General features: G+C 53.0%; 12 protein-coding genes across 15 annotated transcripts; 6 read left to right on the plus strand and 6 right to left on the minus strand.

Annotated features, from left to right (window-relative positions):
- The first annotated feature begins 12,096 nt into the window (after nucleotides 1-12,096).
- PBX4 (PBX homeobox 4) lies at nucleotides 12,097-27,273 on the plus strand. Its single transcript, XM_084304001.1, has 9 exons — nucleotides 12,097-12,362; nucleotides 16,248-16,321; nucleotides 23,428-23,669; nucleotides 24,028-24,218; nucleotides 24,533-24,668; nucleotides 24,917-25,073; nucleotides 25,274-25,380; nucleotides 25,994-26,080; nucleotides 26,456-27,273. Exons 1-9 carry the CDS (start codon nucleotides 12,106-12,108, stop codon nucleotides 26,546-26,548), a joined length of 1,344 nt encoding a protein of 447 aa, XP_084160127.1. The 5' UTR covers nucleotides 12,097-12,105; the 3' UTR covers nucleotides 26,549-27,273.
- A 136-nt stretch (nucleotides 27,274-27,409) lies between these two features.
- DSN1 (DSN1 component of MIS12 kinetochore complex) lies at nucleotides 27,410-30,577 on the plus strand. Its single transcript, XM_084304090.1, has 12 exons — nucleotides 27,410-27,471; nucleotides 27,573-27,594; nucleotides 27,688-27,742; nucleotides 27,931-28,185; nucleotides 28,599-28,672; nucleotides 28,886-28,958; nucleotides 29,181-29,268; nucleotides 29,598-29,657; nucleotides 29,838-29,909; nucleotides 30,018-30,165; nucleotides 30,234-30,321; nucleotides 30,423-30,577. Exons 1-12 carry the CDS (start codon nucleotides 27,437-27,439, stop codon nucleotides 30,506-30,508), a joined length of 1,056 nt encoding a protein of 351 aa, XP_084160216.1. The 5' UTR covers nucleotides 27,410-27,436; the 3' UTR covers nucleotides 30,509-30,577.
- Nucleotides 30,578-30,704: 127 nt separating this feature from the next.
- MVB12A (multivesicular body subunit 12A) lies at nucleotides 30,705-33,189 on the plus strand. Its single transcript, XM_084304004.1, has 9 exons — nucleotides 30,705-30,822; nucleotides 30,903-30,995; nucleotides 31,527-31,623; nucleotides 31,700-31,826; nucleotides 31,920-32,057; nucleotides 32,213-32,310; nucleotides 32,661-32,725; nucleotides 32,813-32,863; nucleotides 32,947-33,189. Exons 1-9 carry the CDS (start codon nucleotides 30,736-30,738, stop codon nucleotides 33,007-33,009), a joined length of 819 nt encoding a protein of 272 aa, XP_084160130.1. The 5' UTR covers nucleotides 30,705-30,735; the 3' UTR covers nucleotides 33,010-33,189.
- Nucleotides 33,190-33,327: 138 nt separating this feature from the next.
- Nucleotides 33,328-48,155, minus strand: ATP13A1 (ATPase 13A1; the record flags this gene model as incomplete). The annotated part of the gene is made up of 26 exons (XM_084304087.1): nucleotides 33,328-33,852; nucleotides 34,201-34,344; nucleotides 34,566-34,677; nucleotides 35,256-35,398; nucleotides 35,833-36,029; nucleotides 36,321-36,435; nucleotides 36,756-36,937; nucleotides 37,319-37,415; nucleotides 37,780-37,979; nucleotides 38,567-38,675; nucleotides 39,006-39,131; nucleotides 39,657-39,767; nucleotides 40,058-40,233; nucleotides 41,000-41,157; nucleotides 41,795-41,915; nucleotides 42,406-42,543; nucleotides 42,816-42,942; nucleotides 43,577-43,632; nucleotides 43,897-44,026; nucleotides 44,648-44,754; nucleotides 45,379-45,448; nucleotides 45,851-46,006; nucleotides 46,304-46,376; nucleotides 46,728-46,918; nucleotides 47,225-47,314; nucleotides 47,838-48,155. 26 exons carry the CDS (start codon nucleotides 48,153-48,155, stop codon nucleotides 33,742-33,744), a joined length of 3,558 nt encoding a protein of 1,185 aa, XP_084160213.1. The 3' UTR covers nucleotides 33,328-33,741.
- A 178-nt stretch (nucleotides 48,156-48,333) lies between these two features.
- Nucleotides 48,334-50,435, plus strand: CHCHD5 (coiled-coil-helix-coiled-coil-helix domain containing 5). Its single transcript, XM_084304000.1, has 4 exons — nucleotides 48,334-48,378; nucleotides 48,450-48,590; nucleotides 48,694-48,845; nucleotides 49,642-50,435. Coding segments are annotated over exons 1-3 (294 nt in total). The 5' UTR covers nucleotides 48,334-48,376; the 3' UTR covers nucleotide 48,845; nucleotides 49,642-50,435.
- A 6,758-nt stretch (nucleotides 50,436-57,193) lies between these two features.
- On the minus strand, nucleotides 57,194-77,652 carry LOC311220477 (LIM homeobox transcription factor 1-alpha-like; the record flags this gene model as incomplete). The annotated part of the gene is made up of 8 exons (XM_084304022.1): nucleotides 57,194-57,348; nucleotides 57,704-57,862; nucleotides 58,245-58,377; nucleotides 59,037-59,114; nucleotides 59,208-59,365; nucleotides 59,870-60,102; nucleotides 74,319-74,505; nucleotides 77,595-77,652. 8 exons carry the CDS (start codon nucleotides 77,650-77,652, stop codon nucleotides 57,194-57,196), a joined length of 1,161 nt encoding a protein of 386 aa, XP_084160148.1.
- Nucleotides 77,653-79,448: 1,796 nt separating this feature from the next.
- On the minus strand, nucleotides 79,449-82,002 carry LOC311220467 (hepatic lectin-like; the record flags this gene model as incomplete). The annotated part of the gene is made up of 6 exons (XM_084304010.1): nucleotides 79,449-79,584; nucleotides 79,792-79,904; nucleotides 80,225-80,376; nucleotides 80,667-80,741; nucleotides 81,003-81,110; nucleotides 81,960-82,002. The coding sequence occupies 6 exons, from the start codon at nucleotides 82,000-82,002 to the stop codon at nucleotides 79,449-79,451; spliced, it is 627 nt and encodes a 208-aa protein (XP_084160136.1).
- A 2,017-nt stretch (nucleotides 82,003-84,019) lies between these two features.
- Nucleotides 84,020-86,210, minus strand: FBXL12 (F-box and leucine rich repeat protein 12). Its single transcript, XM_084304020.1, has 3 exons — nucleotides 86,109-86,210; nucleotides 85,833-85,905; nucleotides 84,020-85,565 (listed from the first exon to the last, which is right to left on the minus strand). Exons 1-3 carry the CDS (start codon nucleotides 86,198-86,200, stop codon nucleotides 84,792-84,794), a joined length of 939 nt encoding a protein of 312 aa, XP_084160146.1. The 5' UTR covers nucleotides 86,201-86,210; the 3' UTR covers nucleotides 84,020-84,791.
- A 47-nt stretch (nucleotides 86,211-86,257) lies between these two features.
- On the plus strand, nucleotides 86,258-88,293 carry UBL5 (ubiquitin like 5). Of its 3 annotated transcripts, none has more exons than XM_084303990.1 (5): nucleotides 86,258-86,327; nucleotides 86,700-86,760; nucleotides 87,191-87,274; nucleotides 87,384-87,421; nucleotides 88,063-88,293. In XM_084303990.1, the coding sequence occupies exons 2-5, from the start codon at nucleotides 86,705-86,707 to the stop codon at nucleotides 88,104-88,106; spliced, it is 222 nt and encodes a 73-aa protein (XP_084160116.1). In that variant the 5' UTR covers nucleotides 86,258-86,327; nucleotides 86,700-86,704; the 3' UTR covers nucleotides 88,107-88,293. The 3 variants fall into 3 exon arrangements, with proteins under 3 accessions (XP_084160116.1, XP_084160118.1, XP_084160117.1); XM_084303992.1 differs by lacking the exon at nucleotides 86,258-86,327 and adding an exon at nucleotides 86,359-86,437; XM_084303991.1 differs by lacking the exon at nucleotides 86,258-86,327 and adding an exon at nucleotides 86,476-86,500.
- A 311-nt stretch (nucleotides 88,294-88,604) lies between these two features.
- Nucleotides 88,605-115,802, plus strand: PIN1 (peptidylprolyl cis/trans isomerase, NIMA-interacting 1). Of its 2 annotated transcripts, none has more exons than XM_084304008.1 (4): nucleotides 88,605-88,670; nucleotides 90,013-90,213; nucleotides 96,061-96,171; nucleotides 115,675-115,802. In XM_084304008.1, exons 1-4 carry the CDS (start codon nucleotides 88,613-88,615, stop codon nucleotides 115,767-115,769), a joined length of 465 nt encoding a protein of 154 aa, XP_084160134.1. In that variant the 5' UTR covers nucleotides 88,605-88,612; the 3' UTR covers nucleotides 115,770-115,802. The 2 variants fall into 2 exon arrangements, with proteins under 2 accessions (XP_084160134.1, XP_084160133.1); XM_084304007.1 differs by lacking the exon at nucleotides 115,675-115,802 and adding an exon at nucleotides 99,319-100,605.
- LOC311220485 (microtubule-associated protein 1 light chain 3 gamma-like) lies at nucleotides 113,238-114,418 on the minus strand (the record flags this gene model as incomplete). Its single annotated transcript, XM_084304030.1, has 4 exons — nucleotides 113,238-113,457; nucleotides 113,870-113,976; nucleotides 114,223-114,278; nucleotides 114,367-114,418. 4 exons carry the CDS (start codon nucleotides 114,416-114,418, stop codon nucleotides 113,238-113,240), a joined length of 435 nt encoding a protein of 144 aa, XP_084160156.1.
- A 6,023-nt stretch (nucleotides 115,803-121,825) lies between the features above and the next one.
- Nucleotides 121,826-129,680, minus strand: OLFM2 (olfactomedin 2; the record flags this gene model as incomplete). The annotated part of the gene is made up of 6 exons (XM_084304012.1): nucleotides 121,826-122,503; nucleotides 123,306-123,412; nucleotides 123,704-123,923; nucleotides 125,081-125,236; nucleotides 126,024-126,173; nucleotides 129,543-129,680. 6 exons carry the CDS (start codon nucleotides 129,678-129,680, stop codon nucleotides 121,826-121,828), a joined length of 1,449 nt encoding a protein of 482 aa, XP_084160138.1.
- Between the last annotated feature and the right edge of the window lie 3,293 nt (nucleotides 129,681-132,973).

Genomic DNA, 132,973 nt, shown 5'->3' on the forward strand with positions numbered 1-132,973 from the left:
GTTGTGATGCTGGAAGGGACAAATACCAACCTTGATGCTTGCATGCACTGTAAGGTGCTGTGTGGGGGACTGCCCTGCCACTGCTCTGCCTTCTAGGTGGGCAGCAGGGCACTGCTTGAGTGTCTTGAGGCTTCATAGCCTCCAGAAGGTGTCTGGAGGGGTTATAGCCTCCAGAAAGAGACCAGGAAGAGAACTGGAGGAAGTAACTGTAGCCAGAGCAGAGGGTAAGACTACAGTCTTGGTCCTCTGTTTACAAATACCAGGCTTGTCTCGTTTTTAGAAAATGACTCACCATTAAAGTATACAAGGCACCAGGGCTAAGAGAATGGATAATGGTTTTTATTGCCAAATAATTCTAGCTTCCTTTTCCTTGGAAAAGATTGATTTGGGATATCAGGCTGTGTGTACGTGCTGCAGGTGGTCAATCTGCAGGAGCTGGAGGAAGACTAAATAGTGAAACACCTGGAAAGTTGTTACTGGGAGTGAAGCTGGGATGGAACAAACTTAGACGTTTTCTCTCTGTTTCTCTGAACATCCCCAAAGCAGGAAGTGCGTGAGTCCTACTTCATGCAAAGATAATTTTTCAAATAAATACATGTCGAGCTGCTGCTGCTCCTTAACAAAGGAAAGGGGGTGGGGAGGAGAATGACTGTATGTGGGGTTAGTACTAGTCTGAACTGTAAAATGGAATTGAATTTAGTTGTGAATGAAATCTTTGTAGTGGGTGAGATGACACTTGGCTCCCAAAAGCACTGCAATTGGCTTTTATGCCCAATTGGGCCTCTAATGGGCTGCACATGTTCTTCCCTGAGGGCTTTGCTAACTAGCCTTACCTCACCCTTCTGCTGGCTGGCTGCTGAGCTGTGTTCCAGCGACGTGATCCCACTCTGACAAGTGCTTTCATGCAGGTACCCTCAACACAGGCAGACGTGATTGCTGATGACTGACTCCTGATGCCTTACGATCACCATATAGAGGGGATCATATTTTTTTCCCCCAATATTTTAAATGGCTTATTTGAATTTAGCCTGATGGCCCTACTGGTGTAAGTACTAAACTCTATGCAAAGCTGGAAAGCGTATCAAGGATTTGACCAGGTTGTACCAAGCAGAACCCAGGCAAGGTCAATGCTTTTTGTATAAAAATAGTCTGATTAATAATGAAAACTGAATGTATCAGTGCAGCTTGTGCTCTAGCAGTCTTCAAAATGCATGTTTTCAGAAAGGTGAATAGAAACTCGTGAGTGTAAGGAAGAAAAAAGTCCCAAACTTTTATTGGAGCTTGCTCCTGAGTGATGGCTGCTGTGCATCAGGAATGGAGATGAAATTCTTGGAGATTGCTCTTCCTGGGTGACTTGGGACCCTTTGATTTCCAGTTGTTTCCAGCTGGCTGCAATAGACAAGAGAACAGGGAATCAGGAAGCATAGAAGCTAGCCTGGAGAATGCTGTTTTCAGTGCGATTTTGGAAAGAAATGGTGACTGCATGAAACAGAAATGATGGAAGGATTTTAACAGCCCTCCCAGCAATGAAGATGGGGGAGGCAAGAATGGGAGCTATGAATGGTGCATAAAGAACTTGCAGTGCAGAACAGGGAGGTTTAAGCTTTTCAGTGTTGTGACAACTTCTCATCCTAGTTTTGTTTTGAAACACACAGCCTGGCTTAACTGTATGGAGGCAGGAATCACGCTGCTGTGTTTCCTGCTCGCTGTTTTGTGTCCTAAACAAGAAGCTGCAGGAAAGGGTGTGGTGCTACTGATTACACGTTAATTTTCCAAACCTGCTTGGAAGACCTGAAGTATAACTCTGTCACTGAGTAAGGAAGGAGCTGGTTGCTGCCAGATTTATGGGGTAGCTCACTTGTAAAGGCATGATCCCCAGCCTTTGGTATATCTATCTTAAATGTGGTTATATCTACCTTAAATTAGCTATCTTAATACCTCTCGTGTTCAGGTAGAGAAGCTTCCGCCCCCTTTTCTTTTTAAATCACAGTATGAAACTGCCTTTTAAGGTTCATTGCTGGTTTCACCACTTTTTTTTAAAGAGGAAATCTCCCTGGAGGCTGAAATTAGCATTTTTATTTTATTTTTTTGTCAGGCATGTGATTGTTCTAGGCTTGCTTTGCATTGGGTGGGAGGAAGGAAGGGACACCTAGGAACTATTTGAAAGGGATCGAATGTGGGACAAGTGGGAACACACAACTTGATCAAAGATGGGCCGTACGGCTCCAGGAATGAGAGGTCATGCCTTGCTGACTGGTTGAAATTCCTGAAGCAAGCTGCTGCCAAAAGTAATACAGATTTTGGTGCGTGTTTTTGGGGAGGGTAACGCTGGGGACTAATACTGTAGGGACTGATAGACTTTGAAAAATTTTATTTATTTTTTTTGGGGGGTGGGAATGCCTCCAAGAAGGGGGAAGACAGAAAAAAAGAAGGAAAGTAAGATCAATAAGGGGAAGCTGGTGATGGTGTGTCTTTCTTTGCTTTTAAGGTTCAGTTCTTCCTGACCTACTGAGACATGGAAAATGGAAAATCAAACGTGCTGATGCACTTCTGCATTGGCCACGCTTACGGTTAAGCTTTCTGGAATCAGTTGGGCTCTTCTGGGTCTTGGACAATATTGGAATACCAGGGCTAAGGGGTTATTTTTAATGTGCAAGGATGGCTGGTGTAATACCTGTGGCCCCTGCTCTGCATGATCACGGTAGCTTTGGTTTGTGTTGTGCTCCCCAGGCTGAGGACAGCAAGCACCTGGAAGCTCACGGGGTGAATAATCCTTCCTGGCTTGGATGCACGATAATACAGGTGGGAAGTGAAGCCTGCTTCCTTTCTGCAGTGGAAAGCATGTGTAGCTGAGAAAATTTAGGAAAGAAAGGTCACAATGATGGTGTAATTCCTTCCCAGGGTATTTCTGTGAAAGCTTTTCTAGGAAAAGCATGGTGCTTTGCAGCAGTAGCTGGGTTTTGTGAATCCGCACTCCTGAACAATATGAGCAGAAAGTGAGAAGAGCCCACGTTTCACCTTGTCTGAAGGCTGTTACAGCTCAGTCCAGCTTCAAACTGAGCTTCTGGAGGATGATGCTACCTTTCTAACTGGTCTTTACCAAGTTTTGTCCTTAGGCTGTGGCTGTCGCAGAGAATATCAAGTACATCGTGACAGCGAGAGGTAAGTCTCCAAGTCATCACGCTTCAGTGCTAGCTTGAGATGTTCCCTAAATTTAGGGTAAGTAGTCCTGGGGATAGTCACCATGCTGCAGTTCCAGTCGTTGACCGGGCTTGATATTTTTGCATGCTCAGCAGCTCTGAAAATGAGGCTGCTTTTCAGAGTCCCTAGCTGTTCTGTGGTCATTAGAGTTGGTAATCTGATGTGAATGTCAACCTCGTATCCTTTAGCCAGTTATTTTCAGAGTTCTTGGCATGAGTGTATTTCCTTTGACTACTGGGATGTTCCAGGGAAATTCAGTGTTTCTAGCTGATGCTGTAAATATTCCTGCACAATGAGTACTTCTGGACCTGTTGCTGTTAGTGCAGGATTTTTTGGATATAATCCTCTCAAAGGTGAGCGCACCATTCAAGCTGAATGATCCCCAAATTGTGTTCTCTGTGCGTACTGCACCCAGCACTGCCTGCCCTTTCACCTGGCAGGACGATCAGAAAGTTTAGGGTGAACAGAGCAAGGTCACAGCAGGTCCCAGAAGGAAGAGGTAAGGAGGAGCTCTGATTCACATGTGTTCCCCAGCAGGGAAAATAAAGCTGTCCTTTAGTTGTTCACACCCACTGGCTGATAAATCTTGTGTCAGAGTCTCCTCTGCAATGGTGACAGAGCACTCAGCTGACTCCTGCTTGGCTTGCACCCAAAAAAGAGCATTTGGTTGTGTTGTGCTGCCCCTTCTCGTGCTAGAACCAGCCTTACCCCTCAAGCATTTATCTGCTCACTGAAATCAAGGAATACACAAATCACGCCTAGGGTTTCTCAGGAAGATCTGTCCTGCATTACACAAAAATGTGCCTGTAGATGTCTCTAATGCTCCAGTGTCCCTGTCACACCCTTGCTGGTCTGAGCACTCCATGGAAAAGTCCAAAGGCAGCAAGAGAATTTAGGTTTTATAACCATGAGGTCATCTAGATAAGTGCCATCAACCCGTAGGTAAGAGGAACTTTCACGCTGAATTTTGCCCTGCTGTTGTTCATCACAGCACAATTTTTGGTGCTACCCAGCTCTCTTTTTTAGCACTGATGCCAGGATAACTGTGGGTGGTAGAGCAAGGTGTAGCAGCAGGATCTGGGGCTGTCCAAAGCTGTCTGGCTGCTGTGCTGTTTGGGGACAGAGGAGCAGAACTGCTTTTTGGTTTTTACCTTTCTCCCTGCTGTCTGTGGCTTGGGGACCTTCGCTGAAGCAGTGTTTGCTGCTGGCTGTCAGGGAAATTGGAGTAATACCAGGAGGGTTCAGAGATGCATCCTTGTATCTTGGTGGTTTCTGCCGTGGTCTGTGGTGCGCACTGCAGCTCTCAATGCTTTACTTCACTATTTGCTTAGTCTAGCTCTAAGAAACCATTTAATGCAGAGCCCAGTCAGAGCAAAACCCATATCAGCACTCGGAAATACGTCAGCAATTTGAGGCTGAAGCCCCAGGACATGCGTGGACAACCACAGGAGCAGTGTGACAGCAGGATGCAGCTCTCCAGAGCCCATGGGGATCTTTACAGAGGGTGCTTGGAAATGGTGAGCGTAATATTCTCCTTGCAGTCACTCACCTTCCTGGTTGGAAAAGCAGCTGTGTGTGGTGTGCTGTAGCTTTCCTCCGCCGGGAGGCAATGTAGGGCAAGCTTTTCTTTCACCAAGCCTTTCTTTCACCAGGGATTATTTTCTGGTCTCTGCATGGTGCCCTTCTTCCCCGAGGAGGGGATGCGCAGCCTTGGGCAGCCAAAGGTTCCCAGAGGCTTGTACAGCCACAGCCTGCTGAGTTTGGCAGCTCTCGTCTCACCTGCACTGAGTGTTTTCCTGGAACTTTTCCCCACTTCTAGAAATGCTGGAGTAAATAGCCACTGGAGGGGGTTTGTCCACCGGGCTTGCTGAGAGCTGGATTTCATAACACGGGTGTGTAAAACTCATGGTGCTGCTGCTCCTTGCTGCGTTAAGGGGTGGGGGCAGGCTGCTGGAGCCCCGTCTCTGCAAGAAATTGGCTGTGCTCTGGCAAAACAGACCAGGAGAGGAACCTAATACTAAGGGTTTTAACTTAGTCATCTTTTATCACTTACCACCTAGCACATGGGGTCTTCACAAGGCCGTGTTTTTAGGGCCAGGAGGGCACTTGCTGTGCCCCGTGAGGCTCTGACACCACTCCGAGACCAACCAAATCCCTTTGGGTTCTCTCAGTTCTTTCATCTTGCTCCTGACAAGTGCTATGCTAACAGCCAACACGCAGACCAACCACGCCACAAAGTGTCTCACGATGGCTTCATCTGGAGCAAAACTATTAGTGAGTCATAATATCCGATACTTATTGCGATGCATCATCCACACAGGAAACTTCTGATGTAGTAAGAAAGCTTTTTTCGTTATTTTTCCTTTACATTAGATGTTCATAATGGAAATGCATCATCCCCTACCCCAGCACATGCTTCTGGCCCCAGATCTTCCCAACTTGGTACTGGTGTTCTTGTAAAACTTCCCAGTAGAAGCCCAAGAGCAGAGAGGCCAGAAGACTGAAGCTGATACTTTATGCTCTTGAAGTTGGTAGCTAGCTGGGGAATAACTCAGTGGTTTGTTGGCTCTTTTTAGTACTCTGATTACTCCCAGTGCTGCCCGAGGGGCTGTGCCACCCATGCTGTCGGTGGGATGTGAGTGTAGGGGCTGGACAGCTTGTTGAGGTGGTAAGCTTGGTTCCTACAGCTTCCCTGCTGGGCTCAGGGCTGATTGAAACCTCTGGCAGAAAAAATGTTATCAGTGGAACCCAGTCCATGTGCTGGTAGATGCTGATGTTTGTATGAATGAACAGCATACAGGGATGGAGTGCAGGTATTTCCTTGCCTGTGTACATATAACTTACCCATTTTATAGGCACTGCCCTTACAAGCAAGCCCATTCTTTGCCCAGGTGGACTCTGTAACACAGCCAGGGTCAAGTTTCCTTCCCAAACTGAGCTGCTTTTCTTTCTCCAGAGGGAGCTCATGGCTGCAAAAAGCAGCGATTGCTTGTCTAGCAGCTCATCTAATCCCATCACAACACAAACATTTGTTTGGGTTTCAGCTCTTGCTATGGAAATGCCGAGAGATAAGGCATGGATTACAGTGGGGGTGCATCTCCCTGTGAATTTTATGCTCTGTGGGTTTCAGGCTCAGTTTATAAATTGTCAGTTGACATGTGAAGTCCTGGCTTTAGTTTTAAAATGAACTCTTCCCCCACCCCCCTTTTTTTTTGTGCTGACAGGAGAGAATTCACTTGCTAATTATACCCCAGTCCATTTCCTATCGAAATGCACAGGGCGATTTATCAGGGAGCTGGAGACAGCTCTCCCTGTTCCCTTGGCTGCATCAGCAAGAACTTTTGTGAGACAATTTAATTTCTTGTCATCTTTTAATCCAGCTCCCTTTCCCCCTATAGTCAGCCTGTGAATGAGAAAAGATGGTTTATTAATCATTTTAGCAAAAGGCTGAGAAATACAGCATTTCTTCAGCAGTGCTTGCTCTATATCTCATCAGTCAGCATTCCCCAAGTACTCAGAGAGCCACAGGGTCATAAACATTCAACCCTGTGACATGGGAAAATTAGTTCTCTCCTTGTGAAAACCTGACAAGTGTGAATGCATGGAGCTGGGTTTTGCCTTCTCTGGGCTCTTAATGGGTGTTACTCAGACCTAGACTTGGCCCAAGTGTTTTATGAAAGATGCTGCTTGCAATAAAGCCTGAAAAAACATATGCACGTGCTCAGCATCACAAAGCAGGGGGTCACTGTCACACTGAGCTGGGCAGGTGCCTAAGATGAGCCCTAAATCTGTTATAACACTGGAACAGATGGAAGATCCCCAGATGCTGCAGAACTCCACCAAGAAGTTGTGCTGTGGGATGATCACTGATCATTTACACGCATCTTGGTGAGCAGGGCCAGCTTGCTGATCCCAGCTAGGGTAATGAAGGAAGGGGGGTTGACCTGAGCCAAGCCACAACCCAGGGACTTGCAGTGTTGTTTCCTCTCACTGTCATTTTTATCTCTGCTTTGCTCTTTCTCACCTGCTTTCATCCTCTTACTTCCACTGTGATGCCTTTCCAAGTATATTGTCCCTTGTTCATGATGTTCTCTGTATTATTCCACTGGAGTTTTAGCTAAAACTTCTGACCTGAAATAACAAAAGCAAAAAACATATTGTAAGGAAAAAAACAAAACAAAACAAAAAAAAAACACATAACATACCATTGCCATAATTAAGGCAAAAAGCCATACCATAACACTGTAAATGGGATACCACAACAATTATATATATATATACACACATGCACATATATAAATAAAACAGCAAGAAGCTGCTCTGTTTCTGGACATTAATGCTGATTATGGTCCAAACACCGCCCAATGATTTTTTTCAAGATAAATATACAAAGATCAGGTCGATTGAGAATCTTATGGGGGGTTATTGTTTTCCCTTCAGATCTAAAGCTTCAGTCAGTTCAATCAATAAATGCAGCGATACGAAGAGAAAGGTAAGGCTCTGCCTGGAAACAAGACTTCATGATCTGTACGGAGGCCAGCAGAGTTCTGGGAACTCAGTACTTACATGTTTGTGTTTGCTGATAGGGCAATTTCTTGGAAACTTTCTCAAGTGACATATTTTTTGCTTGTTTTTCTAGGTACAATAGTTGCCCCCTAACAGCAGTGGAATGCTAAAACTTTTGATTCTAGTTTTAGCAGTAGGTTTAAGTATATGGGGTTACAGGGGAGAGTCAGCTAAACTGAGAACGGGAGGAGGATGAGATTTCCCTCCTTTGTAATTCTGGAAGAATTTCTTCCTGCTCTCAGTTGTTTGCAGATCAGAAGAGTCACCTATGGTGTACTTCCCTCTGCCTGCCTCCAAAAGATATCAACAAAACACAGGTACTAACAAATACGTTAAATGCTTTCAGTCCCCTGATTCCTTTAAAATGTGTGTGTGAGTGTGTACAGTCTGCTGAGCTGTTAAACAGTGAAGTGCCAAACTTAACAGCATCAACAAGGTTTTAAAAATTTAGTAGAGAAACACCCTTTTCATGTCATCACCATTATATTTTATAGAAATGAAGTCTTTCGTTGCAGCACGGGGCTGAGCCAGCCACAAGTCATCCATCCTCCTTCCTCTAAATCAATTAGACCATTTCCCTGGGAGGGAGAGGAGCAAAGTTGCTATCAAACAGGATTAAGGCTGGATGTAAAATACTTGTCACAGTCATTGTATCTTTTCTGGAGTTATCTGGTGAAAGAGGATCATCATCTGTGGTCACTCATCAAACAGAGCAGTGAAGCAAGTGCTGCACAAGAGCTGCACTCGTTCTGCTTAACTCCAAGAATAAAAGGTCTCTAAGTAGGAGCCTGGCACAGAAATAAAACCGTGTCGCTGTTTTTGAAAGCTGAGGCAATCGAGGTGTGGTGAACTCAGGGCTTGCAGCAGGGTGATAAGAAGGACCCTGCGCGTTACCACAATTGCCGCTTTTAATAAACTTTTTGCTCAACAACTTCCATGTGCTTGCTTCGGAGAAATGGAAAAGGTGCTTTAATGTTGTCAGAGCTCAGCTACTTCAGCTGAACAATTGCCCATCCGCTGCACTTGCTCCGTGTGGAACATCCCCAGAGGGGAAGCTCCAGATCACTTTGCAGCACATTCATCATTCATCATCTTGTCTAGGAGGGAATGTTTTCTTTACCAAGGTTTTGCTGAGCAGTCGGGCAGGCTGGTGTTCCAGGCTGATGCAGAGACCTGGGCTCCAGGCATCTGACGGAGGGTTTGAATCTGAATTTTGTGTTCGGAAGCAGTAGAGGAATGTTGAGCGCCAGCTTGCAGTGTTTAGTATTTGCAGGATTGATATCATTGTTATTTTAAACAGCTCTAAAACTGCAACACTGAATGCTAAATTACCCTTGGCTATGAGGTGAAGATTCAAGCGTTGGATTGTTAGCAATCGGGAGCATGGAAGATGCTGCTACTTGAAGTGCAGCTGTAAAGGGACATAAATCCTGGAAGCACATTACACTACTGGGAGGGAAAACTTTGAAAAAGATGATAAACGACAACTGACAGTCAGAGAGCTCTGTGCTTGTGCACAAGCGTGGAAATACATAATCTAGATCTGCATTTTTTCCTCTTTTAAAATTATATTTTTACTCAACCCTAGGCCTAGGTATAATGCTATGACTTCAATGTAGCAGCTTAGGAAGGTGCCCAGGCTTCATACAGAACTGTCTGGGTGACCCTCTGCAAGAAGAAACTTTTCCCACCCTGCTTTGTGCCTACAAACCTTATTCAGCAGCAAAAATGTGAGATCTGCATCAGCTTTGGTGCCAAAACCTCTGCAAGTGTAGATCCGCGTGTGGTCACGTTAAAGCTCGTTTCCAAGGTCACAAAGCCGTGAGCGAGTACAACAAAATCCCAGCGGAGTCCAGGTTGCCCTCTGTGCTGCCTGCTGATGGAAGATGTCAATTCTGGTGCCGTTTGGTGCTTGTGGTGGTGGTGTTTCAGGTAGTTTAATGCCAGCTGGGTAGTTTAGTGCCAACTGAGCAGAATAAATTAGTTCAGTTTCCTCAGGTTGCCTAAAAGACTGAGTAGAAACAAAGAAGAAATATATAATCTAATTCTTCCCTCAGTTGTGATTCTTACTGATGGGACTCCATGAGCATTGATCAGAATCATTCTCATCTCTTTTGAGTGCAAAATGTGGAGAATTGGGATGAATTATTCTTTATTCAGTGCTTGGCTTGACGTCAGGTGTGTGTGAAAACCAAGGCGGCTTAGCAAAGGACAGGACAGGATAGGATGGGCTAGTTCGGATAGAAGGCATCTTCAAAGACCAAGTCCAACTGCCTGACCACTTCAGGGCTAACCAAAAGTTAAAGGAATTAGGACATTATCCAAATGCCTCTCAAACATTTCCAGAATCCTTGCCTCCCATTTGAATGTGGATTTGCATGTTTAGATTGCTTTCTGTGATTCCAGACAAATTAGGGGACATTTAGCTGGTGAATCCCACAGCTTATTTGAATATAGTTTTGTAAAATGGTCGATTGTCGCGCTGATACATGGCATGAATTTGATCCTGCCAGTTTCTGGGGAATCATAAAACCACAGAACGGTTTGGGTTGGAAGGGACCTTAAAGACTCGTTCCAAACCCTGCCATGGGCACAACCACTCAAAGCTCCATCCAGCTTGACCTTGGGCACTGCCAGGCATCTGCAGCTCCTCCAGGAGACTGGTTCCAGCTCCTCACTGCCCTCATGGTGAAGGATTTCTTCCTCGTGTCTGATCTACATCTTCCCTCTTTTAGTTTAAAGCCTAAGCCATCGCTACACCCCCTGACAAAGAATCCTAGAATCATAAGAGGTTGGAGAAGACCTCCAAGATCATCTGGTCCAACTGTCCCCCTACCACCAATGTCACCACTAAACCATGTCCCCAGGCACCACGTCCAACCTTTCCTTGAACACCCCCAGGGATGGTGACTCCACCACCTCCCTGGGCAACCCATCCCAATGCCTGACTGCTCTTTCTGAGAAGAAATTCCTCAAAATTTTCAACCTGAACTTCCCCTGGCGCAACTTGGGACCATTCCCTCTGGTCCTGTCACCAGTTAACCTGTGAGAAGAGGCCAACCCCAGCTCCCCACACCTCCCTCTTGTGTCCCTGGCCCCTCACCAGCCTCATAGCCCTTCTCTAGACATGCTCCAGGGCCTCGGTGTCCTTCTGGCAGTGAGGAGCCCGAAAAACTGAACCCAGCACTCGAGATGCGGCCTCACCAGAGCTGAGTACAGGGGGACGATCACCCCCCTGCTCCTGGTGGCCACACTATTCCTGACACAAGCCAGGATGCTGTTGGCCTTCTGGGCCACCTGGGCACACTGCTGGCTCGTGTTCAGGCGAGCATCAACCAGCACCTCCAGAGCCTTTTGTGCTCTGGGGGGGAAGCCAAACCAGGGCTGGGGACACTGGGGTTGGGGACACCAGAGCTGGGGACAGTGGGGCTGGGGTCACTGGGGAGGAGGACACTGGGACTGGATTCACCGGGGTTGAAGACACTGGGGCTGGGGATACTGGGGCTGGATTCACCGGGGCTGGGGATACCGGGGCTGGGGTCACTGGGGAGGGGGACACTGGGGCTGGGGACACCAGGGTTGGGGACAGTGGGGCTGGCGATACTGGGGAGGGGAACACCGGGGCTGGGGATACTGGAGACATCGGGGAGGTGGACAACGGGGCTGGGGACACCAGGGTTGGGGTCATCAGAGTTGGGGACACCAGTGCTGGGGTCACTGGAGAGGGGGACACTGGGGCTGGGGACACTGGGGCTGGATTCACCGGGGCTGAGGACGCTGGGGCTGGGGATACTGGGGAGGGGGACACCGGGGCTGGGGACACCGGGTTTGGGGACACTGGTGCTGGGGTCACTGGGGTTGAAGACACTGGGGCTGGGGACACTGGGGCTGGATTCACCGGGGCTGAGGACGCTGGGGCTGGGGATACTGGGGAGGGGGACACCGGGGTTGGGGACACTGGGGCTGGGGACAAGGGGCCTCGCGGGGTGCCGTTGCCGTTCTCCAGCCGCGGGGAGCAGCCCTGTGGGGTGCGGAAGCCCTCAGGGGCCAGCCCCGTGATGGCGCCTGAGGCGGGAGGGGGGGGGGGGGGGGGGGTGGTCGCGCAGGACGAGGCCGACCGGGAGGCGGCGGAGGGCCCGGGGCGGAGCTCGGCGGCGACCGGGGAGGGGTCGGCGGCCACCGGGGCTTGGAGGGGCGGCGGTGGGGGCGGGCCACGTCGCGGCGGGCGGAGCGGCCCCGGCGGGGAGCGTGAAGGGGGTGGGTGGGGGGGGACCGGGTGGGCTCGCGGCCGCCGCGGCCCTGTTGTGTGGCAGCCGTTGGGGCCCCGGCCCCGCCGCCATGGAGGACCCGGCGCGGCTGCTGGTGGCGGCGGCCGCTCACGGAACCGGGGTGGCTCTGCCCGGGGGCATCCCCCCAACCGGAGGAGCCGCCGCCGCTGCCGGGGCTGCCGCCGCCGCCGCCGCCGCTGGGGATCCGGCCGCCGCTCCGCCACCGGGGCCGCCGCCGCCGCCGCCTCCCGCTCCTCACGATACGGGCGATGTCCTGCAGCAGATCATGGCCATCACCGACCAGAGCCTGGACGAGGCCCAGGCCAGGTAGCGCGGGCCTGCGGTGGGCCCGTGGAAGGCGGCGGTGGGGAGGGAGCGGCCCCCGGGGGGGGTGGGGAGGGGGCTTCGGGGTTCCCCCAGCACCCGACACCCACGGTACGGAGGTGGGTGGTGGGTGATGGGTGAGGGGGGGGCTCGGGTGGGTGCCGGTCCTTTTCCCTCGCAGCCCGGTGCCGTGACTCAGCTGGGTGTCGGGGATGTCGCGATGGGAGTCGTGGGGGGGGGTTTGGGTCCGAGAGCTTGGGGGGCACGGCCGCTGAACGCCGCCTGGAAACGCTGCTGGGGTTTGGGGTCTGGGCCTCCGGGGTCCAGTCCGGCTCGGGATGTGTCCTGCTTCTGTACTGGGCTCATCGGTGTTAAAGGGTCTGTGGTGGGGAGCTGGGGTCTGGGGGCACAAAGTTCCCGGTGTGTTCCCGCATCCTCGCTTCTCCTCCGCTGGGATGTGCTTGAATAGTTGGATGGAGCCTGGAGGAGACGCGGGTTCTTCACGTCTACTTCTCAGCCCCCTCCTTCCTTTTCGTTAAAGCCCGCTGACAAATTCAGGTTTGGGCTTCGGACTCGGACCGCAGCCACCATCCCCGGTAAAATTGGGGTTGTTCTGCATGGTGGGACCTCAACGTGGAGCGGTGAAGCGGTGGCCGCCGTTGAGCGTCGAGGCGCTTGGATCACGGTTTGCTTGGCAGGGAAAGACAGAGCCTGGCCCGGTGCAGGTGCACCCAAAGATCTGTCACCACCCCCTTGCTGCTCTGAGTTTTGCTAGAATCACATTAAAAGGGAAAAGAATCGCGTTTGTTCTTTTCCTGGGCACGCTGTAGTGCCTTGTTGACCTCCTTGGGATGTAAATAATTGCAGAGAATAACATAACGTGCTGCAAAGAAATCACCATAATTCAGCATCTTCTCGTGTATTCTCTTTGCCCTAGAGGTACGTCTGGCCCTGATTGGCGCTGTGTAATTACATGCTTTGCTTACTTGGCGTGTGCTGGTTACGAGAGGTGGGCAGCCCCGATGATGAGGCAGTTTGGAAGAAGGTGGAGACTGTAACAGAGCGGGCTTATGAAATCGGCGACATGGTTTTCTGGCCTCCTCTTCCAGTCAGTCGCGTGCTGCTCCGACTTCCCGCTGCGAAGCTCGGAGATTCTGCGCCCGTTGACCCTCCCTGCCTGCCCCCAGTTTTCCCCCCATCGGATCCGGTTGTAATGGTGCCAAGCTAGCGGCTTGTTTTTTTTATTTCTGCCTGAAGTTTAGCCCTATTCAGGTACACCTGTTGCTGTCGGATGCTGTCAGTGACTGATGCAGCCCAGGCAGACGCTAGGCTCCTGGCGGCTTGAGTGGGTTGTCTGAATATAAGCAAAAATGGTCCTTTCAACAAAAGTCATCATTTGTTCTTAAAGAAAATGCTTCCAGGTAGCTTTCAACTGCAGGGTGTAGGGAAATAACCCCTGTAAGTGGTGCTTGCTCTGGGTCAAGCGTATGGCCACTGGTAATGCAGGAGTCATCCCAACGCTCAAGTATGATTTTCTTTTCTACCTGGCACCACATCTCAGAAATACCTGTGTGCAGCTCCCATCAAGTTTCTATAGGAATAGAACGGCCTATAGGTAGCAGAAAAGAAAATTGCAGCTCTTACAGCCTCATATTTAAGGTAACTGAGAGCAAAAGAAATTTGTCAGGAACTTCAGATCCAAATAACAAGTGAAGAATGGGTTTGGAAAGATGACTTGAACTTTGTTTAAATGATGTTATTTTATCTGCACTCATTGTCTTAGAAATGCTGTCAAAATATACTTGAAGCACGGCAGACCTGAAGGCCCCGAAATTTTACAGTGCCTTTACCATATTTTCATGTCTATGTGCATAACAGAGGCTTTTGTGTTCTGGGCAAGAAGTTTGTTTGGTTTACTCAGAAAACCTTAAGAGGACTTAATGCTGAGAAAGTAAAACTGGGGCCTGGTTTTAAACCCGTAGCTCCAGGGACACAAATGGGGATTTGGGACTTCTCATACCTCAGTGGAGCAGCATTGCTATGATTAACGGCTTTATTTGTTGGGAATTACTTTTATTCTTTTGCATTAAAAATGCATGTTGCTGTACTTTGAATGTATTATTTATATGTAGGTTTGAGTGTCCGAGGGTTCTCCTGAGTTCCAAGGTTCTTTCAGTGCAGATAACTCGGATTTTTAAACCGTAAGGTGAAAGCTTGGGTCAAAGTTTGATTTAGAGAAAATTAATGTAGCAAGGATAAGTTTAACACTGCTATTAAACGTGTTACCTTATCAACTTACAGCTCTTGACAAGAGTTAGAGGCGTTATTAATTATGCAGTTATTCCTGGGAAGCGTCTTGGCTCTAGTATCTCTGCCCTCCTGCCTTGGACGTAAAGCACCACTTTTTAAACCCGGGTGGAGAGTACAGTCTTGAGGCTTGGTGTTCATTTTCCCTCTCTCTCCCTTTCCCTTCCCCCCTTAACCCCCCCCTTTTTTTTTTCCCTCATCAGGCAAGGACAATAGACTCCACTAGGCTGTCTTCTCAGCTGCCTTTGTTCTCAGGCTGTTTGTCTTTGGGTTGATATTATCAAACATCTATATAGATGAACTGGGTTTATGCTTCTTTTGGCCGTGTAACGAAGGAAACTGGCCAATTGACTTCAGCTTCTGCTATTTTTGTTAAAAGCCTGTGTTCTGACGTTCACTGGTGGTTCAGTTGCTGTGAATGTTATTGGTGCAAGCTTGTAAGGAAGCTGAAGCTGAGCACCTGTGTTTGTGCTTTTTCCAATAGCCTGAGAACTGGCTGATGTGCAAGTCCGAAGGCTAATTTGTTTACATAAAAACCATCAAAAGCATTGAAAACTTGGCGTGAGGGTGATTTAAATATTATTTCTGAACTACAAAAGAGGTCGCGAGAAGCAAAAGAGACTCTTTGAGGCGTACGTTGCAGCTAGGCACTTCTTTCCACTGCCAGTCAGCGGAAGCGAGGCGCTAACCAAGCGAGGCACCTACCTGCTGGCTGCTTTTTAAAATTGGTAACAGCCTGTATCTCTGGAAAATGCTGCTCACCCTTTGTGAGCAACTTCAGCTTCCTGTCTTACATGCTGCTCTCCACACTTCATGTTTGTTTTCAACAAAGCAAGAGATAAAATTCTCAAAGCATGTCTCTATCCTCAGCTTCAGCGAGGTAGTATTAGCACGTCTTGTAAAACTTGTACTAAAATGCTGTTAAATGCAATCTGTGCGATTATATGCAAGAGATTCTGGCCTTATATTCATCTCCTTACAATATGGTCAAGTCTGATTTCAGCAGCCCTCCCTCCCTCCCCAAGGTTCCCCTCTGAAAACGCCTTGTTGTTCTTCATCTTGTAGGAGGTGTCTGGGTACCTGTCTGCCCTTAATCACTAGGAGTTCCTGAGTTCCCTCTCAGAGGAGGCATGTTTTTAAACAGCTGCTAGCTGTTTAAATTGAGCAAACCCGTGAATGGTAGTGGTGTTCTCTGTTGCTCTATATGCTATAAAAACCCCGGGTGTGTTTCTCCTTTTTCTCTGGATTCCATTATTGGATTATAGAGAAGTTTACTAACTGAAGACTGCACTTCTTGCCCCCACATAAAATACTCTTTTGGTAGAACTGAAGTTGCTTATGGTTCATATAAGCTACGCAAAATTCTGAATTTAAAGGCCTGTGTGTTTCTATGACAGCTTGCTCCCAGTGATGAATGAGTATAGCACTTAAATGAAATATATCACCAGAACTTGCAAATGTACTTCTTAATCTTATATGCTAACCTGCTATTACTGAAGCACGATCCAGTTCTCTGCAAGCCTTGGCATCTTCGCTGTGTTTCCTGTTGGCATTCACTCACTCTTTCTTCTTTCATTTCAGAAAACATGCCTTGAACTGCCACAGAATGAAGCCTGCTCTTTTCAGCGTGCTGTGTGAGATCAAGGAAAAAACAGGTGCGTTGGTGTCTCTTCTGGTTTCAACTTGCAAAAAAGAAAACCAACCCCACCAACAGTCGGTGATTAGCTTTGCTCTTGTTTGATGTGGCCCACATTTTCCCTTATTGCTTGTACTACTTACGGCTATTTTGGGGGATTAATAATGTTCTGTAAGCTGGGAATTGTTTTGATTTGTTTTTCATAATGCTTTTAGTGTTTTCATTTGGAGAAAACAATGCTTGTTTGTTTGTTTGCACAAGTGTTTTGCTTGTGCTGAGGGAGGAAATCTATAGCTTTTTTTTTTTTTCTTTTTTGATATCTGGCATAATACCTAGACTGTCCTGAATAATGTGTCTGTGCTGTTGTGCTTTTTTTTTTTTCCCTTTCCTTTAAGGAATTGGTACCAAAACTGTGGTGGTAGTAAGAGTTCTAAGCTGACAAATAATTGTATTATGGAGGAAAAGAGACAGTAAGAGAGAAAGCTTTGGGATACTGGAAAACAGAAGTGGCAGGGAGTGGAATTGGTGGGTATATCGTGCAACTGTCTTTTTGAAGAACAGAAGCATCAGGAGCAAACAAATTTCAATTTTGGATCACTTAATGTGTACTCATACATAAACTCTTAAACAATGTTGCTTGAATATCTAATTTCTATAAGCTGTCGTGAACTTGGACTTTTTAAAACAAAATATCTATTTCCATTATCTGCAACTAAATCGGTGCTTTTTCAGCTTCTAGCTGTATGAATGCTTGACAACCTAAAGCTGTGTTTGCATTATTTCTTCTAAAAGTGTGTTGCACCTCGCAGTACATTTCATAACATCACCAAATAAAGACCATACGGTTACGTCCCCTGTGCTGCCCTTGTCATCCCAGGTAGCTTTAAGGGAGACGTTGATGTTCCCTTTTTAGGGTTTGTTTGCATATATCCCATTCTCACGGTAGCAGTTTCATAAGAAAAACGTAGAATAAGTGTGAGTGTGCTGTCTGGATCTGCTTTTCCTTCTGTCTGTACTTTGAGTGTCGATATCCTTAAAAGAGGGTCTTTCATCTGATTTTCCTTTCTACGTTGAAAGCTGCCTTCTGTGCTTTATTGATTGAAGCTGTGACTTCTCCGAGCTAAATGCACTTGCAGGAACAGGCTCTGGTATCTCGGTTATGCTGGATTTGTTTTGGTCTCATAGGTTTTTGAATGTCTGATGGTCTGTCTATTCCTTATTTAAATTATGGGGAGCAGATGTTACGGCTTCAAGCAAACAAAAGCCTGGACATACTGTAGCACAAGGTTTTGGGCTTTCTTTGTGACCCAGGCACACAAGCTCCTTTTCTAGCTCTGAAATCAGTTTAAAACATGTTCCTCCCCCCCCATCTTTCTTTCGTCCTTTGTTGGAGTGCTAGTATCATTCACAATAGCTCAGGATAAGCCGTATGCCTTTGCAAGGGGCAGCCAGCTGAAAGGTGCTGAAAAATTCTGCCCAATAGCAGTATATTAATTAAAAAAATACAAATGACTCCGATTTGGCCACGTTTAATAATTGTTCAAGCCCTAATTTTTCCTCTAAAAATATATAATTATATATATATTTTATTTTAAACTATTCAGTTATGGGGAAAATGGGTATTTTGTTTTCAGGTAGGTCTTAAATATGTATGCCTGGAGCATATGTAGCTGTTTGAAGAGGCATCTAATCCAATAAATCCTTCTTAGTTTTTTTGGGGGAACTCACAGAAGCAGGAGCATTTTTAATCTATGCAGCAAATAGGGTTTTGGTGTGCTGCTGATTGGGTTACGCTTCAGATATAAGATTCAAGCTATATGAATTCAAGCATGGCCTAATTCTATAATAAAAATCAGAATTAAATGTCTGTAGTGTGGAAGATGCGTGCTTTTGGTGCTGAATATGCCATTTTGGAGGTCTTGGCTGTACTGTGCTAAGGGAATGCTGGGCTGTGATGGGGCTTGCTGCCCTTTGGCACAGGGAGAGTGTGTTTCTGCACACTTTTGTGGAGCATGCTGCACAGTGGGACCCAGATTCTGTCTTTCTGACCTGTGGTACTCCACAAACACATTCCGTGCCTCCCCTTGCCTTTTCTTTCTCTTTTTTTTGTTGCCGTTGCTAGCTGCAATCTGCTGGCCTTCCTTTTAATGTGCTGGCACTCAGCTCGGTCCGTTCAATGGGTACCTTTTGATTCGGTCATAAAACTTGGCAAACGGTGTGGCCAAAGAACACGCTTTCTCTTTGTTGCTGGGTTTGTTGACATTCTTACGTAGCTGTGCCTTGTTCCTCAGCACTCGGAGCCCTGCTGGCTTTTGTCTTCTGTTTCAATTCGCTTTCCTCTCTCTCTCTCCCCCTCTGTCTCTCTGAGTGAGCAAGACTGCCTTGAATTTTGAGAAAGTGCTCTCCTGTTACAATGCTTTGAGACCAGCTGAACCAACAGCGCTGTCATTCTCTGTGCTGGCATTCTTGGGAAGCTGGTATCCTAACTAACTGAAAAATGCAGTGTTTTGTATGCCTGAAGATTGTTCTTGTGGCTGCTGGATGAAAAATCTGTTTGGTAATGTGTGAGCGGGGTTATGTTAGCACTGAGAGGTGGTTTGGAAGGGGTTTGTGATGGTTTTGAGCCAGTTTTAAGGTGACCTGCTCCTAAAAAAAAATGCTGCTTTCTCACCTAACAGCTTGATTTGCTACATGGAATGCCAAATGGAGGAAACCCTTCTGCTTGAATAAAACATCACAAGTCAGTATTTAGCAGTATTTATAGGATAAATGTTTGCAGGTGTAACATAGGTGACAGGATCATTTGGGGGGAAGACTAAGCCATTGAGGAGGAGGGATGCAGGTTTGTGGAACTGGACATGCACAGCATTAGTGCAAATTACTGTCTGCTTGCACTGCTGGTGCTGTGCTGGTGAGGCATGTTCTTGTGTTTTCACTGAAAAAAGAAACAAAAAGCAAAAGCAAACTAATGGTGGCCAACATGGGACCCAACTGCCTACTTCTTGGCACTCTGCATAGGTATTTCCTGCTAAATACAGTATGGGCTGTTCATTTCTGGCCCTAAGATGACAATTTTTGGTTTTAACTTAGTATATTCTATACCCACTAGATGCGTTTATCTTGCTCTTCTGCATTATTTGCTCTTTGAAAGAAAATCTGGAAAGGAAAGCAAGTCTAAGCAAAGTGTGCATCACTTATTTTGGTACCACTGATCTTGTACAGTTCATTACAGAACTGCAAATCTTTAATTAATGATATGTAAATATATTGTAATGATTGCATTTGCATACTGAGTGAGGCTTCAGCACCTTAGGTTGTGATGTGTTTTAATTAAAGATTAATTAGAAATGATGGGAATTTCATTTTGCTTAGTATAATTATTTTACATATTTGATGAATATCTGGTAGGTGATGTGCAAGAGAATGCACAATATTATATTAGTGCTTGTGACTCTTCAGGCGTTTTAATCCAGTCTAGGGTTTTCTTAAGCGTTCATAAAAGTGAAATACTGTGAAATTTATAAAGTCCTGATGTAACAGTACATTTAAATAACACTACCTGTGCAGTAACTGGTTTAGTGGAAGGGCAAACCCAGTGTTCAGCTGTCCTCTCAACAGGTAGGAAAGAAAATGGATAATTTGTATTTTCTCAAAGCTTGTATTTAAAGGCAGCCAAAGAATCACATAGTTACTGAGCTTCTTTGTGTCTTTGCCAGAACTGTTGGGAGCAGCTGTGTTTTTTCCTGGTGCTTTTGCTGTACCCATGCTCCAGTGTCTTCGCATCTTGACTCAAAGCTCCGAGTATTAATAAAGAGCTGTCATATGCTACGTTCTTAAAGTGTTGTGGGAACTTCAGAAATCTGATGGTCAGAAGGCTGCTGAGAGGGGGAAGCTTTCTTTCTGGCCTTATAAGCATTGTGAGTCAGTAGAAAATAATCAGTAGGTAAGGACAGGCGTATTTAACAAGTCTGTCGATTAGTATGCTTGGTTAAAAGTGGTAAGCTCTCTCCTTTTGGAATCCTTTTTGTTTAATCCAATCTAGTTTTTACAGAGGCCACAATGCCAGCAGGAGTTTGCCATCTATCAGGACTGTGTGCAGAAAGGGGGTGATGCCTGACCTGCAGAGCATGCCAAAAGCTCACAGGGCAGAGGAAGCTGCCTTGACAAACTGCTTGCTGGTACAGCACGTACTGCTGGAATTGTTCTTGCTAGACTGTCAAAAGAGACTTGCAGAAGCTGGTGTGAACACGGCACTCCTACAGTGGCAAGGGTTTTGCTCTCCCATTCTGTCACTTTGGTGAGATTATCAACTCTGGGAGGTTGGTAGACAAGTGACTGCAGCTCTTGTACTTGGAAATTAGAATCAGCTGCTGCACGCAGCAAACACGGTTATGAATTCACTGACTAGGTAGTTTTGGCTGAATCTCGTGTAAGTTATGATCTGTACAAATATTATCACCGGGTGAAGATGCTAGGGGTAAAGATAAAGTTCAAGCACAAGGTATCCATTCCAGGAGATGATGGCATCACTTTAAAAATAGTATCTGTGCTGATGATTTCTGTAGAACTTGCATTTTACCTGTCAGGCAAATTAAGATGCAGTTATGCCAAAAAAAAGTTTGAAATCAACCTGAGAGAGCGGGTTGGACTGACTGAGCTGCTTGCATTCATCCGTTCTTAGGTCTGTTCATCTGTGAAAGAGTTCATTCAATAAACCCTTGAACTACTAGGTTGGAAATGCAGTTTACAGCATGTTAGTGGTAGTTAACTCCTCTCTAGTTTCTTGCGACTTACCAGATTCTTCCAGCCAACCGAATTCTTCCCTTGAGATTGTGGAAGTGCTTTATACATGCTTTTCAGCAGTCAACTTGAGATGAGCTTATGTGTAATTGATGATAACTAATGTCTAATTACCATAATTAGACAAGTGACATAAAATTAAGCTGCAGCTGGGAGCTTGACTTCAACATGAGGTATGCTGATATGCATCATAATGTGCATCAAAAGGTGTTTGGCAGAAACGCATTCAAATAAGAACACGACACCAAAATACCTGTTCCTCCAAACTTACACTTGCCAGTCCAAACAGTTTAATGTGGGTTTTATCAAAAAAAAATAAAAACAAAAACCAACAAGGAGCATTCTCTGCTGTGCCAAGGCCTTCTGGAAAAAAAGAGCCCTTTTTGTGTTTTGTTTCTTGTTCATTCGGTACCATCAGGTTTATGCTGTAGATGGTCTGCTATTATTTTTAAGATATTCTCATTTTAATTACATAATGGTTAGAAAATCAACTAACATTTTACATATTTAACAGGCCCCTCCTGTTGTGGTTTAACCTGGCAGGCAGCTGAGTACCACACAGCCACTTGCTCAGTGCCCCCCCCACTGGGATGGAGGAGGGAGCTGAAACAGGGAAAAGTGGGAAAGCTCGTGGGTTGAGAGAAAGAATGGATAATAAGAAAGAAAAGGGGTGGGGGGAAGAAATGGGAAAAAACAAACAAACAAACAAACAAAAAAACACAAAACCAAACCAAGTGATGTAAAACACACCCAGCTGACTGATGCCCAGCCAGCCTACGAGCAACAGCAGCCCCCTTTTGGTCAGTTTGGGTCAACGGTACATAGGTGTGTTATCAATGCTATTTTCCTTCCAAGTCCAAAACACAGCACCGTGCCAGATACTGTGAGGAAAACTGACTCTATGCCAGCCAAAACCAGGACACCTCCCTTATCGTTGTATCTGGAGCTCAACAGTTATATTTAGTGGCCATACCATGTGCTGCATTTTAGCTGCAGTTGCTTTACCTTGTTCTGCTTGCAAAGAGCTCTGGGTTGTCCTGGAGAAGACCTTGATTGTTGTGACAGATCTGCAGCCACCCCAAATGCTCTCTTTTCTTCAGAACTGTGTAGTAATTTCTGTATGGCCTGCAAAATACTAAGTTCAGCTACATGATTGTAAGTTCAGACTGTGCATTCAAAGTTGTGCTCCTGGCACGTTGCTTTTTTAAAAAATATGCTAGTTTGCCTATAAAATGCTGAATATTACTATAAATTCATACATTAAATGTCTCTGTACATATACAGCGTTCTCGTGCCCTCATACTAGCATCTATTCATAACAAGAGATGTTCTGTGCTTAGCTTTGGTAGGGAATAAAATATTCCTGTTAACCTGCTGATTAAAATTAGGAAAAGGTCATTTGAGTTTTGTAGCTTCACAAGATTAAGACCAACTGTTCGTTAAACTAAAATTGCCTAGCAATTAAAATCCAATTAAAAGGCAAAGAGCTCTTGGCGTTTTTTGAATTGACTCAGTATCTCATGAGTTTTTTTTTTTTTTTTCGTTTTGTTTTTTAAGGGAGTTCATGATAAATTGTCAAAAACTGGGAAATTAAGTTTTCAAAACAAATTTACTCAGAATCAATCTTGAGTAATCTGAGCACAGAGTCCGGCTTTGTTGGTTATAAGCATAATGAAACTGGCTTCTCATCCATATTTTCTTTTTTTTTCAGATTTTAACAGGACAAAATGTAGTCTGTTGTTGTACACTATAATTGTGTCCTTGGCATATTAAGCAGCCTAAGTGAAACTTGTCCCTTGTGGACAGATTTCAGCAGGACCTTACAGTGGTGCGGTGTTCTTTCCAGTTCCTGGACTTGGACATGTAGCAGCTGTAGTGGTTCAGGCCTTCTGTTCACCTACTGCAGTCTGTCTTCTTGATCCAGGACTGGTTACTGCTGAGGACCATGCAAGCAGCCAGGCAGCAGGCTGATAGGTGGTCAGCAGCTCTGTAAGAATTTCCTGATTTGTACAGGCTGTTAGGGGTGCTAGTGTGTGAGCTCTAAAATCATGTCTAAATGTGTATGGAGTGTAAACTAGTAGGACCCTGAGTAATCTTATCTGCATGCTTTGGAAAACTTGCCTTGTGACTTCATGTTTCTCGATCTGACTGATGTTTTCTTCTGATGTGCTGTCTCCTGGCTTCTTTAATACTTCCTTTTTTTCCTTGACCTCAAGAAGCACTCTAAAGCCTGTGAAGGGTGTTTACATGCTCTACCAGATCTGAAGTGGATGCTTTGTCCTGTTTCAGAACTAATCTTTTGATTCCCTCTTTATATTTATCTAGTGTTAAGTATTCGTGGTATTCAGGAAGAAGATCCCCCCGATGCTCAACTAATGAGACTAGATAACATGTTGCTGGCAGAGGGTGTCTCCGGGCCCGAGAAAAGAGGAAGAGGAGGACCAATGGCTGTAGCAGCAACATCAGGTGGCTGTCCAAATGACAATAGCATTGAACACTCTGACTACAGGGCCAAGCTGTCACAGATCCGACAGATATACCACTCTGAGCTAGAGAAATATGAACAGGTGATCTTTCTGCATGGAAGAGTTTTTATCATCTCAATTAAAAATAACCGTTTTTTCCTTTGGTGTTGGTTTTAAGAACAGAACAGGAAGCATAATAAATTCAGATGAATGCAAGGATATCAAATTCGGTTGAAAACTTATCTCAGTGTTACAGAAGTAAGGTGAAGATAGAGGGACTGGACATCAAACTAAAGATAATAAATGTCTCGTTTATCTTTGTTGCAGCATTTTGTAAGAGTAAATAAAAGTAAAACTGAAACATGGAAACTCCTCTAAAGTTTTTGGATATGTATTCTTGTTGGGGAAATTAATTCCGGGGTATTTTATTGTTTGTCGATACAAATGTATTTATTTTCAGGCCTGCAGTGAGTTTACTACCCACGTTATGAACCTGCTTAGGGAACAGAGTAGAACAAGACCAATTTCGCCAAAAGAAATAGAGCGCATGGTGAATATAATCCATGGCAAATTCAGCACCATCCAAATGCAACTGAAGCAGAGCACGTGCGAGGCAGTAATGATCCTGCGTTCACGGTTTCTTGATGCAAGGTACTGTGAAAACACAACCTAGTGATAACAGATGTTTAAGTCTGGACTTTCTCTGTTGCTCGATGCCAATGACTGCTTAAGAAGCCTTGAGTCTGTCATTCCCAGTGTTGACTTAGTTTAAATATTGACAACTTGCCACCTGTTCTGCTTGCTAAGGTATGCTTGCTTTGACATTAACATCTGATTAATTCCGTCCAATTCTTATGTTCTCCTTCAAATGGGATATATTTTAGAGTAGACCACTGGCTTGTTGTTCTCTGTCAGGTCTACTCTGTCACGCGGTCTAAGTAGGAATAATTGTGCTCTTTTGATAGGCGTAAACGACGTAACTTCAGCAAACAGGCAACAGAAGTACTGAATGAATACTTTTATTCGCATCTGAGTAATCCTTACCCCAGTGAAGAGGCCAAAGAAGAGCTAGCAAAGAAAGGTGGCATCACAGTTTCACAGGTATGAAGGATTTTATCTGAATTAAATTAAGTGACTTCTTTTCTTAAATAATGTTTTGTCCCCAGTAGCTAGCAGGAGGCTTCACTCACTGCTGTGAAATAGTACACAGCATTTAGGTTATTCTGAAGGGTTTAGTAGGGTGCATTTTTTGCTTGAAGCCTGCTTTAAAATGCTGCCTATGAGTAACTTGTGAATAGAGTGTAAATGTATTAGTTTAATCAAATTCTAACGGGGATATATGTCTCCAGGTTTCCAACTGGTTTGGTAACAAAAGAATTCGATACAAAAAAAACATGGGGAAGTTCCAAGAAGAAGCCAATATTTATGCTGCAAAAACAGCTGTAGATGCAACAAATGTTGTGGCTCAAGGCAACCAGGCAAATTCTCCATCCACACCAAATTCAGGTAAGCAAGAGCACTAGTGAGGAGAGTGTTTGCTTGAAAAGTCTCTAATTATTTCCTGCAATGACAAGTACCATGAACTACTGGTTTTTGAACCAGTCACAAGATTTATTTTTCTGTTAAACTTAGTTTTTTCTAGGAGTACTACAGTATCTGTGCTTTTGCATCACAAAGTGGTTTTTGTTTGTTCATTTTTTCTTAAGCTTCCTCTGGATCTTTTAAGATGACAAATTCCGGAGATTCGTTTATAAACTTGCAGTCATTGACTTCCTACCAGAGCTCCCCAGTGGGAGGCAATGTGCAGTCGCAGGTAAGCAGGTTTTTTAAAACTAGATTCTCTTAATATCAGATAAGGATGGATTTTTGGTTCTCTAGCTAGCCCTGACCAGAATGCAAGAAGTGACTAGAGTCAAAATGCTGAAATGAGTCAAGAAACAAACCTGCTCAAATATATGTTTTCTGTTGCAACCAGACCCTTTAAAATGAATAAGATCTAAATTAACCTACTGGTATTCCTCCATCCTTCAAATTTACATTACTAAATGGTTTTTCCTTATTTTAGAGTCAGTCTTGCTCTGTATATAGAGAACTTTGTGTAGCATTGTAGTATTTCTGTTAATAGTGTTGTCAGATGCACTGTAAGCTTTCTGATGAATTCCTAAATACACCTGAACTGCACAGAATTTGTTCCTCTCACTAGAACCCGAGTTGCTCTATGAAAAGCTGCATGTGACAGTAGGCTCGATACCAGATTCTAGTTCTGTTAAATGACCTCTTTAAGTATAGCTCAGTTAATAGCAAGCAGCTGCAAAGAAAACTTCAAAGTTTTAAAATAAAATAGGTAATCCTACTTATAATGCTTCATTTCTTTGACTTATTTTTTTCCTCTCTTATTGTTGTTATTCTGTGGGCTCTTGTTATAGATGGATTCCTTGCATCATGTCATACACCAGACAGGAAGATATGACACAATTGTGGGGAATCCTTTGTACACGACGCAGCGCATAGATGTAAGATCTACTCAAGTATTACTTTAGTTGAACCAAAACTCATGCCTGAGATTGGCTAACGATCTGTAAATAAACATTAACTTCATTTCCTACCCCCTGAGATGTCTGTTGTGGGGACAGGAAAAAGCTGAAAGTAGAAGCTTTCGGTTTATTCCTGCCACAAACAGATGGCAGTAAGAATGCTACCGTAAAATTGGGGTGGGGCGGGCAGGAGGTGTTAAGGGGTGTTCCTGGACTGTTCTTTGCCAGGAAATAACAACTATTTGATTTCATAAGCACTGTTACTTGTAGGGTTTAAGCATATAAAGGCATACTTTATTGTCTGCAAGTAGTTTCTTAAAAGATCTAATGAAATGATGTTTGTTTTACCTTCAGGCTAATGGCAGCTGGCAGGATGCTACCACCCCTTCATCAATCACTTCACCTGCTGGAGATCCTGGAAGTGTTAATTCGGATGCGTCTAATTAAGTTTTTAGGACCTATTGATGAGAGGAAAGAGGTCATTAGTGTAATTTGTCAATGTTGCTCTTTTGCCAATACTCTTGTTTATACAACTTGACACACAGCTAATTACCTCAGAAAAACCCTGGAACCAATAGAAGATTGTGATTACAATGATACCTCTCTACCTCTCAGCCTCACGCAGTTGAGTTCTTTTTACTTATGCCCATTGGGATGTGAAATTGTTTTAAAAGAACTTGCTTCATTTTCCTAACCAAATTCATTTTTTTAAATATCAATTTTATGGTAAGAATCTGAAAGTGTCTCTTCTAGAACTTGGCGTTTGTCTCAAGTTTTACAGCTTAAGAAAATTGACTTATTTTAATTTCCATGAAGTTTTTTACTCTGAAATTTCTGTTCTAGCTGATAGATACTAACAATTAAACCCCCTGTATTGTAATTGTATGCGTTCTCTGTATTGTAATTTTGTATAGGAAAATAAGCTTTTCTTACCTAGACTTCATTCTGAGCTGATTAATCAGAACGTTGCTTTACCAAAACTCACTGGACTTGGCTCTCGGGTAGCCCCTTCCATCCTGTGTCACCCCTAATCCTAATTTAATGTCTAGTGTAAAACCGCCTCCCCCCCTAGGTTCTGTGCATTCCTGCCGCTGTTAATACAAAGACCACCACTTTCAGTTGAGATTTTATCAAAGATAATAAACTTCCAAAGCCTTTTTTTTTTTTTTTTTACTATTATTATTATTATTTTTTGGTTTTCCTCTTTCCCGCCTATTCCGTGAGGGGAAGGGGGGAGGAGGACGCTGAGGGGAGCTCCCGCGCATGCGCCCTCCTCAGGGGGCGCCGCCATTTCCCGGCGTGCCCCGCGCCCAACGGCGGGCAGCGGGGGCCGCCATGTTGGCTCGGACGGCGGAGCCCGCCCGGTGCCGGTGAGTGACGGGACCGGGAACCGGGGAACCGGGGCCCGGAGGTTTTAGGGGGTGGGCAGCGGGGCCCGGCCGCCTCGAGCTTGACCGCAGCGTTCTTGCAGGTCCGAGGAGATGCCACAGGAGGTGAGCGCTGGAGGGATGCGGGGGCGGCCTGAGGGGGCGGCGGGGCCGTCCCGCAGCGTGTGGTAACGTTTGCGGGCCCGTTTTTTCCCTCAGACATCGCCCGGTGCGGCTCAGACAACCCCCTGTGCGGCTGACGGTGCTGTGTCAGGTAGGGGAGGCCGCAGGCAGCAGCAGTCCTGGGGTGCTGTGAGGGAATGGTGCTGGTCTAAGCCTCACACACTGCACTGCTGCTCCTCTGAGCAAGGCCCTGTACGTTTAAACCTCCAGAAAAAGCCTTTTTCTCTCTATTCTCCATCTGGCGTTAGCAACGTGGTGATTTTGAGTGGTTTTTCTCAGAACCTGACCCCGGAGAAAAGAAAGGTGATGCTGAGCAACCCGTAAAGGCACCTGACGTAACTGCTGTTAGCAAGAATGTTAGTTCCCTTTTGAAAGCTGGAGCAGGTACAAGGAAAAGTTGCCGTGGAAGTCCAAGCCCCAGGAAAAGCCCGCTCCTTGTCACTCCTCAAGCCAAGCGTCGCTCTTGGCGTCGTTCAAGCCTGAAGGGGACAAAACGCCGGAAATCTCTGCCTCCTTTTCACCAGGATGTCACTGGTAATGCACTTCTTCCTCCCCTTATCAAGCTCTCTTGAAAAACTCCTGCAGTAGTCTGCTGCAAGTTGAAATCTGATTTCATGGAATGGTTTTTACTGTAATTACGGAGTAATTGCATTATTCCAAGCTACTAGCCTATGGCTGTGTTGGCAATGGCCTCTGAGGTCCAGGTACTTGACGTTAAGAGGAGGTTGCTGTGCTAATGGGTTCTGGAGACCTGTGTTTGCAGTTTCTGCCTTTTTACTTCTATGGCTGAGTCTTAAGGAGTATTTTTCTTGCTAGGAGGTCTTTCTGCCTCTTCCGTGTCCTGCAGATGGCACACCTGTACAACAAAAACAGGCTTTAGTGTCTTGTGGAATGATTTCAGCTGCTTGCGGCTCGGTGTAAAGTTGTTCCTAAATTTTATTTTTCAGAATTGTGCCAGTCAATTAACCTTGATCTGCCGGAGACAGATCGGCTTTCTGAGTTGTTGCTGTCCAGTTTCCAGGTAAGCTTGTCTGTTGTAGAAACTCGTTATTCTTCTTTTAACTTTCTCTGACATTCTGATTCCTGTAACTGAGCTTAAACACCTTATGTAGGTGTTTACCTACATAAAAAAAAAAAAGAGCAGCCACACAGCATATGGAGCTTAGGGGTGACCTGTTTAACTTTGTCATATAGCACATTAAAGGGTGCTAAGACCTTTTCTATGTTCTCATAGTTTTCTGCACAGAAACTTGAACACGTCTTGAAGCAGACAGAGGGTTTTAGTCCTGAGGCTTTCGAAGCTAACGGTAAGTTGTATTTTGTGCATCACAAAGCAGGGGTAAAATCCCAAGGTTTTAAATACCAACTCTTCACTGGCATTCTCTTGAGATGAAACCAGCTGTCCTTGAAAGGAGGGGTCGGAGGGATCAGGTGCTGCCAAAATTACCTGAATGATGATATTTGCTTTTTGGTATTACAAATTCTGTAGGTACAAGCGTTGTTCCATCTTACTTTGTTTTCATCTCCAGTCAGCTCGGTTTCAGAAGACCTGAAGCAATACATAGAGAAGCTGAAGCTAGATGGAACGCTGAAGACCTGCATAGAGAAAACTGAAATGTAAGGGCTCGCCTGGCTCATCTCTAGTTTATTATTTTTTTTCTGTTTTTACTTCATGCCCTGCCCAGATGTCTCAATTTGCAAACAGTGAACCTGTTGCCTGGGGGTGCCAGGCTTCATGGGGGGCAACGACATGGCTGAGCAAACAGTCCAGTGAATATTTACAGGGCTGTTATTTTCCTTGAGGAGATCAAGGAGGCTTCTCTCTTCTGTGCTGTGCAGTTTAAAGCGTTGATGTGTAAGCACTAAGCAGTCACCAGAGCCCTCTGTGACGATACTCAAGTGTTTCATCTCTGTATATCGTACTGTGTTGCACTTCTCTGCTTTAGGGCTTCGTTGGATTCTGTTTCAGATGAGTCAGTGGCCCAAGCCAAGGAGCATATTGCCAGGTAAGATGGGCTGTGTGTGCTCTGAGACTGTATAAAGACCAAAATGGGTTTTCAAAGAGGGTTAAGGTGCATTTGTGGTGTGTTTAGTTCTCTGGCTCCTCTTTCTGAGGGTGAGTGCTGTAACTTAGCCTTATGAAGGGAACACCGGTCGTGTGCAGACCTCTTTTCTTCTCTCCCTAGGTTTTCTGCTGAATGTCAGGCTTGGGATGAGCTCTTACAGCGCTACCAGAAGGGAGCTGAAGAAATGGCCAGGTGCGTTGGTAGCTGAAAAGAAAACCTTTTGGCAGAAGAAGAAACAGAGAAGCCTGCTCCGAGAGATGCCGCAGGCAGCGCGTAGCAGCTAACCGCCTTGTTTTCCAGGCAGCTGGAGGAGTGCAAGGCTAATCAAGGACACGCAGAGCCTCCAAACTACATGGAGACGTCTCAGGCTGAGGTCCTGAGCAGCAAACCCAACTACCAGGCGGTCCTGGACGCGCAGGGCGAGGGCCTGAAGTGCATGGAGCTGGTGGTGAGTCGCGCTGCCCCGCGCCCCGGGCTCCTTTCTGCACCTCGCTGAGCCCTGCGGCCTTTTTGCAGTTCGACGAACTGCGGCAGGCGGTGGAGCTGCTGCGGGCTTTCAGCGAGGACAGCCGCCGGTACCTGCAGGGACTGTCACAGCACCTGGGTAAGCACCGGGATGGGCACCGGGAGCGTTACCGGGACCGTTACCGGGACCGTGAGTGCCCAACCGGGGGCTGACGGCCTCTCTCTGCCCCTCTCTTCCAGCTGCACGGACCTTCCGACGCCTGCAGGACTCGCCGGTCCGCAAACTGCTCGCTGCCCCGCGCAGGCCGGCGCCGCCGGAGGGCTGAAGGGGACCGGGAGCGGCACCAGGAGCGGCTCCGGGCCGCGGGGAACTCAATAAACACAGCTCTCTTCCGCCTTCAGCGTCCGTCGCAGCTCATTGGTCTCTTTGCGCGTCGCTCAAAGCGCCGCCTCCAATCGCCTCAGCGCTCCTGTCGGTGTTAGCCAATAGCCGCGCCGTAAAGCGGGGTGGGGGGCGGAGCCTGCCCTCAACGCGGAAGTGGCGGCGGCGGCCATGGCGGCGGCGGAGGGGCCGCCGGCCCCGCTCACCGGCGTGGGCTGGGCCGCGACCCCGGAGGCGGCCCCCACGGGGTGGAGCGTGGTGAGCGGGGGCGAAAGGAAGGGGGCGAGGGGGGTGCCCGGAGCGGCCCGGCCGCGGTCTCACCCTCCCCGTGCCCGCAGCTCGCCACCAGCACCGAGGGCGCCCCGGCCAACCTGGGCAAGGGCTTCGGCCACAAGGGCGGCGGGTACCTGTGCGTGAGCACCGGAGGGCAGGTACGGGGAGCGGGTGGGGTGAGGAGGGGTGGTGGAAGGGGGATGAAGGCCCCTGGTCCTGGGGCTGAGACCCCCAGGGTGCTGGGGCTGAGTTGGTCTCGGTCCTGAGCCCTCAATCCCGGTCCGGGTCCTGTTCCCAAGCCCCCGGTGCCAATCCTGGTCCCAGTCCCGTGGCCGAGTAACCCCCTGGTCCAGGTCCCTGTCCTGAGCCTGTCCCAGTCCTGGTCCCTGTAATGTAATGGGGCTGAGCTCCTGTCCTCATCCTGGGGATGAGGCAGTCCCAGTCCAGATCTCGGTGCTGAGCCGGTCCCAGTCCTGGTCCCAGTACCGGTGCTGAGTCCCCATCCTCATCCTGGAGCTGAGCCGGTCCCAGTCTGGACCTTGGTGCTGAGCTGGTCCCGATCCAGGTCCCAGCACCTGCCCTCATCCTGGAGCTGAGTTGATCCCGGTCCAGGTCTTGGTGCTGAGCTGGTCCCAGTCCTGGTCCCCAGCCCCGTTCCAATCCCGTTGCCAAACCCCCATCCCGTGCAGGCAGCAGCCAGCCCCGTGGTGACCGACCTGCAGGTACTGAACGATCGAAGCCCACAGCCCGCCGGTTACAGCCGCATCCCCGAGTTCCCAGAACCTCGTAAGTGTTCAGAGGGGGCAACGGGGCCCAGAGCTCGGCCCCCAGCCCCTGCCGCCCGCTGTTTTCCCCCCCCCAGGTGCTGGGGTGTCCCGCAAGAAGCGCGTGTACGTGAGGCTGCAGCCGCTCAGCGCCGCCGACACGGCCGTGTTTGACATCAAGCTGAGCAGCAAGAGCAAAGCCATCCCACACTACATGAAGATCGGGTAGGGAGGCTGCACCCCTCACTTCTGCTCTCACCCTTCCCAGCTTTCTGCTGCAAAACGCCCTTTATGCCTTTTTTTTTTTCCCTTCCCTAGAGAACTGGGTGGCTTTGCTGTCTGGTGTAAAAAAGGGCCGCTGTCGAAATCCAGCCCCCCACCGGTCCCCAAGCCCAGGTCCATCAGCCTGGGGCTGAAGCAGCTCTCCCTGCAGCCGGATGCAGACTCAGAGCAGAAGTATGTGTGCTTTAAACGCTTCCAGTCTTACCTGGACCTGGCCGGCGCTGGGAACAGCTCCTGCTGCTGCCACCTCGTGGTTCCCACCCTGTAGGGTCAGCTGCATTTTAATGCAGCGTCCCGCTGAGACTCGAGTTAATTCTGGTGTCCCCCAGGTCACCAGAGAGACCCGTGACTCGGTGTGGCACCAAGCGATCTTCCTTCACACTGCACAACTCGGTGGATGACGCCTCCAGCATCTACAACCTCTCAGGTAAGCTCTGTCTTCATCTGCCACGCACCAAGGAGCTGCGTAAAGCAAGCGTACCCCTAGTTAAGGAGAACTTCAACTGAAATTAGTGTTGGCTCATAAGCTATTTCTGCACAGCTGATCCTTGTAAACATCGCAATTGAGCACGGTTTTTAGAGGAAATTTCTTTTAGTGAGACTTCTCCCCGAAAGCTATTCCTGGCTTGCATTAAGAGACATCCCTGACCTCTCGTGGAAAGTTTTTCTTCACAAGGTGCTAAGATGTCCTCAGCTGCTCGGTGTAGCACCCTGGGTGTTTTCAGGGGGGGCTCCTTGGATGTTATTAAAGCCTCTGCCCCTCACTTCTCTTTTCAGCTATGGATGGGGTACCTTTCACACTACATCCCAGATTTGGAAACAGCCTCAGCATTGGCAGTACCGTGAGTATACTTTAAGGTGCTGACACGCTGCTGGTTAGCCCCAGCTCCTAACTAGGCTTACCTAGAAACATTTAATGCCCCTTTTAGGCTGTTCTTGCAGAGCTGAATGTTAAGTCACTTGCGGACATTGAGAAAGAGGTAAGTAGGCTGCTTTTACCATTCCTGAGTTCTTGAATATCTGTGTCTTGCCTTGACTGACTGTTTTTTGTTGTTGTTTTCAGTACAATTATGCTTTTGTAGTGGAAAGGACAGCTGCTGCCAGACTCCCACCCAGCATTTGCTAGCACTGGGGTCTACCAGTCCTGTGAGGATGTAAAGTGCTGACAAACATCCAAGCTGGTCTGAGCTCCTCTCTCTCTCTCACAGATTAAAGTTCAGGGTACCTGAAGAAACCTAATCAATATGCAATTACAGGAATCACCAAGGAAGAAAAATAAATGCGTTTCTCTTCTCGACTGCCAAAATATTTTTGTAATGTTTCTGAAATAGAGAATTTAACCAAAGTCTCTGTATAGGAGCTCCTGGCAGTGTTCTCCTATGCTTTGTCAACTCTTTATTCTGAGCATTAGCTCGTGCAAGAGCATGTAGTGTTCCTGTTGTGTAAGAACTCCTGCCTTTGACCCTAATCTTTAGTTTACTGCTGATCTGCTCCTGTGCTTTGTCTCACAGTCTATTAAAAACATCACAAAGCTTTCAGCCCCACAAAGGAAGTTCCAAACATGTTTCAAAATACATCGATTTTGATTTAGTTAACCAAATTCTGTAAACGTTTCCTCAAACAGGGCAGTACAAAACTCCCGACAGGTGGTGGTGTGTCCCGGAAACATTAAAAAGTCAGGTCTTGTTTCACAGAGGTGGTTTCCACGGGATACGGAAGAAAGCTTCCCCATGTCTGTTTCTGAACAGGACCAGAGTTATTGTTAAAACAGTAAGGATGATTCTTGTGATGTCAAAACACGGCCCTGGGTGCTGTCCTTCGTGTAGCCCTGCTGGGGGCGAGGACCTTGTAACCGGTTTCAGGAAGGCACTTTAAGTTTTGCGCTCCCCAGCAGAAACTGAAGAATTCGGTCCACTAACAAGGCGAGGAAGAAGTCAGCCAGCAACACTTCCGTGATCACAATCTTAAACTAGGAAACAAACAGGTGATTAGCCCCTTCTCCTCCCCCACTTCAGTGACTGTCCCAGCAGCACAAAACCTCTGCTCTGAGGCGTTTTAATAGAGTACCTCTGCAGCAACCACTTAACTAGAAGCTTGAACTTGCTTTCGCAGCATGCTACAGTTACCCCAATGCTCCAGGAGGATTGCTACCACATTCTCTACTTCAAGCTATCTGGGTAGCTGGCATTCCTGTAAGTTATTGTCTGTTAAAACCCTTTAGCTTCCTTCAGAGTTTCTGAAAACAGACTGATTCCTGTTCTCCCCATGGAAACTGTGTGTGGAATGCAGTAGGCACAGAGAAATGTTGCCTGCTCACCTCAGTAGGGATTTCTACCAAGCCAAACTGTTCGTTGAACTCTGGAGAAGAGCCAGTGAGCAGGCCCACAATGGCAAGGCCTGAAAGGATGATGCTCCACAGCAAAGGCTTGTTCTCCTGCAGACTTTCCATGAAAGGATGGCCCTGAAACACAGCAGGGAAGAAACATGAGCAAAAGTGACACTGTGCTCACCCACTGGTGACGTGTTCGTGCTAGAGGATAGAGCAATTCCTGACATGGTTTGGGACACAAAGAGAGGGAGCTTTTCTCTGCAGAAAAGCAAGAACATTGCTCTGTTCTGTGGTATCTTAGTTGTAAAATCACTCCTTCGGTTCTACTAGAGATGCAAGTAAACACGACTTGCCTTGTAGTTAATAGCAAAGGTGGCCATCTGCATTGCCATCGACATGATGTACACAGTGCTGTTCACAAGGCTGGGCTCAAACTCCTTGTAGAGATCTACAAACTCCTCCCGTCTGAAAGAGAACAAAGCTGAACATCAGCGGACCAGACTCCGGATCACCAGGAACAGAGTTCCCCTTGCCTCACCCCACTGACATTGATTTATTTAAATTATGCACAACTTCTGCTGGCCAGCAGAAAGTTATTCCCAAATTTTGGTAGCTTCCATTAGCAGCAGCCCTCCCCCAAGCACGTATATTTGCACAGCTGAGTGGAGCTGCACATACTGCAAGCAAAATTAAGCATGGGGTTCTTGGCCACAAAACAAAAATCAAGTGGAAAAGGGGTTTTTTATTTGCTTTTTTAAAAAGCTTTCCAGTAATCCGCCTCATCAGTCTGGGGCCAGGAGACCACTGGAACTGCAGGGTATCACAGACCATATTCCCACCATTTCTATCATCCTTGCCCTGCTGGGTTGCTGCCAGCACACTCAATGTACAGCACAGCACGCTTTCTCTGTACATTTTAAACTCCTAACGCTCAGTGTGCTCAACAGAGCATTCAGAGAAAGAGCACTGTGATGTCTTTTCCACCCTCCTGCTTAGCAGCAGCTGGAGAAAACGTGTTCAGTGCTGGAGGAACAGACACTTACTTGGAATCGCTGCGCACCTGGGCACCGTGGTACAGGTAAATGAGGCTGAGGAAATGCACCAGGAACTGCAGCAGCACTGTCAGAACCGTGTAGAGGTTAAAGATGTTTGGCAGCGGGCGCTCCTTGGACAGCGTCTTCAGAGGCTGGGAGCAAAAACCAAGCAGGGTTGACTAGAACAGTTCTGACCATCCCTATATGCAGTTGTCCAGCACAATCTAATTTCTCAGGAAATGCCTGCGAGGATTCCACTTCATGCAAACAAATATAAGGTCCACATCTTGGGTGGTGCAGGTAACAGCTTCCATTGAACCATTTCTCTGCATTACCCTTCCCACCTTTTCTACTTCCCAAAGCTGAAGAAAGCAGCTTGCCCACAACCACAAGATGCTCCCTTAAGCAAGCACTGGCCTTAGGGAGTTTTCCAAATGCAGTGGAACTAAAACCCTCCCCCCCTGGGGCATTCTGGGCTGTTAATTTATTAAAACCGCTGTTTTGTTTTGGAGAGAGGCTCTCCTCCATTAATTCTGATATGACTGATGCCAACCAGCCACTGTCTTAATGCACGCCCCCCCCGTACCTTTGACCTGGAGATGAAAAGGAAGCAGCCAGCCAGCAGCAGACCCTGCAGAGTTGCCTGAAAGTCGCTGAACTTCACCCCTTCCAAGTAGAGGACACTCTGGCTGTAGGCAAGGATCAGGGCGTTCAGGGCAAGGATCTTGAACATTTGGAGTGTTGTCACTAGTGTGCAACGACCTTGCTTGATCACGTGGCAGACTAAGGAGCAAGAAGAAGCAGCGATTGGAAACAAAACAAAACAAGTCTGGGGGCTTTGTCCCTCAGTCTTCTCTTCTGAAGCAGTGCAGAGAGGAGCAGTACACAGCATCCCTGTCTGAGAACCCTCCACAAGGTTTCTGCACACAACCAACTGGCAAAGCCATGGGTTTGGGAGCATTTCTCACCACCCCACGCCCTCTGGGGCTTCTTTCAAATCCAGACTTATTCTCACTGAGGAATGTGAACACATGGAGATCCACACCAACTGTTCAGCTACCCCCATGCACTTACTGCACTGAATGGAGGAGAGCTTGGAGGTAAAGGGGGCTGCAATGCTGGCATCACCCAGCTTCACGACTGGCACACGCTCCTCTTCCAAATCCTTCAGGACCTGACTAATCCGCTCCTGCAGGCCAGTAAGAAAAAGACACACATTCACACCTCTCTTTCACAACCTGGACTGATGACAGTCTTCCCTATCCTCCCCCACACCCTAGTTCCAAGGTGAGGCTGAGAAATCTTCATTCTTGGAGCTCGGCAGCTGTCTAGCAAAGCAGCATCTTCCCTGCCCAAATTAATTCTGTCATTTCAGGATAACAAGAGGCCAGAGAGGCTGGTCTTTTCCCAGTACATCCTGCCATTTCCAGTTCTCATGAATTAGCAGTAAACGTGAGGAAGAACCAAGAGCAAGGATAAGTTAACACTCTTAAACACCTAGTTACCAACCCTCTGGATGGCCAGTTGTTCCTCTCTTTGGGACATGACTCTGTGCTTGGCACCACGGGACGTGGGCTTCACAGTCCCACTCCCCATTGACAGCACCGGAGGCCTCCCATCACTGGGTCCATCTCGAGGTCTCTTCTTCCGTTCGGGCAGTCTCTCAGGAGCATTTGCCAGCAGAGCCACTCCTGAAAGACCAAAACATTAGCTGTAGGGACAAGTGTCGTAATCCCTTTGCTAGCAGAGCATTTTTACCACACAGAAATCCCAACTGGAGCCAGGTGAGAGGCTGGTTACACAGAGACTTCAGACAGGTTACACTTGCTGAAGCAAAGCTTTGAAAAAAAATCACGAAGAATCTTTCTCCCAGGGAAATGTTTTGCAGCTAATTCCCACTACCTGCTTGTATACACACAGCAGTATTCCACCAGCACAGAGATCCTTCTTCAAATGATGTTGCTCAGATCAATCCCAGCCCGCAAACCACCAGAGAAACGAACACTAATTTTGTGTGCAGGAACACCAGCCAAACTCAGATGAGGCCACACGAGTCCTGCATGCACACTCACCCACATCTGCATGCTTCAGAGCTCCAACATCGTTGGTCCCATCCCCACACATCAGCGTTACATAGCCCAGGCTCTTCAACGTAGTGATCACAAACTCCTGCAAGAAGAATTGTGCAGTGAGGCTTGGCAGCCTGGGCTGATCTACATGTCTTGGTCAACTGCTTCTGTTCTGCAGGAACTTGCTGGCCTCACACCCAGGCTCCAAAAGGTTCACCCTCAGGCATCGTTTTATGCATGCAGAGCTAGAATGGACTTGAGAGTCTTTAGGAACACTATGTGACACATCCTGATCTCTGGTTCTCACTGCCAGCTGGCATGGGTTTCAGAAGTGGTTACACTGGTTTGTTGAAAGCAGCTTTAGCACTAATCATGTGCTAGTATCTGTGTTGCTCCCAGGCACCAGGTAAGCCCTGCTGGCAAACCTGCCAAAGTTGGGTTTTACCCCAGCAGAAACCCCTCACCTTCTGCTTTGGCACCACTCTGGCAAACACCTGGATGTGTGGTATAAGTTTCAGCAGCTGCTGTCTGTTCACAGACTGCAAGTGAGAGAGACCTTCCCCGGTCACACACAGGTCGTATTGCTGGGTCAGCTCTCGCAAGGAGCTTGGCAAGATCGGGAGCACGACAGCACCATCGATGGATTGCCATTGCCAGCTGGAGTCTGGAAAGAGAAGCACAAACTTGACATGAACATGCCTGTGAGATGCCTGGCTGTCAGTAACGCTCCCAGACACCCAACGTACACTAACCCTGCTGTCTGCAGCCCCTCGCCATGAAAGACACGAGGCCCCTCTGCTTCTCGTGACAGTGACACCCCCGCCTCCCATCCAGCTGCAGTCTTTATGTGGACTCCCTGCACTGCAGCCCCTGGCAGTCAGATAGTGACACAGTGCTCTCAGCTTCCCCTGGCTGCACCGTGCTTTAACAGATGGACAAGCTCACTCCTATTGTGTCAGCTCTGGCCTCTGAATCTGCACAGGACAGAGGCCTTCCAGCTGCTGCTGTTTTTGTTAATTTTGGAGCTCTGGTGGCTTGGTTAGGAGCTGGCAGAGCTCTCATAGTACTCAGAGAAGAAAAGGGGCAAAGAACAGAGGTTTGTCTGGGGCTCTGGAAAGCAAATGAGCAGCTTCCATTATCAGCATCAAGCAACCACACTGCTGTCACGTGGCTAACTTTGATACAATCCCAGGAGGGCTTTAGCTGCTGTCCCCCAGTATGCAGAACGCTTTCCTGCATGGAATCAGTCACCTTTGCTCGCAGGAGGCTGCAGAACGAGGGTGTGCTCCCTCTGGAGGAAGTGGAGCTCCCTGGCCACGTGGCAGGCAGTGAGAGGATTGTCTCCTGTTATCATCACTACCTGAAGGGAAAGCATAAGAGGTCAAAATGAGTTCTGGGAAGGCAAGTGGCCATTCTCGGCGAAACTCCTTTACACTGAAAAGAGTTCTGTCTAGCGGGCATGCTGGACACATTCCCTGTGAGATGTAGCTCTGTGCAGCACCTTGCAGAAAGGCCACCTCTCTCTAGGTTAAGGCAAATCCCATCATAGAAGTATTATCACATCCACAAAGCTTCCCTGCCTTCATCACAGGGAAGCCTTTGCCCTCACTCCACAAAGGTTTCTGGCACTGAAATTCCACTTCTTGAATACCAAGTCTGCCAGAAAGGCCAGGATGCTGCTGATGCTTACGTGGTGGGATGCATTCTGGATCTCCCTGATGACAGATTTGGAGTCAGCTTTGAGAGGACAGGAAACCACAATGAATCCAGCAAATCTAAGGTCACACTCCAAAGCTTCACGCTTCATCTCTCGCACCTGCCAAAGCAAATCAGTAACCGCAGCATTACCTGGTGCTTCAGAGCAGCAATCTGGTCTTCCTGGGGGTGCTTCCTGGCAATCAAAGCATCACTAGAAAGACAACTGGTGCTTTGAGATGCACAGAGCAACCCATCAGCTGCTCTACCAGACAGAATTCTTTGGGACAAAGCTCCAAAGATGGCCCTGAGAACAGTTACAAATGCCCATCCCCACGCACTACCAGGTTCACAGCTAAGAAGTTCAGTGCTAATCCTCTCCCCAGCTGCTACAAGGAAAAGAGTTGACCCTGCTTTACAAACTGGGGAAAAAAAATATGAATCAATGACACACAGGGAGTCAAAGCTGGGAGCACAACGCAGAGGCTGCGATCTTCCCAGAAGATCCATATTGTACAATCAACACAACTATTGCAATTTTGGGCAACAGCAAACCAAAAGAGACCTCACTCTTCTGCAGCCCTGCTCATGCCATCTGTTTCCTTTCACAGGTGCTCAATTTGAAGGTTTAAAAAGAGAGGTGTACCTGCTGGTGAGTGAGGTGCCCCAGTTCCTTGTAGCCAAGGGCCAGCACTCTCGCCCCCTCATGCGAAATTTCTGTGTGGACAGCATGATAGTTGCTTGGGCACTGAGACAACTAGAGGAGATGTGGGGAAAAGTCACGTTAATACAGCTCCAAACACAATTCAGTAGCACATTCCAGTATTTCACATTAAATAATGCTGAGAGGGAAAAGAGGCACATTTGGGTAGACTGAAACTCCCTGGTGGAGTTTGTTCTCAGGCATTGGTTCAGTATGGAATTTTGTCTTGCAGAAGAGCTATGTCCTGTATTCAGGCTCCAGACTTTGCAGGGACAAACTGAGGTGTAAGAGCACGAGCACACGTGCTGGAGAAGGCTTTTCCTCTCCTAGAGAGCTGCGCTCACCATTTTGTGCAGCGTCTCTGGGGCCCCTTTCACAGCTGCAATGTAACAGAGATCAGTCGAGCCAATCTTCTCATACGACGCCAAGACAGACATTCTTTTCAGGGCACTGGCAAAATGAAAGCGCTGGTGAATTTTCAGTCCCTGAGTTTTAATACTTCTGGGGAAAACTTTCTCATCTGGAAACAAACAGATCAGGAAATCCTGAAAGGTTTCTCGGTATCAAAAGCAACACCCCTCCCTTCAGGTCCCAAAGGAACCCACAGATCACCGAGATCATAAGAATTTCTTCCTTAAATACAAGCATACAAAGCTGGAAATTCTAATGCCAAGAATTAAAGGACATAACCAGTCAGAATGTCTAAGTGCATTAATATAAACAGCAACGCAGAAGGTTGAAGGTGCATTTACACCATTATAGTTTTATCACAGGTCAAAATCCAGAAGCAGAAAACACAACAGCATGGGTTTCGGTGAGATATGCATTCAGGATTTCTAGAGGATTCTTACTTTAGTTATTTGTGTGTGCCAGAGCCAAGGAAGCAGAGCACAAAACCTCCAGAGACTGCACGCAGACGGTGCTAAAAACACACACTGTCGTGTTTTCACAACTGTGATCTTCACTAGCCAGTCACACCCCTATTTTGCAGTTTGCTTAATTAGAACCAAAAGGCAGCAACCCAAGCACACTGGTTGCAGAATGCATTATCTGCAGTCCTGAGAACAGCCTTTTACTATTTGCTGTCCCCGAGATACGCAGTGCAAGGATTTCCACTGCCCCAAGCCAGTTCTTGTGACCACACTAGATCAAATTCATGATCTACAGAAAGCCAGCATGAGGCACAGGAGATCTCCAGAGACCAGATAATTTCATGCTCAAACCGACCGACAAAAAACAGTGTTATCATCATCAACCCTCCCAAAACAAACACACGAAGGTTTTACCTTTGGTCAGGGTCCAGTCCACAGCCATCAACATTGCCTTCTCTAACGGGTCTCCCACCAGCGTCCCGTCATCCAACTGTACAAGTGAATGGCAAGTAGCAATCGCTCGGTGGGTTTCTACAGGAATGTCAGATACTGGTGTCACTTCCTTCCCATCCCTGCAGCATAAAAGAGACTGCCCATGTTAGCAGACCCATTCACATTATCTCAAACAAACCCTGGAATTTTTCCCAGAAAAAAATATAATTCTACTCTAACACAGTAAACAGCAGAGCTTCTCATAGCAAGATCAAAGCCATGGGAAACCTGGCTCTGTCTCAACTGCAAACAGCGCCAAACCCTGTAATTTTTGCCAGTTCTCCAGAGCAAACTTGATTCAAGCAGAACATGCAAAACAGAAGACTGAACTAACACGTTTAAGTAACTGCAGAATCAAAGGGCCAAGAGATCCCTCTGCTGTGGCGTCTAGCTTTCTAGCACAGTTCATTAGGGCACTGAACGAGAAAGCAGGATGCTACCACACGGCAAGGCTGCAAATACATCAGCTGCATAAAAACTCTGTGTGAGAAATCCCCTGAGGCAATTACATTTTGAAATCCAGAGGTCAGGAAGCCTTTTTTTGAGTGTTGTTGCCAGAGACTAACAACCCTCTCCCCTTCCAGTTCAAGCCACTTCTTTCACTCTCTGAATCTCTGAATTTCTTCCCTTCCCCACTGTGATTTCAGCTGTGCCTGAGGAGTGCTGCCGTGCCCAAAGCCCAGAACACAGCGAGTCACTCTGACAACAATCACCTACCTGAGCCCAGCTACTCCTCTCACTACAAGGTGATCGCTGGTTAACGTTCCAGTTTTGTCAAAGCAGCAAACTTCAACCTTGCCTGCAAAGGGGATGCGGAAGGGCTCTGTGCAGTACACGTCTAGAAGAGAGCAGAGGAAAGTCTGTGACGCATCAGCTACAACAACGCCAGGACAGATCAGCAGCTTTTATCACAGGACAGAAGCTATAAACATGGTGTTCAGCTCTCCGCTCTGAAGCCTTGTAGTGTTTAAAACCAGAACAGACACAAAGTTGTAGCAGCATAGTTCAACACAGAAGCCCCTGACCTTCCTAATCCGCATACAGGAACCTGCTCAGTGCAGAACTGTTGAGCAAGCAGGCTTTCATGTAAATATTTTGGTTCAGCTACTTTGGATCCACTTCAAAACATACCCCTCCTAGGCTCTTGCATTTGAGAGGGGGGCTTAAACCCCATAGACCAGCTCCAAAACCCACGTCAGATACTGCTACAGCGTAGAAATGAGGAGACTACAGCAATTTCACACCCATTTTCTCACCAATGTCCCCCACAGTTCCAGGTGCAAGAAAGCAGTCTGATTTTTGGTTTTGTGTGTAGGCTTGGTACTTACAAAGCTTAGCCAAGGCAATGAGGGAGGTGTTGACAGCCAGAGAGAGTTCAATGGGAAGTTCAGGTGGAACAACCGAAGTCAGTATTAAAGTACACTCAAGGAAGAGCTTGTACCGATTCCTGCTAGGATCCTTCGTGCCTATAGGATGAGACAGGAGAGCTGTAACTCCTCGTCCTTCGACTGTGTGCCCCACAGAACTAAGACAAATAGCACAAAGAAGCACACCTACCTAGGAAGAGCTGTGGGAGGGCAAGAAAAGCATCCAGAATGCAGTCTGGGCCCCTACACTGAAACACTGGAGCAGCCCAACCCAGCTATTGTAACTCTCAGAAATTACGTCAACTGTCCTTCCCACAAGCTTTGGTACAACTCCTGTGCAGACACCTGGAAGAGGCAAGAAGAAAGCTCACCTTCAATCCAGACGTATGCTGCAGCAGCAATGGCAAAGACCAGCAGGAACAGGATGAAAATGAAGGTCTCTAAGTTATTGGCTGTCACTCTCTTCACCCCAAAGAGGATTGTACGTAGCAATTTCCCCTGAGAAGAACAGCCTTCAGTGCAAGAAGCTATCTCTGCAGCATGCAGTGGTTTGTTACAAATATGTATGAAACCCAATTTTAAAGTTACACTCTGGTATGCTGGTGCCAGAGCCTGAAACTTATTCCCAGTTCTGTGAACCTCTTAATAGCCATCAGCCTAGAGCCACCCACAATTAATCTATTTAAAAAATAAACCCACTCCTAAGCCACTTAAGTTCACTATAGCTTTTTAATCAGTCTTAAATTTTGAACTGATTCCTAAGAAGCTCACATTCACATCTCTAGCCTCTGCAAACACACCCCAGTTACCCCTTCTTGACAATTATTGTTACACAAACAGGGATAACCAGGAGCTAAGCATGTACACAGAACGTTGCCAGTCACAAGACCAGCCCTGAATGCTGACTCCCAGGCTTCTGCATCAAACATCAGACAGCTTATTTGGCGCACACAGGACAGAGTGCCAGAGACCAACTTTATTTACCCCTCTTCCAACCAAACAAGCAGTTTTGAAGCCCTGATTTATATTTTTCGCTGCTGTATTTCATGAGGATTTCCTTATAGCAAAGCACTAAACAACAGAACCAGCATCACTGACAAGGCAGAGGCAAGAAGGCACATTCACATCTTACCTGAGATGTGTTGAAGCCTGTCCTCAGAGCATATGCCACACATCCATTATCAACAGCTGGAACAGCAGCAGGAAGGAATGAAGACAGTAAGTTTACTGCAAATCTTTTAAAGGTTTATCTCAGAAAGAATACACTTGAAACTACACCCTCCTCTCACTTACAAGGGGATACAGTCAACTTGAAAATCAGTAAGAATCACAGTAAGCAGGGCCAAGGAGACTTAACTCAATAACCACCTTCAAAAGTTGCACCAAGCCACATGAAATAAACCTGTGAGCATACTACGTGCCCTCTTGGAGGCAATTTGTGCAGGTACATACGTTTCAGTCCTGTGCTGGCTTTCTGGGGCGGGATGTGCTGCACCACCTTTGTTCCCCCAAATATGATGTGTAACCGGGCATCTGTCTGCATGTCCAAGACGTGCTCTGGATTGAGATCCTCCACAGGCTCCTGCAGGACAACAGGCAGATCTCAGATTCACAGCTATCTAAAGTAATCTTCAAGCATTGCTTTCTTTTATCTCACACGAGATGTTCTCAGCTTCACTTCAGCCACAGGTGGCCTGAACTGAATCTAGACACGAACGTGTCATTCAGTTTCTGATTTATAGCCTGGTTCCTGTGGAAATTCTGGTTTCAGAGGACTAGTTCACCCTTGGCACAGTGAATTTAGCAAGGGAGGCTCTGTAAGCACTACTTTATCATTTTTAAGTCACTCACTGGCACAAAAAGAAGGAAGGTGCAGGGTTTTGAAGTGCTTTACGCTTGTTCCTCCCACCTCTACCCAGCCGAAAGAATCCAGACTGGGGGGAATGCGTAGGAGGGCGATGCTGTGCCCACATTGCAGTTCAGGCTCAAAGGCTGGAGACACAGCCAGACAAAACAGGCATTCTGTTTCTCATTTACCAGAGAACATCAATCACTGATAGGGAGTTGATAACAAACAAACCAGGTTGCCTGGGCCAGTGTTCACACAAGGAGATTCATTTGCATTCACAACTACTCCAGTGGCTTGAATATTTTTTACTTTTCTAGGTTGCAACAAGGGACAACGAAGATGCTTCACACAGACCTTCATCTGTGGCACGGACTCTCCTGTCAGCATAGCTTCGTCTACAATACACCTTCCACGTAACAGCAGCACATCACATGGCACTAGATTTTCATGAGGAGATCGGCCTGCAATTAATACAAGAGAACGCAGAAGTTTGAAGGCAGAAATAACTACTGCTTGCCTATTTGGCTGGGAGGGAACAGCTCTCCTTCAGTTTAGCTGAGATAAAGAAGATTGTTAAACGTTCAAACCACTCAAGGGCTAATGTCTCTCAGTTGACTCCACATTGCTGAGAAATAAGAGGCCTTGAAGGTTAGGACTTTATTCAGGCTGGGAAAGTTTCAAAATGAAGTCATGTAGTTCCCATTGAACTGGGAACGCATCCTGAGGTAATACAACCTCAAAAAGAATGTACGGTTAAGACAGAGACCTGCACTGCCTTCCCTGTTCCATTCAAGGAAGATATTGCTAGGACGAAGGGAACTCTTCACCTTCACAATCCTAAGCTGAGGTAGGAACCTGCAGCTGACTGATCTAGGTGTTTACCTTTCTTCAAGACAGTAGAAAGTCCAAGAGATCCAGCCCAAGGATCAATCCCTCAGACCCTTGAATCGTGACATTTAAAAACCAAAGTCCCCAAGAGCACCTAACCAAGACTGTTACATTTTTATTCCCTGTGCAACCTCACACACCAAAAGGAAGCTGATTTTAAACAAGAATTTGATTACAACCATCATGCAAGCCATTACCAATGGAAACGATGTCCCCTGGAATAATCTCATCGCTGGAAATGGGTCGCCACTTCCGATTTCTGTAAACCTGCAGGGAAAAAAAAAAAAGCACTTTGAGAAGCCCTGCATGCATCTGCATAGTCAAAAAGGACAGTGAAAAAAGATGGGAAAAAGAAACAGCAAGCCAGCTGAAAGAGAGCTCTGTCAAGAACTTTATGCAAAGCAAGCTAATCCAAAAAAACCAACAACCCAACCATGAAAGAACATAAAATAGAAAATAAAGCCAGAACCATAAGAATTAATGGAATGAAAAGAAGAAGAATTTCAGACTAAACTAGCAAGAATTTATCCCGTTTACACTGGACTTTTGTTCCTTTTAGAAAGAAGATTCTCAGCCAGTGATGATCTTTCCCATTTCTAGGCTCTTGGTCTCACTGCCAAGCACCAAGTTTCCAGTGTTTGTGACCATTCCTTCTCTAATTCTGATTACCTGGATCATGTATGGCTTGTTGCCCATTTTTCGGATCTCTGACATGTTTCTCATTTGTTGCTGGACCAGGGAAGCTTCAAATGCAACCAACATGGAAAGGGTGAAAACGCTGTAATACCAGTACTCATCCAGGCACCACAAACCCACACAGAACACCTGCAGGGAGAAAAACAATGCAGAAGTTGTTCTAATCTCACTCAGACAACAAAAGCCTTCCATTTCCATTTTTTTTTTTTCCCAGCTAATTTGGTATGCATTTAATTGTATTAACTCATTAGGGAAAAACAGGCTCACTCTCACAACAGGCAAATAAAATCATTCTAAGGGTGTGAGAACAGCACGTACTTTTGATTTTAGAAAACTAATTCCAATGCTCAAACCAGGATTATAAAGATTTTTTTCAATTTGTAACAGGACAAAGTATTTACAGCCCTTTACGTCTCCTCATTTTACCTGAAAGACGAAGAATGGAGCTGTAGCTCTTTCTTTAAAGAGTTCCAAGAACTCTGGCACCACCATCTCAGCCCTGGGAAAGAATTGAATCTGTATTAACCTAAAAGTTTTCAACTCTGGACAACAGCCCATCCCCAAAGCCACTTGGTGTCAGTCCAGGCTGTGTTTCACAGTATCCACAATCTCCCTCTTCTCAGCTAGTTTGTCTCAGTCACTTTGCTACCCCTGATTATTTTCCATCCCCAGTCTGGTCTGACACTGTTCTAGTGCTTTAAATAAGTTTGACACATGCAAAGGAAGCGCCAGGAGCAAGCATTTGAAAATCAGCACCAGGATTGTAGTTCTACCCTTTGGTTACTGACACACTGAGATACCTTGGTCCCCGCTCACTCTGAAAAGACAGATCTGTGCCTGGAAAACTCACTTGTTTGTGCCATATTTCTTCTCAGCTGCTCGTATCTCTTTGTCTTCCTGATAGCCTCGGGCATTCTGGTAATAACACAGGGGATGCTCCACAGGGAAAGCTACAGGAAGAAACTGTTTCTTGCCATTTATCTCATACGAGTACTTGATTTTCTGAAATTCAAAGGAAAGAGCTTCCTGCCCATCCTCATCCTGTAAAGAGGAAAAAACAACAATTGAATACACATCAAAAACCTCACTTTACAGCTGAAAAAGGAAAAGAACTCCCAATCCCTCACATCTCTAATTCTTGTATGATTCTGCTTGTGGTACAGACAACAGGAAATAGAGTGCAATCTCCAACATCCCCACCTGTGACTGACTGCATCTGATGTTTCCCCAAGCAGTTAAGTTAGGAGCTAAGAAATGTCAGGCAAGAGGTCTGCATACTTGACATAAAAATTCCGTTTTCTGGCATGTGACGGATATCAGTTCTGCTTGCAATGGCCACGTCCTTACCTGGTCTCTGTGGAGCGGCACTAGTTCTACAGATCCGTTATTTGGGGTTGGCACAACTTTAGCTAATGTGGCTTTCTTAGGACTAGGTTCCTGAAACACACACAATACGCACATCGTGAAGAAGACTATAATACTCTGAGAGACACGAAGAAATGTTTTATGACCATGTTAAGGCACAAAAAGTAAAGAAATCCATGCAGCAGGGTGTTTTTGCAGACCAAAAGCATGACAATCGAGGACTTTTTGGGTATCATAATCCCTCCTCAAAACAGAAACCCACCAATTACTGTTATCTGTAGGGTTGTCCCCAACTTATGACTATGCTAAGAAATTTATAAGCCAACATTTTATTGGCGGACAGCACGCACAGTGAGGCACGGCAGAAACAACGACTGCCACGAATGCATGGGAATCGCCCCTCACGGAAGGGCAAAGGGCCTGACGGTCACAAAGACAGCCAGCCCTGCTCCGAACGCTCAAATCACCCCAGATTTGGGTCGGACCAAGCGAAACGGCGACGTTTCGGTGCACAGCGACCCACCGCACCTCCCTGGGGGCCTGAGGCGGCTCCTCCCGGCCCGGCCCCGCGGCCAGCACCGCGCCGGGGACTCACCCTTACACAGGTGAGCGCGCAGTGCGCGTGCACCGACCAGAGCCCCGAGAGCGCCGTCAGCAGATGCAGCACGCCGATGGCGGCCAGGGTCAGCAGCGCGGCCTCGGGGGGCGCGGGGCCCTCCCGGTGTTCCGCCGCCGCCTCCTCCTCGCCCCACGCTGCCCACACCCGCGGCCCCCACAGCCACAGCCAGGCCGGGTAGAGCCCCGCCACGAAGGGCAGCACGGTGCCGTGGAGGAGCCGCGGCCGCCGGCGGTACAGCGTCACCGACGAGACCAGCTCGTCCGCGGGGCCCGCAGCCGGGCCGGCCGCCGCCATTTTCCCCTTAGCAACGGCGCGCTTCCGCTTCCGGGTGTGGGCCGCGAGGCGGCGCGCACGCGCAGTGCGCGCTACGGAGGGGAGGGGGCGCACAGCAGGAGGGGGGAGCAGCGAACGGCGCGCATGCGCGTTGGCAGCCTGGCGGCCGTGCAAGGAGAGGGCACATGCGCAGAAGGGAGGGAGAGGCGGCGGCGCATGCGCAGTGAGGAGGAAGCGGCGGGATGTGAGTAGAGGGGCGGCGGAGGGGGGCAGCGGGCAGGGCCGCGCCGCGCTCACTCCGGTGTCGCCCCGCAGGGAGGCGGCGCTGGAGGTGACGGCGCGGTACTGCCGCAGCGAGCTGGAGCAGTACGGGCGCTGCGTGGCCGCCAGCCCGGCTTCGTGGCAGCGGGACTGCCACAGCCTCCGCCTCGGCATCTCCCGGTGCGCCTCCGCGCAGTGAGTGAGGGGCGAGAGGGGTAAGGGGGGAGGCCAGGCCAGGCCAGGCCCTGAGGGGGGTATGGGGAGGCCGGGGGCTGAGGGTGCCGGGGTGTCCCCGCAGCCCCATCGTCAGGAGGATCCGCAGCGACTGCGCCGAGCCCTTCGCCGCCTTCGAGAGGTGCCTGCAGGAGAACGAGGCCGCCGTGGGCAAGTGCAGCGAGCACGTCGCCGCCTTCCTGCGCTGCGCCGAGCAGGTGAAGGTCGCTGCGTGAGGTGAGTGGGGGCTGCGGGGGCTCCACGCTCCGTTTCTCTCACTTAAGCAGCTGGAACGGCCGTGCTGCTATCAGCCAGCCCAGCAACATCACAATAGGCCAGCCCAAATTCTGCTTGCACCTTTGTTTCTCTCCCACCCCTTGTTAATTCTGACCTAGAGTCCTCCCAAAAAACAGAAAGCACTGGAACAGGTTGCCCAAAGAGGCTGTGGACGCCCCATCCCTGGAGGTGCTCAAGGCCCTGAGCAACCTGATCTAGTGGGTGGTGTCAGAGCCAGGTGATCTATGAGGGCTCTTCCAACCCCAGCTACTCTGAACGCAGAGCAGGAAATTATATCAAGGTTAAACCCATTGGTGTGGTTCATCAGGGGAAGTATTTCCTCTATTTGTGACCACAAGTGCAGCAGTGTGTTTCTCCAAATGGTCATTTTATGTTGGACTGAGGTGCTGCCCTGTGGTGAAAGACCCTGGGATGAAAGTAGTCTTGTTGTGACATAAAGTCTTGGTTTAATTGGTTCCAACTTGATTAATCGACTGGGTCGTCAGGTTTGCATGGTAATATATGCAGAATGGGTTTGTTGGGTGGGTCAGGCTGCAGCACACAGCACTGTGATAAAGGTCCTGTAAATTTCTGTGGAGCTACATTAAAGCAAATAACTTGCTACTAAGTGTATAGGAACAGAGTTACTGTGACATCCTCCTGTCACCTGAAAAGGTAACTTACTCTGCCTCATGACTGGGGTGTTGCATACCTGATTCTTTTATTTGTGCTGTTTGTTTTTTGTTCTTTTTTATAGGGGATCCTCGGAATTAATGTTCATCCTCAGGAGTGAATGAAAACTTTCTGTACTCTGGAGTCTCATTCCAATGCTCAGTTGGGTTGTTGCTCCCCTCTGAGTGCAGCCCTGCGACGTGGTTCTCTTGGTGCTTGTCTTCAACAACCAGCTGGACTCTGACACGGCTGTCAGAGCATTCCCGATCTGCTGGCACTTGTGTGCTGCTAACACTGGGTTTTCTCTGCTGGTGCTCCATGCCCTTAGCAGCTTTGTAAGTAAAAAAAATAATTAAAAAATTACAGAGCTGTGTTGAACACCAAAGGATCAGCGAGCAACCTGCAGATGTACTTGAATAGGAACCAAAAGCTAAAATCAGCCTTTACCTCTTTTTTTTTTTTTTTCTGCAGTCTGTATTCAACAATTTCTTTGATAATTAAGTACAGTATTTTCCTTCGTCCCAATAAAAGTCACTCCTGAAGATCAAAGGCCAGTTCTGGCTTTTCCCCCTGATGATGGAAGCTGCCCTCAGAGCTGGACTGCCTACGGTGACATTGCCTTGACCACAAAGGTCCCTGCTTGAAAATTTGCTGTGCAGCTCCCAGTTTTGGGGGTGCCCTGGCTCTTCTGCTGTTTTAGAACAGCAGAGGGAGTCTTCCTGCCAGCAGAGACGGCAGAATAAGTGTGGACTCGAGAGCTTTCCTCAAACCCCACTGCTCTATCGACGGCACAATGATCTCTCAGTGCAAGGGGGGGGCCACCACTGGTGTTCTCACACAGGGGGACAAAGAGCCCAGCTAGAAGGAAAGGTGGTTTCTGGGCTGTAACTGGTGGGGAGAAAAATATACAACGATGTAAAAATAGCTGGTTTTACAGGGAATGGATTAATGGCTTGTGAGACCTGTGAGCACTCTGCAGAGGCACCGCAAGCTGTGGCTCTCCTCCAGCATGCTGGTGGCTGAAAACTGCTGTGGGTCTGCAGTGTGTAAGGTGGGACTGAGAACCCCTCCACAGCAAAAAATAGGTCTCTGAGGTTTAGAAAGTCCTTTGGGATACTCGCAGGCCAGCTACAAGGAGAAACGAGCTGCTACGGCCTGCTTACACAACACAACGTCTGCTGAGCTTCACAGCGAGGGCTTTGCTGCTGTCCAGAGTAGCAGCTTCCAGAAAAGTTACAGGGAACTGCAAACCAACAATTTCCCGAAGTGTGCAGCCAGCAGAGCACATGCAGAAAGTGTCGTGTACAGCACCAGCAGCCTTTGAAAGCACGGCACAGCTTTGCTGTGTTTTCAGCGTGAGGTTTTTGTCCCCCTAAGGGTGAGGCATGGAGCAGGAACCTTGGCTTTGACCTGGTTCCCAGGGGTTCTTACCCCCTTCCTGGGACACATTAATCCTTAGCCGTGCTTCAGCCAGGCACAAGTCCAAGCTTTTGCCTTTGAGCCTGTGGTGTTTGGCAAACATCACTTAGCATTTTCCAGTTGGGCAGAGTTTAACTCCTTTGGGGAGAGGGGCAGCAGATTGAAGTTGATCTGTTCCAGCTTCTAGCAGAGCCTGAATCATGAAACTGGCCGTCGGCGTGGCTGCAATTCAGCAGTGATGGGATTCAAAGTGTGTCTGGATGCTGGGTCGTTGTCTAACAACGTGTATGCAAAACCCACTTTGTTTCCTTTTATCAAATGCCACAAATGTAGGAAGAAAAAAAAAAAAAAAGTAAAGATAAAGCATGTTTTATTTCCTGGTGGAAAAGCTGAGAGGAAAAAAGTGACGGTAGCTTTGCTTCAAAGTGAATTTAGAGGAGGCAAGTGCTACCAGAAAAGGAGGAGAAATCTTTTTGAAATTTATTTGTTCTGGGCAGGACCCTATTAGTCAGAAATGTCTGTGGCGTGAATGGCTTTATTAAGGGTGCCGTTAGACGGGAGCGAAGGTGCTTTACATGTTGTTGACATTGTATTGAAATGTCAGCCTGTCAGCAGAAAAGCCATTTTTCATTATGTTTAAGGTGCAGTGGGCCCCCTCTTAAGCCTGGGTATGTCTCCTCCTTCTCAGGAGCCTGAGCTGCTCTATTATTACTTGCTCAGGCGCGTTAACCGCTGAGCTGCCACTGCCATCGAGCAGCCAAACGCTTGTGGGGTTCAGTAAATTCATTCCTAGCGAGAGGGGGCAGAGGAAGATGCTGCTCCATCCCGCTTCTGCGTGCAATCGAGGAGATAAAGGCTTTCTGAGAACAAACTGGTGAGGCAGCTGCAAGTTTTACGCTGAATAAAGAACGTCCTCGTGCAGCTTTCGCTACCCAAATGTCATGGAACAGAGAACTGGGACAGAACCTCCCCGTGGAGGGAGGTCTTGGGGTGGGGGCTGTGGTTTGAAATCGGTGCTTTCTCCAGTTTACCAGCACCCTGGGAAGAGTTTCTAGGCTGAATCAATTTGTAGCCTTGGCAAATTTGGCAAACTTTGCGAAAAGCAAAGGGAATAGCAGCAGTTTTCTTCCCTGCAAATGGCTGTGCCAGAAAATGGCTGGAAGAAGCCGAGGAGTGTTTTGCTTCTGAGCCTGAAGGGAATCTGTAGCTGCGTGCTGGAGCAGGCTGAGGCTAGGCCCTCTCCTAAGCACGGAGCAGGAGTTTTGCAGCTCTTTTTCTAACTGCAGGGGCTACCTGTTCTTGCTGGCTGCTGGAATAAAAATGGAACAGCAATTACTGCAGTTGTTGGCGTTGGCAAACGTGAGGGAAGGGCTGTGGGTGTGTGATAGAGGCTGGAAATAGGGCAAAGCCAGATGCAGAGGGCAAGTCCCTGGAAGTGTAGGAAAAAGCTCTTCCAAATCCAATTTTCTAGTCCTGTCATTGGAAATGCAGCCATGCAAACGCTTCCTAAAAGGAGCATCGGTTGCTCCCTTATCTTTCCCAAGGTGCAAATTGCCAAGGGAGAGGTCTGAAAAACCTGGAACAAGAATTGGGGACTCGGGAAGCGTTTTTTTTCTTGTTCCTGTACCACAGGGAGATGACAGCACCTCACACCACTGGGTTTGGCTAGGCCAGGGCTGTGGAAACGAGCGCAGGAAGCAGTTACAGGTAGGACAGACACTGACATAAAGCCGAGCAAGGGGAAGAAGACCTCAGGCAGTCAATCAAGCTGGTAGGTTCAGCTTGATCTCCAAAGGCTGCAAAGACTCAGCTAAATTAACGCCGAGTGGCTGAAATCAATAAGTGAATAAGCCCATCTTACCCAGAGTGGGAGGCTTAGGGGGAAAAAAAAGAAAAAGAAAAAAAAAAAAAAAAGATTTAGACCAGGATTTTTCTAGATTGAACCTCTCACATCCTCACGAACACAAAATAGCCGAAATAAACACCAAACCACTGCAACAGCGAGGAGAAGAACCCAGAGGACCAAGCTCTGAGATGCCTGAGGACCGGGAAGGCAGTGTCAGACTTTTGAGGGCAAGTGCTCCATCGTTCACCAAGTCCTTGTGTCTCTAGTCCTGTTACTTCTGGCATGGGCTTTTCCGTTCTCGCTCGGTCTCCTGGTCCTGTGCTTTCTCCACTTTTAGTTGCTCTCAACGCTTGTTTTCAGGCAGCTGTGCATTTTGGCTGGTAGTTTAAGCAACCTGGATGTCAGCTCTGTTTTCACTTACCCTCCATCTTTCCGTGGGGCCTTGGATGCCAATCATGACATGTTCTGTGCCTCTGATTACTCACCTTTAAAATAAATAACACCTACCTGGCTGGGGAGCAGTGAGGGATCATTAATTAATATATGCAAGGAGTTCTGAGGTCCTTAGCTAAGAGGAAGCTAAGAATCGTGAGTTCATTCTTTCCTTTATTTTTGCTCAATTTCTTTCTGGTGTAGATCTCAGCATACGAAGTTAAGTGTGTCAGGGCTTTTTTCAGCCTGTTGCTTTAACTCCTGTTGATGTCACTTTTCCTTTCAAGTGGAACTCGAAAACCAATAAGGTAAATTACACACGATCCTAGAATGAGGAACTAACAAAAACATCTCTTTAATTTTTCATCCAGAAAATATTCTCGTTTTACACTCTGCTTCTCTTACTTAAAGGAGCCATAAATCAGCGTGTTCCTTTGGTGTTTGCAGTCACCGGGAGAGATTTAGTGCTGCTGGCAGGGCCAGGGCTGAAATGGGCAGCAGCCGAGGGCAGGGAGCTGTGCAGAGCCACATTCCATCCCCACACACGTTTGCTTTGCTTGGCTGTTGTCCAGTTGATTTTTGAGTCCCTCGCAAGCACGAGGGGAACTGGGTGGGCAGAGGGGGAACGTTTTTCATCCGGTGGTCACCTTGATTCGCTTTTATTCACCTTTATTCTCTCTGGAGGGAAAAGAGAGGGCGTCCAGGTGTTTCAGCATGCTGTGGCTCCATTCTTCACTCTGCTGCCAAGCAGCCAGAGCCTTCTGGAATGATTTCCAGGTCCCGTGATAGCCGTGAGACTTAGCTCCCTGACGTCCATGGGGTTTTGGGATGCACGCTGTTACCCCCGAGGTGCAGAAGGGTCAGATCCCTTCTGCGCCATGGTCACAGAGCTGCCTCTGCCTCTTCCCCTTTGTCAGGGTCGGTGCTCGCTGCCGCTCCTCTCCGTGCCTCCCCCGGCCCCTTGTGTCTGCAAGAATGGAGACGTGAGAGCTGCAAGAGAGAGCAGGTTCCCTGCAATCACCAAACTGACCCCTGGCCATGCTGGTGATGCTAAAAGCAGCCCCGTCCTTCAGATTGATGCCAGGAGAGGCATCAGGACTCGCTTGGCAAGCCCGTTAGCTCCCCAGGCATGGACAGCATCAGCTGTGGATCTGGCGCCCACCTTTCTGCTTTCCCTCTGCTCCTTTCAGGCAGAATCCAGCCCTGGAGAGCGCCTGCACGCTAACAGCTGCTCGTTTCTAGAGGGTATAGCTCTGAAGTGGCTTTGGCACTTGATCTCTCGTCACCATCAGACTCCTTTTCTCAGCAGCTCTGGATCTAGCACAGCTCCTCACAGCAGCTCGCCGTATTTATTTATTCTCGTTGGGATCCTAGCTCCTCGTGCAGCTACCTGGGACTCCTGCTGTTGAGCTGGCTGCCTGGGGAGGTGGAGAGCTGCCAGCACGAGCTCCTCGGCTTCTCCAGGATTCCTCGCTCCTGGGGAAGGGAAGGGAAGGAAGGGCTGGGCTGTCCGAGGAGCCCAGGGCAGCCTTCCCTGGGGCTGCCTGTGCGTGCAGGTTGTCTGACTGTGCTGAGGCAAGCTTCGGGTTTCCACTTACAGTTTGCTTTTTATTTTCAAATGTACATGCAAAAAAAAAAAAAACCCAAACCAAAAAAAAAAAAAACATCGGCACATCACAGCACGAGATCACAACGAAGAGAAGGGAGCGTTTCAGTGGGTGAAGCTGGCTCCAGCGTCCGGGAGAAACACCAATTTGCACAGAGTTCACCGTAACATTCTCTTAAAACTTAATCTAAACTGAGACCGTCTTTGTGCAAAAAGAACCGTACAGCTTCAGGAGTTTTTCAGTGTCATTTCTTACGGGTGGGTGACCACACAACAAAGGTGGAAGCCAACCAACTGCAGTAGCTGGGTCTAGAACTTGTCTTTGTGGGCAAACGTATGTCAGAAACGTCTGTTTCTGCAAAAGGCTCCCCCTTCCCTCCTGAAAAGAAATGCCAGAGTGTCTGTAAACTATGTACACAGGCTGAGGGTGAGAGCAAAGGAGAGTCCGGCTACAGAATCTGGCACTGCAAACACAACGGGACGTGTCACATTCACACAGCTTTATTAAAGGTGAAGCAATGCTGGAGTGAGCTTTATAGGGCTGCGGTTCTGTTACACAGCACCTTTATGTCCTTTATGTTCTCTATAAGTAGTCTTGAGAAGGTGAAAAATTCCTGACAAGAAGCAAAATGCATCAGGACTGCGTCTCCTTTCATTCCCCAAAGCCAGGATTATATAGTTCCTGGGTATCTTCCTCCACAACCACAGACAACAATAATTAGCCTTTTTTTTTTTTTTTCCTTTTTTTTTTTTTTTTTTTTTCTTATTGGAGAGGATACACACCTTTGCAATCAGACCGGCAAGCCTGTGGAGGCGCAGAAGTAAAACACCACATACAGAAACAGCAGCCAGCCAGGTTCGCAGGTTGCGTTTTTAGGCTCACAACCCTGGAGATCGAGATGCGAAAAGAAGTCGGCGTTTCCTTCTGGAGCTGTCTGCCAGATAGTGTTCAAACAGACGTGGGAAGGTTGGGTCTGAAGGACCTTGTCCCTTCAGCTGGCATGCTCTTGGGGAAACCTGACCTTTCTAGGAATTCTGGCTGTCCTTCATAAATACAAAGAACCAAACCCCAGACTTGGGTCCTGGGTAGGAGACCAAAGGGTTTCCCTTTGGTAATAATTCAGGCTCCCAGTCTCTGCTCTCTCTTTCTTGCCCATTTTAGTTTTTGTGGCTGTTCACATCGGCACCCATTGGCTTCTCGTAACTCTCTCCTGCCTCACGCAGGAGGGCATCGTGGTGAAAGAAATGGATTCTTTCATGAGAAAAAATGGGAGAAAATGGATTTCTGCTTGCTATCCACAGCAGAGACATGCTTTTCTCTTGACTGAGTCCTGCTGTCACCGTCCTCAAAGCAACAACCAGATGTAGCCTGCTGGAGGTAAGTGAGATAATGCAACGCTATTTCTTTCTTGTCGGAGGGAAGCAGGGCGTTAGGATGCCTGAAAGAGGAGCCAGAGTGGGAAATCCTGCTATAGAGAAGGGGCTTTCTAGCAGGAATATTTTTAGAGTAAAACCATTTCGCTTTGCTGTTTTAAAAAGGAAACAAACAGAAGATAGTCTTTGTTCTGCCCATAAAGGGAGTAGAAGTGCCCCTTTAGAGAAAGAAAGACAGACGTAAAGGCAACAGAAAGCTCGCTGTGGATGTGTTACACTTCTCTTGGCATCCTTGAGCATGACAGAGCACGAGTACTCCCGTTTCTTGAAGCAGATACCCGAGCACAGCCGTTTCATTCCAGGGCCAGGCTGTCATGCATTTCTGAAATGTCAACCATTAAAAAACCGTACTGTGCCAACCCGTCGACAGCCACGAAGAGAATCTCTGAAGCAGCAGTGGCATCCCTTAGAGATGCCTCAGGACCTTGGCTTTTGCTGTTGAAAATTAACCTTGTCCCATAGGCTGGGAAATGAGGCAAAACAGCCCGGCGGGCAGCTCAGCTGCAACCAGGGCTTAAATAAACAGAGTTTGTGTGGGAAGGGCACCTGCTACTTTAGGGGGCCGCCCTGGTTAGCTTGGCCAGTCTTTGTTTGAAGGACATAACGCTCAAAAGCTTAAACACTGGACAAACTGCTAAAGGTACAGCTAAACAACATCATACCATTGATCTACTCGTGGCTAGAAAAAAGGGAGAGAGGCAATCCAAAGTCCTTCAGGCTGTGAAAGGTCCCCGTGGGTTGGTGCTCGTGTGTGGTGGCCCCAGCTGCCTCCTCTGCTGTGCAGTGCTCGAGGAATGTCTCTGACGGTCTCAGTCTGGTTTCTCCTCCCTCACCCCCACTTCTGAATTTGGAGCAGCATCCACCCGAGATCCTCGCGAAGAGCCGGGAGCTTTTCTATGGTCAGGAGGTGAAGTAGGAGCTCTGCATGGAGTAGAGTCGGTCGATGGGATTGCCCACGCGGGCCTGGAGGAGGTTGGCCTCAGCCGTGGACAGCAGGCAGTCTCCCAGGTGGCTGATGCTGTCGCTGTCCATGTCGTGGAAAACTCCTTCTGAGTCTGGAAGAGGAAAGAGAGGGAGATAAGTGGGGACGTGGCACGGGCACATTCCATGGGGGGAGCTGGTGTGTGGCTGCATCACAAAGATAAACCACCGTGAGCACAAGGGGACCCCACACCGGGACCAGCACCGGGCACAGCTCTTTCCTCCCTCACCCAAACGTCTCTCCTTGGAGAGAAGACCCCAGGCTCACTCCCCAGACCCCAGCAGAGCTCAGCCCGAGGCTGTGGCCTCGCCAAACTTCCTCTGAGCTACATCCAAGTCCCGTGGACCATTGGCAGGGTTGGATTCGTGGCTTGGGCAGCTTTGGTGCAGGGACACGGCTTCGGTGCAAGCTCCCCGGCGCTCTCCTACCGTAGGGGTGCAGATGGTCTCCTGGCAGCTGGGGCGGTGTGAGCCCTTGTCTGTACAAGTCTGTGCTGTAGCCGTTCTGATCCAGGGGCAGCAGCTGCTGCTGGGGGATGCGAGGATAGGGAACCATCAGCCCGTCCAGGCCGTGAACGCTTGCACCGTCTAAAGACACAAGCAGTGGGATGGGTTGGAGAAGGGGCGCGCAGCATGGGTACAAAAACGTGACCCCAAGTGGGGTCAGCACTGCACGAGGCACAGGGCATCCACGCAACACGGATGCGAGGTTATAAACATCCACGCAAGGTTATAAAAAGGATCCTCTTCCCAGGAAGAGGAGAGGCATGCTGCATTGTGAGTACCCCTGAGTCCCACCAAGCATTTCCCAGCACCATTCCATGGTTGGGGTCACTGACAACTTGCACACCAACTCAGCCACAACCTGCCTGCTCCCTGCTAATCCCCGTGTGCATTCCCTCTCCGATCTATTCGAGCTGATCCCCCCGCCCCAGCCTGCAGCCCCCGGCGCTGTCGACGTGCTCCTCACCTTCGCTGTCGTCGTTGCTCTGCCTGCTGTTGCGGCCGGTCCCCCTCCCGCTCCCCAGGCGAGGGTTGCCCAGCTGGTCTTGCTCCTGCTGTTGCTGCTGCTGCTGCTGCTGCCTGCGAGCGATCTTCTTCATCTGCAAGGAGACCGAGACCCCAGATTTGAGGCTCTGAGCAGGGGGGAGAGGCAGCAGATGACTGCCACCTGCCTTTCGTCGCCACCGAGCATTGCCATGGTATATCCCTGCCAGGCTGCTCGGGGTGACTCCCCTGCAGTCACCATCCTCTATACCCAGCCAAGACAAGCCCTATGAGCAGCAAGGCTGGCAGGAAAGGCTGTAGGATCTTTCTGGGAGATGCCATGCACAATTTAAAAAGCAAAGGGCTTTGGTTTACTGCAAGGTCAGGTTCTGCTTTCACCCTGTGCATTCTGCACCACGGGAAAAATTTTCCCTGCAACTTCTAGAGGGAAGAAGTGGGAAATCCTTCCAGTCTTCCCAATCTCACAGTGAGGGGGGAAAGTAGCATGTAGCAAAAGAATAATAAAAAAAACAAAAGGGAGAACATTTAAGCTTTGCAAATGTCTATAGGTTTCTTACATTCCTCTCCAGGCTTTTGCTATTATTAGATCACTGTTGCACAACGAGGTGGCCCCGTGGTTTGGTCCCGTGTAGCTGTTCTGTTCTGACCAATTTTCTCTTTTCCTAAGCTGTCCTGTATTTCCTTTGAATTGGATGAGTGTGTGATATCCCAGACGTGTCGGGAACACAGCTGTGGGGCAGGGACCGTTGCTCACCTTGGCTCTTTGGTTCTGGAACCAGACCTGCACCACCCGCACGGTCAGGCCCGTCTCAGCTGCCAGGGTCTCCCTCACCTGTCCGCAAAATGAAGGGAAGGAGATCAGAATCAGAAATTAACTGCGCTTAAAAGGGTCCAAGCCTGCAAACGTGTAACAGCCCCGTCATACCTTCCTGCAAGGCTTGGAGGAAACCTCGAAGGAAGCCTTGAAGGCCCGCCGCTGCTGCGTGGTGAGGATGGTGCGCGGGCGCTTGGAGCGCTTGTGGTCTTTGCTCTCCTCGCCGCCCTTGCCATGCGAGTGGCTGCCGTCTTCATCCTCACTTTTCACTGCAAAAGAAGGTCGGGAGCCGTGGCTCAGCAGAGAGCGGCCTTTTCAGGCCATCTCCCAGGGCAAGGATTCAGAGAAACGGTCAGTTTTGCTCCTCATGAGGATAAATTTGGGCCAGAAGCGCAGAATGAGGCCAGGAGAGCTCGCGGGCTGAGCTGTGGCTCAGGGGAACACGGTCAAGAAGAGGTGGTGCTGAGGGACCAGCCTGGCCCCGCACCTTCCATCCCATAATGTCTCAAATCAGCCCAGCCAACCCTCTCCAGACACACCAAATAGATCGAGGTACCCCCTGGGCTGCCCCTCTGCCTTCACGGAAGGGACAAGGTGCCACAACCTCCACCCACCTCCTCCTCCTCTGGAGCCTCCCCTGGAGTTAATTAAGGACTGGCAGCAGGATGAAGAGGCTCATGGGGATGAGCTCACCCCTTCCAAAAACCACCGTACCCTACAAACCCACCCTGCCTGCCCCGCTCCCCACCCTCGGTGCTGCTCCAGCCCCTCACCAGACTCGGTGGGAGCGGGGCTGATAGCGCTCAGCATCTCCTTCTCCTTCTCGTAGTCGCTGCGGCACAGCAGCTGCCCCTCCTTGAGCACAAACTCGTCCCCCCGCTGCAGGCGCCGCTCGCACTCGCAGCAGTAGAAGCAGTGGACGTGGTAGACGTTCTCCAGCACCCGCATGATGAGCTCGGACGGGGCGATCGCCTTCAGGCAGCTGCTGCACTTGGTCTGGAACAGCCTGCGGGGAAGGTCCTGGGGTTAGGCACTTGCACGGGGCTGCTGGGGCAGAATCACATAACCACAGAATATCCCTGGGGTGTGAGGGACCCCAAAAGCTCACCTAGATCCAAGCTTTTGGTGGGAAAAGGGAGCCTGGATGAGATTATCCAGCGCCCTGCCCAACCACACCTTGAAATCCTCCGGTGATGGGGACGCCACCACACCCCTGGGGAGGTTCCTCCAGGGATTGTTCTCATTGTAAACCGTTTCCTTCCTGCATTAAGATGAAATCTGCCATGGTACAGCTTGTACCCATGGCTCTTTGTCTTCTCCACGTGGCTCCTCGTGGAGACAGAGCTGTCATCCACTTCGTAGCCACCTTTAAGTACCAGAACACCGTGATGAGGTCCCCCTGAGCCTGCTCTTCTCCAGGGTGAAAACACCCAACTCCTTCCATCCCTGAGGGGCTCAGGAACCAAGGAAGGAAGTGGGTGGATGTGTGGAGCCGCACATCCACCAAAAAGTGTCCTTCTCGGGGGCTTCCTGACCACCTATAACCCCAGGGAGGAACGCAAATGTGCTTGGCCCATCAGGACAGAGCTGGGTGTCCCCTTTTCCTCTCCAGGGCTGTTGGCTGCCTGGCTTCACCAGGTTCATGGCAGATTTCACTGTGGACCCCCCCGGGACAGTCCCCAGAGCTTGGCAGAGCCTGGCGCGGGGAGTCCCACCGGGAGGTGTTTGTGCCCCACTCCATGTCCAGAGAGAGGAATAAACAACTGCGAGCGCCCCGCGCACCGAGCAGATGGTTCTAATGAAGTAATTTGGGATCTAAACAAATGTGAGCGGCGGTGGCTGCCGGCTGACAGCTTCTATTTAGCCACTTGACAAGAGAAAGTAATAAAATAGGGATTAATTAGGCTGTTGTTTAAACACACAGGATCTTCCCCACCAGCAGGGAACTCATAAACTGGGATTGAGAACAAGACTAGGTTAATCCTCCTGGCAAACTCTGTGGAGCAGGATGAAGAGGCTTACAGGGGTGGGCTCATCCCTTCCAAATACCACCATGGATTTGTGCTGTGCGGTGGCTTTCGGCTGCGGTGTCTGGGACATTCCAACTGGAATGGTGTGGGATTTCTCTCTCCTTTGTGTGAGTGCGTTTGCACGCATGTTCCTCGCCTTGCCTCTCCCTCTCCCTCTCTCCCTTTCCTCTTTGTCTTTCCATAATTCACACTTGAAAAATAATAACTGAATTTGAGACGAATTGCGGGGAGTAAAGAGCAGCCTTTTAGCCATAACCTCAGTGTCTTACGGAAGGAGCAAGCTGGGAGCGTGTTCCAGGCACAAGCCCAGCCCAAATCTGGGCTGAATTCAAACCTGTCCCTTTCCTAACACCGACATCCTTCTGTAACAGCAGAAGTGAAATAGTAAAAAGAAAAAAAGAAAAAAGAAAAAAGAAAAAGAAAAAAAAAAAAGGAAAAAAGAAAGGAAAAAAAAAATAAAAAACACAACTGAACAAAAAACCAACCCAACCCATCAAGAGAGCCAATCTGCAGTCGTGGCTTTCTGGGACCGGTCAGGAACAAGTGACATGCGACCAACTATTCAGTTATTAATGTTCCTGGACTTCAAGCCCGGCTGGAGCGTAACGATCGTGTAGCTGGAGCCCTTGCCTGCTGTGTTCTCACCCAGGGGTTCCCACCTTGATCCTGCCCGCTGGCCGTGGCACCACAGGTGGAGGGCTCCAGGTGGAGGAGGATCTGCCCACGTTGCTGGCAGAGGCTCCAGAGGCTGACCACGTCCTCAGCCCCCGTTTCCAACTTGAATCTGCCTTGAATCAGCGGCTAGACTGTCACGTCTTTGTTTTCTTGAGAGCCACTTATAATTTGTTATGCCAGTTGTGGGAAATCACACCGTTCTTTCAAAGTTCCTGTCCCTTATCCCGCAAACAACCAGTTTAGGAGCAAGCGTTGAATTTCAGAACTGCTGTCCCCAAAGAAAGCTCTGCCATGCCTCATTGTGTGCTGCTGTGTAGCTGAACCTGCAGCCACACATACAATCTGACTTTGAGACAAGCCGGCCCCATGCTCCCACCCAGTCCTGCTGAATTTCTCAGAGGTTTTCTCCTGTAGGGAGCCCAGGTTCAGCCCAAGAGCCCCAAATCCAGAGAAGGGAGGCGGTAAGACCCCAGGCCCATCAAACCAAAGCTTTGCTTCAACATCTTGGCCTGCCTCCAAGCAAGGAAGGGGAGAGTTTGGGAAGACACCGATGGAAAACTCTCTATGTGGATCCACGCTTGCCTTTCCTCAATTATTTGTACCCAGTTAGGTGCCCAGCACTCCTGGGGCCTTTCATATCTCCACCCTCGGTGACATTGCTGGTTGCTTGGGCAAAATGTCCAGAAAATTGCCCAGAAACAGCAAATAAAGGAAAGCTTTGAACCTGGGTGCAGTGGGATGTGTGGAGCAGAGCAAGGAGATGGAAGAACAGAAGTTGGGGCTGGGAAAGGAGACCTATTCCCCCGCAAGGCAACAAACCCATTCCCCCCACCGCTGTCGGGACCAGGCAGTTAGCAAGCCTCATGTGAAGATCTTGTCATGTGCCAGATTTCCCCGAAAAGGTTTTTTTTTTTTTTTGTGCAGCTACCAGGTGAGGGAAGTGCCGTTACTGCAGCGTAACTCAATAATGCTTTTGGCACTGCGAGGCTCGCACACTCCATCTCCCAGCTAAGCCCCGAAAACAAATCCACTCTGCTTTGTACTAATTGAAGAAAACATTCAGCAAGCAGCTCATAAACACGGTGTCAGCTCGCATTACACAAAATTAAAATTCTCAGCCCCTCCAACACCAGGAATTCCTAAAGAGGCTGGTTTTAATATTGCCTGAATCCGTTTAAGTCAAGGTAATATTGTTTAGGTTGCCATAGGAACAAAACACATCTCCGTGGCTGGCAGTGGGTTCCGAGGAGGCTGGGGAGGCTGAGCGGCGAACGCGGCTGCCCGACGTCTGGGAGCGGCTGCCTGGAGAAACCACGCCGAGGGATGGTCCAAAACCGAAGCGGGTTCCTGGGTTCGTAATGAAAAGCGCGTTGAGGAGCAGCAGCGACACGAGCAGGATGTCTGCGAGGAGAGGGAGCAGCAGCAGGAGCCCTTCCGAGGGCTCGTAGCTCGCTGCTGCCTCATCCCGCTTTCTGAGAGGACCCTTGTGCAGTCTCAGCCTCGCGGTCCGTGTGTCTGTGTTTGTCCTAAAATGCCCCTGCTGACCCCACTTTTTGGCTGGGTCTCCACATTCCCAGGTCCTCAACACCCACGTTTCCTCAAGAAGCTGTCCGATAAGGTTTCTTACTGGAGCTGTGATAACGCTATCAATTTTTATTCCTGGGGATGTTCAGAAACCATCCAGCAAGCAGAGGCACGTGCCTGCACACAGCATTCACAGTATGCATACAGACACATATCCCACATCCTTACCTGCTTGCCTCAGATTAATTTTACCTTTGCAAAAGATAAGATTGGATTTTCCTGCTGGGGAAAGGCTCACCTTGATGGAAAAACCATCTGGAGCTGGGAGGCGGATGGGTTTATAAGCCTGAATGTCTTTGGGGATTGCAAGCTGCACGGCTGCTCACAGGTCAGCATCGTGAGGGAGAATTGGGGCTACGGGGATAGATTTTGGCAGCCAGTTCCTGAAGCTGGTGGATGCTGGATGCAAGAAGAGCAGTGTGGGGAGAAGAGCAGCGTGCGGCGACCACACGATGTAGGGCATCGACCTGTACTGCTTTATGGCTCGGAGGCAGCGTGTCTGTCACCCAACAAGGGTGGAGATACAGCACATCTTAGGAGCTTTGCTGCCAGAGGCCAAATTCACCAGCTGCCAACGCTGTTTCTGCAGGGAGCTCTCGGAGACCAGCAGCAGGGCTGCGTGGCTGGCACAGCTGCAGAAAACCCCAAACGCTGCGTGCAGGAGCACACGCAGCAGCTCACTGATTCACAGCCTGGAAGTCCCAGTGCTGTTGCTCTACGGCTCCTTTCATGCCTGGGCACTCGAGCAATGCCCAGCACCTTTTTGAAGCCGAAATCTTGTTCAGCATCAGGAGTTATGCGATATGGAAAACAGTTTCTTTCCACTATTCATTTCCCTTGCTCTCCTGACACTTTCAAACGAGCGTCCTCACTCTTTATTTACCACTAATTTGCTTTTCTTTTAATAACATAGACCAGCCAAACAGCTGGTCAGACCAGCACGTTGTTCATTTTCCCTTGGAAGTTCAGTAAAGTTTCTAAGCGTTGAGCCCAGGCACGAGGCATCACAGCGAAGCATCCTCTGCGTCCACCCCTGCATATTGCCAAGGAGCTGCAAACTGCTTTGGGGACTTCCCACCTCTTTTCAGACATTTCATGGACTGTGTTTATCAGATTCCAGTCCTGGTAAACCACCCCAGTGCCTGGCTGTCTGTTAATCCTCGCCGAGCATCCCCGTTGCGGTGCAGGATGAGAGCCTCTGACCTGCAGCAGCAGCACAGGGGATGCTGACCCAGGCCTGGGAAGGGTAATTTGGAGCGCGTACGATTGCATCGCTGGGATTAAAAGGTGTTAATGAAGCAAGGAATAAGCTGGAAGGCCTGTGCTTCATGGAACTAGCTTATTTAGTTAGGGTTTAGTCAAAATGAAGCAGTCCAGGCTTAAGCAAGGTCTGTTTACTTAACACTGAGCTGCAAAATCCATTGTAGCTGGCTGAAATATTGAAGTGGAGCTTGCAAAGCTGCAGGCCAGATTTCGGGCTGGGGCTGGGGTCTAGGGGCATGATGGGGACGGGGACACACAGGGGAAACAAGGAGGCAATGACAGCACAATATGCTCTTTCATTCCCTCCTGCACCAGCCATGTCCCCTGGCTCGGCCATACAGAGTGGCACCGGGGCACGGTGGGGAAAAAAAATTCCTTGTGCTGAATCTCTGGCTTCTTGCAGCAACGTTTGGGGCAGAGAGAGGGGAAATTGGGGGACAACAAGCTGCCCTCGGCTACCTCCAAAGCTCTTTGTGGGCTAGGTGAGTAGATTTACCCCCAGAAGGGCACTTTGTGCACAGAATTGTGCAAGGCACACTCAAACCTGACCCTCGCCATCCATCGCTGGGAACACAACTTGGAAGGATGAGGGCAACGCCACGACCACGGAGAATGGAAGGATTTGGGGATGTTGGTTATAAAAAGCAACCAGTCCACAGCATCTCACAGGTGTGGTCTGGCTTGTCCCGACCCCGTGAGTGCACCCAGCATCCATCCAGGAGCCAAGAGGTGTGAGGAGCCCTGCTCCCGGGGCTTGGTTCTGTTCATGTCAGAGATGGAAACCGATGCTGGAAAAAGATCCGAACCAGAAGCAAAACAAAACAAAACAAAACAACAACAAAAAAAGCAAAACAACACCAAAGAGGTTCCCAAAGCCGGAGAGATTCATAAATATTAAAGTGACACGAGTGAAATGCTACTGAAAGATTTAATACTGTGCTGCTGCTCTGTCCCTCAAGGGGTTAACCCCCCCACTGCGAGGATATTACTGCCAGCACGGTGGCACCGAGCCATCACCATATAATCTGATGAACTCTTTTATTAAATTTCACAGGCCTGTCTTCTTTATTAAAATCTCCCAGAATTCATAGGGCGCCTGTCATATCACTGCTGAATGCTAACAAAAAATGCGTGTTTCTTCTTTTATTATTTTTTTTTTTTTCTCCCCCCTCCTCCGAGGACCGCCGGGGAGGGTTGCGTTGCGGTGGCTCTGCCAGGTGAAGGGGAGGTGGCAGGGGAAGGCGGTGGGAAAGGCGAAGGGAAACCTTCTCCCTCTGCACCCCATGGGTGCTCCCCGTGGGCACGGCTCGATGGCAAGGAAAACTGGTCCCAAAATTGAGTTTTGCCTGCAAAATCCATCTCCATGCAGGCACCCCATGGTGGGAGGAGCGGGGTAGGACCACACTTTGAAAACAGGTCCAGAAGAGAGGGATGGCAGCGGGACCGTGCCTGGAGCTGCTGCCCCCCGCCCCTAACACCCTGCTGGACATCCGAGCTGCCCTGAGAGCGCCCTGCGAAGCTGGGGATGCTCTGGGTGATGTGTGCAGCAAATTTGGCAGCTCTCGAGCTTCTGTGATCACCCTCATTTCTACCATGCTGCGGCAAAAAGGCTCCTTCCCGGCTAGGATCCCATACCAAGCCATCCCTGAGCTATGGGAAGGTGGGATGCACACCTGGGCTGCTCTGGCACTAGGCTTCAGCTTTGCTTTCGGGTCCTCTGGAGCACGCTTTAATGCTTTTTTTTTTAAATACAGATCATGGGGGTCCCATCTTGGGCTGACCAGGGGCAGGCAGAGTGGGCTGCGGGATGCCCAGAGCTCGGGAGCAGCGTTTATTTTTCTGTAGCTCGTTGAGAGTTGCTGCTGCAGCTCGGAAGCTCTGGTGGGGCCTTGCACTCGGTGCATATTTTTATCACTTGGTGCATATTTTTATCGCTTGGTGTGTATTTTTATCACTCGGTGATGTTCTGCCAGCTGCCTAAAGAACAGAGCAGAGTCTGATGCTGCTGCAGCACGGAAGAGGTGAGCCCAGCCCCCTGCCTGCATGCCCAGGAAGGGTGCTTTCCTCTCCCTTTGCAAACCAGCTCCTCTTCCAAGTGTAAAGCTTGACATTTGTACTCAGCCTGGCTCCTGCTTCTCACCGAGCTCCGAGGAAGCTCCAAAAAACAGGCACCGCACCTCTGACGGATGCTGCAAAGCCCCGCACGGCGAGACACCCCCTCGAGGATGCTCCTCTCCCGTTCCCCTCTCTCCAGCCAACGAGACACGACCCGAGAGCTCGCCCAGGCTACGAGGGCTCAACGCCGGAGTTATCAATTCCTATTGATTTTGTCCTGCCTTATTGCGGGGCGGCGGGCAGCTCCATTAGTATGCCCGGCAGGAGAAGGGCTCCTGCGCTAGTAGCTAGGGGTGATATTACCCACCCCGATAGTATCCCGGCTCAATATCCTGTTTCTCCTTTTCTCATTTCCTGTTTGCAGGTCTGAATGCGAGCGTTGTCACAGCGCGAGGGGGGCTGGCAGGGGTGGGGGGAGACAGCAGGACAGTGTGTGCCGGGGAGGGGAGGGGGGGGCATTAACAGGGGGAGCTGGGGAAAGGGGGGGGGGGGGGGGGGGAGGCAGAAGGGCTGCCGACACTTTTATTACAGATTTAATAATGACAAAAGAACATCATTAAACATTCATTAGAATTATTTAATTAAATTTTACTTTGGAGGGGGAAGAGGGGAGAGAGAAAGAAAGAAGAAAAAAAAAAAAAAAGAGAGAGATTAGATATGATGTAAAAAGCAATATTGATTGAGAAAAGAACAAGCTGGGGAGATGTGATTTAAATTAAACTCCGGGCTCTCTCCCTCTCCTCTCTGTTTTAAGCGAGGAAGGGGCTGTGCAGCAGCAGGGGGGGAGGCTCGAAAGCCAGCAGCAGCACCAGGACACACGTCCCTGGCTGGGTCACCACGGGTGACACCGAGCTTCACCGGGCTGCCACCAGCAAAACGCCCCCAGTGCCATCGAGGGTGCTCGGATGTGACCGTGCCCTGCTGGGGTTTTTGCACGTCCCACAAGATCCCTGCGTGGGTCAGGAGGAACTCCCTTAAAGTCCTTTAAAGCAGGACTCGTTTTGGAAATGATGCAAATGCCCCCCACGGCATGACCACGACCCCAAAATATTTCAGCTCTGTGTTAAGGACGGAGGATGGAGAAGGTGAGAGTCTGCGAGCAGCCACCTTAGGAAAGGTTTTCGAAGGAAAATTGCCTTAATGAGTGGTCTGTGAGAGAGAGCACACCAAGCCAGTGTGGTCAGCTTCTGACCCCCTCTGTGGGGATGCCCTTAAGCAGCAGATGTGAGTTGAACAGAGTGCAGCTCGTATCAGGCACCTAAAAGAGATTTTTTAAACAGCAAAAGCTGTCCCGTAACAGGAACCCAGCCTTTAGCCTGAGGGAGATTTCCCCCAGCCTGTGATACGGGGTAAGAAGGAAGAGAAGGGAAGTTCAAAGTGGTGGGAAAAAAAGAGTAAGAAGAGGTTAAAGCGGTGCATTGATTTTACAGGAATTGGGAAAAAGGCTCAGGAAAGGGCTTCTGCAGGGCTGACCACGGCTGTGTCAGGGGGATCCCAGCAATGTGGGAACAGGCAGAGGTGCAGAGCTGCCACCAAGTTAGGATAAGCTGCAATTAGCCACATGGAAGCCTAATTGTTAAAGGGGTTGAGGGAAAGGAAAGTGGAAGCACTCGATGGCTCTGGGTTGTAATTCGCTTTGGGAAGCCGCGAGGAAAGCAGGGGCCATGAGGAAAGAAGGGGGCACGAGGAAAGAAGAGGCCACGAGGAAAGAGGAAGGAAAGAGAGGATGAAGAAATGGGATGAAGGATTGCAAGCGCTGCCCTTCCAGTGCTAGCCAGGCTTGGAAGTGAGAGAACAACGACCATGGAAATGTGGGGACGGTAGCAGAGGGAAGGGAAGGGAAGGGAAGGGAAGGGAAGGGAAGGGAAGGGAAGGGAAGGGAAGGGAAGGGAAGGGAAGGGAAGGGAAGGGAAGGGAAGGGAAGGGAAGGGAAGGGAAGGGAAGGGAAGGGAAGGGAAGGGAAGGGAAGGGAAGGGAAGGGAAGGGAAGGGAAGGGAAGGGAAGGGAAGGGAAGGGAAGGGAAGGGGATATTTCAGTTGAAGGGACCTACAAAGACCACCGAGTCCAACTGCCCGAGCACTTCAGGGCTAACCACAAGCAACCTTTCCATAAGTCACCTTCCCTTCAGCCCTTGCAGTCTCACCAGCCGTGGGCTCTGCACCTTGGTGCAAAACTTTCACCTGCTCACACGTCCTCCCCAAACTGCCACCGATCCCCTTGCCACTCTCTCCACCACTTCTGGAAGCACTAATCCCAGAGAAATCGCTAATCCTGGAAGCACCGAGGACCCAAAGCATTTGCAAGCACTTGATTGTTAATTTACATCTGTATTCTCTGCTGCAGGGGGCTGTCACCTTGACCCGTGGTAGTTTACTTTGATTTCCAAGTCCTTTGGGGGTTCATATTTTCCTTTTCCTCATCAGGCACAAGAGAAAGCAAAAGATTTTAGAGGCAAGCCTGGCTGCTCTCGGACCGCGGTAAGAAAGCTGTGCCCACTCACGGCGTGGAATTTGGTGACGTGGGTCTAAGGGAGGCTCAAAGCCACGGGACACAAGGCAAGGAAGGAAAATTCAGGCCAAAAGAGAGAGAAATCTATCAGAGTAAATTACATTTAATTAAACCAGAAAAATAATGTGCGGCGCAAGGAAAAAAAAAATAAAAAAATCTCTTCCTCCCCTATGTATTCCCCCATTAGAAAAACAATCCAACAGCGATGGGGAACAGACAGCACGTGGTGGCTGGTTTCTTAATCATGCTCAAGGCGCATCTGCATATTTCTTTCATTTTGCGGTGATTATAGAGTTAGTGTTTAATTTCCTGGGCCCTGTGAACAAACCAAGGCGAGGAACAGTGAGAACTGGGGTAGGAATAGCTTTGTGTAATTAACGTCATTAATCATGATGCTCGCGGTGGGAGACGGGGCTCAGCCACCCACCCGACGAGCAGAGAGGGAAGGCTTGGGACGGGGAAAAGATCGCGGCGAGCCCATGGCTTGGCCGTGCCCTAAGCTTTGGGGAGCTGCTTTGCTTCACATAAACTATGGATGTGAGGCTGCAAATTGTGTGTCTGGCTCCTTCCCAGCTTCTTCCCAGTTTCTTCCCAGCTCCTTCCATCCCAGCTTCTTCCCAGCTCCTTCTCAGCTCCCTCATCCCAGCTACCTCATCCCATCTCCTTCCATCCCAGCTCCTTCCCAGCTCCCTCCTTCCCATCTCCTTCCATCCCAGCTCCTTTCCAGCTCCTTCCCAGCTCCTTCCATCACAGTTCCTTCCATCCCAGCTCCTTCCATCACAGTTCCTTCCATCCCAGCTCCTTCCCAGCTCCTTCCCAGCTCCTTCTTCCTTCCCAGCTCCTTCCATCCCAGCTCCTTCCATCCCAGCTCCTTCCATCCCATCTCCTTCCACCCCCTCTCCTTCCATCCCAGCTCCACCCTTGCTGCAGACCCCAAGCACTGGCACAATCGGGACAGTGGCAACCACCCGTGACCATCACGGGCTGCTTGGGAGCAGAAAGGGGGCTTGAAACATCAGGTGCACCTCGCACCACCCTCTCTCCCTGCCCAGGGGGGCTGGAAGGAGCTGTGGGACGTTCCCTTTCCTCCTCCTTCATCTCCCGTTGTCCTCACGGAGGCACCCGCAGGGTCCGCTCGCTGGGCGTGCGGCCCCCATTCATCACTGCCTTGTCGCGGGGCTCATTATCTCGTTTATTTGCTCACTTCTCGGAGCGCTGTCACTTCTCGTTACCTGCCCCATGGGCGGCAGGGGCCAGGAGGAGACACGGGGGGACCCCGATGGAGAAGCTGGATGTGGCCGAGCAGGGCTGATGTCCTCGCCCGCAGCCTTTGGGGGAAAATCAGCACCTTTGGGAGCTTCAACGCTCCGCAAAGCAGAGCTGGGCCAAGCAGGGGGCAGCCAGAAGCCCTTTCCCGAGAGCAGCGCCTGTCAGCAGCTCTTGCAATCCATCACGTTTTGTCCTTGAGTCCCCGCTCGTCAGGTTCTGGCATTTCAGGCGCATCTCAAGCATCATTTTTGAAATTCCTCGGGCCTAGGAAGCGCGCTGATAATTTCGGAGCTGGCTGTAACCAAACGTCCCGAACAGGGCAAAGTTTTTTATGCTCAAAAGCCAAAAAAAAAAAAAAAAAAAAAGAGCCCGTCACAAGCAAAAATCCCAAATCCTTCTGCTTTCAACACCAATTTCATCATTTTTAGGGCCTGACTCCCGCGCCTGGAATGCGTGCGGTTTGCAGACAGCGCCTGGGCTCATTCTGCTCTCAAAGCCCTGTCCCGGCGTCTGCCCCCCAGGGGATCCGTGCCCGGGGGGAGCCCTCCCGCAGGGCTTTAAGCACGACCCAGCCCGCTCAGCAGAGCTCTCTCTGGGTCCCCTCTGCCCTCCTTCCACTTGCCAGCCTGGATTTGCAGCCTGGGTCCCCCCCCCTGAAGGAACAAGGCAGCTCGCTGCTACTTTTGCCTCCCCGTCTCCCATTTCTCACCTCCAACCCCTGCTCCTGGACTTCTCCCAACCTGCTCCACCCGGAAAATTAGCCCAAACCAGGTCGGTGCTGGATACCAGTATAGGTGCTGGATACCAGTATGGGTGCTGGATGCCACCCTGCGCTACGGGACACAGCAGGACGCCGCCGGGTGTCCCTGCAGTGCACCTCCATCACTATTTTGGAGGTGTGCACCCAGCCTGCTGCTCTCAGACCGTTTTTTTGCAAGGCTCCCTGCCTCTGACCATCCCTACCTGCTGCTCAGGGGTGCCTGAGGCTTCAAAAGGCGAAGCAAGCTGCTGCTGCTCTTGGTTCAGGATCTGACCGAGCGGGGAAAAAAAAAACACCACTTTTTGGCTGTGGATATGATCTCCGAGCGCAGCAATAGCAGTGGGGAGGAGGCTGCTTAAGGTGGGCTCGAGGTCAGCTTGGGCTCTGCGTGATGCCCGGCCGGGAAGCTAACAACCCAAAGGCACCCGTGGGGGGCTGACGGACGGATTGTGCCGCTCGCCCCCTCCTCATCCCTTAGCATCCAGCCGGAGAAGCCGCGGGGATTCACGCAAAAACGGGGAGCACGAGGGCACACAGAGCCCGCGCTCGATCACGTGGCGGCAGCGCGGCGATGGGGAGCCGGCGAGCCAGGTTCGAGCCGAGTTCACCCCGTATCTCCAGCGAGGACGAGCGAAATCATCTCCACATGGGCAAGAGGAGAGCGCGGAGGAGAGGGGGACGGCTGCCAGCGCGCGGCCGCGGTTCAGATCCCTCCCGACAGCTCCCCGGCAGCCCCCGCGTTGCCTGTCATTCCACAAAACAAACTTCAAAGTAAACAAGGCGCCCGGGACGGGGCCGTTGCAGCCACTCTATCATCCTTCAGGAGTATTTTCCTTCCTCCCCCCTCCGTCCCGGCCCGAGCCGTTGCTGTTTGATAGCATTTACGCGAGCTGCCCGGAGCGGGATTTACAGGGCAGGTGCCTGAGCAAAGCGCAGGAGAGCTGGCGGGGCCCCAGGCGAGAGGGGAAGAGGAAAGCTTCCCAAAAGCCTTCAGATTGTGGTTTTATATGATAGGGACTGCAGAACAACATCCATCTTCGGGCTTAACATTTCATCTCTAGATCAACAGCCCGTTCCTTCCCCCACGTTCAGCTGCAGCTGCTGGCTTATCTCGCCATTAAAGCATTTTCCTCTTATTGCGCAGCTCGCATGAGGGGGAATAAATGCCAGATGGGTCTCCCCTCCAGGTCACCCTGCTGCAGCCACGGTCTGCGCCGCGGCCCCAGGGCGACGCTGGGTCCTGCAGCTTGGGATTAATCGCTGGCCAAACCCGGGAACTTTTTGGAGAGTCAAGGCCAAGAATGCGGACTCTGGGGGGAGCGGATTTCCAAACAGCAGGACTGAGAGTTTGCCTCCCTGGAAATTCCCATGCTGGGAGCACAAAGGTGCTGAGCAGACGCCGTCGGAAGCGCCCGGAGGACCGACTTTCAGGGCTTGCAGACCCTAAAGGTGTCTTTGCAAATCGGGCTGAGGTCCTTCGAGCGCTGCAGCGAGGTGGAGCAGACCGGGTCCAGCACCGAGCAGCAGCAGCGTGGTCAAATTCAGTGCAGGGCGAGGGGAAATGGCACGGCCACGCTGTCCTGAGGACGCACAGCCTCCCTTTTTGGCCAAAAGCAGCATGGAGGCTGGGGTCTCCACGATACCCCATGGAAACCCCATCACAAATCAGGCACCCAGCTCCTCGGAGGGATGAGGGGCTCTGCGCAGACGGGTTTTGCCAACACGTTTGTGTCTGATTACGCACAACCACAGCCACCAAACCCCCTCCAGCCACCAGCTCCTCCTAGCCAAAGCAGAGACCTGGCGGAGGCCCATCCTGCTCAGATCCAAGCAGCCCTTGGTGCTCACCCTTTTTGTGGCTGAAGGGTGAGGGAGAAGCCTCCTCGTGCCTGCCCGGCTCTCCCAGCCACCCCGGGGAAGCGGGCAAGCCCCGGTGTTTTTATTGCCATCCCCATCGCTGCCAAGCGCCTGCGTCACTGGCGGGGAGGAGGCTGCGCTCTCTGATGAAGCACAGAGGAGATAAGATCAGGCCGGTCAGAAAAGCCTTTAGAGGATGCTGCCAAACTCCAGCAACGCAGCAATGCCGTGGAGTGTCCGTGCGGCCTGCCACCACCTCCCCGGCCAACACCAAACACCCCAAAATTACGCCCATGTTCACGTCTTTGAGTTTTGCAGACAAGGCTGAGCTGGGGATAAACATGGTTTTCTTGGAAATATGTGCGAAACAGAGGCCCTGACTCGCTAACTGCATCGATGCCACCCTGCCCGCGGCCCCGTTTCTCTCATTTCTGCTTCCACACTCTCATGACAAAGCACGACCTCCACCATCCCACTCTAGCTTTTGCCCCTGCTGACGAAATCAAGCTAAAAAACAGACTTATATATTTTTTTTCCAAATAATCCCACACGCAGCACTGGCTGTGTTTTATCCAACGCACAGGGCAGAGCCCAGCAGTAGAGGGAAGCCACGGGTTAATGTCGGGGTGCCTGCTTCCATGCTGCACCTCCAGATTCGCACTTTAACACCTTGTTTGATCCACACCATTAAAACGAAACAACAAGCAGAGAAAGGCAGGAGTCCTTCTACTCTTGGAAGCCCTGGCAAGTTGTTCCAAAAGGAGAACTTGGTGGTGGCCTCCCTGCAACAAGCCCAGCAACAGCAAAAAAAACAGCACAGCCCCATGGTGCATCCTTTGGGATGGGCAACTCTGCACCAAGGAGTGGGGTCCAGCTCCTGCCCCATCACCAGGACGCAAAGCATCCAGCTGGGACCGTGTGTCTCCGAGGCTCAGCCTCCCTCCTTCCATCCCAGCAGCCGAGGAGAGCGTTTGATCCCAATATCGTGGCAGAAAATCGAGACAGCCAGCACGCCTCCGTGCCCCTGCTCACCTCACCTGCTGCTCGCCACCCTGCGTGCCACCGGCGGCCACGCTTCCAGGACCCCACTTTGCACCAGCTCCCTCCCCGCCTGGAGACGGTCAGCACCGAGCCCGACCCCCCAAAAAAAAAAACACTTACTTCTCGTAGTCGTGCTTGCAGTAGAGCTGCCGGTTGCGGCAGTAGCAGGTGCCGGAGAGGGGCTGCAGGCAGACGGCGCATTTCACGCAGCCTTCGTGCCAGGAGCGCTCGTTGACGCGCAGGAGGAAGCGGTCGGAGATGGGGGTGTCGCAGCCGGCGCACACCTCCCGCATCTTGGGGTCGGAACCTGGGCAGCGGGGAGAAGGCGGCGTGAGAAGGAGCTGGGCTCTGCCCCGGGGCGCATGTTCCGTGCAGGGGGTGTCTGGCTTTTGGGAAGGGGCGACGCTAAGCCTCGCACAACTGTTTGCTTGCACGATTACCTACTGGTTTGGGTGTTGTTTTTTATTTAAAAAAAAAAAAACACCACGTGGTGTTGGTGTCAGCGGCTGAGCACGCACAGGAGGGCGAGAAGGGAGGCTCGGCATGGAGCTCAGCCTTGAAAATGAAGGCAGAAGTTGGCCCTGTGAAAGCAGCAGCAAAGCTGCTCCTGCGAAAGCAGAGGAAAGGGTTTCTAAGAGGTGACTTCTACGGGAATCCTGCTCCTGGCATCACACGAGCTGGATGTGGGGAACACGCACAATGGAACTGGGGAGCCAACGTGGAGCAGATCCACGCAGGAGGTGGTGGGGCTGCAAACCTTGACCCAGGCCAACGCACAGCCCCGGGGGTGAATTTTGCCCACTTTCACCCCACGCTCGGTGCTGAGCTGCTTAAAAGAGGAAAGGCTGCAGAGATTTGGGATATATATATATATTTTTTTTTTCCCCTCAGCGTTATCAACATGCAAATCTATGGCTGCTCTTCAAAGGCTTCGTCATGATAGCTTCAAGGTAGAGGAGTGAGCAATAAATGCGCTATCTGCCGCGCTGGATCTGGGCTGCAGGCTGAGCCAGGCAGAGACGCCCCCTCCGATGCGCACAGCCTCCACGGTGCCAAGCTCCTTGGCTTTTACGAGTGTTTATCACCATCCTCTCCCTCCCCAGCCTGGGAACACCTGCCCCAGCAGGGCTGGAGGGGGATGGTGGCTTCACAGGGATGAAGATGCCGAGGGGAAACAAGGTCTAGGAGGAGCGGGGGGCTCGGAGGGCTCGAGCCCTTGGCGAGCAGAAGGATCAGATGCAGGTCACTGCTCCGGGGTGAGGAGTGGAGAGGGGTTGTGCTGGCCAAAGAGGGATTTGCACCAAAACTGGGCTGGGACACACGGAGGAGCCCTGACCCAGCCCCTCGGCAGCTGGCTTTCCAGCTTTGTGGGCATCAAAGCTGGAAATTGTGTGCCCCGGGTGCAGAGGGGGCATGGAGCAGGCAGGGCTGCTGCAGGGACAAAATGCGGGCGGGCAGAAAGTGTCTGCATGCGGGAAGCTTTCCGAGCGCTCACTCTGCCCAAGTTTAGCTGCAGCCAGAGACGGCGAAGCCACAATGTCCTGAAATCATCTGAAACCGCAGCAAATGTGAGGGTGGCTCTGGGAAGTTTGGGTAAAGGCAGGTGATCCCCTTTGCATTTTGGGCACTGCTGCCACTATACCAAGGCAGGAGGAAATGTCAGCAGGGAGTGAATTTGAGGAATTTGGGTTTGCTACACCCACAAGGACCTCCAAAAATGGGGGTGTGGTGGGCAACAGCAGCTTCTGCCACGTTTCCTGGGGTCCTGCACCACTGGCATCTCATCCCAGCTGACTTTAGCTGCTTGCCCAAGCCCCTCACGGCTCCTGGGCTCAGCACAGCTTCTTAATCGAGTGCTGGGGCTTGCAAACAGGACAGCAGCTCCTGTGGGAGGGGGACAGACCCTGAAAGCTTGTGCTTCTCGCTGCCACCCTGAACGGCTGGGGACAGAGCCGGTGTCGGGGCTCTTGGTGCTGCAGCGAGCCCAAAATGCGTTCCTCAAGGGCAGAGGCATGGATCTGTCCTCGCTGCAGCCCCTGGAAATGGGGATTCGAGCTCAGGAAGGTGACAAATGAATGTGTGCCGTGCTGGAGCAGCAGCACAACGGCACCGGGGCCGTGAGGAGGGCTGTGATGGCGCAGCACCAGCACAGTGGGACCGTGGGTGCTCATCAAACCTCCGTCCAGCTCCCCCTTTTTCCTCCGCTAGCAACTCCTGCAGTCAAACATTTCCACCCTTCTTGCATCCCGAGGGGCCAAACCGCCAGTGGGTTACGGTCTGTGGCCGACAACCCCAAACTCCTCTTTAATTTGGGGGGAAAAAGCAGGGAATCGTTTCACGCCGAATTAGCCCAGGGCGGATATTTAAACAGCCGGGGAGCGTTTCATAGCAAAGGGGGGAGCGCTGTGAAAGGGAGAGGGAGAAAACTTGGGAGTGGAGGGGGTGGGCAAGGAGGCTGCTGGGGGGAGGAAGGGTCGGGATGCAGGGGCAGGGACAGCAGCGCAGCTCTGCCAGGCTGTGATTCCCACCAGAGCCTCGCTCGGTGCAAAGACACGAAGGTGAACGATGCCCTTAGCACAACGCGAGCGGTGTCAAGCTCGGGGGGCAGAGGGGATGTGAAAAGTCCCGGGAGAATGCCGGCTGCCTCCATTCCCCAGCGGGAACCGAAAGCAGAGGAGGTTCTGCCCTTTTCTGCCCCAAAGACCTCAGCTTTTTACGAGCAGCCGTAGAAATGCAACAGTTTGGCCCAGCCGCTGATGCTAACGAAGAGCAATTTCCACCCACCCTGCCGCAGCTCTGCGAGATGGGGCGAAGGCATCGGCGTGCCCGGGGGGGCAGCTCTCGGGTGCCTCGGTCTAAATCGTGTCCCTCCCGGCCAGGCCTTTCTGGGGTGGCCGGATCCGGCCTCGCTCCGTTGGGGAGCGGCAAACCCCATGCGGGGTGCGGGTGCGCAGCTGGGTTGTGCGTAAAATCAGCGAGGAAATGGGGGGGAGAGGGGCTCGGAGGAGGCGAAGGGGCTTTTTTGGGGTCAGGGCAGGTAAGGAAAGGTCGGATGCTGGGGCTGTCCCCATCCATCCCGCGCTCGGTGCCTCGCTGGAGTCACCGAATGCCCTAAGGACAGCAGCAGCCCCCCGGAGCTGTTTTGGGGTCGCAGGGGAAGGGGGTCGGGGGGGACATTTCGCAGCTTTCCCGGGGCTTGGGCTGTCTCCAAAGCATCAAACCGCAAAACCGGGCTGAGCCCGGGGCCGCTCCCGTTCCCTGCGCACCGGCACCGGAGCCGGTAGGGACGGAGGAGCGGGGACAGCGGGAGGGGGGGGCACGGGACGGGACGGGACGGGACGGGACGGGAGGGTCGGGGCCGGGCTCTGCTCGTTCCCCGCCGCCCCCGACACTCACCGAAGCCCAGAACCGGCGTCGCCTGCTGCAGGCAGGACGGAGCCTCCTCCGTCTTCATCCCGGCGGCTGCGGGCGGAGAGCAGCGTTAGGACCGACCGGGGGGGACCGAGCCCAAAGCCCCCACCCAGCTCTGGGTGGGTTCCGTCGGCCCCCGGCGTTCTCCGCGTCCCGGTAAACGAACGGCAACGAAATCCCGGCGACGGCGGCGCGCACCCGCCCCGGTCCTCCCGGTCCCGTTGGGGCAAGCCCCGACCTTGCCCCCGGGATCCCCGGGAGCCTCCCCGCCCGCTCCGGTTCCCGGAGATGCCGCGGCGGGGGTCGCTCCCCCCCCATCCCCAGCTCCGCGTCCGTGAGACCCGACGGGACCCCCCCCCAGACCCGCGGGCCGGCTCCCGGTGCCCGGTTCCCGGTGTCCGGTGCCCGGTTCCCGGTTCCCGCTGCTGAGCTCTCCGCGCCCGGACGGGGCGCACCGGGAGCGCGTCCCCGGGGTTGCCGTCAACCGGGTACCGGCTCCCCGCGCCCCCCCCCCGTGCTCGGCACCTACCGGGGCACCGGAGGCACCGGCACCGATACCGGCACCGGCGCTTTTCGGGGAGCGGAGCGGGGCGCGAGTGTGCGCGGGGCAGAGCGCGCAGCCCCCGCTCGTGTCCGCGCCCGTGCCCGTGAGCGCCGCCGCCCCCCGCCTCCCCCGGGAGCGCGCCTGAGCCGGGAGCGCGTCGGGGGCCCCATCCCGCCGGGCCCCCCGAGCTGGAGCCCGCTTCGCGCAGAGCCCCGTCGGCGACTGTCGCGATAGAGGCGGCGCTCCCCGTTGGCGCCGAGGTGGGGGTTCCGTGGGAATAGGGCCGTCGTGGGGCTCCGCGCAGCCGAGCGCGTTAAGCCGCCGCTTTACCGCTCCCCGAAGGGCTGCCGGTTCTATCGCGACAGCCGTGTCGCCGACAGGGAAGGCGGCGGCGCGTCCTCTCGCCGTCGGGGCGGTCGCGGTGCCCGGGCTCGGTCCGTTTCGATGGCCCCGGCCCTCCCCTGGCTTCCAAACGAATCCGCCGCCGGCGCCGTCCCGGCAGCGGGGGGAGGGGGGGGACGGTGGGGACCCCCCCGGGGGCTGCCCGGCCCGGCCGCCCCCTGAACCCCGAGGGCTTCCCCGGGGCGAGAAGGAGGCGGAGACCCCCAGGATGGGGTGCGACGGAGGGGTGCCCTTGTAGGGGGGGTGTCCTTGTAGGGGGGGGTGTCCCTATAGGGAGGGGGTGTCCTTAGGGGGGGGGGGCGCTATGGCAGGGGGACGCCATGGTAGGGGGGGGGTGCCGTAGCAGGGGGGGCGCCCACCCTTTGGTGCCAGCAGCCCCTCTTGGCACAGCACAAAGCTGGGCTCATCCAACGTCAAGCTGGGGCCGGGCAGTTTCGCAAAGCGGAATCCAAATTTAAAAAAAAAAAAAAAGAAAAAAGAAAAAAGAAAAGAAAAAAGAAAAAATAAAAAGAAAGAAAAAAAAAAAGGAAAAGTTCCCCAAATGACGATTTTTTTCCCTGATAGGAAAACGGAGCTGGCAGCAGCTCCCCAGACACAGCGCTCGACCCGCACCCTGCGTCCCCCTCATGCCCGCCACCGCCCCAGCTCGGCCTCCCCGGAGCAGGGAGGCCACGTTAACCATTGCTCCTGAGCAATAATCCTCCTTTATTCGGCCGAGCTCCCCATGGAGAAGCTGGATTCCTGCTTAGGACCATGGAAGTCCATCCCCGTCCCCAGCAGGACAGGGAGGTCGAGAGGAACCGGCAGGAAACGGGCAGGATAGTATAAATTAAGAAGAGAAAGGAAACTTTTGGGGTGCCAGGGCACGGGCACGCCGCTTTGCTCGGCACCACTCAGTTGGGCACAGGCTTTTCGCAGAGGTAGTAGCACTCGAAGGTGCAGTAGACGTCGTTCCACTGCCCGGAGGTCCAGACGTGGGCGCAGTCCTCGTTGTTGCCGCTGTTGTTGGGCTCGCCTTCCTTCCAGAATCTGGGCAGAGAAATGCCAAATCAGGCGAGGAAAACGCGGGGAGCGTGGGGTGGGGGCTAGCGACGCCTGGCTTGGGTAATTTCGGATGATTTTGGGTGCCTTTAGGTGCTGTGCTTGGCTCTGCTACTGTGTTAGACCTGATGTGAAACAGGGGTGCGCCAGCAGGCTGCGGTTTTGGGGTGCCCAGAGGGGCAGGCTGGCACTCACGTGAACGTGCTCTTGTAGTCGGTGCCGTCGATCCATTCCCACTCCCCTTCCGAGTTCCCGTCCGTCAGCCCAATCCAGAAGCGCTCATTCCTTGTCCTGAACATGACAAAATTCTGCAGCGGGGAGAGGGATCAGGAGGGAAAGCACCAGGAAAGGGGCTTCCGGAGCGAGGGGGCTCGGGGCACAGCCAAGCCCTGCGCTTGGCTGCTCCTTGGGGTCGCGGAGGAGTGGGATGGGGACCAGAGCATCCCGCAGAGCCGCGGAGCCCGGGCTGGCGGGCAGGCAGCGCGAGTTCTGCCTGCTCTCTGCTGGCTGCTGCCGAGGACAACAGCAGGCTCTGGGACGCTCCAGCATCCCAAAGTTGGGGTGTGAGGCATGGAGCAAAGGATGCAGAGAGGAGCTGGGGCTAACTGGTGGCTGCTGGGGTCTTTACCTGCTTGGCGAAGCTGTTAATGATGGCCAGGTGCGAGTGCATCTCCTCGCACTGGGTCTTTGCCTTGTACCAGCTCATTCTGTCGATGGAGAAGTAGTAGCATTTGCCATCGAAGTATTCCCACTCCCTGGCTTCGGGTCCGCAGGGAAACACTGGGGGAAGAAGGATGGGGGGAAGTCAGGAGGGATTCCCCAGCAGCGCTCCAGTGCCAAACTGGTACGGGCACAATCCTGAAGCCGTATGTTGGCTTCCCACAAAAGCACCTTAAAGATGCCTCTACTACAAGGTGGATTTTTATTTCCAATGGAAAAAAAACTTGTCAGAAGGCAGGAAAGTAGACCCTGCTGGACCACCCAGCCCTCCTGGGGCCCTGTCTGTGCAGGTGCCAGCTTAGAGAAAGGGGGGTACAAAGCCATGGGTCTGGGCAGCACGTGGGACTTACAGAGGGAATCCCTGTTGGAAAAGTTCTGTTTCTTCTCCGTGTGCACCTCGTTGAGTTTAGAAGAGATGGCAGAAACTACGTTGAGAGAGGCAGAGAGACACAGTGGTGTACTGGTTGTACTGGTATCAGCCAAGGATGAGGATGAGCTCTGTTCTGCTGCATTTAACCCACTCCCTGCTCCACGCCTCATCCTTTGGAGGTCTCCGTGGAGGTCCGAGCCCCCAGTATGGTGCCAGCCCCCAGCCCCACAACCTCATGCATCTCTTGGTCCTACCCGCCTAATTAATTAGCATGAATTAACATGAAACCTCCACCTGCTCAGAGGGGCTTTGGTACCTCTGGATAGCGACACCGCGAACAAGGTGATCATCAGCAAGAAGGAGAGTGCCAGCAGAAGGTAAATGGTGAGAAAGGACCTCAGCTTCTGCTGGAAGAAGCTTCTGTCTTTAAAATAAAACACAAGAGATGTGAAAAACGGTTCCCCTCTGGCCACCGGATTAATTTGAGTTTCATAGCTCCTCGGGCTCCATTGATAGAAGGGTTAATGAATAACCTGGAAAGGTTAACTTTTTGCTACAGGAGGCAAAATTTGGATGGTAGCTCCTGTCCCAACCCCTCTGGGGCACAGCGATGGGCACAACGGCTGTCACGCCGCTGCCTTGTGCTAGCATTGCCCCGTGTTATGGTGCAGGGCAGGTGATTTTTTTGCCAGGTATCACACAAACGGCACAAAACTGGTGCCTCCTCTGCAGAAATGATGATTTTACACTGTGTATTTTGGGATATGACATATTCTAGACCCTCCTGGCTGCCTGGTGGAAAAGCAAAATGGGTTCCCCTAGTGACAGCCCTCTGGGGGGTCTTTGCTGTCCCTTACTGGTGCTGGGGAGCTCGGAGGGGGTCAGAGCCACCCTTGGGAGGTCTTTGAGGGTGCTGGGAGCCCATTTTGGGACCCTGGGACCATTGCAAGTTGAATGAATCCACTCTCGGGTGCTGCTGGGTGGGCACCCAGCTCTTCCCCAGCACCCACAGCCCCTCGCTGCCCCCCTCGCCCGTCCTCCAGCTGAGCCTCAACTCAGGGAGCAGCTTCTTAGGGCCGAGTTCCTCACCCCAACCAATCAATCCTGTTAGATCCAATTAGCCAAGCTCCCTAACGGGTGCCCTGAAGCCCAGACCTTCCTCTTCCTCACAAACCAGGCACGTTGGCAGGGGAAGAGCAGGCCAGGAGATCGGGGCTTGGCGCCCCTCTCCGTGAAGCAGCAGATCAAAGGGCTTAGCAGGGCTGAGGTTTACCTTTAAAGATGTGCAGGTCATCGTGGAGATGTTCCTCATCCATCGCCACGAGCTTTGGCTGGCCCTAGGAGCTCGGTAGGAGCTTGGTCATCAGCGTGTTTGGAGGAGAGGACGCGCAGTGCCTGTGGGGACGTTCGGTCCAAAGGTTAGCATTCAGCCAGCAGGTTTTCGAGCTGCCTCTTATTGGCTCCTGCTCTCAAAATAGCAGCTTGGATCACGTCCACTTCCAATAACCCGCCCGTCTGGGGGCTTTCGGCCAGCTGAGCTGGGCGCCTGTTTGGGTTGAACATCCCCTTTGGAGTGAAAAGGGCAAATTGTCGGCTTTCTGAGGCGGTTCCCTCGAGTGGAAGGGAGCGAACACGCCGCTTCCAGAGCAGGCCTGGAAAACAGATTTTGGTTTGGGAAGGAGCTGCTTGGGAATGTCAGCCTTCTGATGAAACGTTGCTCCCCAAATTCATCAATAACCTGGACTTTAGGGCCTCTCTTTGGTGAATTCTTTTCATTTTGGTGGCCGTGGCCTTCACCCCCCTCAGCCCTGACAAAACCCCGTCTCCTGTTCCGTACACCGGCTTGGCTGGGGTTGTAGCTGGCTTTCTGCAAGTCTTTGGGCCCGCATTTAGGAAGTGTAGGGGGTTGATTCTGTGATGAGGTGGGCTTGGGGGAAGAACCGTGCAAGCTCAAGGAGTTACGTGATGGCCAAAGGTGAAATGGAGACCGGACCCCTCCGAGTTTGGGACTGAGAAGAAACGAGGCCCTGGAAGAGCTCCCCAAAGCTCGTGAGGAGAAGATGCTTCAGCTGATGGGTGAAGAGGGGCAATGCTGTGCTGCAGGGGCATCGATGGATGACTTCAGAGGACCCTTCCAGTCCTTTACTCCTACATTTTGCCTCTGCTCACCCAATATTCACAGTTCCCCTCACGCGATAGCCAGCAGCCAAAACTTCATGCAGCGGGAGGGCTGCTCTGAGGCGCGTGGACTTGCGATTGCTGTTTCGTGCTATTCCACACTCAGAAATTGTGCATTCTGCAGAGACAACGGAAAACGGGCGAGTTGGGACCGTCAGATATTAAATTACGTTGTTTGGTGCGCTGTGCCATCAGGCTCGCAAACATCCCACTGCAAACATCGGGAGAACATTTAGGTTCTCCCGGCATCAGGCTGCACGTTGACTGACTGACAAATTTGGCTGGTTTTAATTTTCCCTTTTGCTGTTTTACCTTCGCTCTCCGAGCCCAGAGAGTGCTGGGACAGATAGTGCTGAAGTTTTAATAACGCTAATTACTCCAGCGTAAATCTCTAGGCCTGAGATAAACACGTAGCAGCGGTTATTAAGCTGGCAGCCTTGGGATGCTTTCCAAAGCAGAGCTGGGGCATTTACCACTGTTTATTTGCCCCAAAGCTACAGCGAGATTGTTTGTGTATAGGAACGGGAAAGCAGAATGAGGCCAGGGCACAAAGACCGGCGGCTAGCGAGGTGCACAGCAACGAGGGTTTCGTCACAGGGGTCACTGCCACCCAGGGCTGGCCAAAACCTAGCAGCTCGTTGCACAACCCACAGCTGAATGGAGGGGAGGGGGTGTGGGGGGTGAAAAGAGCCGCATCTCGAAGCAGTACCTGGTAGGAGAGAGGCTCAGCTGAGCCGTTAATCCTTCCTCCCACTGCATTTCCTAGGAAATCTCTCTCTCATCTCTCCTGGCTCCCAGCGGGGAAAACAATTGAGGTACTTGTGTTCTGCAGGAAACTGGTTCCTATCAGAGGGGATGTGAACGTCCAAAAGAATCTCTTAGAAGATCCTGGACCTGGACATTTGCTCGAGCTCTCTCTGAGCGTTGTCCCCACCATAAAGGAAAATGTTCCCTAGGACTGGAGGGGTGGCTGAAGTGGGAGACAAATCCCCGGGTGTCCCCGAGGCACCTTGTCTCACTGCAGCTTTGTTAATACCCGAGTGCTTGGTGTCAGGAGCTGCCTGACTTCTTTATTTTATTTAGTTCAGTTAAAACCTTACACCAGGAAGGAGACATAAGTCAAAATATATATTTATTTATTTAATAAATACAATATTTGATTTAAAAATGCCCTTGGCTGACTCCGGGATCCAAGAATAGCAATGTCACAGCGCTACAGCCGCAACGTCTGTTATCTGGGGTTAAAACACTGCAGGTAGGAGGAGATCGGGGGCAATAAAAAGTGACAGGGCAACGTGGCTGCTCCCAGGACAGCCAAGAGAGGTGATGGCAGCCTCAACGATGCCTGCAAGCCTGCAGCAGTCCGCCTGTGGCCACGTGTTGTTCTTAGCACCATTTCGGAAGCCCCAGGACCAAAACTTCCTGGAGAAGAGCTTCAAACACCAGTCCTGGAGGAAGGCACGAGTGCGATGACAGCCCAGTCTGTGACAGTGCTGCCTGGGCAGATCACCCCAGCTCTTCCCAGAACACAGCCCTGGCACGTGTGGCTGAAATATTTCTTCCTCGGCACAGCTTGCAGCCTACGTGCGGGGCAGTGAGGCAATCGGGTTAGGCATTAACTGGACGTCTGGGCTCTGGGCTCTGCGGCAGGAGGGCGCCTGGCTTCACTCCTGCAATTCGGCAGGGGTTAAGCTGCTGCCTGATGCTCAGCAGCAGGGGGAAGAGGAGCAAACAGAGCTTTAGCTTGTAAACCGGCCACACACACCCTCTAAACTCAGCCAGCCCAGCTTGGCTCACTGTTTCAGCCCCTAAATAATTCTGTTCCCCGCAAGGTGAACAGCAGCTCCCAGGTAATAAGGTTTTACCCCAAAAAAGGGGAATTGGAAGCTCGGTGATGAATGGCGAACACCCTCCTGCTTTGGGCTGTTCAAGGAGTGTGTGAGAAGCTACCACTGGGCAAGCTCGCCTGAATTTTACCCATGGCCTCATCTCCAAAGTCAGCCCCATCCAGTTTCAGGTTCCTCAGCCGGGGAAGCGCTCGGCACAAAGCGGCGATGGCGTCGGGGGAAAACTTATCGCAGTGGTCAAGGTGCAGCGTCTCCAGGCCCTCCAGGGCTGCTAAACAAGCCAGGCCCGCGTTCGTCAGGGAGTCAGCGCTGCTGATCTCCAGGAACCGGAGACGTTTCATGTGGCGCCCGATGAAGTGCAGGGCCGAGTCGGTAACGACGCAGTGACGCAGCACCAGGCGCTCCAGCTCCTCCAGGCGCGGAGCCGCGCTCTGAATCCCCGCGTCTGTTACGCGGTAGGTCCCCGACAGGGTCAGCGTCTTCAGGCGGCAGCGGGAGGAGACATTCAGCAGGTGCTGGTTGGAAAACGCAGGGACTTTGCGGACCACGAGGTGCTGCAGCCGGGGCAGGGCTCGGGCTGCCGAGCCGCAGAACCAGGCAGCAGGGATTTCACAGCGGCTCAGCTCCAGGGCCGTGATGGAAGCGGGGAAGCTCTCATAGGGCAGCGGGCGGAGGTCGGCTTCGGCCAGGCAGAGCCGGGAGAGCCGCGGGCAGCGTTTTGCCAGGGCGGCCAGCAGCGCGGGGCTCAGCAGCCGCTGCCTGCCCCCAGCGAGCAGCGCGCCCCGAACCCGCAGAGTCCTCAGGCTGTCGCCCAGGCGGTGCCGCACCAGCTGCCACAGGGTCTTGGAGCTGAGCTGGGGGGAGAAAAATAATAAAAAATAATGAAAAATAATGTAAAATAATGAAAAATAATAAATAATAATAAAAATAATAAAAATAATAAAAATTAATAAAAATAAAATAATAAAATAATAATAAAAATAATGAAATATAATAATAATAATAATAAATTAAAATAATTTAAAATAATTAAAAATAACAAAAAATAATAAAAAGAGGGGGACAATCACACAAGGGGGGGCGAGGAGGGGTGCGGACCCCAGCCCCGGGGTGAAGCCCACCTTGTGCGGGCTCAGGTCCACGTCTGCCCACAGCACCCGGTCCTGCACCAGCCGCCTCCAACGCCGGCAGACCCTGCAGGGAGGAGACAGAGGAGTCACGGAGGGGCCCGGGGGAGCGGGGAGGAGGCGGCCGAGCCCCGGGGGGACCGGGGAGGAGGCGGCGGGGGGAACGGGGACCCTCGGGGAAGGAGGCAGCCGAAGCTTGGAGACCGAAGGGAGCGGCCAGAGCTCCGCAGGAGGCCGCGGGAGAGGCCTGGCCGCCGGTGCTGGCCCCACCTGGCCGCTCGGAGCCGGTCCCGCAGCGGCAGCAGCGCCAGGACCCGCAGCAGCACCGGGTCGGGCAGCGCGGCCGCCATCTTGGCGGCCATCTTGGGCGCCGCCATGACGGGGCGCTGCGGCGCTTCCGGCCCCGCGCACTTCCGCTTCCGGTGCGGCGGCGGCGGAGGAGGAGGAGGAGGCGGCGGCGGAGCTGCGCAGGGAACGGCGGCGGCGGCGGTGAGTGCCGGGACCCCCCCGTGAGGCCCCCGTTAGCCCCAGTAAACCTTCCCGGGGTCTCTCCCGTCACTCTCAGCCATCCCTCCGCTTCCCGGTACCCTCCGTTCCCGGTAATCCTCGCCTCCGGTAACCCCCTCCCCCCGTAACGCCGCCTCCGGTAGGCCCCGCTCCCGGTAATCCCCGTTCCCGGTCCCCCCCGCCACCGGTAACCCCCAACCCCCTCGTAAACCCCACCCCCGGTAACCCTCAGCCCCGGTAACCCCCCCTCCAGTAGCCTCACCCGTTCCCGGTAACCGCCTGCCCCTTCCCCCCCCCCGCCCTTTTCGCCGCCGTTCCCCCGAGCACCCCCCGGTGACCCCTCCTTTCCCCCAGCAACCATGATCGAAGTCGTTTGCAACGACCGCTTGGGCAAGAAGGTGCGGGTGAAATGCAAGTATCCTTTGGGACCGGGACCGGGGGGGGCACCGGGGGCACCGGGGGACCGAGAGAACACCGGGGAGGAGACCGGGGGGGTGCCAGGGGACCAGGAGAGTACTGGGAGGGCACTGGCGGTCTGGGAGGGGGCTGCGAGGGCACCAGAGGGAGGACTGGGGGGCACTGGGAAAGCACTGGGGGGCACCAGGGAACCAGGAGAGCATTGGGGGGAGACTGGGGGGCACTGGGAAGGGATCAGGAAAGCACCAGGAGGGTGCTGGGGGAGCACCGGGAGGGTACTGGGGACCAGGAGGGCACCAAGGAGCACCTGGAGGGTGATGGGGGGGAACTGGAGGGTACCAGGGGAACACTGGGGGGTACTGGGGGAACACTGGGAGGTACTGGGGGGGGGCTCCTCCCGCTTCTGCTTTCCTTAACGGGGCCGCCAGCACCGAGGACTCCATCCGCGACCTGAAGAAGCTGATCGCGGCGCAGACGGGGACCCGCTGGGACAAGATCGTGCTCAAGAAATGGTGAGGGGCCGGGGAGGGGCTGGATGCAGGGCACCCACCGCGTCCCCCGGGGCGTTTTGGGACGGGGCCATGCCGACCGGCCCGCGCCTCACTGTCCCGTTCCCTACAGGTACACCATCTTCAAGGACCACGTCACGCTCGGGGACTGTATCCTTCCCGCAGGGTGTCTCGGTGGCTTCCCTCCGGGGGCGCGTTCCCGTTAAAGAGGGGGGTGAGGGCGGGTGCCTGGCTCCGTGCCGTTAGCAGGCGGGGATTTGGGGGTGTTGTCGCCCCCGTCACAGCCACCTTGTAGAGTTATTGAGGTTGGGGAAGCTCTTTGAGGTCCAAATGTCCCCCTAGCACCAATGTCACCACTAAACCATGTCCCCAAGCACCCCGTCCAACCTTTCTTGAACACCCCCAGGGACGGTGACTCCACCACCTCCCTGGGCAACCCGTCCCAATGCCTGACTGCTCTTTTTGAGCAGAAATTCCTCAAAATTTCCAACCTGAACCTCCCCTGGTGCAAATTGGGACCATTCCCTCTGGTGTCCTCTTGTGTCCCAGTCCCTTCCCCAGCCTCGTAGCCCTTCTCTGGACACTTTCCAGCCCCTCGATGTCCTTCTGGCAGTGAGGGGCCCAAAAAACTCGAGGTGCAGCCTCACCAGAGCTGAGTACAGGGGGGCGATCACCCCCCTGCTCCTGGTGGCCACACTCCCCCTGACACTAGCCACGATGCCGTTGGCCACCGGGACACGCGGCCGGCTCACGTTCCGTTCCTTCCCCTTCTCCTTAACTCCAGCCTGCAGATGAGATCCACGACGGCATGAACCTGGAGCTGTACTACCAGTAGCCGGGCCACCAGCGGCCCCCTCATCCCTTCCCAGTGCTCCCAGTTCCCCCCCACCAGTAGAACCAGTGTTCCCCCGTGGAATCTCCCATTCCTTTCCCCCGGCACGGCTGGGCTCCGGCCCCGCTGAGGCTCTGAACGTCCCCACGGGTGGATTTTTCTAGTTTCTAATAAACTCCTCCCCCCACTCGCTGCTCTCTGCGTGCTTTTGGGAGCGGGGGCCGCGATCGGTGCCCCCCGGGACCACGATGGAAGCGCTGGGGGGGGGCGGGGGCAGAATGAGCACATTTACCCTTTTTGACCCTCGGCGGCCGCCGTCCTCTCCTTGATCACGTGCCGGGGTCCCGCCCCACCTCACCGCACCCCCCTTTCCCGTATCCACCGGAGCGACGCGCGGCTCCACCAATGGCGTGGCGGGTGGGCGGTGCCTGGTGGCCGAACGAACCAATGGGAAGAGCGAGAGGAGAGGAAAGGGACCAATGAGGGCCGGGAGGCGCAGGAGAGGGAAGATGGCGGAGGAGGAGAAGCTGCCCGCGGGCTGGGAGAAGCGAATGAGCCGCAGCTCCGGTACGGGGGGGACCGGGAGGGGGCGACGGGCACCGGAGGAGGCCCCGAGGCACCGGGGGAGGCCTTGAAGGACTTGGGGAGGCCTCGAAGTACCGGGAGAGGCCCCGAAGGACCGGGGGAGGCCCCGAGGCCTGCGCCCGGGCGGTTTCTCCCCTCAGCCGAGCCCCGCGGAGGGCCCCGGGGCTGGGCGCTGGAGGCCGCAGGGCCCGGAGGGGCCGGGTCCGTGCTCCCGGCAACCGTGCGGGGCGGTGCCGGCGGCTGCAGGGCCTGGGGAGGGTTGAAGGGGGTGGGTGCGGGGCCTGGGAACCGGGGGAGCCGCCGTTTGGTCCCGGGGGGGGGCCCGAAGCGCTCGAGGTTGGAAGGGAGCCGTGGGGGACACCGGCAGCATCGATCCGAGCACCTCGTACAGGAGCCGGGTGTGGGTTTGGGTGTCTGTGGGGATGGAGGCTCTAAATGCCCTCAGAGCAACCGATTCCTGTGCTCCGTCACCCTCAGAAGAAGGTAAATAATAGCAGAAAGCGCTCCCAGTAAAGCAAAAAATGGTCCCAGTAAAGCAAAAAGCACTCCCAGTAAAGAATGTGCTAAGACAGAGCGTGGCTGGGAGAAGTTTGGGGCCAGGGCGGCGTTTCCAGCACGGTTTGCTGTGTTGCAGCGAGAGCTTTTAGGGTTTGAGGGGCTTGAAAATGGGCTCCGAGCAGGTCATGAGCAGTTTTATCCTTCGTTTGGCTGCGGGGGGGATGAGGGAGGGAAAAAAGAACCTGCGTGGCCCTGCTTTGCTAGAAGCGTTGTGGCTGCTTGGAATTACCAGCTCGTTAGCTGTGGATTCATTAGGAAATCCCACGTCTTGCTGTTAGATCCTGGCTTTCTGCTCCCCCGCGAGGTGCAGTTGCTGCTGTGATCCCTCGCTGTGCTTCGCTCGCCTCTTTTCTCGACCCCTGGTGTCAGCAGAGCGAGCTTTCTGCCTCGGAAAGGTCACATTTTTGGGTCAAAAACTGACTTCAAAAGGAAAACTTTATGCTTCCTGAGGCCAGCACCGCGGCGCCGTCCACCAGGGAGCTGCCTGCGAGCGTTTGTGGGCCTGGCTGTGTCTGTGGGTGCTCTGCCACCGCTCTGTGGCACCAGGAAAGGCAGCTGGAGCCGCTCCTGCGTGGAGCTTTTGCTCTGACTCAACCCAGGCTCGTTCCCGACTCGTGTAGGAACCAACCCGGCGCTGTCAGGCGTCGTTCCCTCTGTCTGTGCTCGAGCTGATGGGGCCGGCTGCTTGTGCCAACGCAGCTCATGGTGCCCAACGTGGTTTTTCAGGAGGTTTTCATGCTAACCCCAGCCCTCTCTCTGTCCACAGGCCGCGTTTATTACTTCAACCACATCACCAATGCCAGCCAGTGGGAGCGCCCCAGCGGCAGCGGGAAGAACGGCCAAGGGGAGCCCAGCAAGGTGCGGTGTTCGCACCTCTTGGTGAAGCACAACCAGTCCAGAAGGCCCTCGTCGTGGAGGCAGGAAAAGATCACGCGGACCAAAGATGAGGCACTGGAGCTTATAAATGGCAAGTAAATGCAGGAGAGAGAGAGAGAACGGTTCCGTTGTCGGGGAAAAGTCCTTTTAAGGCTAGACTTAGCCCCGAGCTGAGTGGCTCAGTGTGTCGTGGGCTCACTGAGGCAGTGTTTAAGCCAAGAGGCTTGAACGTGGACTTTTCACGTGGCTCAGCCACTTGGAAGAAACCCTTTTTGCCCTGTGCTTTGCTCAGCACGATTAAATGATGTAAAGATAGGTCCCAGCCCTTCCATCTTCCCCTCTTTTTTTTTTTTTTTTTTGTGATGTTTCCTCAGGTTTGTTTGTATTTTCTTTGTAAATGTGTACTTCTCCATCAAAAAGAAAATAAAATTATTTAAAGCTAAAACCAAATGTCCTTTAAACATTTTCTTTTTCTTTAATGTCACTCGACTCCTTGCCCTGAGAGCAGCTAAGTTCCCGTTAACCTCTGCTTGAAACCGAGTTGCTTGTAGGAGGCACTCAGCCCTGCAGCTGATTTTGTCAGGCCAGGCTTTTCCCGATGCCTTCTGGCTCGTGGCGTGCTCTAGGAGCAAGGATCCTGCACGTTTTCTGCAGCTGGTGGCGTCGATCCTCGCAGCCTGGCTCTTCCCTTGCAGCTCTGACAGTTGATGTTGTGTTTCTTCCGTGCTGAGGTTTTGCTTCCTCTGGAAGCGCGCTGCAAGCGCTGCTCTTCCTGCTGGCTTTTTCCTCTCGGGGTGAGAAACGCGGGGCTTGAGGTGAGGATTAAATCACACCCGCTGATTAATTTAAGAAATGAGCCCATGCTCTCTAGTGGGCGGTGCTGTCTTCAAAGGCTGAGGGCTGTCCAGACCCTACAAGCCCACAGATGGGTTCTGCAGTCCTGGAGCTGCCTCATTTATCTTCTATTTTGGCTTCAGCAGCGAGGGAAAGGAGATAGGGAGCGTGCTTTTCTTACTGCCTTGATCTTGACCAGCAAGAAATGGAAGGATTGTCTCGTTTGAAAGCCCTGGGTGGGGAAAAAATCTCTCTCTGCTGCATAATTGGAAGCAGGGAGGCAGTGACCAGCAGGTGGTGTGCAGCCCTTCTGGAAGGGGAGCTGAAATAGCTGGCACAGATGGGAATTTTCTCAGGGAATCGTTTCCCTCAGGTTAGGGTGGCTGAGGGAGCGTGGCCGGGGGCGACGGAGCAGGATGTGTGCCTGGCGTGGAGCTCTGTGCCGAGGGCGCTGAGAGTGGTGTAAAGATAAACAGGTTGAAGGATGGCAGCCAAGCTGCACGCCTGCAGTTCTTTTCTCTCTCTCTCTCTCTCTCTCTCTCTCTCTCTCTTCCTTTTTGTGTTTGAAGAACAGAACTGCTTTAGTCCCTTCTCTTTTTGGCGTGCCTGAACTTGGTTCAACAGCAGAGGGAATTGGTGTTGGTTAAGAAGAAAAAGGTCTCAGGAGGTGTTTCAGGAGCTCGTGAGCGGGTTGGCTTTTTGGTAGCTCGAATTCTTCAAACTGGCTGTCTTTAGGAGCCCGGGTAGCATTATTTGGGCTCAGCAATTGTCACCGTTTTTATTTGCTTTAGGTGCTTTTCTCTCCCTGAGGTGCCGCGGTTCTTTGCGACCTGTAAGGCGATGCCAGAAAAACCCCAAACAGCTTCATCTTCCCTCGGTGCCAAAGGATGCCATGAATCTCAGCAGCTCCCGAGCCCCGTTGCTCGCTGATTTTACATTTCCCAGCCTCTCCGTGGTGCCTGGAGAGGGAAAAGTTGTGCTTAAAACTGTGCGAACACCCAGTTTGCCTCCCCGCTGACAGCCATGAGGGAATTCGTTCCTAAATCTGGGAAACAGGCATCGAAAGGAGTCTTTTTGCTCTGTGTCTGTCCCCAGTAAACGTTACTGGTGAGAAGGTCGTAGGGAACATCAGCTCTGCAGCTTCTCGCAAGCGTTCAGAGCTTCTAGAACAGCTGAAACCCGCTGCGAGGAGGCACAGCTTAGCTCTGCCACGGCTTTCGTCAGTCAGGCATCGGCGAACTTCCCCGAGCAGATGCGCTGTTACCTGCTGGCTGTAATTATAGCGTGCAATTGTCTAAGTAGATCTCGGGGGAGGAATTTGTTTGACAGGCAGGGTACCGCGCGTCGCCGTGTTTTTGTTGGGAGATGGCTTATTGTCTGGGATATCCAGCGCTGGCGTTAATGCTTTACGCAACAAAAACCCGAGAAGGTAATTTGATTAGGGAGCTCTCTGCTCCCGCAGGAGAGGGGACGGTGCTAAAGATAAATGTTTTAGGTAGCTGAGCTCAATTAACGTCAAATATTCCGTTTGACAGCTTTTCTCTGGTAAAAACAGAGCGGAGCGAGAGAGCTGGAGGAGCGTGTTGGCCACAGATGGTTTTTCATCCATTAAAGAAGGTGCAGCAGGGGATGAAATGTAGGTTAGCCCTCGCCTTGCCAGAGCTGGAGGATCTGCCTCTTGCCAGGTGCTTTCTGATAGGCACCGCCAGCAAGAAATTGGCGACTTGAGGCTGGGCCTTCCTGGTAAGGGGGAGGAAAGCTTCTGGTCCCTCTCACAAGCTTGATTAGTCACCATTTGAGGGTTTTTTGTTTCTCCTCTCTGTGTTTGCTCTGAAGGTTATTCCAGAACGTCTCCGCTCCGATGCGTGGAAGCCCGGTTTCCAGCTCATAATCACTTTCTCTCCGTTGTTTCTTGCATTTAGAGCTGCTTTATTACTTAATTAAATTGAGTTTCTTCCTGATGTTGACCTCCCAGTGGATTTATAGCATCCTGCTCTTTTTACCAGCCCGTTCCTGCCCGCGAAGCCAGCCAGGCTTTTAGTTGCTGGTAATGTAGGTCACCCCTTCTGCTGTTTCTACTCTTAGCCCTTTTTCGCACTTCACTTTCAATTAATCTTCCTTGAGCACGGGTTCATCGTGGGATGCAGCACTCCGCATTAGCTCTTGGCGGTGCCTTCTCCCGTGGCATTTACTGTTCTATTACCCTCCTCTCGTGGAGATGCCGCGACTTCAGAGCGTTGTTCTCTCCGTTAAAGCCCTGCTGCCCGATTCCTGCTGGTTTTTGACTCCGTACCTGACGTCCTCCTCCTGCTCGAGCTCTCGGCCCCCAGCAGAAATCGTGGCTGCGTTTTTGTCGCTTCGCTTGGCGCCGATGAATCTTGCTTGGTCATTCAGGGCACGTTTAGCATTCCGGTCCTCCTTTCTGCTGACAGTGCTTCCCCACCCTCCAGCTCGCTCTTTGCGTGTTCTCTTAGCCTGGCCCTCCTTCATGCCGCGGAATCGGCTCATGAAACGCCAGGATTCACCCCAAAATTTCTCCGTTTCATTTCAGCATGATCCTTCATCTCGCTCTTCTTGCGTTGGTCTCCTGCTGTTTCACTTCACTGATACCCAAGGGATTTTTCGGGGGGATTTATTCAAAGCTGGGCACTGCCTTTTTTTTCTGGGCGATTTCTGTTAAACAGCTGAGATCACCTGGGGAGAAGGCTCACGAATCCCTCCTTGCAGAGCCGGAGTTCAGACACGATGCAAGGGGGGGACGTGAAGCAGCCCTGTCAGCTTTAGCTTTTACCCAGGAAAACCCTCATCTCCTTGAGAGGCAGATTTTGCTCTTAGGCTGGTTGCTCGTGTGAAATTAGGAAGTTTTAATGACCAAATTCCCTTTCAGTGGGTTATCGACTGCTTCCTCTGCAAGCTTGGGAGAGGTTCTACCACTAGGACCCAGCTGATGCGACCGGTGTGGGTGCTTTTAAGAGATAAATGCATAAATGTAGACCCTCAGATCCTTAATTTGGGTGCTTTGTTACGCTTTAAAGCGTAATTCCTGACTCTTCGGGACGTGCCGTGCCCCGGTATGATGGGAGCTTGCTGGGGACTGGCAGCTTTATGCAATTAGATGTGTATTTACGGTGGTGCAAATATGTATTTTAGGATAAACTCTGTTTTGTCAGCAAGTAGGCTGTTCATGCTCAAGCAGCTTAGTTTAATAGGATGAGCAGCGCCCGGTGCCTTCCCCGAGCATCCCTGCGTGCCTGCTGGGAGCTGCCTGCCACCCGGATAAATAATCCTGCTGCTTTCCCCATCGCAGGATGTGGAGCTGTCGCCTGAAGCCTTGCAGTTGCAGATTTTGGGGATCTCCTGCCTTTCTCCGCCTGTACGCGTGGGGCGGGTGGGATAAGCTCACTTTGGTTGAAATTCCGGTGGTTTCCGTTAAAGCAGGTATGGGTGCTTCAGGGATGAAGGTAACTCGCTTTGCTGTTTCAGCTGCTAAGAGGCAACCTCCACTCCCATTTTCTGGCTGCTCTCCCAGCTATTTCCTCAGCTTTATGGCATCAAATCGAGCTGGGAAATACTCATTTCTTCATCTTTTGCAGCAAAAACTCCGGAGAGCATCCCTCCAGGTCCCTCCTTAACAGCTTCAGTGTTTGGGGTCGCGTTCCTTTCCTCTTGATTCCTCGTTGAGGAACACGAGCTGCTCTCACTGCCCTGTTCCAGCCTCGTTTTGCTTTGAATTCAGCCAAAATTTTAGCCAAGCAGCGCTGCTGTCGCCGCCGACTTCTTCGTGTTTCTTTCTGAAGGTGGAAGACCGCCTTGGTCTGACACGGAAGATGGCTTTGCCGGTTCTTTTGGAAGCTGAGAGGAGGTTTCTGCAAGGAGGGATTTAAAACCTAAGCAAAGCTCTCTGGAGAAATTGGTTTAGCCAGGTTTTAGCCAGGTTTCACCAGCCCCGGTCTGGGGCTGTTCCTCTGGGGGAGGGACCTGTGGCTCCGTTGCTTCCTGGCTTCCTCTTGGAGATGTTCCCCTGCTTAAAATGCAGACAAATTATTTTTTTCAGCGTGACTTCATCTTAATTCCTCACCTATGGGCCGAGGCACAGAAATCAGGCCCTTCCAGCAGGAGCAGGCTGTGCTGGGAAAGCAGAAGGCTTCCCAAAATCCCACCTTAGGCAGCTGTCCTCACGCAGAAACGTTTCCCGTGGCCGCTGCTGAGTCACATTTGGGTAGGGTTGTGGCTGCAAGTCAGCTGGACCCACGCTGGCTTGGGCTTTGGCTCCTGATGGAGCCAAAGTCAGTCGAGTCGCAGGAATCTGCACGGGGTTTTCTCATCTCAGCCATCCGTGAAAGGCTGAGGGATGCGGCGGCGGCATCTGAGCTTCGCTCATGGCTGCACACGCTCAGCTTCTGTAATTACTGGCTCCCCAGTCCTGCTGGCATGCCAGGAACTGGAAAATGTGTTCTGCCAGGTGAACCAGCTCCTGGATTGTCTCGTGAGCTACCACGGGGGTTTCCGTGGGTCTGGATCAGTGAGGCAGGGCTCTCGGTTAAGGCTACGGGTGTTTCTTTACTGACCTTTTAAAAAGCTGGCTTTGTAAATAACTCGCTCCTTGGGGCTTCTTCGTGCTTGGTCTTCCACTGAGGCGAGCCCTTCTGAAGTCGAAAGCTCATCTATTCCGAAGCCCAATAATAAATTCCCGTGCTTTAGGGGTAGCAGTCGGTGGAATTAACTTTTTTTTTTTTTTTTTTTTTCTTTTAACAGAAGCTTAAATAGAAACGGACCCTGGGGTAAAGGTGGAAACGTGCTCGGCAGAATCAAAACTCTGTGCCAATTGCTTTTGGGGTGTTAGGGAAGTTTTGGCTGTCTCTGTTCGGGCTTGAAAGGCTTTGTGGGAGGGGGAATATTGAGTGCTGTGCAGATGTGGTTCTCTGCACCCCTTTTCTTGTGGGATGCAATGCTTCAGGCACCTCCAAAAACCGACGATGGCCCCTTCTTTGCTGGGAATGTTTCTCTTGCACTGTTCCTGGTCAGGTTTGGGGGTGGAGGTGCTGATTTTTGTCTTTTTCCCACATTTTCCCTCTCCTGACCGAATTATTCCCTGTGTCTACAGGCTACATCCAGAAGATAAAATCGGGAGAAGAGGACTTTGAATCCCTCGCTTCCCAGTTCAGCGACTGCAGCTCGGCGAAAGCGGGCGGCGACCTGGGCGCCTTCGGACGAGGTGAGTCGAGCTCGGAGCAGCTCCACCAGCACCAGCTTCCCGAGGGGGTGCTGAGCTCCCTGGCAGGGAGCAAGTTTGGGTAACTGCAGGGGAAGAGACACCAAAATGGATCTGTGTGCTCGGCAGCCTGCTGGGCAGGAAATGTAGCTTGCTGCCTAGACGTTAAACCAATTAGCAGTGCAACCATAATGCTATTCCAGGCAGAGAGGGGATGTTGGAATTGGCTTTTCCCTCTAGGGAAGGATTTCTCTGGTTGTGCTGAGTGGAAATCCAGTTGCCCAATGTAACAGGCCACGGGGTAAGGAAGAAGTGGTTAAGCCTCGCGAAGGACATGCCGGGTGAATGATTTGGCATCCCAGTCTTAAATGAGAGAGCTATTAACAAATTGTGGAAATGGGAACAATTTGCAGCCCACCAAAAGAATGTGGCTGGCGAGGGAATTCGTTCCAGGGCTATCGATTGGCGCAGTCAGGGAGCAATAACAAAAAGCTCGTGGATGTGTCCTCGTTAATGAGATTTGCGAGGGCAGGAGGACTGATCTTAGGGATGGAAAAGAGGAGCGCTGAAACCTGTCTGGCTTTATCTCACCAGCGCTTTTTGCAGTAATTTCCACTAGGAGCAAAAGATAAAAGCAATGATGTCACGAGTGCGGCTGCAGTATTTAAAGAACAACCCCAGATCTTTGCAGCGAGGGTGTCCGTGCAGATTTTCTTTGGAGAAGGTCAAGAAAGGTACCCGTCAAAGAGAGAAAATGCTATATTTGTCATTCTAATCCGTGCCCCGGAGTCGCAGGAACTTGCAGCAATCCCAGAGGAGGATCTGTAGTAAGAGCTGCCCACGTCTGAAGCAGCAAGCAGCGCGTCGAAGCCTGCTGTCATTTTGGTGGAAGTGTTTTCTAGCCCCAGCTCACGCTTGGGGCTGGTGGGAAGCAGGCTGGAGCGCTCAGAAGCTCGTCCCAGGCTCTTAACCCTGCGGTGAGCACATGAACCTGGCAGGAGGAGCCTGCACAGCTGCCCCGAGGCTGTCACCCACGCAAGGAGGGTGCCCCGAAATATTTCAGGCACCGGTGGGCGTGCTGCTGCTGCAGGGGTGATGCTGGAAGGGGCTCCGGAGCTGCTGCTTCAGCCCCTGCTGCCCGAAGCCCACCTGGTTTTGTCAGGCGAAACTGTATTCAGGAGTGTAGGTTCTGGTTTCTTTCTTTATTATTCATTTTTGGCCAGTATACTGTATTTAATCACTGCTTCTTTTTAGGGTCTTGTTTCTTTAGGGACTTGTTTCTGCAGTCACAGGGCAAGACGGTGATATTTTCTGGGTTCCTATACAACAAAACATCCGCCCTAGGAGGCCGGGTTCAGTAGCAACTCTCAGCTCCCTGTGGTCTGTGGAGGAGTGCAGGGAAAACAAAAATACATTTTTTATTTATTTATTTTTTTTTTTTCTGGCTGCAGCAAAACCTAAAGGAATGTTGCAAGAGGCAGTCTCCACTAGATGACACTAGAGCTATGAGCGGTGGCCAAACTCAGCTGTCACGCTGTCCCCATCTCTGCCGCTTTTCTTCCAGGGCTGCAAATGTAATTTGTTAGAACTTGGAACACTGGTTTCTTCAGAGGTGAAGTTATTAAAACATTTCCATTTATCTTCCTGAAACCCTTCAAATAAGTCTTGCTTCTGCTCGACTGAGCGCTGCAGGGTAGCGGTGAGGCTGTTACTTGAGCTGAAGGAAAGATTTCAGGTCTTAGGAGAAAAGAACCGAAAACCTGAGGTGCCAAGGTGGTTTTTATCTGATGGTGATTGACGCTGGCTTTGTAACTGGAGCCTGGGAGCCAGGCAAGCTGTTTGCCTCCCCTAGCAATTTAAATGCTGAAGAGAGAGAATTGAAACTGGAAAGTCAGGGGCATCGGATCGCTTCAGTAATCAAATGTTTTTTCAGATGGGGAAAACACCAAGCCGAAGCTGTTCGGGCTAATCCTGAAAGGGAGGAGCTGAGCTTTTGTGGCATCTTAGCAGCCTCGCTAGAGAAACGGGTACAGCTGGGTGTAGGACCTGAAATAAAACCTAAATTCTGGCGATGCTGCTTGGCTACACACGGTGCCTCTCGGCTGTGTGGCCACCGAGCGGGCTGGGAAGCTTTAATTTCCAAAAAACACAGTATTTTGGTGAAATGCCTGCTGATGATCCAGCCTCTGTAAGCTTTCCGCAGCCCTCTCCTCGTGTGTAGCAGAATCCAAAGCCACAGCGTCGCCTTGAAGCTTGGAGACAGGGGTCGTAAACCTTCAGGAGATTTATGCTGCGTTTTTGGCAAGGCACCGGGCTGTAACTCTCCGCAGGCAAGTGTCACGAATGTGGCCAGCGCTGCGAGCAGAGAGCGAGGGTTTCCTCTGCACTGTCACCTCACAGGCATCTCCTTTTGCTGCTTAAGCTTTTGCCAAGAGTCCCCCCAACGAGATTTTGGCCTTTTGGTAATGCCAGAGCCTCGTTATTTTGGCCGGGGGTTGCCGGTTTCCTCGCCTTAACTTCTGTTACAGGAGACCAGGCACAAATCCCATCCCCGTGCCGCTTATTCTCTCTGCTTCCCCTCAGAACCGCGCTCGTTCTGCTCGTTATTCCCCTCGTGGGGAACTTCCTCGGGCTTTCCTGAGCCCAGGTTGCTGAACCTCCTGGAAGCCAGGGCCTCGGAGCCCTACCAGCAGCTCTTATCTAGGTCATGACATTAGCCACGTGTGCCTTGTAAATTATTTAGCGCAGCTTGTAATGCACACCGCATCCGCGCTCCCTGCGCGCCTCGAGGGTGGAAGACAAAAACAGCCCCTTGTGCCCGTGAGTCTGCAGAACAGATTTCCTCTGCCTTCCGAGTCTGCAGCTCTCCGAATATCCCCCCTTGCTGCAGTGATGTCTGCAGGATCTGAAAATCTCTGTTCAAGGAGGAAAAAACAACCAAAAAAAAAAAGAAGCGCGTACACGCATGTGTGAATGAGTTGTTTTGGATCATCTTCTGGGAGTGTACAAAAACAAACACCCCCTGCAAGTTATTAATTGGTGACTTTGTTGTTTGCCTGGAAGCTGTCTTCATTTGAAGCTTGCTTGCTCAGAAAGCTTTTCCAGTCTTTGCCGGGCTTAATTGAACTTTCTCGTTGCTGCTCTCTGCAGGTCAGATGCAGAAACCTTTTGAAGATGCCTCATTTGCGCTGAGGGCGGGCGAGATGAGCGGACCAGTTTTCACAGAATCAGGGATCCACATCATCCTACGCACAGAGTGAAGTGCCTTGGTGACACGTAGAAAGGAAAGGGCGAGGGGAAGAAAGGAAAAAAAAAAAACCTACTCCAACCCTGCACTCTCCCAGATGAACTTCATATCCAGTTTAAAAACAAAACAAAACAAAAAAAAAAGCTCATTTCATATCTCAATATCTCCTGTGGCACCTGACACAATGTTTTTCACCTGCAGAGATGCATGGTTAGCCAAGGGTGAGAACGCAATCAAAATGAGACAGTAGCATCTTTCATGAGCAGAGAGAATGTTAAAAACAACAGTTCTGGCATGCCACAGCTGCTTGAGTTATATTGACAGGTCTCCTAAGCCGAGGAATTGTCAATGCTAAAGGTCACACTTCAGTGCTTCCCACCTCCTCCCCGTTAGAGACGCAGAGTATTTATTGCAGCGCAGCACTGACGATGGTGAAGCTGACTCGTGAACTCTGGTGCTATGACGGAATGAACTCCCCGCCCCTCTGCATGTTTGTTCAAACACATTTTTTAACCAGACTAAACTGTGTTTGCTCTGCAGTCCAGCCCGGCGGTTTGTAGAAGCGATTTACTCCGGCCGCTTGGAAATTGACCCTAAGCTAGCGAGCCATGAGCCAGCTGGCGTGGGGCACCCGCGCCTTCTCCCCCAGCTTCCCTCGCTGCAGCTCTCCCCGTGAGGATCGTCCCTCTGTCCCCTCCCGTGGTGGCCCCTGGAGCTTCCCCCCGCTCCCGCCGCCGCTTTGGACTAAAACTTGAAGATGCCTTTTGGTCCTGAAAGCAACCGAGAGAGGTTCACGGCCAGTAGTTCCCGCGGCAGGGAGAGCAGTAGGCAGCCCGAGCTGCATCGCGGTCCCTAGGGTGCTGCCCCTTCCAGCCCGAGGTCGCTCCATTCGTCAGGCAGTGCCATGCTGTAGGGCGGACTGTATTGTGGATTTTCAGTTTTTAGCTAGAAGGCTGTTTTTTTGGTTGTTTTTTTTGTTTGTTTGTTTTTTTTTTTCTCGAGTTGCTCTCGATCCACTTGTGGTTTAGACACTGTTAAGTCATCGTTTTCCGGTTCCACCGCATTGCTTATGTTTAGCAAAATAAAAACAGGAAAGAAAAAATGAAATCCCAGCTTTGGTCCGATGCAAACCGGCTGTAAAGTTCCAGTTCTCGTAAGCAGAAAATAAAGCCCTCTCCAATGAAACATTTCAGGAGCTCTGGTATTGATTATTTCTCCTCCTCTGTCTGTAGAGATCTCGCCGCTCCCACTGCAAATGAAAACCTCTGCAATATCTGCTGAGTTGGCTGATGCTGATTGTTTTAATCCTTCCAATGGAAATGTGGCTAGCGTGGTATTAAGAAAAACTTCTCAACATTTCTGTCTTAAGCTGTAAGCTAATATCCTTTATTCCCTCTTGGCGTTGTGTTCACGCGCTTAGCGTCGAGTCGCTGTCTCGTTTTGTAAGAACTGCTCAAATCCTGCCGTAAGCTGCTAATTCGGGTGGAAAAAAAAGTACTAAAAGTGCAATTTGATAACTGATCCTTCCCTCCCGAGTTCTGCAAACGTAGGTGTCCCCTTCCAAACCAGCCGCGACGGCTCCTTGGTGTGCTTTTTTCCTGAGAGCTCCCATTTTAGAGCTGGGGAAAGGCAACGTCTCCTCCCGACTCTCTGCAATTATCATGCTCACCTAAAACAAACACGCGAGTATCACCGGCGTTCCTGCTTTTGCTTTTACCCTCACTGGTTATGCCGGGGAAATTGAAGGTTTTTGTGCTTCAGATAAAAGTTGGTTTCCATAGCAACGCATCGATTTCAAAAAAAAAAAAAAACAACCACCCAGCACAGGGTGACAAGCAGGTGAGGACTTAAAAAGGGAAATTACCTCAAATAACCGCGTGGTATCATGAAAGCAGGATCAAAGGTAAATGAATGAGAGCGGAGGTGGCAGTTCTGTCTGGAAACGCACCAGGTGAGAGCCTTTCTGCTGCTGCAGGGGTTTTTGCTTCCCAGTTGGTGCTGGTGCTGTGCTGGTCCCAGCACAGGCTTTCGAACTGGGAGCAGTGGCCAAGAGAGAGAGAGGGGGGGAGCTTTTTGGGGCGAGGGTGAAGATGCTACTGATGGGTTGTAGTGGGGCAGGAGCTCTGTGAGGTTGTGCAAGAGGGAGCTGGCCTCTAAAAAGTGCCTGGTGGGGGGGTTTTCTCATGCAGGCAGCAGCTGTGGGGTATTTCCTACTGCTAGGAGCTCCCTAAAAGCGTTATGCCGCTGGGGCTCTGCTGTCCAACGGTGTCCAAGCAGCAAGAGACAATAAATGTCCTTGGGATTTATGCCACGAGGGATAAATCCTTGAAAACATGGTTTGGACTGCCATATATATGCTTGAAAACAAAGCAAATGTCAAAGCCAAAGAGGTTCGGGGCAGGATCTGGTCAATACCTCGCTAACGGGCTGCTGGCCTGCAGCTCCAGGTGGGGATTGGCATTTCTGCTCGGCGAGGCCCTTCCTCTGCAGTTTGTCGTCGTTTTCCCCAGCGGTTCCTCTCCGTCTGCACATCTCTCGGATCTTTGGAGCAGGAGATGGAGAGGTGAGGGCAGGGAACAACCGTTCCTGCACTGGGGTGGCCACGGAGCAGCTTGGAGGGGCTGGGACAGGCTCGGGATGACCAAAGGGACGTGCCAGGAGCAGCAGCGACGTTTCCCAAAGCCCCGTGGCAAAGCCCCCAGCTCCTCCATCCCAAAACAGCCGCGTCCTCTCCTCGTTTGCGCCCGCTCTCCTCTTCACAGGGGTGACAGACCACGAGCTGCCTTGGTCTCCTGCCCTTTCCCCGGGGAACCCGCGCTTGTTGCTGCGCTCGGCGAGCATCTGTGATACAGTAACCCGATTTGGCACGCCGTCGTGGCCTGGATTCGGGGCTCTTCCCTTCCTAGCATCGTTCCTGGGGGAGTCACGGGTGAGCGGCGCGGCTCCTGGGCCTGCAGGGGCTCTGGCTCCGTCCTCTGAGTGCGTGTGAGCCCTTGGACGCCGGCACCGGGGCGGTGACGCTGACGGTAACCGCTTGTGACTGTGCCGCGTTTGAAGCCTTCACTTCTCCAGCAGGATCATTTGAGGGATTTCTTCTGGTTGCTCTCCAGGAGGAGGCTGTCACATCCCAGGAGATCGGGAGCTGGGTTGGAGGCAGAGCGGGCGCTTCGTATCCGGAATTAAAGCGGGGCTGCCCGGCTCAGGGATCCCCGCTTCCAGCCCTGGAGAGGGGTTTGGGGAGGGAATCGGGCTTGGATCAGCCCAAAATTTGCCCTGGGAATGCAGAGAGCACACCATGGAGCGCGGTCCGGGCTCGTGGCTCCAAGTCTTGAGGGGATAACAGCCACGTTGGGGTGAGGTTCTGGTGGTGGCTGTGTTGAAACGGCGCTCGTTGCTTGTGCTGCTGAGTGGTTTGATCCCAACGAGTTTGGTTTTTACGGAGGCTTGACAAAAATCGCCTTTTCTGGATAAAAGCAGTAGAGCTGCGTGCTCGGGGGCTCGATTCGGTGCCTCTGCTCCCAGGGCTTCGCTGGCACATCGCTGGGTTTTCCGTAACAACCGAGGGGCAGAGGAGCTCTGCTGAGGCGTGCACGTTTTCTGGTTGTTTGTGTTGGGCTCCATCTAATCCCTTTTCCCGAATACCTTGATCCTTCAGATCCTTTTCCCCAGGAATGTCACAAGTGCAGCAAAATCCTCTTCTTCGCATCCACGGAAGCCCGCTCCTCCCCTTCCTCAGCTGCCCTGGTGCTGCTCTGCATTCAGTTAACAAATCTGCTAGGTTTCCTGGCTAATCCCTTACATTCAGGTTGCTCCTTCCCCTCCTGGCACCACACCTTTTTCCTTCAACCCCGACAAAGGAAATGGTGCAAGGACTTTTGGAGGAGGCAAAGTCTGGCCCGGAGAGGACCTGCGTGTGCTCAGGCTCGTTCGCCTGCTGCGTGCGCTCGCGTTTTGCTTACGTGAGCTGTTATATCTGTTACAGATGAGGAAACGTGCTGCTCGGACTGCAAATCTTCCAGCAAGGAGCCGTCGCCCTCGTTAGCCGGTCGCGGTTTTCGGCTCGGAGGGCGCCCGGACCTCTGGTTGCAGCTGTTGCAACGAATAAGAAGCGAGAGGCCTCTCCCTGCAGGGCCATTTTGTGCAAGCTGCCTCTCAGCGTGGCGTCCGCCCAGGGAGCGTCTTTTGCTTCCGATAGTTCTGCAAACATAACCCTTAATTGGATCATCAACTGGATCTAATTTGCCGAGCGCGCCTCCCCCCCGCGCTTCATTACGGGTCTGGGCAGCCGAGCGGCGTGCGTGCCCGCTGCCAGCTGCAGGAGAGCTGCTGGCAGCTTCCAAGGACGCCGCCGGAGCATTTAGCCCTGCTGTAATGAACTTTCCTGCTAATTATTTTTAGGGAGCTTAAAGGACAGCCAGCTCTCGTTGGCTGTCCAGGCTGGAGGGCACGGGACAGGGAGCGTGCACAGGTACAGCGTGGAGGGACGCGATGTTCTGCACCGGGCTCTTCCTCCAAAAGGGGCTAGAGAGAACCAAGGTGTTTGTTTTTTTTTTTTTTTTTCCCTATATTTTAGCCCAAAACACACAGACCGCAGCCCAGCCAGGCTCGCAGGGCGTTACCAGGCTTGCAAACTCATGCTGGAAGGGTGGGAGCCGTGCCTGCAGCGGTGAATTATTAGAGAGCAGCAAGTCGCAGGGGCTGCTGCGTGCTTGGAGAGCAGGGGAGGGAAATCTGGCCTTCAAAACGCAGCTGAGGCCGAATTCCTCGGGGCATTCGCCACCTCTGGTCTCTGCCCACGTGAGCAGCAGGGAAGGACCCGAGCGGGGAGCCGGCGGCGCCGCGTGCCGCCCGGCTGCTCTATAATGGATGGGGAGCATGCTTTATTCATGTTCAGCAGCACGGGCGAGGATTCAGGTCGCTGTTTCCACGAAAGGGCTTGAAGAATGTTTAAATGTGACAAAGACTCCGGTGGCTTCAGTGGAGTGAGGGCTCCTTGTCCCCCTCCTGCCTCCCCATGGGCACCTGGCTGCGAGCGTAGGGAGCCTTTTGCCCTTGCGCGATGCCAAACGTCCCCTTTTGCTTTTAAAAGTGTTGCTTTGTTTTCTTTCATTATTACTGTTCTTAAAAGCAACCGTTTTTCCACCCCAAATGCGTCACAGCTGCTTTCCTTCTCGTAGTTCTGCTTCCTATAGGATTTGGGCAGGGAACTGAGCATCACTGTTGTTATTTGGATCCAGCCCAACGTGCTTCGAAGGCGTGTGTGGCCACAGTGCTGGTAAATCCCGTGGCAGTGCCGAGGGTTTTCTTTCTTGTGGCTGGAAATCAGGCACGTGGGGCCAGCAGGACCCGGTGCTTGCGTGCTGGGATGGTGGGAGCCTGGGACAGCTGCTCAGCTTTGGAATTTACACAGGGATGCTTTGGGGTGGGGTAGCGCTGCCCGGCTCCCGTGCACGGTTCCAGGCTCCTGCATTAAACCTCCTTCCTCCAAAAGGTTTGGGCATGGATAGGAGCCGGGCTCTGCTCCTGCAGATTGCTGCCTCCTCGCCCTGCTGGGAGCTGCTGCGGGGAAGCCACGAGCCGGAGAAACGGCCCTGGAGGTGGGAGCAGCTTTGCACAAACCTGTCCCAGCGCGGCAGGCAGCGCCGCCGCCGTTCCTCGTCATTCCAGATGAGTCAGAAACTTCCCCAGCTTGCAGCAGGTTTGCCCAGTGGGCTGTTTGTTTGTTTTTCCTCCTTCTCACAGCCCCGGCTGCAATGATGAATCACGCTGCACCTCGTCAGCCCCGGCGAGTGACAGGAGTGATGGGAGCTGCAGAACGGCCGGAGCTCGGCTTTTCGCCGAGCCAATTAGTGCCTGGTTTTATGCCCTTCAGTTGGCCCATTAAACACGGTCCCTTCAAACAAATATTTGGAAACCTGCAGCGCCGGGAGGGATCGTTCTTTTGGGGGAGGAAAAGGAGATTTCTCCAGCCCCTGGGCAAGCATCCCTGTGGCTCTGAGGCCAGCAGAGAAAAGCCAGGGCGAGAGGCAAGGGCTGGAAGCTGGAGTGAGAGAAATGCAAAGCAGAGACGGTTTGCACGCCTGCTGTTCGCTGCAGTAACACACCCTGGGATGCATCCAGCCCTGGACGTGCCCCAGTCTGCTGCTTCTCACCCTTCATGACCTCGTTATGCAGAGCTCACGATTTATTTCAGCGCCTTTGGTGTTTGGGTGCAGTAAATCAAGCACGACGCTGATAACCTGCTGTAGCTCACCCCCCTGACATGAAAAGCCAGCGGCTGAGGCTGAAGTTGGACAAACAGACCCCAAGTAAGCAGCCGTCCCGGCACGTCGTGCTGCCTCAGCTCCTTCCCCGTGGGCCCGGCAGCGGGGCTGTCTTGCCATAATTCACTTACGGGCTTTAATCTCTGAGCCCTTGTTTGCCTCCACTGAGCCAGCAGAGCTGGAAAATCCTATTACTCCTTCCTGAGCCGCGAGTTTCTGCCCTGCTGGGACCTGTCACCCAGCCTGCTCCCATCGGCTGTTTCGGGGTTGTCCAGGAGCAGCACCCCAGGGCTTCGAGCCCTGCCTAATGAGCTCATTTCAGCCCCGTTAATGAGCAGGGAGTGAAGCCCGGTGGGCGAGGCGGGGAACGGCTTTCCCCCCCTGTTTGCAGGGAGCACCGCTGCCCGAATCCCTGCTGAGTTTGGGGCTGCAGCCCTCCGCGCCCCACTGTACCGTCCCACCCCGTGAGGATGCTCAGCTGCATCCCAAAGCTCCCGGGTTTCCATGGCAACTCCCCGAGCATCCAGCCTGCTGCTGCGGTGCTGGGAGGGGGGCTCAGCATCTCCCGCGCTGGAGAGGGACCTTTTGGCGTTGCTTCCCTGCCCCGTGTAATTTGGGGCAGCCCTTTCGGGGGGGGGGTGCTTTGCCCGGAGCGGGTTCAGCTTTTGGGCACGGCGCGGTGCCCGCGGCTCTGTCTGCAGCTCGGGGTGCCCTGCGGTTTGGGTGCCTTCCCTCTGGTTTAGTCAAGCGTGCGAGGACGCCCTCGTGGCTCCTGCAAGCTAAGGGAAAAAAAAATAAAAATATTTTTCCGCCCGTCTCCGTCCCCCTTCGCGGCTCGGTTCTCAAAATCTGCCCCTTTCCTCAGGACGCGCGGTCCCTTCTGCTTCCCAGCGGCCAGCCCGCGCCCGAAGCAGGGGTGGTAAATCAGAGCGAGGAGTGGAAAGAGCTGCAATTAGCTCGCAGGCAGCCTGCGGCGAGGCACCCGAGCCTTTTGTTGGGAGCTGGGTGTCTGGCGCAGAAACTCGCGAGCAGCCACCTGGCTTCCCCGGCAGAGCCGAGCCCTCTCCTGCTGAATGGCTCTCAAAGGCAGATGATGACCATTATCCCAATCCACAGCGGCAAATGATGCATTTCCAGCCCTCCAAGTGCAGCCGCAATTAATCAGAGTCTATTTATGGCAGGCTATTCATCACAAGGGAAGAAATCATCAACATTGTAATGGGGAAGCTTTAATGTCCACGCATTCAGAGGCGAAGCTCAGCAAGCTGCTCCCAATCTGCACAAACATCTCGCTGCCGTGGAGCGGGAATACATTTCCATATTAATGACCTGAGGGGCTGCTATTACTTCCAGGGAATGTGCTGCTAATGCAGAATGAGCGCGCTTGCACCGGCAGGATGAGGCCCTGGTGGGCAGAAGCAGCTTTGCCTCTGGCCAGGTGCCTCTCTCCCCTTGTCCCCTTCCAATTTTAGTGCATTTAATGCTTTTATTTTATATTTTATTTTATTTTATTTTTTATTTATTTTATTTTATTTTATTTTATTTTATTTTATTTTATTTTATTTTATTTTATTATTTTATTTTATTCATTTCATTTCATTTCATTTCATTTCATTTCATTTCATTTTTTGAGGTCTCTTCCAACCTAGAAATTCTGTGATTCTGTGATTTTGCAACGCCACGAAGCGTGGCTTTAAATGGGGGATTCACAGCGTGATTGCATCCCCCCTCCCGACGAATGGGGGAATAAAAAAAAGTCACGACCTTGATTCTCCACTCAGCCCCGGCGGATTCGGTGGACGGATTTCCCCTTTTTGCTGGATTCGGGCAGGGGCAATTCAGGTTGTTCCCCAGGCTCCTTCCTCCTCGCATCGGAGGAATTTATTTATTTTGCTGGAGTTTTGTCTGGCTGCTTTGCCTGCAGATAACCGGGAGGCGACGGCGGAGAGAGGGCGAGCTTCGCGGCCGTCCAGCTGTTGCCAAGATCTGTTCCTCCCACCTGGCCTCGCTGCGGGGCTGCTTGGTGGAGGGAATCCCCTTCCCTCCCTGCTTCTTCCCCCGCTCCGACGCTGGGTAAGAAGGTAAAAGTCCTCCCTTGCTCTCCGCGAATTTATTATGCCAAGTGCAGAAGGAAGGGGCCCCTCGTGCCCGGATAACGAAATTACCCAGACATCAAGGAGTCCTACCGGGAGCACTTGCCACCAAAAAAAAAAAAAAAAAAGCACATTTTTTATCCCTTTCCAGCAGCTGTAAATCTGCAAAGCAGGAGCCAGGTTGCGGTCCCGGGGGAAATCTTTAATTTGAACAAAGCAGCGCTGCCGGTTTCGGGGGACGGACGGGGAAAGCGGTGAATTATTTGAAGCTTCAGGGCCAGGCAGGGTTTCCATCTTCACGCACGAGGCTGTGATGGAGCTCGCGGTGGAGCTGAGCAGGTTTGAGGCAGCCTGGTCCTTGGGAAGAGCCTCCTCTTCCTCTCCAGCTCCCCTTCCTCCTCCTTTTCTCGCTTTGTCTTTTTTTCGTGTGCTTTTGGGGATGGGTCAGAGGCAGCCCCCAGGTGCTCCTCTGGGTGGGTGCTGGCGTTTGGGTGTCCTCGTGTCCCCTCTCCGGCCTCTGCTCCATCACCGGGCACCAAGGGGACCCTTGCTGATGGGGAGAATTCAGGCAAAGCCGGGATCATGGAGCAAAATAGCGATTTTTTCTATGTATTTGTATTTTTTGGCTGCTCTTGCGCTGCACAGCAGGAACGCAATTAGCAGCGGTGTTAATGGAGCTGCTCCCCCCCCCCCCCCTCGCTCTGCCCTCCTGCGCCTCCTTTCTCACCTCTGCAAAAAAACAACCCGAAAAAGGGTTCACACAACCCCCCCCCCGGTCACATCCAAGGCTTTATTTTGAGAGGCAGCCTGCCGATCGGTGCTAATAGAGCAGCCAGAGACGAGGCTGGGTTCCTAGAAGGTTTTTTTTTTCATAAACGAGCGTCGATTAGAGAAGTTCGTCGCATTAACGCCACCGAGGTGCCTTCAGCATCGCCCCCCCTCGATCCTAAAAACCTGCTGGGGCTGGGAAGCGGAGGGATTTGCGAGGGATCCCCCCCCTTGCACGCCTGGAGCATCCTTTTGGGGGTGGCGCTGGGGTCCTGCAGCCCCTGCCTCTCGCAGCCCTTCCCTAATTGCCAACCCCCCCCCTCAAAGGGCTGTGCTGGGAGGGCAGCGCTGCGCTTCCTATTTCTCTCTTTCATTTCTTCCTTCTGCCCGGGAGCGAGCCAGGACAGCTCATTAGCTGCAGACCTGGTGCTAATTGCCTGATCGGGAAGGTGAATCATTGCCCTTCCTCATCCCGCTGGGGAGCCAGCGCCGGCCAAAACCCAGCTCTGAGGTGGCCGAGGGCGAGCAAAATCCTGCGATCCCCCAAAGGCTCCGTGCCTTCGAGTGCTCAGGGTGCAGGCGAGGAGCCAGGCTGGGTGCAGCCAGCTCGGCTCTGAAATATTTCCCTCCTGCGGGTTACAAATAGGGCGGGATGTGACTGCGGCGAAACCGCTTTTAATATCGAGTAATGAGGAGGGGAGGAATGCAGGCAGGAAATATCACCGCTGCCGGATCAACCTGGATTTAGCGCTGAAATTAAAGAGCCTTGGGGGATCCCAGGATAAATAAAGGGGAATAAATGGCTCCGAAGAAGTGAAAACGTTGAGGCTGGGCTCGCTGAGCACTTCAAAGCCGTTCAAGCCCTGCAAAATGCGCAGAGGTGCCACGTCCCACCGGGCAGCAAACCCTCTTCTGGGGGGTTGGGGTTTCATTTTTTTTCCATTTGTGGCTATTTTCCATCAAGTGGCCTCACCCCCACCCCAGTGACAGCAGGAAAAATGGGTTCGGGGGGGCAGTGGATGGTGCAGGAGCCTTTGAGCCTTCTCCATCGCTTTGTGGCCACAGGGTTGAAACCCAAGGCAGATGCTCCATGGAAGGAGCCCCCAGATTTTGGATGGGGACTGAAAGCAGGCAGAGGAAGCGGGTGTAAGCGAGGGCTTAATCACCTCAATGTGGAGATGGCTTCATTATCCCGGCTGGGATGGAAAACATCTATTCAAGGGTGAGACAAAAGGAACTGAGTATAATCAGGAGCCAGTGTGCTGAGCAGTGTTTGTCACACAAACAGCGTCTTCAGAGATGAAAGACAGATTTATAAACCCAAAGCACGCCACTTCTCCCACCCCATAGAGCCCAAGCAGGGATGTTGCCCTGCTGATGAAGCCACACACCAGCTGTGAAGGGAGCTTGATGAGGAGCAAGGGGCAAAATCCTGCCCAGCTGGTGCAGGTGGGCCCTGGTGCTTGGCCTCAGGACACAGCCACCAGCTTGCTCTCGCCTTTTTTTGAGGGATTTGAGCCCAAAAAGGGCATTGGTGGCCCACGTTTCTCTCGCTCTGTTTTAGGAACTTGAGTAACTTGCGTTGTGTGTAAGAAACGGGGAGGAGAAGTGCTCGGCGTTACAGCTGGCTCCTTCACACCCAAACACTGCAAGGCCCTGCTGAGAAAATTAGTTGCCTTATAATTAACTCAGAATTGTCTTGGCAATAAATATGTGATTATATTTGCGCGAGGAGGGACAGCTTACGATTACAAATGGCATTCAGCAACATAAACGAAGCAGCCGAAAAGTCCATCAGCAGCCCCTTCCGAGCTGGTTGCTTTATTTTATTTTCCTGACGGCCCAAGCAGAAGGCAGGTGGCATCTTTTAGCATGGCCACACCTGCCCGGGGCAGAGCTGCCCCCCATCCATCACCCTCCCCCGGGGACAAGCTGCCCTCTCCTTGCAGGATGTGATGGGGATGGACCCGAGTTCCCCCACCACCTGCACCCATGCTCCTTGGGTGCCCTTTGAGGCCACCCAGAGCAGCCAAAACGCCTTCAAAATGCTCATTTTGCAGCTCCTCATCCCATGGGGCACATCGGTAGCCTCCCATTGGCCCTAAAAATGCCTTTTTTTCCCCAAGAAAACCCACCCTGGGGGGCAGGGTCCCTGGGGACCCCATCTCCCAGCTGCTTCCATTCAGGGATTTGTAATGGGAAGAAGTCAAGCGCCTGTGTGCCGCGTTCCCCGAGCTGCTCCATCCCTCCGAGGAGCCTTTTTATAGGATAAACAGCCACTTTTGGGTAATCCTCACTGGGCTCCTCAGCGCTTTATGTCTCTGCTTGGATCTGGAGCGAGTAGAGAGCCCAAAGCCCCCCATGGATAACACTGGTGCGTATCCTGAGGCATCTCCTCCACGTGTGCTTTGCTCCCTGGAAGGATTTCCCCAGTTACGGGGCTGGCAGCAGCTTTGCACCGAGCACACCAGGACCAAAAAAGCTCCAAACACACAGGGAAAGGCGATTAAACCACAGGGGAGTTTTTGTAACGGGGAGGTTGGCACAGCTCGGGGCCAGAGCGAGGGATTTGCCATCAGCTGGGAAGGAAGAAGTGGGAAGGGAGGGTGGGAGCGATGAAGCTGGAGCCTGGGATTGCTCTGGGAAGGGAAATGGGATCCCAGGCAGCTTTTCCCCTTAAAATGCCCCTTCGTTTTGAGCAGAACTGCCCATCTTCCCCAACCCCATCCTTTTCCTGAAGCCAGGACAAGAGGTTTAAAGGGGCCGGGGGCTCCTCTCAGCAAGCAGCTGCCGTGCTCTGAAACCCCTTCCCAAATCAAACTGGGGATGCTGGGGGTAGCACCACATCCCGCATGGTGGGAAGGGGCTGGTGGCCAGCACTGGGACCCCCCCAAGGTGTCAGTGCTCTGGCCCTGAGCTCCTTCCTGGCTGCACCCATCAATAATTGCAAGCAGCAATTAGTGCAAAAAAGTGCACAAGCAGCTCGCATCTGCAAGCAGCCACGTGCAAATCAAGCAGCAAAGCCCAGTTCCCCATCCAGGACACCGTGCAGCCCTGCAGGAGGGTTTGGAGGCTTCCCAGGGTGCTGGATTTAACTGAGCACCGGCTCCAGCTGGATAACTGAGAGTTTTTCCTGGCAGGGAAGGGCTCTCCATCCCTCTGCAACCACTACAAAACGCGGTGAGGAGGGGATGGATGCGTTGGGGGAGGATTTGCAGGGGAGCACAGCTGCAAGGCAGCTCAGGTCCTCCCTGCTTTCAGCCTCTCCTGGCTGCAGACGCTTTCTGGGAAGCAATTCTCCCCGCTAGCGGTGAAGAATGCGCTTTCATCTCCCAAATGCCAGCTCCATCCATCCTGCTCTGATGAGGGGAGGGAAGGAGAGGATGGATGGAAAAGGGGGGTCTCTCCCCAGCCCCCTCGTACCACACGTGGTGCTTTTCTGCTCTGCTCCTAGCCTGAAAGCTTCCAGGCAGGTCTCAGGTGTCAGAGGGATGCTGCTGGTGAAAAAACCAGCGTGCTCGCACGAGGTGGTTCAACACGGAGCTGCCGGGGTGCTCCGAGCCAGCCCCGTGGAGCTACACACGTGGGTAAAGCAGACTCCTCGCCCTGACGAGCTCGTGGCCTTAATTAGAGGATGCCAAGAGCTAACGGGAGTGTGCAAACACTGCGAGGTGTGCCAGCCCCTTCCCTATTCAGCAGGGTTTGGGGCTGGGCTGGATCAGCTGCGGGCTGACAGATTAAATACCTGTTTGCAACAAAAACGCCCCGCGCCAGCTTCCTGAAGCAATTCAGGAGGCAAACCGTGCCCCAAAATACTTCCCCAGCTGCTGGCATCCATGGAAATGCCTCGTCCCATCCCAAAACCTCGGGTGCTGCACTGCTTGGGGGGGGGCAGAGATGGTTTTGAGGGACCTGGGTGGCACCAAGGGGCAGCCCCCAGCCCCTTCTCTCCATCCTTGTGCAGGAGGAGGGGGGGGAAACCTGACTCACCCCCCACCACATCAGGGACCCAGCTCCTGCTGCTGGCGGCGGCTAATTTTAGAGCTTATTTATTAACGTTCTCCACCGTAAAACGTGCATGAAATACTCACCCAGGGTGACGAGGCACTTTCTCGCCAGGGAAGCCTTAAATATTTAAGCAGCGCTTTGCAGCACCGGCGGTGCCTGACTCACAGCACGACGCCAAGATTCAAGCCCAGTTTGAAGCTCTGCTGCAGTTTTTTGCCCCGTGCCCTCTCGGGGGGGGATGCTGGGGGGCTCAACCCCAGGCTCTGAGCAGGGAAGGGATATGGGGAGCTGCTCCAGGGGCTGCTTTTGCCCCATATCCGATGGGGGGAGCAAAATCCTTGCCTCTTTCTGTGTTTTCTCCCCAATAAAGACAGGGATGAAGCCAGGTTGATGACCAGGGGAACCAGCCCGCTCTCTTTCTCTTTTATTCCAGCAGCAGCTTAGCACAAAACCCCCACAACCCATCCAGCTCCTCAGCCCCGATCCTATTAGGAGAGCAAAGTGGCTTAGAGAAGCCCAAGGTTTCCACGTGGCTCTTGGGCTGCAAAGCCTTGCACAAACCCCCCCCCGAAAAGAAAAACCTCTGCGTGGCCCCGAGCGAGCCAGCACCAGCCCCTGCTGCACCAGGGGAGCGATTTGGGCCTAAATCCCAAAGATTAAGGGGTTGGGACCGGGACAGAGCCACGGCCATCAAAGCACAGCCAGGGAGGGGGTGAGGTCGGGGCTGGATGGGGGCTGCGGGGGAAGGAGCCCCCCAAACATCTCCTGGGAGGCGTAGGTGAGGTAGAGGAAGCCGTCCTCGTCCTTGTTGTCGCGATAGAGCTCCTGCATCGTGACGGTCATGTTGGGCAGCCCCCTGTTGTTCACCAGCAGGTAGAGGGTCTGCGAGGAGGCCAGGCAGAGACGCGACCTGGCAAGGGGAGGGGAGGCACGGGGTGAGTTTTGCGGGGGATTGGCGGGGGCAGGAGCCCAAAAAACCACCCGGAGGAGAGGTGCAGAGCTCACCCGCATCCTCCCCCAGCCTCCTAGAGCCCGAGCAGATGGGACACAACACGGGGGGGGTCCCAAACTCGTGGCCAGATGCTGCTCGCTTGCAGGGCTGGGGCAGGTTGGAGACGTCGGCGAGCAAACGCTCTCAGCTAATTGCAAGAGGCTAATTGCATCAGGCTGAGGCTAATCAAGGCCTGCCCGCTGGGGCAAATGCCTGGAGCAGCAGCTTCCAAGTTGGGTTTTGCAGGATCAGCTGCATCCAGATGGGGGTGTCGATGCCCCCCCCACACCCAAATAAGCCCCCAGACCCCTCGGTGTCCCTCGCCGCTTACCGCAGGGTGACGGCGAACTGGGCCAGGGGCAGGTCCTGGGACACCAGGAATTTGGTCCTGCTCAAGGGGGGGAGGTTCTTCTCCTTCTGGTAGCGCTCCACCACCACCTGCAGCAGGGAGAAGAGGCTGGGGGGGACGAGACAGGGGCTGGGGGGCTCAGGGGCTTGCAGGGGGGGGCGCAGGGAAGCAGAGCTGGTCTTTGAAGCTGCTCCTGGGGGGAGAAGGTGCCACCCCTGGGGCTGCCCAAGGTCCTGGGGAGGGGGCACTGGGGACTCATTTGGGATGCTGAGGTTTGAGGAAGAGCCCCCAGGCTCATTTTGGGGGGTGGGGAGGGAGCGGGGTGCAGCCCTCACCGGGATCTTGTTGGGGTACTTGATGCGGATCTCCGTCACCTCGTGCATCCTGGTGGCTGCAGGAGAAAAAGGGGGGAGCAGTGAGCACAGCACCACCCACCCCCATCCTTCATCCTCCTCATCCTCCATCCCTCAGGGACCCACCCAGGCTCTTCCTCTGCTTGAAGGGACGAGCGCTGCTCTCGGCCTGCTGCATTTTGGGGCTGGAGGGGCAGTGGGGGCAGGCAGGGGCTGCTGGAGGGGGGCAGCTGCTGCTGATATAGGGCTGGGGCCGCCCCAGCTGCGGGGGGGGAGGAGGAGCTGGGGGGGTGATTAGGGGGGTCTGGGCTCTGCTGGGCAGGCAGGGAGTGATGGATGGAAGGAAGGAGGAAAGGGAGAAAGAAAAGGGAGAAAGAAAAGGGAGAAGGAAAGAAGGAAAGAAAGAAGGAAAGAAAGAAGGAAAGAAAGAAGGAAAGAAGGAAAGAAAGAAAGAAAGAAAGAAAGAAAGAAAGAAAGAGAAAAGGGAGAAGGAGAGAGGAATGGATGGAGGAAGGAAAGGAGGGAAGGAAGGAGGGATGGAAAGAGATGGAAGAAGCAAAGGAGGAAGGGAAGGAAGGAGAGATGGATAGAGGGAAAGAGGGAGAGATGGATGGAGGGAAGGATGGATAGAAGAAGGAGGGAGGGAAGGATGGGAGGAGGAAGGGAAGGCAGGAAGAAAAGAAATGGAGGAGGGAGGGATGGAGGAAGGAAAGGAGAGAAGGAAGAAGGGATGGAAAGAGATGGAAGGAGCAAAGGAGGAAGGGAAGGAAGGGGAGAAAGAAGGAGGGAGGGAAGGATGGAAGGAGGAGGGGAAGGAAGGAAAGAAATAGAGGAGGGAGGGAGGAGGGAAGGAAGGAGGGATGGAAGAGATGGAAGGAGGAAAGGAAGGAAGGAAGGGGAGAAGGAGAGAGGGATGAATGGAAGGAAGGACAGATGGAAAGAGAAAATGAAGGATGGATGGAAGGAAGGAGGGAGGGAGGAATAGAAGAAGGGAAGGAGGAAAGGAAGGAGGGAAGGACGGATGCAGGATGGAAGGAAAGAGGGGTGGAAGGAGGGAGGGAAGGGAAGGGAAAAGGAGGGAGGGAAGGGAAGGGAAAAGGAGGGAGGGAGGGAGGGAGGAGGAAGGCCGTGTGGTTGGGAGGCTGCAAGCAGGCGAGAGCTCAGTGCTGGGGTCAGCAGCCTCCCCCTAGCACCCAGCCTCGCACCTTTGGGTGCTGCTGGTGCCGCCAGGAGGAGACGCTGAAGCACGGTCCCCACGGGAGAGCAGGCTGCTGGTGTTGTTCAGGCAATGCCAATTCCTTGGGTCAGGGGAGAGGCGGCTTTTGGAAACCAATTAGCCCCCATTACGCCAATTAGACCCTGTTTGTCTTTTTTTTCTCTTTCCTCCTTTTTTTCTTTCTTTTTTTTTTTTTTTTTTTTTTTTTTTTTTTCCAGAGCCACTCATGCGCGCTAACCTTGGGAAGCGAGGAGGAGAGGGAAGCAGCCCAGCTCATTTAGACATGCCAGGGACTGAAATTGGCCTCGCTTAAATGAGCTCCTTGGCATAACGAGGCCATTTCGGGCTGCGGGAGGAAGGCACCGGCTTCGGAGGAGCAGCAGGAGAGAGGCAGAAAGCCAGGGGCTGAGGTTTGGGGGTCCCGGGACACTTTAGGGACCACTCGGGATCCTGGGGGGGGGGGGATCAGCATCTCCCCCACCCCGTGCTTTGGCTGCTGCTGTCCCCACGCAGTCCCCGTGGGCGCCGAGCATCTCAGCCAAGCAGCATCCCCGGCACTCTGGGTGCAGCACAGCACAATCCATCATCCCTTTTTTTTTTTATTTTTTTTTTTTTGGATGTGTTTCATATACATATCTAATATATTTTGCTGTTCTGCAATATATTAGACTGTATTACTTTGCCGTAAAAAATCCCTCAGACACGCTCATCACTGGTTTGGAAAATTACATTAGCGATATATATTCCATCTGTGTAGCGAGTTAAGCCATTATAAATTTATACCCCTAATAAATTTAATTCTCGAAACTTTGCGTGGGATTCAGAGGGGGAGAGGGGCATTTTCCTCCCAGATGATTCCCGAACAATAAGCCAATAAATATTAAAGCGCCTCGCAATTTGCTAATAAAAGGAATCGATTACTGCTCTCCGACTTAATTCTGCTCCCAGGCAGGTGCTAATGACTTTCCTGAGAGCAGAAAAGTCGCGAATTTAAAATAAATAAATAAATAAAGGATCTCCATTTAAAAATCAGTTCATTAACGGTGAGCATCTATTATTTATCGGTTTAATTTCCAAATATTGCTGCGATGCCGGGCTGGACCCTGGGATCCGGGGTCTTTGTGGAAATGCGATGCTTTCATTAGCTGGAGCTAATTAATTAAAGGTGGAAGTAAATTGGTTTTCCTGATTGGGGGGGGGGCATGCTCAGCCTTGGGGTGCTCATCCTGTGAGGATGGGGGGCTCGATTTGGGGGAAATGGGGGGAAAAAAACCATTGTGGAGGTGGCTTTTGCCCTGTGGGGGCACGAGGAGCATCCACGAGGAGCCCCCGAGCTTCCCGACTGTAATTTCCTCGGAGAGCAAACAGCGCCGGAATAATCCAAATAAAAGACAAAAAGCAGGCGTTGGGGCCGGGATATGGGGAGGGAGGGAGGAAGGCGGAGGTAAAATTTATACCTGCAGCTTCCCCAGCTGCTGGCTGGCATTGCTGGAAGCAGGAGCTCATCTGTATTCCTGCCTGCTCCGCTCGGGGCCCTGGCGGAGCAAATTTCAGCTGAAACTCATAAATAAATCCTCTTCTGCCCAAGTTAAGTTTTATTCATAGCTCATTTCGTGATACACTGGAATTAAAAAAAAAAAAAAATCCCCCTAGGTTTGGCTTTAATCTCACATTAAATATTAAAGGGGCAGGTTGCCCAAGGGTTATGGGGTGGGAGGTTTTGGGGGGCTCTGGGGTGTGTTGATGGGGTGTTGGGGTAAGAGGTAGATGCTGGCTGCTCCATGGCATCCCCACCCCTTTCCCAATCCCAATCCTCATCCCTATCTCCATCCTAGCTACATCTCCATTCCCAGCCCTATTCCCATCCCGACCCCATCCCTGTCCCTATTCCCATCCCATTCCCATCCCATCCCCAACACAACCCTATCCCCATCTCAACCCCACCCCAAACCCCATCCCAATCCCAACTCCATCCCCATCCCATCCCAATCCCAGCCTCAACTCCATCCCCATCCCAATCCCAATCCCAACGCCATCCTGATCCCATCCCAATCCCAACCTCAACTTCATCCCCAACCCATCCCAATCCCATCCTCATCCCAACTCCATCCCCATCCCAACCCCAACTCCATCCCCATCCCATCCCAATCCCAATCCTATCCCCATCCCATCCCCATCCCAACCCCAACTCCATTCCCATCCCAACCCCAACCCCATCCCCATCCCAACCCCAACTCCATCCCTATCCCATCCTGTCCCAATACCATTCCCATCCCAACCCCAACCCCATCCCAACCCCAACTCCATCCCCATCCAATCCCAATCCTATCCCCATCCCATCCCCATCTCATCTCAACCCCAACTCCATTCCCATCCCAACCCCAACCCCATCCCCATCCCATCCCAACCCCAACTCCATCCCCATCCCATCCCAATCTCAATCCTATCCCTATCCCATCCCAACCCCAATCACAACCTCCATCCCAACCCCAACCCCATCCCAACCCCAATCCCAACCCCAACCCATCCCAATTCCTCCCCCATCCCCACCCCATCCCCATCTAACGACACAATTTAGGCTGCAGCTCCGTGCATTATGGACAAAATGTCCGTGCGCACTACGCTTGGGCTCGCTGCCTGTTTGAGCCACAGCGCCCAGCCCCGACCAGTCGCCCACCAGCAGGGTGGTGCTGGTGGGAGGCCCGGCCTCACCCGGGGAGGATGGAGGCTGCTGATGGATGGCTTCCTCCAGCAGCAGCCCCCGACCTCGCCGCTATCTCCAGCGGCCATAAATCCACCCGGGGCCGCATCTCCCGCTCCCGATGGATGCTAAAAGCCCGGAGCGGGGAGCGGGGAGGTCCCGTGGGGAGGCCGAGGTGTAAATCTCAACGCGCCGGAGGCTGGCGGAGTGGAGCCCGGCGCTCATTTTTTTTCGGTGGCCGGTTTTAGCTCCCGCTGCTCCCCGCTTCCCTTCCATAAATAAGCCTCAATTATCGAGCTCCCGCTGCCTTTCGTTCGGGGGAATGTCCCCGGCGGGCCGTGACGGGAGCGGCGGCTGCGAACACAACAATAAGTCTCTGCAGTAAACATGATTAGCGCCGAATCCCCGGCTCGGGCGGGCGCGGGGGTGTGGATCTGCTGACGCTTAATGACGAAGCTCGTTAGTAACGGGAGGGCTGGTGCCTGGCGAGCCTTGGGACGCCACCTTCGCATCCCTCATAGCCATTCCGGGGAGGTTTTGGTGGTTTTGGGGCACTTTTTGTATGCATTGGAGGGGGGGAGTGAAGAAACCATCCTATTATTGGGGGAAATATCGGGGGAAAATGCCCAGCACGGTGCTGAGTCCCCAGCTGGGATGGGAGCAGAATAACCAATGCGCCTCCCGGCCGGGCTGCGCCTTCGCAGGAATCACAATCGGCTGGAAAAACCCAGCCTGCAGGATGAGTGATTTCGGGCAGGGCGTCAGGCTGCTTTCCAGCAGGCTTTCTCCACGTGTCAGGTTATTAAACACCCTGCGTTCGGTTTATTTATTTATTTATTTTTTTATTTTTTTTTTCCCCCCCTCCCCCCCCTTCTTCCCCATTCGCAGCCGTTCCGACGGCGCGGAGGCAAGGCAGCGTTTTTCTCCCCGAGCCAAGGCGCCGTCACCGGCAGCTGCACTGCAGCACTCGCCGCGTCGCCTCCGCTCCCACGGGGCCACCGGCTCGGCCCCGAGTGCTGGGGGGGGCACACGCGACGCTGAGCGATTCAGGATGCGTGCCCCCAGGTGCTGGTGGCGGGGATAAGGGCACGCTGCCCTCGCTGTCCCCCAGAGCTTTCACTCACCCCGTTAATCTTCGTTAGCGAGCCGTCGGGCTCGGTGGGGTTTTGTGGCCTCGGAGGAGGAGAATCTGTGCTGGGTTTGGAGGTTGGGGGGTGGTCATGGGGAAGGGGAAGGGAATTTGGGGAGAAGGGGTAGGATGGGATGGGATGGGATGGGATGGGATTGGGATGAGGATTGGGATGGGGATGGGATTGGGATGGGATGGGAATGGGATGAGGATGGGGATGGGATGGGGATGGGATGGGGATGGGATGAGGATGGGGATGGGATTGGGATGGGATGGGATGAGGATGAGATGGGATGGGATGGGCATAGGAATGGGATGGGGGTGAGGATAGGGATAGGGATGATGATGCAATGGGGATGGGAATGTATATGGGGTGGGGATAGGGAAAGAGATGGGGATGGAGACAGGGACGAGATGTGGATATGGGAGTGGATGGGGATTACAGACGGAATAGGATGGGATGGGGTGTCGATGGGATGGGACAGAGGTAGGGATGAGGATTGAATTGAGATGGGATGGGCAGGGGATGGGGATGGGGATAGGGAGGAGGATGGGATGGGGATGGAATGGATATGGGATGGGGACGGTGAGAGGAATGGGGTCAAGATAAGGATGGGAATGGGATGAGGAGGGGAAGGGGAAGGCAATTGGGATGGGATGGGGCTTGCACGCCTTGCTGAGCCCCGCTCTCAGCAGCCTGGAGAAAAGCCCCCAGCGCTGCTGGAAGCTGCTGCTGACAAACGAGGGCTCCTCGCAGCAGCCGTGCTGCAGCCCGGCCCCGCATTGATGTCTGCGGCCCGCGGGTCGCTTGGATACGGCCTCACCGAGGCGGGGAGCCTTGCTCAGGCATTAATTGCTAAATCACCCTTGCAGGGGATTTGCCATCCGCTGCCTGGAGCCAGCAGCCGGGCGCTTGTGCATCGCACACGGGGCCGAGCCCCGTCCTCCTCCTCCTCCTCCTCCTCCTTCTCCTCCTCCTCCTCCTCCTCCTCCTCCTCCCCTGGCTCTGCTCGATGCCCGCCCTGCCCGTGCCAGGGTCGTGCCTCGCTCTTGGCCGCCGGCCCCGGCAGCAAATTAAAGTCCCTGCATGAGCGAGCCTCGAGCCACGGCGCCAAATGGGGCTGGAGGGGGGCTTGGCTGAGCCCCCGCTCGCATCCCCGTCACTGGGGCTGGGGCAGAGGCGCTGCTGGGGGGCAGCCCCCAGACCCGGAGCACCCCGGTGCCAATGATGCGCTGCAGAAGGGGTGCACAAGGGGGGGGTCTGCCCACCTCCGAACCCCTTGGTCACCCCAATTTCGTTATGTGAAGCTCCCAGGGCTGCTGGTTCCCCCCGCCCAAGCTGGTTCCCCCCTGCCCAAGCTGCAGCCCCCGCACAACAAATTGATCATCGAGGCTGGAGCGGGCTGGGCTGTGCCCGAATCCACCCCTGGAGGTTTGCCAGGTTGGGGGGATTCCTGCCAAGGCCTGGTGCCAGCGCTGGCCCCTCTGCCACCTCCACCCACAGGTCCTCCTGTCCCCCACCCCTTTGGCCTCGCTGTCACCACCACCCCCTCTGTCCCACCTCCTCCCTCCTCTCCATCCTTTCCTTCCTTCCACCCACTCTGTCTCCTCCATCTCCTTCCTCCCCTTCCTCCTCTCCATCTCCACCATCCTCACCATCATTTCCATCCCCTCCATCCCCAACTCCTCCAGCCCTTCATCTTCTCCATCCCCTCTACTCCTTCATCTTCTCCATCCCCTCATCTCTTCTTCTTCTCCACCTCCTCCATCCCCCGAGCCTCTCCATCCCCTGAACCCCTCCATCCCCTCTGTCCCTTCACCCCCTGAACCTCTCCATCCCCTGAACCCCCTCCATCCTTCTCCATCCCCTCATCTTCCCCATCCCCTCCATCCCCTGAACCTCTCCATCCCCTGAACCTCTCCATCCCATCCCCTCCATCCTTCCCCCCCAACCAGGGGCCAGGTTCCTGCCGCCCCGACCCCTCTGGGTGCCCGTTTTGGGGCTCGCTGCCCTTGCAGCGCCTGCTCCAGCCGCTCGCCGCAGCTGTGCTGCATTTTCCCTTCCTCTTGCCTTGCTCGGCTCTGCTGTCATTTCCCCGGCGCCGCACCCGCATGCATTAAACATGCCCGTAAACAACGGCTCCGGCACATCTGGAGGAGCGCAGCCGGCTGCAGAGGGGACGCAGGAGAGAAAACCGAGCTGCTGAGCGCCAGATCATAAAAAGAGCGGGGGAAAAAATAATAATAATAATAATAAAAGCACGAGCCTCGTCAAATGTCAAAGAGACTGCTTTTATTTGCCGTCAAAATAAAGAAAATCGGGGGAAAAAGAAAAAAAAAACAGAACCAACCAAGGCGAGCTCAAATGAAGGCAGACGAGATCCATGCGCCATGAACCGCGGGGAGAAACCAAAGAAATGTAAAAAAAAAAAAAAAAAAAATCATCGAAGAAGAGGAGGAGGAGGAAGGCTCCGTCCCCGAGAGAGGCGTAGAAAAATAAAGAGCAGGAACGGGGCGAGCGGAGGAGTCCGGCGCGGGGTCACAGCTCGCCCGACGTCTTTATGACGTGGAAGAGCGTGACGTTGTAGATGACCTGGTGGCCGTTGTTCCAGGTGTAGAGCACCCTCTCCCGCGGGTTGTAGTCCAGCATGGATATGTGGGAGTACTGGTTGTGGAAGGGAATATCCGTGTACTCGTAGCTGGAAGTGTTTGTGTAGTAGGCAAAGTAAATCTTGGCGCCGGCCAGGTGGGAGTTGGTGACGTAGAGCGTGCCGCAGATGATGAAGGACTCGCCGGCGCTGCGCTTGGGGTACCCCGTGTCCCAGCTGCGCAGCACCTCCAGCGTCTGCGGGTCCACGCGGCTCACCACGATGTTGCCGGCGTTCTGGTTGGTGGTGTAGACGGCCCAGAGCCCGCTCTCGTCCACCATGAAGTCGATGTCGGAGAAGCCCCCCCAGGAGTAGGGGAAGGTGTTGTTGTAGCCGGCGCCGGCCAGGCTGCGCTGCACCAGCACGCTGCGCGAGCGGAAATGGTACTTGACGGCCACGTTGCTCTGGTATTTGTTGTAGTAGAGGGACCCGTTGAAGACCACGTGGCCCGTGCCGGCCCAGGGGTGCGGCAGGAGGTGCTGCACGAAGTTCTGCCCCGTGACGAAGTCGTTCAGCGTCCGAAACTCCAGCACGCGCCGGCCCTTGTAGTAGCCGTCCATGTACCAGACCTGCAGCGGGAGAGGGTGAGGGGTGAGCGGCCCAAACGCCTGGCCTCGAGATGATGGGGTGGGTTGTAGGATGTGCATGGCACCCCCTGCACCTTGCATGGCCCTTCTGCACCTTGCACGGACCCCCTGCACCTTGCATGGCCCCTCTGCACCTTGCACGGACCCCCTGCACCTTGCACGGACCCCCTGCACCTTGCACGGCCCCGTTCCCTGCATTAGCACTTGGTGGTGATCCGTGGAGGCAGCATGTGTCCTGAAAGCAACGTTGCAGAAGGCTTGTGCCCTGAAGAGCGTGCAACAGGGGGCGTGCACCCCGGAGAGTGTGCAACGGGGTGCATGCATCCCTGAGAGCATGCACCAGGGGGAATGCATCCCAGAGAGTGGGGGCATGCAGGCGTACCCCAGGTAGCATGCAGCTTGGAGAGCTTGTGTGCACCCCAGAGAGCGTGCACCACAGGTGTGCACCCCAAAAAGCATGCACAACCCAAAAAGCGTGTATCCTGAGTGCACGGGCAGCGTGCACCCCAGAGAGCATGCACCGAGGGGTGTTGCACACCAGGCAGCTTGCACCACGGGCGCACAGGCAGCGTGCACCCCAAATCGCGTGCAGGAGTTCTGCAAAACTTCAACTCCAACCCTGCCGAGCTGGAGGCTGACCACTTCGAAACCCCCCTCTGCTTGGGCTTGGAGGGTTTTTGGGGTAAGACACCCACAAAAGACCTGTGCTGGAGCCACGGGAAGCCTGGGCAGGGCTGTCCCCGCTGTCCCCGGGGGTGTCCCCGGGGGTGTCCCCGGCACTCACCCGGCTGTCGGCGCTGGGCGTCATCGTGTCGGTCATCCACGACCCGAAGCGGGAGCCCGACGCGCGGATGGTGATGGGGTTGCTGACGCCCGTCAGCTTCCCGCAGCCTGGGGAGGGGGGACAGGGAGCGGGGTTATGAGGGGGGGACACGTGGGGGCTGCGGCTTCCCCAGCTTCCCAGGGCATCCCGCAGCAGGAACCGGAGCTCAGCAGGGACACAGGGATGGGGCAGAGGGATGGGAAGCTGCCAAAAGGGGGAGCTGGATATGGGATGAACCAGGAAGGGGACACTGCTGTCACCGGGGCTGGGAGAACCCCCCCACCCAAAATTCCCCCTAGGAAACCCCCTCCAAGCAGGAGCATCCCATGGGACTGGTGAGCTCTGGGACGTTGCCGTACCCAGTTTCTGCATGCAGGCGTGCAGCCGTGCCTCCAGCATCAGCACCCGCTGCTGCAGCTCCTCGTAGTCATAGGCGCCCATCTCCTCCTGGATGGCCAGCAGGCTCCCGGAGAGGTTCCTCACCTCCTCCTTCAGGTGCACGATCAGCCGCGTGTCCGCCTTGTACTGGTCCAGCACGGGCAGCAGCGGCAGCAGCTCCGTCATCTTGTCCTTGAGCTCCTGCTTAGGGGGACAAAAAAACAAAAAAAAAAAAGAGAAACACTCCTTAAATTAAGGCTGTGCTTGCCCCGTGATGTTTGTCTGTCGGGACAGCCCCCGGTTCACCCCAAAAATTCGCCTGGGTGGGTGGAAATTAATTGTCACTTCACGCACAGGGTGGGAGCATGCACAGATGCTGCGCGCAGCGAGGGATGCGGGAATGGGAGCAGAATTTCCCCCCTCCACCAGGTCAGAGATGTAAAAAAATCTGCTTATTTTAGCCCAAGGAGAAGGTTGAGGGCGCTTTGACCTCGGCCAGGCAATGACTTGATTTCCCTGCGCCTTTTCTCCCTCCTTGCCTGTCATTTTAGGGCAGGATCGCATCCCGATCCGGGGGCCAACACCTCCTGCAGCAATTAAACCGGCGAGCTTTGCTGCAGCCCCAGTGTTTAATCAATGCCTCGCCCCTGCAACTGGCAGGGCCCCGAGCCTCCTCCGGCCGCATTCAGTGCCAAGAAGCAGCCGCTCCCGAGGCAGAAACACGCCTTAGCTGTCAGGATGAAGCCGAGAGGATCCCAAAATAAACCCAAATAATCCCAAAATGGGATTTGGAGGGGCGCGGGGCCGGCGGCATCGGCGTGTGGGCTGCAGCTGTTGGCACCCGGCGCTCGCAGCTGCCCCTTGCCAGGTGGGAATCGGGCCTTGGCTGGGGAAGAGCAGCGTTGCATTTAATTAAAGGTGGCCGTTTAATTAAAGGTGACTCGTTGCGGCTGGCTGGGCTGGGAGTTGGCCGTCACGGCCGTCCTGGCCACGTGGCATCGCGGCATCACCACGGGGATGCTCGGTTTGGGATCACCGCAGGGATGCTCGGCTATGGGACCACCAGGAGGATGCTCAGTTTCGGGACCACCACGGGGATGCTCGGTTCTGGGATCCCTGCAGGGATGCTCGGTTTGGGATCGCCAAAGGGATGCTCACTTTTGGGACCCCCACGGGGATGCTGACACACCCGGACGCCCACGAGGATGCTCGTGCTGGCCTCTGCGCTCACAATCTGAGCCCACCACCATCGATGACCCCCCCAGGCCATGCACCCACCCCGCAGCGCCGTGCACTCAGCCCCTGCAGCACCCAAGCACCCAAGCACCCCCAGCAGCACCCAAGGGTGTCGGGCTCACCTGGAAGCTCTTGGCGTTGAGGCTCTTCTGGCTCTCAGCGGCCACGCGCAGCCTGGAGTCCAAGCCCTTCATCAGCGCCTCGGTGTTGCGCACGTACTGCAGGTCCCGGTAGGTCCTCAGGTCCAGCACCTCCATGGACTGGGAGATGTTCTGCACCTGCGTGGCGGGACGGGGAGTTAATTACCAGGGACCCAATCCACCTTGCTAATTAGGGTAATTCAGCTCGGTGCCCGTATGCACCCGAATCTTCCCACGGACATCGTCCTGGCGTCCCCATCCCTGCTCCCGCTCCACTGCTCGCGCAAACGTTTGCAAAACCAATTTTCCCTCTGCAGCTCGAATGCATAAAGCAATACCTTTTACTCATCCCGCTTCAGCTGATATTTGTGTGTTTTTTTTTTTTAAAAAAAAAACCACCCGAGCCCACGTTTCCCAGCCCGCCCTACAAGCTTTCATTCTTTAATTTGATCCGCCGCAGCCGGCGAAGTTATTCCATTTCCACGCTTTCAAACGCCGCGGCCGTGGCCGTGTTCCTCAAACGCTTATTTATTTATTAGCGCTGGCATTTACGGGGCCGCCTCTGATGGGAGCCGCTCGGGAGGCGTTTCGCAGCGAGCTGTGATCAAACTTTAATCAGGCTGGTGGCGCGCGCGGCCCCAATCCCACCGCACGGGGTCGGTTTGGGGAGAGAGAAGCTGATTGATGGCTTCTGCTGCTTTTTTCTTTTTTTTTTTTTTTTTTTTTGGATGATTCCTCCTTGGAAGTCCCTCCCAGCCACCCTACGACTGCGCCTGGCTGCCTGGAGGAGCACCAAGGATGCCAAGGGCGAGCATCACCGCCAGCATCCTTGCTCCAGCAGCCCACCCCGCACCCAGGTGCTGTTCCAGGGCAGCAAATCCCCACCCCAAAAAGAAACCCCATGTAATGACGGGGAATTTTTTACCTTCTCGGTCAGCTGGCGGAGCTGGTGGCTGCGCAGGTCGCGGGAGCAGGAGCCCTGCACGGGGATGACGGCGGTGCAGAGGCATTTGCCATCGGGGGCTTGTGCCGAGGTGTAGACCTGCCAGCCCTCGTCGGGGCTCTGGAATAGGGTCTGCGGGACAGAGGGGGGGGTCAGCAGCTCGCCCTCCTGCTCTTGGCCTTCCAGCCAGGGCGTTTATTCCCTTTTCTTCCCTCCCCCTCCCAATTTTAAGGAAAGGAAGCCGAAGGGGGAGATTCCCCTGATTTATTCACGCCACAAAGCAGCGTTTCGTCGTGCCGGGCCATTTCGCGTTTCATGCGTAAATCAGAATTATTAATTATGAACATCGGCTGCGAGCTCAGCTCTCTCTCTCCAAAGCAGCTTCCTCCTCGCCGAGCCGGGCGGAGATAAACGACCCTGTCGCCTGCAACAAGCCGAGGGACGCTGCCTGGCTTCTCACGCAGCGCTTTGAGCTCGGGGGCTCCCCCGGGAAGGGATTTATCGGGCACGGCTGTGGCCAAATCCCGGGGAGAGAGCAGCCGGCGGCGCTGTGAAGTTGCCCCGATCCCAAACAGCAACAGAAGGAGGCGAAGGGAGCGCTTGGCTGGCACCCATGGGCGAGCAGCGGCCCCGCGGAGCATCCCCGAGCAGGGAGCATCCCCAAAAAGCATCCATCTCCCCCCAAAAAACACCCCGGGGCGTGCCGTGACGCACTTCATAAAACCTGATGCCACAGGGAACATCCTCAACCCACGTTCCCCGGGACCCCCCCCCTCGCTCCTAAATTCTTCACGGAGGGCTCGGGGCGTAATTCAGCCGCCGAGCCCCAAATTGGCAGCGATGCTCCCACCGCCACCCCGGGCTTCGTGCGGCGCCGGGAGCACCCCCAAAAGCCAAAAAGCTGCCGGGGGGGGGGTCCGTGAGGATGCTTCGTGCCCCGTGGGGGGCAGCGGGGGGGGGGGGAGGATCGTGGCGGCGGCGGTGGGATTAGGGGGTTAAACGCGGCCTGGCCGAAGGCCTGTGCAATCTGTCACGGGGTTATTAATTAGAGCTCCTCGGGCAAGCTGCCTGCTCGCTGCTGACACCCTCGGCCGGGGGGGGGGGGCTGGGGGGGCCGCCAGCCCCTCTCCATCTTTTTGGGGACACCGGGGGGGGGGTCCCCGAGCATCAGCGGTCCCCTCTCAACCCCCTAGGGAGGACGAGCGGCCTCGCCGCCTCCTACCCCGGCCTGGCCGAAAGCCTCGACCTCCAACCTCCGCTTTTATGATTTAATCCCTTCGCCCCCCCCCCCCCCAAAAAAACAAAAAAAAGAAAAAAATAATAATAAAAAAAGAAAAAATCACCCCAAAAAAACAATGTTTTCTAGAAAAACCTCCCGGCACTTTGCGACTCCCAGCCTGACCCCGTGAGCGGCACTCCCGGTCCCGCTGATTACCGATTTCTCTCCCCCCCCCCCCACCAAAGAGTGCCTAATGATTAACTAATTAACGCCGCGTACCCCCCAGCGCCGCTAATTGCCTGTGACACGCTGGGGGGGTGGAGGGGGGGGGCTGCGGTGACGAAGGCCGCCGCGCTCATCCACAGCCACCGCAGACGCTCGGCCGGGGGGGGCACCCAAGGGAGCCCCCACCCCATAGCGGCTGTGGGGTGGGGGCTATGGGGAGAGACCCTTTTGGATGGGGGGGGGGGCGAGGGGGGGGGGGAAAGGGGGTGCCCGAAGCACCCGCAGCACCCAGTGGGATTTCCCCCGCAGTGGGGTGCAGCGCGGGGAGGGGCAGGATGCTTTTTTTTGGGGGGGGGGGGGGGTTATGGCAAGAAGGGTCGTGGGGGGGGGGACAGGAGGGTCGTGTCCACACCCCCCTGCGTCACCAGGGTCCCCCCCTGCAGCATCACCAGCCCTGGCGCTGCGGTTGCAGCCCCCCCCCCCAAAAAAAAATGTTTTCTGTCCCCCCCCCCCGCTTTGCTCCCAACTTATTCTCATGCTCCTCACGCAGGTTTTAATGCCATAAATTTTTTTTTGGGGGGGACACAACACACATGGGGGGGGTCCCAGCTTGGGGACTTGAAAATGAAGGGGGGGTCACCCACTTCCCCTGGCCAGAAACCCCCCCTGGAGCTCCCCCCCCCCAGCTGCAGGGAGCAGGGGGGTCCTGTGGGGGGGCTGCTTTGTGTCTGGGGGGGGACAGGACACCCCGTAGGGGGGGCCAGGACCCCCCCCCCCCCCCAAAAAAAAAAAAATATATTAAAAATTGGGGATTCTTTCCTTGAGTGGGCTCCGGGCTTCTTTTTGGGGGAGGGGGGGTCCTGGAGTGCACTGCCCAAGAGGGGGGAGGGCTGGGGGCTCTGTGCCCAAAGGGGGGGGTTCCTCATACCTGGGGGGGGTCTCCCCATACCTGGGGGGGGGGGCATACCCAGAGGGGGTCCCTATAGGGGTCCCTATAATGGGGGGGGGGACTCCCCATGATTGGGGGGGGTCCCTGTGATCAGAGGGGCTCCTCATATCTAAGGGATGTCCCCATACCCGCGGGGGGGTCCCCAAATTCGGGGAATCCCCAGTGCTCCCTACCCGGGGGGGGGAAATTAGGGGGGGGGGACCCGGTGCATTGGGGTCCTATGAATATGGGGGGGTTCCCAGCACTCCCTGCATGGGGTGGGGGGGGTTCTGGTGCTTTGGGGTCCCAATTAATGGTGGGGGGGGTCCCACTGCACCTGACCGGGGGGGGGCAGTGGGGTCCCTGTACATTTGGAGGTGGGGAGGGGATCCCTGTTCCTTGGGGTCCCAGGAATGGAGGGGGGGGGTTCCGATGTTTTGGGGGTCCCAGTGAAGGAGATGGGGGGGGTCCCGATGCTTTGGGGTCCCCATGAAGGGAACGGGGGGGTCCCAGTGCTCCCCGAACCGGGGGGGTCCCCGATATTTTGGGGTCCCCGTGATGGGGATGGGGGGGGTCCTGGTGCTCTCTCTTTAGGGGGGTCCCGATGTTTTGGGGTCCCCATGAAGGAGATGGGGGGGCTCCCGATGCTTTCTGTTTAGGGGGGGGGTCCCGATGCTTTGGGGTCCCCATGAAGGGGATGGGGGGGGGTCCTGGTGCTCCCTAACCGGGGGAGGGGGGTCCCTATATTTTGGTGTCCCCATGAAGAAGATGGGGGGGGCTCCCGATGCTTTGGGGTTCCCATGAAGGGAACGGGGGGGTCCCAATGCTTTGGGGTCCCAATGAAGAAGATGGGGGGGGGGGCTCCCGATGCTTTGGGATCCCTATAAACACGCTGCGGGTGTGTGTGTGTGTGGGGGGGGGGGGGGGGGGGGTCCCACCTCTCCCTCCTCCCATTTATTACCGGGGGGGGGAAATATTACCGGGGAGGGGGGAAATGTTGGACCTCTGCATCCCACACCCTGCCCATCACCAAGGGCAGCTCCTCACCCCCGTCCCCATCCCCAAACCTCATCCGTACCCCCTTTTTACCCCCCCCCAAAAAAAAAAAACACCCCCAAAACCCACTCACGATCTTCTCCGAGGTCCCCGCCCGCGACACGGCGGTGCCGTTGAGCCCCACCAGGGAGGGCAGGGTTTGGGACATCCAGTTGGTGACCATGGCCATGGTGCTCAGCACGGCCCCGATCTTCAGCAGCGGCACCGTCATCTCGCCGCCGCCGCCCCCCCCCCAAGCCGCCGCATGCCCCCCCCCCACCCCCCCCTTTCCCCTCTTTTTCCCCCTCCCTCCCTCCCCAAATTCGGGGGCGCCGCCGCCCGGTACCGGGTACGGGGGGGCTCAGCCCCGCACCGGCCCCCGCCGCTTGCGGAGCCCAAGAGCGGCGCTCGGCGCCCTTATAGCGCCGCCGTGACGTCGGCACGGGGTGGTCCCGGGCTTTTTTTTGGGGTTTTTTGAAAGATTTTTTATTTATTTAATTTTTTTTTTATTTTTTTTTAATTTTGGGGTAGGGGTTATCCCGCCCCCGGGGGATGGGATGGGATGGGAAAGGGGTTAAGGGATGGGAAAGGATGGGAAGGGGGTGGGTGGGGGAGGGGGTTAGGGGAAGGAAAACTTCCCCCCCCCCCCCCGAAAAAGGAGCCTCATTTGGGATGGGAGGGATGGGAGAAGGACCCCCCCCCTCCCTAGAGATAATGGTTTTGGGGGCTGGACACACGGAGATAATGGTTGGGGGGGAGCAGGATCCCCAAGGACCCTCACCTTGGGGGGGGGAACAGGATCCCCGGGGACCCTCACCTGGGAGAGGGGCAGGACCCCTTCCCCCCCCCCAGACAATGGTTTGGGGAAGCAGCATCCCCAGAGACCCCCCTTTTTGGGGGGCAGGACCCCCAGAGCCCCTCGCTTGGGGGCAGCAGAACATCCAGAGCCCCTTGTTTTTGGGCAAGAAGCCCAGAAACCCCTCTTTTTTTTTTTTTTTTGGGGGGGGGGGCAGGATCCCCTACAGCCAACAGTTTGGGGTGAGCAGGACCTCCAGGGACCCCTGGGTTGGGGGGAGCAGCACCCCCAAAGACCCTGCTTTGGGGAACAGGACCCCCAGGTCCTGATTTGAGGAGCAAGACCCCCAGAGCCCCCCAACTTGGGGAGCAGGACCCCCGGCCCCCTTGCCCCCCCCCCCCCCAGCTGTGATAGCAGTGACCTCTGCACCCCAACCTGCTTTGAGGCTGCAGCCACCCCCCAGCTCCAGACCCTCTCAGACCACCCCCCCCAAATCCTCACCTCCTCCTTGTGCCTGTCCCCTCACCTAGCGCAGGGTGCAGAGCCCTGACCCGCTCAGTGCAGCGATGCAGAGACCTGAACAGCTCAGTGCAGTGATGCAGAGATCTGAACCACTTGATGCAGCAATGCAGAGACCTGAAGAGCTCAGTGCAGCGATGCAGAGCCCCAACCTGCTCCATGCAATGCTGCAGAGACCTGAACAGCTCAGCGCAGCGATGCAGAGCCCCGACCTGCTCCGTGCAATGCTGCAGAGACCCGACCTGCTCGGTGCAGCAATGCAGAGACCTGACCCGCTCAGTGCAGCGATGCAGAGCCCCAACCTGCTCCATGCAATGCTGCAGAGACCCGACCTGCTCGGTGCAGCAATGCAGAGCCCCAGCCTGCTCTGTGCATCACTGCAGAGACCTGACCCCCTCAGTGCAGTGATGCAGAGACCTGAACAGCTCAGTGCAGCGATGCAGAGCCCCGAGCTGCTCCATGCAATGGTGCAGAGACCTGAACAGCTCAGTGCAGCGATGCAGAGCCCAGATCTGCTCCGTGCAGCAGTGCAGAGCCCCGATCTGCTCCGTGCATTTGTGTTGAGACCTGACTCACTCAGTGCAGCGATGCAGAGCCCCAACCTGCTCCATGCATTGGTGCAGAGACCTGACCCACTCAGTGCAGTGATGCAGAGCCCCGACCCGCTCAGCACAGCAATGCAGAGCCCGACACATCGAGTGCAGCAATGCAGAGACCTGCCCCTGCTCGGTGCAGCAATGCAGAGCCCCAACACGTTCAGTGCAGTGATGCAGAGACCCAACACACTCAGCACAGTGGTGCAGAGCCCTGACACGCTCAGTGCAGCGATGCAGAGCCCTGACACACTCAGAACAGCAATGCAGTGCCCGACACATCGAATGCAGCAATGCAGAGCCCCAACACGCTCAGTGCAGCGATGCAGAGCCCCGACACACTCAGCACACTGGTGCAGAGCCCCAACACGCTCAGTGCAGTGATGCAGAGCCCCGACACACTCAGCACAGTGATGCAGAGCCCCGACACACTCAGCACACTGGTGCAGAGCCCCAACACGCTCAGTGCAGCGATGCAGAGCCCCGACACACTCAGCACACTGTCGCAGAGCCCCGACCCTCTCGGTGCAGAGGCCCCACCGAGGCTCTGAGCCCGTTTTATGGCCTCCGGCTCCGGCCCTCGCCACGGTCACGCAGTGCCCCCGCGTGGGGACGGCCACGCACAGCACAGGCTCCCCCACGCCGGCACCCATGGGTGGGATAACCAAAAAAAAAGCCCCACCTGCTACCAACGGGGTGGGGGGGGGGTTGGGGTTTTGTGCTGCAAACATGGAGGGATTGGGGCAGTGTCTGTAGGGCCAGCTGTCCCCATGTCCCCGTGTCCCCATGTCCCCGTGTCCCCTGGGTATGGGGACAAGGCCCCCGGTGCTGGCAGACGCCCAGGATTGGGGGGGGGGGGGGGGGGGGCTTCACCTCTGGGGTGGCAGCTTCCCCCCGGGGGCATCACGCAGCCAGGGGATGGGGAGACCCCATAGTGGCCCCCCCAAATTCCTCCCCACTTTATTACCCCGCTGCAGCGTCCCCATCCAGCGCGGAGCGGGAACAAAAAGCTCATTAAGCCCCGCTCGTTACCGAGAACACCCCAAACCCAACCCCAAAAGGGGCGGCGGGGGGGCATTTTTTTTTGGGGGGGCACATTTTGGGGACATGGCTGAGAACCCTCCGCAGCCCCCCTCCCACCCTTGGGTCCCCACATCCCATCCCTGCCCCGTTGCCCCCCCAGATGGACCCCGAGGTTGTTTTGGGGCCCCCCCAGCCCCATCCCCACGCAGGGGCCACAAATGGGGACGGAGACGCCAAATCCCACCTGGAACCAGCCCCGTTTCCACCGGGCATCGCCCCGGCATCCCACAAAAGCAACCCCCCCCCCCCCTTTTTGGGATGCGGCTGCGGCCCCCCACCCACGCAAGCCGGGCTCATGCATATTCAACAGGCTGCACAACTGCCGCCGAATATCGAGCAGCTCATAACGAAGAGCCTAATTGCAGGCCCGGCACGAGGCTCCGGCCGCCCACCCGTGGGCCTGGGGGTTCTTTTTTTTTTGGGGGGGTGACAGGTAGGGACACCCCCGACCCCCATTTTTCCAGGAAAACCCCGGTCCCTCCCCGCAGCAGCCGTGCTGAGCTGGGCCAGGGTGGGTTGGAGGGTGGTGCGGGT

The sequence above is a fragment of the Netta rufina genome (genome assembly GCF_964035555.1).
Source record: "Netta rufina genome assembly, chromosome: 32".
Lineage (NCBI taxonomy): Eukaryota > Metazoa > Chordata > Aves > Anseriformes > Anatidae > Netta > Netta rufina.

Coding starts and splice junctions, on each gene's coding strand:
- MVB12A (XM_084304004.1), top strand. CDS start 30,736: ATGGCGGCGGCGGAGGGGCCGCCGGCCCCGCTCACCGGCGTGGGCTGG. Junction 31,827..31,919: donor CCACACTACATGAAGATCGG/GTAGGGAGGCTG, acceptor TCCCTTCCCTAG/AGAACTGGGTGGCTTTGCTG. Junction 32,058..32,212: donor GATGCAGACTCAGAGCAGAA/GTATGTGTGCTT, acceptor GGTGTCCCCCAG/GTCACCAGAGAGACCCGTGA.
- DSN1 (XM_084304090.1), top strand. CDS start 27,437: ATGTTGGCTCGGACGGCGGAGCCCGCCCGGTGCCG. Junction 29,269..29,597: donor TGCATAGAGAAAACTGAAAT/GTAAGGGCTCGC, acceptor TCTCTGCTTTAG/GGCTTCGTTGGATTCTGTTT. Junction 30,322..30,422: donor GGGACTGTCACAGCACCTGG/GTAAGCACCGGG, acceptor CCTCTCTTCCAG/CTGCACGGACCTTCCGACGC.
- UBL5 (XM_084303990.1), top strand. CDS start 86,705: ATGATCGAAGTCGTTTGCAACGACCGCTTGGGCAAGAAGGTGCGGGTG. Junction 86,761..87,190: donor AAGGTGCGGGTGAAATGCAA/GTATCCTTTGGG, acceptor CGGGGCCGCCAG/CACCGAGGACTCCATCCGCG. Junction 87,275..87,383: donor AAGATCGTGCTCAAGAAATG/GTGAGGGGCCGG, acceptor CGTTCCCTACAG/GTACACCATCTTCAAGGACC.
- CHCHD5 (XM_084304000.1), top strand. Junction 48,591..48,693: donor TCCCGGTGCGCCTCCGCGCA/GTGAGTGAGGGG, acceptor GTGTCCCCGCAG/CCCCATCGTCAGGAGGATCC.
- PBX4 (XM_084304001.1), top strand. CDS start 12,106: ATGGAGGACCCGGCGCGGCTGCTGGTGGCGGCGGCCGCTCACGGAACC. Junction 25,381..25,993: donor GAGGCAATGTGCAGTCGCAG/GTAAGCAGGTTT, acceptor CTCTTGTTATAG/ATGGATTCCTTGCATCATGT. Junction 26,081..26,455: donor ACACGACGCAGCGCATAGAT/GTAAGATCTACT, acceptor TTTTACCTTCAG/GCTAATGGCAGCTGGCAGGA.
- FBXL12 (XM_084304020.1), bottom strand. CDS start 86,200: ATGGCCGCCAAGATGGCGGCCGCGCTGCCCGACCCGGTGCTGCTGCGG. Junction 85,906..86,108: donor GACCGGCTCCGAGCGGCCAG/GTGGGGCCAGCA, acceptor TCCTCCCTGCAG/GGTCTGCCGGCGTTGGAGGC. Junction 85,566..85,832: donor TGGACCTGAGCCCGCACAAG/GTGGGCTTCACC, acceptor TTCTCCCCCCAG/CTCAGCTCCAAGACCCTGTG.
- PIN1 (XM_084304007.1), top strand. CDS start 88,613: ATGGCGGAGGAGGAGAAGCTGCCCGCGGGCTGGGAGAAGCGAATGAGC. Junction 90,214..96,060: donor GGCACTGGAGCTTATAAATG/GCAAGTAAATGC, acceptor CTGTGTCTACAG/GCTACATCCAGAAGATAAAA. Junction 96,172..99,318: donor CCTGGGCGCCTTCGGACGAG/GTGAGTCGAGCT, acceptor TGCTCTCTGCAG/GTCAGATGCAGAAACCTTTT.